The following is a 144,179-nucleotide window of genomic DNA, read 5'->3' as shown; positions in this document are numbered from 1 at the left end:
GCTTAAAAGGTTTGACATGGAACTACATTTTGTAGGCCTTATGGTCTCATGCAGTCTCCCCCATTCGTATGTTCTTATGTTTGACATACATGACCTTCCAGAGCTGAAGCCAAACTGACAGTCTGCCAGAATGTTCAATTCTTCAAGATATTTGGTCCATCAATCTTTCACAATCCTTTTACATTGTTTCACTATTGTGCTGGTTAGTATTACCAGCCTATAATTTTGTAGTGGTTTATCAATTCCAACTTTGTGAATTGGTGCCACATTAACCCTTTTCCAATGAAGCGGCACTGTGAACATACACTAAGCCGGTAAATCTTGTTCACCATTTGTACCCAACATTATTAAAAACTATCCAGTTTGAAGTCTGTTAGGGTCTAAAGTTTTTATCACATTCAATGATTACAAAAGGACAGCACTTCCCTCACCTCTACATGTATATCTTCAAAACCCAAATTTTTGCTCGCCCTGCTCTCCTCTTCTTTCCTCTTTACCTGTTCTCCTTTGTGAAGACAGATTGGAAACCTTCATTTATTATTTCTGCTAGAACTGAGGCCTCCACTTGACCACAAACTATTAATTATTTGGTGATTAATTACCTGTGTCTTAGTTTACCATTCATAGGCCTATAGAATTGTTATGGTTCCTCTTTTCATTTATCACCAATACCCCTTTCAAAATTACTTTCTTCATCCTTGCTGATTCATTTATAGTTATTTCTAGCTTGCTTTTAAGGTTCTTTTGTTTCATTGCTTCTCTTCCTCAACTTTCCCTAAGGCATGTCCCTGTTTTTTGTTGTTGTTATTGTTGTTGTTTTTTTTATCATTTTTAATCTCACACATTCTGTTGAACCAGACCTGCTTCTGCTTCTTCCTTCCACAAATCTTTGGTACATGTTTGTTCACCCCAAAGTTGCAAATGTCAAGAAAGATTTACCATTTCATCCCTATTCCTCTGGTATTTATGAATTCCTCCCAGTCTGCTTCTTCAAAGAATTTCTTCAAGCCTAGGTAATCTGGTTTCTCAAAATTGAGTCTCTCTTGCTTGCATGATTGATTCCTTGGCTCTGTTTCCTCATCCTCCTGCTGAAATTTAATTGTTACATGGTCACATTCTCTCCTTTAAGACTTGAATCTAACTCACTGCCACCCTCACCCCTTGTTCATCTCGTCACCTTACTTTTACCCACATTTAATTTAAAATTTCTCCTCTTATATACCTTTCCAATCTCCATAACTAGCTGCCATAGTTATATACTATGCCTCTGACCAAGTCACAGACAATGTCATCCACAAACAGCAGCTGGCTCACCTTCCGCTTCCTTCCAATCTCATAATCCTTTACAGTCCCCACCACATCATCCTCCCTCCTGAGTAAAGGCAGCAATGACTGCAACAGCTCTGTAGGGAAGAGGCCAAACGCAGAGTATGGGAGTCCAATATATTTTACATTTTGCCCTGCTGGGCGAAACGTAAAATATATTGGACTCCCATACTCTGCGTTTGGCCTCTTCCCTACATCCTCCCTCCTCCTGGATAAGAGGGAGGGTGGAGGGGAGTGGAATATACAGGAAATGGAATGGGTGGGAGTGGTTTCTATGCCTTTTTCTTTTTGGCTACCCCCCGTGTAGGGGGAAAAAGCCTTTGGTATATATATGTACCACCACATCATTGCTCGTTGGCCAAGTGGGCTAGGGCGTTGTTATTTGCAATGAAGGTTGAGGGAATGGCAGTTCGAACCCTGCCACTGGCAAAGTTAAACCAAGGGCATGGTTTATTAAATTCCACACTACAGAGTCCTCTGTACGGGGCATCATCCTAGCCTACCAATAGGGTGGAGGTTGTGACATTAAACCATATCACCACCACATCCATATTATAATAATTCATTTTTGCCCATGGGCCTTCCACCTCATTGCTTGGCAAACTAATTCTTCATAAGGATTTATTGTTTTTCCACTTTTTTTTCTTTTTTCTTCTTTTTTTTTTTTTCTTTTAATATATATATCAGCACCTCATAAATCATGTGGTTTTAGAATCATCTGTAATTTCCTTTCTATCCTGTATTTTTCACATTTCATTCCAATTACTCAGTCACATACTTGTGCTTGTTATTTCCCCAAATATTCCATCTAGTCTTCATGTCTTTCATGCTTTTTGATATTTTCTGACTTTTTCACCACCTTTCATTGTACAGTATTATCTCTTGGTCCTAAGTAAATCTTTCTCCCGGTTCCAGCCAGTGAGTGAAATATAGTACAGTATATCAGATTTGTATTTATTTGTTTTATTTTATTTTATTTTTTTGTCTTATCTTTTCTATGAAGAAAAAGAAAGCTACAGAATTTGGTATTGTTCATCAACTTATTTTGTCAAAACGTGTATTCAATTAAATTCATCTGATTTTATAACTAGTGCATATATAATATTTACCAAGCAGACTATAAATGATTATCAAGTTCTTATAGTATGTAACAGGCAGCAAATTGGCTCTGTAGATGAGTATGTAAATATTGTATATTGTTTGGCTTTTATGTGTTATTTTGCTTGTATGATATAGTATGATATATACTTAGTGCTCAATACTTGACATGCACTTTGCACCATCCATACAACCTTAGCAAGTTAGATCAAGCTACTGTGGTGAGGTACAAAGGTTGTATTGTTTCCCATGGGGTCCTCAAGGCTAAACACTTTCACCCTCATGTATGTTTCTTTCTATATTCAGTGCCACATCTTAGCACTATTATCATCATCATGCAGGTCAGGAACTGTATATGATACAGTATTAATTGATATTGATATTATTTGTGTAGATATTCTACACTGCTTTTTAGAATGTTTTCTGAAGTATTTATGTTACATAATATTTAGGAAATAATCTGAAGGTCATGCTCATCCTTTTAACACATTTTGCCTCCACTTAGAGAATAACGAAAGTGTGTATTGTCTTAAATGAATCCATGTTATATTCAAACAATTATAACTGATGAACCCAAAGTTACAGGGGACTGAAGAGACCTTTGGAGAAGAGAGTAAGCAATCGGGAGGGGTCAATAGTGCTAATGAAGATTTAAGATCTGTTGTGGCTGGAAATATCCAAGATGAAGAGGAGGTAGAGGAGGATATTAACACACAAGAGGATGAGGAGAATGATAAAAAAGTTTATTTTGTCACGCCAACTGAAGGAGCAGAATTTGACGTAAAAGAGACTGCTACAAAAACAACGGAGCCAGAATTAACATCCTTTGGAAACTTGGGTCTCAGTGTTGATAATGAAGAGGAACAACAGGTAGTTAGCAAGATATCACCTGAACTCGAGAGGACTAAAACACCTTTTAAGTCCTTCAAAGAAGGAAATTCATTTATTTTTCCAGAAACTGGAGAAATTGTTGAAAAGCAGAGACCTGATAATAATTCATTTGAAGATCTCCAGACAACCTCTCATAGAGAATTAATTGAAAGACCCTCGGTAACTAAATTAGAGGACAAGGTTGAAACTCCTCCAGATGACACCATAAAAGACAGCTTAACATATGGCACAGTAGCTAATGAAGAAAATGGAGCTGTAAGACATCCAGTAACTGTAGAAGAAGAAGGTCCAGCAACAGCTAACAAAGAAGAAAATAAAAACTCTTTTTGGAAGGAAGAAGAGAAAGATAAAGTTTCCATATCACTGACAGAAAAAAAGAGAACTCAAGGTCTATCAACAGTATCACTGCGGAGGAAAAAAAGTGGGCAACATCGAAGAAGTAGACATATCAAAAAAGTAGAAACCAGTGATACTGATCAAGCAAAAGATGGTGGAAAACTTTTCAGTACAGGAGAAATAAATAGTAATGAGCAGCAGAAAATCCAAGGAGTATTTGATTTAAATAAAACAAGTGGCCATAGAGGCCAGGAAAAGGTGAATGTTGAGAGATATAATACTGGCTTAATAGGACAGGGGAATCAAGAAAATACATCAGAAGAAGCACCTAATATTTATGAAGAGCAAGGCGCTGAGGCTAAAGAAGCAATGGAGGAAGATGGCCCAAAGACCAGATTTGGACAAGTGAGCGTGATTGATCCTAAAGGCATGTCCACAACATCTGGTAAGCATTTGGTTGTCATAAAATTGCACATTATTGTATTACTTTTAGATACTAGAATGACTATTTCTCTAACTTAAATGGACAAGATATATTTGGGTATAATTTCATATTTGAAAAAAAAGAATTATATTTGTCCAACAATTCTCCTTTTCCCTTCTTTCCTAATATTATTTTTCTGACCATGTTATGAACTCAACACCTACCACTGTACTCCCATTCCTTAGCCCAGCCCTTGTCCAATGTACCTTCCACCCCTTCTCCACCATATCTTGCTGCCTCGTTCCCTTCTGCTGATGGCCTGGGAATATCAACCGGAGAGCAACCTAACATGCGAAGTAGTGCCATGAGTTCAACAGGTAGCTCAAAAATGCATGTTTAGAAGTGTCTGTGTGCATTGTATCCAAATTTACTTATTTTGGCATAGTTCCATCTAGATATGATTGTGTGGTTTCACCAGATGATGGTAATGTTTTCTTCATATAGATGTGGTTTGTTATGCATGGAAGTTTGGCTTATCTTCCCACATCTGAAGGCATTGGACATGCCTTTGAATATATATTTCTTTCTCCAAGTTTTAATCAGTGTTCATCAATATCATTGTGTTGTTGAAGATGTACTGTACTATATATGCAGTACATAGTGATATGATACAAGTTCTTCCCTGTCCCCCTTTTTTTTTTTTTTTTTTTTTTCAGTACATTTATATCTCTCTTCTTTATTTATTTATTTTTATTATTATTATTCCTTGATGATACTGTGATGCATGGAAGGGAATGGGTGAGGGATAGTGGGAGAGGTTAAGGAGTGGTTACATGTGAATGATATTTTGATGCAGCCTAAAGGAATTTCTCTCCATCTTCAATATTACTGCATGAGGGGATGCATCGGCAGTTAAATGAAGCAGCCTTACTATGGATGTGCTGTGTCTTGCTCCATTGATTCTGACCCAGGGCAGTGTGTGAGATGCAGGGATGACCCATCATCCAGGAGCCAAGATGAAATGGAGGGAGGGAGGGGTGGTGGATGGGTGGAGATGAAATGGGTGGGAGTGGAGTTATTATGCCTTTTGACTTTGGCTGCCTCACGTGTAAGGGGGGAAAACCCTTGGTGTATGTGTTATTATTGTTATTTTTATATCTATTGTTTTTTTTGTTTTGTTTTTTTCTATATAAAAAATTGCATATTCATACATCAAAAAGGGATGTGGAGCCAAATGCCTCCATGATTGGATATTAATATGATAATCAAGCCCTCTGTGGGATGGTGATTACATGTTTTATGCAGTCAATATTTTAGGGATTTTTGTGATATCAGTACAGGCCAAGTCACTTTTTTTTTTTTTTTTTTTTTTTAATGAGATTAATATTCATTCTAAAAAAGAATACTTATCCCTTGTAACTCCTATTATCCTTCCATTATGCAACTCTACTTAAATCTTTCCTGTAACACTTCTCAACCTAACATCTGTAGTATGATTTCGTACCCAAGGACAGAGACCTCATTTATTGCTGACAAAATGCTTAAAAAAAAAAGTCAGTGACATATGGCTCTGTGTCATCAGTGGTAAAAGTTAGGAGAGATGAAGCTGCAGATTGAATAGTTAGATGATATTGTATTATCAGGATGAATAACTTATCAATTTAATTGAATGTTTAAAGACTAAAGATTTTTTTTTTTGTTAACAAAGCACAGTTGTCATTGGTGACCACAGTAAGGGAAATGAAAAAGGGTCTGGAGCCCTAGCTACAGAAAAATCACTAGTTGCGCCAAGACAGGAGACCTCTCTGGAGCCTGTGAGGGGGTTGGGGGAATGGAGAGAGAGGAGGGGGTCAGATGCGCTATGGTCGCAGGATTAGAGTGGGGTTGGGGAGGTTTCGGGGGGTATGTGGGCAGTCTCTGCTATGATCACACAGTCCATTGGTGGTGGGGGGGGGGTTGACCTGCGTCATTGGGGGTTGGGTGGCCAATAACTCTGGTGCCTTGACATGTTTGGTTGGGAGGGAACATTGTTCCACTGTATTCTTTGTGTGAGGGTTGGAGTTATTTTGCTTGTAAGGAGGGCTGCATTCTCTTATGTTGGCCCTCAAGAGGCCCACCCCAAATGGGCATGAGTAGGCATGATGCTTCAAGCTACCTGAACAGAGGCAGCCATGGTAATGTGACAAAAATTGAGGTGGTGAGTGTAGTGACTGTGCCAAAACAAGCTGGCACTGTTTTGGGCAAGAGGAGACATGCTGACCTTAGCCTCGCACAGGGCACCCATGTTGCCGTGACCAAACATGGTAAACAGTGAGTGTTACAGGGTGGAGGTTACACACACATGCTTGTGCGCACACACACACACACACTTCAGCGAATGGACGGCTTGGATGACGTTCTGAAGAAAACTGAAGTCTGTGGATCCCAACGCAAAGAGAAGTGCCTAGTGTTTTTACAGGGTGGGGGGGAAATTGCTCGTGGAGTAGTGGGAAAGTAGGGAAAGAGGAAACGGGAAGGGATTACAGAGGGAAATGGAAGGAAATGAGGAGGGAGTAGACTTGGCCCAGCCAGACAAGCGAAAGGTAAACAAGAGACTGAGCGATGATGAAATGTCTAATAAAAATGTAAAGATTAGAAGTATAGAGAGGAGCAATACAGTAGAAAGTGACGAGAATATGTTCCAGGGATTTAAAGAGGGTGGGGGGGACACAACCCCCCCCCCCCCGACTGATAAGACTAGAGGAGAGAGTTGATAAGGTGATCGAGGACTTGGAACGTAAGTTAGGTAATGTTGACTCCATTTTCCAGAGAATTGAAAGGTTGGAACAACTAGAGAAGGCAAACAGAAACTTAACTGAAGAAATAGAGGACCTAAAAAGACAGTTAGGAAATGTAAAGGAGGAGAATGAGAAATTGAAGAAGAATAGTAATGAAAACAGAGACACAATAGCTAAAGAAGCTAAAAATTGGAGAACAACCCAAGAAGGGAATAAGGTTTCATTCACTGACATAGTCAAACAGCAATTGAAAGAACATAATGAAGACTCAGTTATTAAAGTGATGAGACAGAAGGAGAATATAGTAAGAGAATTAGCTGACAAAAAGAAATGTATAATTATATTAGGAATAGAAGAGAAACATAACCCAGATATAAACGCAAGAATCAAGGAGGAAAATGAAAGAGTAAGCAGTTTATTAAAATTAGTCCAGGAAGATGAACCAGAAATTATAAAGGAAATTGAGGAAAAATTCAGACTCGAAAAATATAGTACAGATAAGACCAGACCAATTAAGATTAAATTTAGGTCACAAACAACGGCAGAGAAAATTCTATCCAAAACAGGGAAACTAGCAACAAATGATCAATATAAAAAGGTATGGATAAAAAGAGAAATGAATAAGGAGGAAAGAGAGGCAGAAAAGCAGAAAAGACTTGAAGCTAAGGCAAAAAACGAGGAAAGAACGGAGTCAGAGAAAGAGAGATTCTATTGGAGAGTAGTGAACATGAAAATAAAGCAGTTCGACATACTAAAGAAAAACATAAGGGAAACAGAGAACACAATGGAAGTGGCAGAAAACTAAGAGCGTCTTACACAAATATAGATGGATTGATAACAGGATTGAATGAACTGAATGATTATTTGAAAGAAAAAGAACCGGACATAATGGGAATTGTAGAAACAAAATTAAAAGGCCCACTACCACCCAACAGTGTAGGACATGATGCATACAATTATTGGATTAGAAACAGAGAGAAAAAACAAGGGGGTGGAGTTATGTTCCTGACTAAGAAGGATATAAACGTGAAAGGTGTCATATATGGAAAGAATACAGTAGAGATGATTATGATAGAAGTGGAAGACCGAGATAAGAAGAGCAGAAAATTTGTGATCAATTATGTGCCTCCGAAAACAGCCTCATGGGAGGAGAGTGAACATAAAAGTATGTTAGAGGACACAAAGATAGCATTAACTAAAATAATGGAAGACGGAGGAAGAATAGTTATGATGGGCGACTTTAATTGCAAAGAAATCTGCTGGGAAGAAATGACAGTAAAGAGTGGTGATGACTCATGGGGAAATGCTCTACTTGAGATGATTACTGACCATTCAATGACACAATGGATACAAGAGAACACTAGGTATAGAAATGAAGAAGAACCATCGAGGCTAGACTTAATAATTACATCTGAACCTAGAATAGTGGACAGGATTGAATATAAAACACCAATAGGTAAAAGTGACCACATATTGATTGAACTGGAACTTAATGAAGAAAAATATATGAAAAGAAATGAACAATATAGAAAAGGAAGAATGATGTATGAAAAAACAAACTTTGATAAAATAAGAGAATTCTTCCAACAAGAAAACTGGGAAGAAATATACAAAGAAGAAACATCAGTGGAAGAGAAATGGAATATTTTGACAAAAATTTACAAAAAAGGAGTGGAAAAGTATGTCCCAAGACAAAAACAAGAAAAAGAATATGTAAAATGCTGGTACAACAAAAGTTGTAGGGAGTTAAAAGACAAAAGAGACAAAGCCTGGACCAGATGGAAAAAAGACAGAAGACCTGAAAAATGGAAAATATATACTGGTTATAGAAATGAATATGTACAAAAGTGCAGAGAGAAAAAAAGAAAATATGAAAAAGATGTTATAGAAAAGTGTAAAGATCAACCAAAACTATTCTACAGATTTGTAAACAATAAACTGAAAAACAAACAAGACTTGGAGAAATTGAGACAAGGAGGAGTTGAATACACTGAGGAAATGGAAATGGCAGAAATTATGAACAAACATTTTAAATCAGTGTTTACAAGGGAAAATATACAACCTGAAGAGATTGAGTGGAAAGAAAAAGTCCCCCCTGTGGAAGAAATAGAAGTAACAAAGAATGAAATATTGACACACTTGGGTAATTTTGATGTCAGAAAATCGCATGGGCCAGATGAAATAGCAAACTGGATTCTGAAAGAATGCAGGAATGAACTGGCAGACAAAATACATAGCATAATAAGCAGTTCCTTAAAAGAAGGAAAAGTTCCAGAAGATTGGAAAAAAGCAAATATAGTACCTATATATAAAGGAGGAAATAAAGAAGAACCTACCAACTATAGACCAGTCTCTCTAACAAGTACAATAGCAAAAATTTGTGAAAGAATTATCAAAAGTAGATGGGTAAAATACTTGGAAAAAAACAACGTACTAAATCCAAGGCAATTTGGATTCAGACAAGGACGATCATGCGTCACCAATTTAATATGTTTCTATTCAAGGCTAATAGATATAATACAAGAAAGAGATGGATGGGCTGATTGTGCATTTCTAGACCTAAAAAAAGCTTTTGACAAAGTACCACATAAGAAGCTGCTTAAGAAATTAGAATATGAAGGAGGAATACAAGGTAAATTGCTAAATTGGATGGAAGACTTTTTGCAAGAAAGAAAAATGAGAGTAGTGATAAGAGATCAGCACTCAAAATGGAATGAAGTAATAAGCGGTGTCCCGCAGGGAACAGTTCTGGCCCCAATAATGTTTGCTATATATATTAATGATATGGATGAAGGAATTGAAAGCTATATGAGCTTCTTTGCAGATGATGCAAAATTACTGAAAAGAGTGAAAACTGAAGAAGATTGTGAATCACTACAGAGAGATCTAAATAAAGTACAAGAATGGAGTAGGAAGTGGGAGATGGAGTTCAATACAAAAAAGTGTAGTATAATGGAATTTGGAAAAAGCAAAAACAGAATAACAGGATCATATAATTTGGGAGAAGAAGGAATAAAAAAAGTAGAAAATGAGAAGGACCTGGGAGTCATTGTTATGAATAATATGTCACCTGAGAAACATATAAATAAGATTTTTGGAGAAACCTATAATTTAATAAGAACAATCAAAGTGGCATTTACATACCTGGATGAAGAAATGGTGAGGAAAATCCTAATCACCCTGATAAGACCAAGATTGGAATATGCAGCAACGATATGGTCACCAAGTACAAAAAAATGTATAAAAAAACTTGAAAGAATACAAAGAGCAATTACAAAATTGGCACCAACACTCTCAAAACTATCATATGAAGAGAGACTACAAAAACTTAAACTACAGACACTAGAGCAAAGAAGAGAGAGAGGAGATTTGATAGCTATTTACAGAATCATGAAAGGCATAGAAATTACTGATAGAGAGAATCTGATAAAATGGGATGACAGAAATACAAGAGGACACGGAAAGAAAATAAAAAAAGACAGCTATAGAAGAGATTTGAAAAAGAACAGCTTTCCTCACAGAGCAATAGACAGTTGGAACAAGTTAGATGAGAAAGTGGTGTGTGCAAAAACAATACATGAATTTAAAAATAGTTTAGATAAAATGAGATATGAAGACGGGACCCCACGAGCATAGCTCCCCTTCCCGTAAAATACAACTAGGTACAACTAGGTAAATACTTCAGCGAATGGACGGCTTGGATGACGTTCTGAAGAAAACTGAAGTCTGTGGATCCCAACGCAAAGAGAAGTGCCTAGTGTTTTTACAGGGTGGGGGGGAAATTGCTCGTGGAGTAGTGGGAAAGTAGGGAAAGAGGAAACGGGGAGGGATTACTGAGGGAAATGGAAGGAAATGAGGAGGGAGTAGACTTGGCCCAGCCAGACAAGCGAAAGGTAAACAAGAGACTGAGCGATGATGAAATGTCTAATAAAAATGTAAAGATTAGAAGTATAGAGAGGAGCAATACAGTAGAAAGTGACGAGAATATGTTCCAGGGATTTAAAGAGGGTGGGGGGGACACAACCCCCCCCCCCCGACTGATAAGACTAGAGGAGAGAGTTGATAAGGTGATCGAGGACTTGGAACGTAAGTTAGGTAATGTTGACTCCATTTTCCAGAGAATTGAAAGGTTGGAACAACTAGAGAAGGCAAACAGAAACTTAACTGAAGAAATAGAGGACCTAAAAAGACAGTTAGGAAATGTAAAGGAGGAGAATGAGAAATTGAAGAAGAATAGTAATGAAAACAGAGACACAATAGCTAAAGAAGCTAAAAATTGGAGAACAACCCAAGAAGGGAATAAGGTTTCATTCACTGACATAGTCAAACAGCAATTGAAAGAACATAATGAAGACTCAGTTATTAAAGTGATGAGACAGAAGGAGAATATAGTAAGAGAATTAGCTGACAAAAAGAAATGTATAATTATATTAGGAATGGAAGAGAAACATAACCCAGATAGAACCGCAAGAATCAAAGAGGAAAATGAAAGAGTAAGCAGTTTATTAAAATTAGTCCAGGAAGATGAACCAGAAATTATAAAGGAAATTGAGGAAAAATTCAGACTCGAAAAATATAGTACAGATAAGACCAGACCAATTAAGATTAAATTTAGGTCACAAACAACGGCAGAGAAAATTCTATCCAAAACAGGGAAACTAGCAACAAAGGATCAATATAAAAAGGTATGGATAAAAAGAGAAATGAATAAGGAGGAAAGAGAGGCAGAAAAGCAGAAAAGACTTGAAGCTAAGGCAAAAAACGAGGAAAGAACGGAGTCAGAGAAAGAGAGATTCTATTGGAGAGTAGTGAACATGAAAATAAAGCAGTTCGACATACAAGAGAAAAACAAAAGGGAAACAGAGAACACAATGGAAGTGGCAGAAAACTAAGAGCGTCTTACACAAATATAGATGGATTGATAACAGGATTGAATGAACTGAATGATTATTTGAAAGAAAAAGAACCGGACATAATGGGAATTGTAGAAACAAAATTAAAAGGCCCACTACCACCCAACAGTGTAGGACATGATGCATACAATTATTGGATTAGAAACAGAGAGAAAAAACAAGGGGGTGGAGTTATGTTCCTGACTAAGAAGGATATAAACGTGAAAGGTGTCATATATGGAAAGAATACAGTAGAGATGATTATGATAGAAGTGGAAGACCGAGATAAGAAGAGCAGAAAATTTGTGATCAATTATGTGCCTCCGAAAACAGCCTCATGGGAGGAGAGTGAACATAAAAGTATGTTAGAGGACACAAAGATAGCATTAACTAAAATAATGGAAGACGGAGGAAGAATAGTTATGATGGGCGACTTTAATTGCAAAGAAATCTGCTGGGAAGAAATGACAGTAAAGAGTGGTGATGACTCATGGGGAAATGCTCTACTTGAGATGATTACTGACCATTCAATGACACAATGGATACAAGAGAACACTAGGTATAGAAATGAAGAAGAACCATCGAGGCTAGACGTAATAATTACATCTGAACCTAGAATAGTGGACAAGATTGAATATAAAACACCAATAGGTAAAAGTGACCACATATTGATTGAACTGGAACTTAATGAAGAAAAATATATGAAAAGAAATGAACAATATAGAAAAGGAAGAATGATGTATGAAAAAACAAACTTTGATAAAATAAGAGAATTCTTCCAACAAGAAAACTGGGAAGAAATATACAAAGAAGAAACATCAGTGGAAGAGAAATGGAATATTTTGACAAAAATTTACAAAAAAGGAGTGGAAAAGTATGTCCCAAGACAAAAACAAGAAAAAGAATATGTAAAATGCTGGTACAACAAAAGTTGTAGGGAGTTAAAAGACAAAAGAGACAAAGCCTGGACCAGATGGAAAAAAGACAGAAGACCTGAAAAATGGAAAATATATACTGGTTATAGAAATGAATATGTACAAAAGTGCAGAGAAGAAAAAAGAAAATATGAAAAAGATGTTATAGAAAAGTGTAAAGATCAACCAAAACTATTCTACAGATTTGTAAACAATAAACTGAAAAACAAACAAGACTTGGAGAAATTAAGACAAGGAGGAGTTGAATACACTGAGGAAGTGGAAATGGCAGAAATTATGAAGAATCATTTTAAATCGGTGTTTACAAGGGAGAACATACAACCTGAAGAGATTGAGTGGAAAGAAAAAGTCCCCCCTAGGGAAGAAATAGAAGTAACAAAGAATGAAATATTGACACACTTGGGTAATTTTGATGTCAGAAAATCGCATGGGCCAGATGAAATAGCAAACTGGATTCTGAAAGAATGCAGGAATGAACTGGCAGACAAAATACATAGCATAATAAGCAGTTCCTTAAAAGAAGGAAAAGTTCCAGAAGATTGGAAAAAAGCAAATATAGTACCTATATATAAAGGAGGAAATAAAGAAGAACCTACCAACTATAGACCAGTCTCTCTAACAAGTACAATAGCAAAAATTTGTGAAAGAATTATCAAAAGTAGATGGGTAAAATACTTGGAAAAAAACAACGTACTAAATCCAAGGCAATTTGGATTCAGACAAGGACGATCATGCGTCACCAATTTAATATGTTTCTATTCAAGGCTAATAGATATAATACAAGAAAGAGATGGATGGGCTGATTGTGCATTTCTAGACCTAAAAAAAGCTTTTGACAAAGTACCACATAAGAAGCTGCTTAAGAAATTAGAATATGAAGGAGGAATACAAGGTAAATTACTAAATTGGATGGAAGACTTTTTGCAAGAAAGAAAAATGAGAGTAGTGATAAGAGATCAGCATTCAAAATGGAATGAAGTAATAAGCGGTGTCCCGCAGGGAACAGTTCTGGCCCCAATAATGTTTGCTATATATATTAATGATATGGATGAAGGAATTGAAAGCTATATGAGCTTCTTTGCAGATGATGCAAAACTACTGAAAAGAGTGAAAACTGAAGAAGATTGTGAATCACTACAGAGAGATCTAAATAAAGTACAAGAATGGAGTAGGAAGTGGGAGATGGAGTTCAATACAAAAAAGTGTAGTATAATGGAATTTGGAAAAAGCAAAAACAGAATAACAGGATCATATAATTTGGGAGAAGAAGGAATAAAAAAAGTAGAAAATGAGAAGGACCTGGGAGTCATTGTTATGAATAATATGTCACCTGAGAAACATGTAAATAAGATTTTTGGAGAAACTTATAATTTAATAAGAACAATCAAAGTGGCATTTACATACCTGGATGAAGAAATGGTGAGGAAAATCCTAATCACCCTGATAAGACCAAGATTGGAATATGCAGCAACGATATGGTCACCAAGTACAAAAAAATGTATAAAAAATCTTGAAAGAATACAAAGAGCAATTACAAAATTGGCACCAACACTCTCAAAACTATCATATGAAGAGAGACTACAAAAACTTAAACTACAGACACTAGAGCAAAGAAGAGAGAGAGGAGATTTGATAGCTATTTACAGAATCATGAAAGGCATAGAAATTACTGATAGAGAGAATCTGATAAAATGGGATGACAGAAATACAAGAGGAAACGGAAAGAAAATAAAAAAAGACAGCTATAGAAGATATTTGAAAAAGAACAGCTTTCCTCACAGAGTAATAGACAGTTGGAACAAGTTAGATGAGAAAGTGGTGTGTGCAAAAACAATACATGAATTTAAAAATAGTTTAGATAAAATGAGATATGAAGACGGGACCCCACGAGCATAGCTCCCCTTCCCGTAAAATACAACTAGGTAAATACAACTAGGTAAATACTCGAGGACCAGCATTTCCTGCAGCTCTACATCTTGAGAACCCGAGCCTCGCATCTCAGGTAAACATGGGTCGCCTGGTTTCAATATTCTGGCAGTCACTGACATCTGCCACACTTTGGCTGTTTGAACACGCAAGAGAATTGTATCAGCTTTGGCACTGTGTGAACTTACTATTTTTCTTGTCATAAGTCATAACCCATTTTTTCTGTGTTGTTATAATCCTCTGAAATCTTTGCACAACTTGTATATTTTCCCACTCTTAACTTCAGGGAAATTTTTTATTTTACCAAGTACTTGTGTCAGGACTAGGCATGGAATATTGTCCTCAATTCATGAATACAAAATGGCTATTTTTAATGTAGCACCACTCTTTATTCTTATATTGTTTTGTATAGGAGAGTATGGGACTGATCCATCAGACAGTGTAGCATCACTGATTACAATATCCTTCCACCTGTCTGTGTTCATTAGATATCTCCACCCATGAAAAAGTTTATCCTCCACATGCCAGACTGATAAATTCCAAACCAACTCTTCTAATTTCACGGCCACCTATTTATTTGTTATCACAGATGACATCATGCTATCTAATGTATCTCTGAAAACAGATTAGTGTGACTGAGCCTTAATCTTAAGTTTAGGGACAGAGGTTAAGGTTGAGGAAAATGAAATGTATATGGTCAGAAGAATAAGTTGTAATTGAATGTGCATTACAAGATTGTCAACAGACAGTGATGCAAATTGACAACATTGTGTATTTAATGAAGGTCATGAGAGTTATATATGTATTAAGTATATGATAAACAGTGGAGGCCCAAAACACATACCTGCATATAAACAACCGACACTGGGCACTGTCTCCTCACAACCTAACCTTGCCAACTGTATGCCCCAGGTGTGTTAGTTTGTGATTGTTCCAGATCCAAAAGTCATGGTGATGTCATTGCCATGACCAATATCTACATACACCACTGAATATAGGCTCACTAATACCAACACTCTCAGTCTCTTCTCTTTTAACACTTGTAGGGTAGATGACTGCCAAGCTTACATGGGGTTCATATGCAAAAATCTTTTAGTCTCCGCTGACTGCTAAACATAGTCACTTGGATGAAGCTCCTCTCTTCGTCAAGCAGTCAGCCAGCTGCTGTGAGGCATTCACCCAGGAAACCTCATCAATTTCTCTCCTCTTAACATCTCTTGCAACACTACAATATCGATCCATAATTGTCTGTCATCCACTTTCTTGCATGAATGGAGAGCTTCTATGAGACTTGTTGTCCACATAACCCCTGACTCTATACCTACTACCTACAAATAACTCAGTGTACTGGCAAGGTAGACAGCAGCTTTGGCACACTTAATGCCAGTGTCTTAGTAGGTAATGTAAACTTGACATTGTCTTGTTCATCTAGTTTATCAGAACAGAGGACATCTCCCTCCATCAGCATCCTTGAGAAATATCACTAATCCAACTTTGGATGTGCCACCTGCCAGGTTGGCAAAAAAGACAACTGAAAAACACTCTAGATAATGGATGTCAAGCTTTCCCACTTTTGGAATACCATATATACTCGTGTGTAAACTGATTTCTTTTATATTGTGACCCCTGATTTTTTTGTGTATACCTCATATATAATGCAACCCCAGGTTTGAACATTACTAGTAGGCCTACTGTAGTCAAATATTGCACTGCTAGGCATAATTCTGGACTTGTGCAGATAAATGGTCATCATTCGTTTTTGTACAAAGATACCACTAAGTGGTCAGATAAACTTCTTAAAACATCTGATATGAATTTAGATACTGTACTTTTGCCTTAAACTCTGTGGTAGGGGAGAACAAATACTGCCTCTGAGTGTTCCCACCTGAGTCGTGAAAGGCGGCTAAAACAGGACAGAAGATGACTAGGCATCCTACTCTCTGTAGCCCTAAAGGGTATATTACTAAAAAATGTCAAGGCATAAGAGAGTCTAGAAAGAGCTTTCCAACCAGAACCCTAAGGTTTGGGTCTTTAATGTGCATGGGTGTAGTACAGATGAGAGTTAAAGGGAAGAGATAGGCAGTATGTTTGTGAGAAGGAAGATGGATGTGTTGGCATTGAGTGAAACTAAGTTGAAAGGGAGGGCTGAGTTTGAGTTTGGGAGTGTAGTAGGAAGGGTGTCAGGAGTGAAGAGAGGACAAGGGAGAGAAGGGTGGCTATACTAGTAAGTGAAGAGATAGGTGTGTGGTGGAGTGGAAGGATTCTTCAAGGTTAATTAAGGTGATTAGGCCAAGCTGAAACAATACAAGAATTCAGATCTGAACATGACAATTGGAAATCAAGGATATAGATGAAGCTAGAGTTGCATATGAATTTGAGGCTAGTTATCTTAAATTGGAGATTAGGAGACAGGACCCAATGAACATTGCTCCATTCTAGTGTACTACAATTAGGTAAATGTCTGCGATGAGCATGATTTTAATCATAAATATGAAAATAATGTTTTTGGAGAGGTATGACATGAAATACATCAAGTAGGTATCAGGTGTATGCATAGTATTACCATAAGTAGTAGCATTCCTGTGTCAGGTAGAAATAGTACTGATGGTAATATACAATAATTATGAGATGGAAATTTATTTCAATAAGTTAGTGCATCAAATTGGATGGATATAAATAAAAGATGATGATATGGTTTAATGTCACAAACTCCCCCTTAGTGGAAGGCTAGGGCAGTGCCCCTCACAGAGGACTTTGTAGCGTGGAATTTAATGAACCATGTCCTTGGTTCAACTTCACCAGTGGCAGGATTCGAACTGCCATCCCCTCAACCTTCGCCACAAGTAACAATGCACTAACCCGCTCAGCCAGCGAGCTTCCTTAAATAAAAGAGAAAGTGTGAATATTAATAAGAGCTATACAGCTGTGTTAATGGACTTTTTATTTACTAGGTCATGTGGTTTGATTCATGGAATTGGTCATATTATTGTACTTAATTTTTTTTTTTATTTGCTCAGAGATCAATTGGACTTCTGCTACAGATATGATATTTTGGAATTTAGCTTGAATTTCAGGCTCTCAAAAGTAGTGTCCATGTAATAGTCAACCCCATAAATTTGACCTTAAAAATTGGTCTAAAATATTAGACTTTTACATGTGTATATATGGTATGTAAGATTCCATATTCTTAAATTTCTGTTATTAGTTACAATACAATGTTAAAAATAATTGGAGATAAATTATTATTAAAGATGCCACAAACTTTTTACATAATTGTATTAAACTTTTATTTCTTTTACTCATTTTTGTTTATGAATACAGTGAACCCTCATTATTACAAACCCTGTTACAGCAATTTTTTTTATTTATCTACCCCAATATGGCCTACCAACCATCCATCTGATAAATCAAACAAAGATCTATATATGCGCTGGAACATTCAGAAGGCAGTGGTAAGGGAGAAAGGGAGTGAGTAAGAGAGGGAGCAAACTAGTGGGAGGTGAGTGCAGCACATACACCTCACACACACATACACAATGCAAAATATACTGTAAAATGTACATCCAATGTATGATTTACCAAAATTTATATTATTTGAGGTCCACTTTTGAATACTGAACTTCCTCTTCATATACCCAACTTTGTCCGGTATGTGAAGGGGAAATCCAACTATTGTAAATAACACTGTCAACTTTATAGACCATGGTTTCCCCCCAATTCAGTTAATATAGTGATGGTTTACTATACAATAGATATTTAAAGTTTTCATAGAAAGAATGGCTTCAGAAAATTTTAAACTTCTTATGGAGAAGTGTTTAGTGATGATATTGCATTTCTGCTTAAGTGATGGCATTTGCCATTGGATTTCAACTGCTTCATGGATGGTGGGATGATTAGATTTTGAGTTTTTTATGTTTTTTACTGCTTCACATTTTTATTACATGTTTCTGTGGTCACCACAGAAAACCACCAATTAAAGAAACATCCAGCAGTGAAATTCAATAACTAACTCCTTCCATTGGACAAGAGCCCTAGAATACTGGACCTCACTTTTGTTTTGAACATGTCCTTCAGCCCACACATTAAGGATTACACTTAGGGAGAAAAATTGTCAAATTGGGCCAGGGTGAGTCTGCAGCATGTGCCTGTGGAGCAGCTGACCAGATGATGGACCATGTTTTAAAAGACCATTCAGCACACCAATATTAGACTTGGATCTCCTGACCACAAATTCTGCAGGTTTTGAGTGAATTAACATATACTGTGACAAGGTATAAATGAATGAATGACCACACCAAAGACAAAGCCCTTTATACTGCATAGTCTTATATTCAGTCTTTCCAGACAGTAATACAAAGTCTCTTCATCAGGTGACATACAGGATGGGCCTTTGGCTGTGGCCAGTTTTATGATAGCTATGAGTCAATTCCAAGAGAACCAGGGGATTGGATTGACTGACTAATTATACTTTACCTTTCTTCTAATTTTTCTTTCCTTTCTCCAAAATCAGGTAACTCTGGTATCTTAAAGGAAAGTGTAGAGAACAGTGGTAGCATGAAAGGAGTTGACCGGCCACCTTCACGAACAGGAAGCATGTTGGAACGACCAGAAACAGGCAGACAGGGAACAGCCTCCTTCAGGGAGCGGAGGGTCAGTAAATTTGCATTTCCCTCTGTAGCTTTGTAAAAGTGACATTGAATACTACTATTTTATTTATTTATTCTATTGTGAAGTGACGGCAGTTGTTAAGATGATGAGAGCAGGTAAGGCACCTGGGTTGGATAGATGTCATGCAGAATGTCTGAAAAAAGGAGGTACAGTGATGGTGAACTGGCTGGTGAGGTTGTTTAATGTTTGTTTAAGAGAGGGTAGAGTGCTGGAGGACTGAAGGAGTGCCTGTATAGTTCCACTTTACAAGGGAAAAGGGGACAAGTGTGAGTGTAGTAGTTTCAGAGGGATCAGCTTGTTAAGTTTAGTTGGGAAGGCTTATGGGAAGGTCTTGATTGAGAGGATTAGGAGAGGAACAGAGGGAGTAATTGGTGAGGAACAGTGTGGGTTTAGGGCAGGTAGGGGTTGCGTAGATCAGATTTCTATGGTAAGACAGATATGTGAGAAAGCTTTAGGAAAAGGTAAGGATGTTTTTTTTTTTGGCTTTTACAGATCTGGAAAAGGCTTATGACAGGGAAATAGGAAGGCACTTTGGGAGGTATTGCAAATATGGGATAGGAGGAAAGCTTTTAAGATCAGTCAAGAGTTTTTATGAGAGTGGTAGAGCATGTGTTAGGATTAGAAATGGAGAGAGTGAGTGGTTTGAGGTAAAGGCAAGGGTAATGGGTCAGGGGTTGGAGATGGTTAAAGAAAATGGAGAAAAGTGGGAGATAAGCCAGTTGTTATTTGGTGACAATACTGTGCTTGTAGCAGGTTCAGAGGAGGGATTGAGGAAGTTAGTGACAGAGTTTGGGAAGGTGTGCAAAAGAAGGAAGTTGAAGATAAATGTGGGTAAAAGTAAGGTGATGAGATGTACAAGGGGAGAAAGTGGCAGCAGACTGGAAGTGAGTATTAAGGGAGAGAGACTGGAGGAAATGGATAGTTTTAGACACTTGGGTGCGAATGTGGCAGGAAAGGGAGGAGTGGAGGTGGAGGTAGAATGTAGATTGAGAGAAGTGAGTAAATGCCTTGGTGGATTAAAAAGTTTAATGAGAAATAGACATTTGGGAATGGATGGTAAGAGGAGATTGTAGGAAGGAGTGATTGTGCCAACAGCATTGTATGGGGCAGAAACATGGAACATAAGAGAAGAGGAGTTTGAATGTGTTTGAAAAGAGGTGCCTGAGAAGTATGACAGGGGTTGCTAGGCTAGATAGTGTGAGAAATGAGGTGGTGAGGAGGAGAATGGGTGTGGAAAGGGAGTTGGGAAATAGGGTTGATGAAAGAGTATTAGGATGGTTTGGGCACATGGAAAGAATGAGTGAAGAAAGACTAGTAAAAGAGGTGTGGAAGGCAGAGGTGGAAGGAGTGAATGTGAGGGGGCATCCTAGGATGAGATGGATGGATGGGGTAAAAGGGGCATTGGGAAAGAGGGGAATGTCTGTTGAGGAAGGATGGGAGAGGACAGAAGATAGGGGAGAATGGTTGTGTATGGATGATGCTGTGATGCATAAGGAGGAATGGGTGGGGGATGGGGTGAGGGAGTATGTGTGAGAAATAAACTGACGCAGCCCGAAGGGATTTCTCCACATCTTCTCCTTTTCTGCATGAAGGGACAGAGAGGAGGGGTTGCTGATTTAATGAAGCGGCCATGCTGTGGATGTGCTGTGTCTTGCGACACTGCTTCTGACCCAGGGCAGTGGGCAAGATGCAGGGATGACCCGTCATCCAGAAGGTGCCAAGATAAGAGGGAGGGAAGAGGGTGGATGGGAGTGGAGTATTTTATGTTGGGGATGGAATGGGTGGGAGTGATTTTTATGTCTTTGTTTTTTGGCTACTTCCCTTGTAAGGGGAAAAAAAGCTATTGGGTGATCAAGTTAGCTGTCCTTCCTCACACTCTTTTTATCATTTTCTCACAGCCTGAGGGGGCTGGACGCCCCACTACATCTGGACGACCTGTTACGGCCCGCCCTGTCAGTGCTGCCCTTCGTGGTGCACCTGGAACAGCCTCTCGACTTATTTCCACCGCTGCCATGCAGCGGCCAGGAACCAGAACAGGAGTGGCAACTGGCATTGGCTTCAATACTCCAGTATGTTAACATTTTGTTGTTATTTAGGTTTTATTTTTTTATGAGCAATCTTCTGCATTCTATTGTTATAGGATAAACATCTAGGACAAACTAAATTAAAAGATGTTTGTTATCATTTGAAATGAATAAAAAGGAGTAAAGGGAAGAAGTGTGTTACATGTTCATCTTATTTGTCAATCAGAATTGTATTCATGATATTGCTCTTGTTTTGGAGTAGGAATAAAGAACATTATAGATACTATTATTTATATTATTTCAAATTCCCATTTCATTTATTCACTATATAATGACACTGCAGATTTGCAAGAAATTCTTACTTTATGTGGTGTATGTAAAAATGTATACATTTAAGTGTAATGGAAGCTTTAGTACTCCAAACACTGACCTACACATCTAATCACATATCTCTGTGCACACCTGATCTTTATGAATGGTTGGTAGTAGTAACCCTACACCATAGTAATCTCTTCCCATCATCTCCTTGCACCCCTTACAGACTCCCCACCTCATCTCCACCTAGTTACTTGCTTTCCTCATACTACAATTTACATCCACTCGTACTCCATTTCTCGTCGCATGAGACCCCAAATACTAAAAACTATCCATTTCCTCCAATCTTTCTCCTCTAAGACTTACAACTTACTGCCACCCAGAGATTGAGAAATCTAATTGAGGTCTTCAAATTGTCAAAAAAATTGAAAACATAGATATGGTTACTAAGTCTATTCTATTTGTTGACCACCCTATTAGTAAACTAATTCTTGCCTATTTCCTTCTTAAATCTAAATTTGTCCAGTTTAAATCCATTACTGTGAGTCCTGCCCTGTTGTCTTAATATGATGACCTTGTTTGTGTCACCCTTGTTAAAGCCTTTGATCCACTTAAACACCTCTATTAGATCACCACGCACTCTGTATGTTTCCAGAGAGTGTAAGTTAAGGTGCCTAAGCCTCTCTTCATAAGGTAAATTTCTGAGCCCATGTATCATTTTGGTCATTCTTCTCTACTGATTCTAGTGAATTGATGTCCATACATTAAGACAGAGACCAAAACTGTACCGCATAGTCAAGGATGGGTTTAACTAATGCTAGATAGTGTTTGATAATTACCTCTGCACTTCTGTTTGTAACCATTCTAGCAGTGAAACTTAATGTTCAGATGGCTTTATTCCTGGGGCTATTCCACTGTTTCCTGAGTTTAAGGTCAGGACTCACTAGAACTCCCAAGTCTCTTTTGCACTCAGTTGTCTCTAAAAATGTGTTATCTATCAGATCACAAAATTAGCACTCCAAAACTGACCACCAAACTCTCTACTCAACCATACCCTCTTGAACATCAGCCCTACAGAGAAATCCCTCCTTCAGCAAACAAGACCCACATTAGTATGACTATGTTCAGGCCACCACCCATCTCTAAAAGAATATAGTAAACTCTTGATATATCAAACTAGTTGGTGGGGAGTTTTGGTCATTATAGCCAAAAATATGTATTGTACATACCATATGTACTAAATTTTTTCATGCGCCCACCATCATAACTGAACCTTGCACAGCATATACCAACCTATTTTGTTATATCAGAAAATTGGTCAATAGGTCTCACAAACTCAATGTAGCCAAAATTCAGTATAGTGAGTGCTTACTTTACTAGCAAGGAAGCAAAATTACCCAAATGCAGTCATCACGCAGAAGACACCAAATATTTTACCCTATATTGCCTCCTCTAGCCATACCAAGACAACAACATAATATCTCTTCTTTGAGTGATTTGTGGGCATTTCCAATAGCTGTTGCCAATTACCTGAGAGCTCTGAAACTTCCACAATAGACACTTGGGGGAGTGGATTGATCGACCATCTGTTTTCAGTTCCTTCCTTCCTGTTCTTGTATACTATATTTTAGTATTAAAGATTTGGTGCCTACCTTCACTGAGAAGTTTCAGATGGCTGCCCATTGTGTACAGAATCTAATAGCTGATGCTGGAACTGAAGTGTTGGCTGACTTTTATTTCTTCACAGATCAATGTTGTGGAACGACCTATCACTCAGCAGGGACTTAGTGGTATGAAGACAGGAGCAAGGGGACCCCAGCGGCAAGTAAGTTTAGTGAACACATACATTTATGTATTACCTAATTGTAATTTACAAGAAAAAAGCTATATTCATGGATTTTCATTTCTTTGATGCTGTAGTATCATGCAAGTACTTATTTAAGCAAAAGCTACTTACTTATGCAAGCTTTACTGTAATGGACCAAACTCATTCCATCCCATCTGTCTTTTATAGTTTAAAACCTAACCATTTGTTACTTGAACACTCCAAATATGTGAGGTGCCCTTACTCCTCTGTAGGATTATGGCTGCAGGTTTGACAGATGGAAACAGACAGGGCCCCATGAGTATTTAGCTAATTATATTAACCTAGGTGTCAAAGAACTACACCTTCAAGAGGTGACATATAGGGAATGAAAAGAAGATGGACCTCCAATGACTCGATGCCTTCTGAGTATAACCAAGCTTCCACCCAACACTAAGAGTGGATCACAACCCCCTATCTCCACCAAAGGTGCAGCCCATAGGGGCTGGTATCTGTCTCCAGAACATATTCAACACTCACTCTTCACAATATACTTCAACTTTCTTCTGTCCTGTACATATTTCACTTTTTTCTGCTAAGGAAAGTACCACACTAGCACTTGTCCTTCCACATCTACAAGCCAGTAATATGGAAACAAATCCAGGCCATCATATTTACCTTAAATGCAGAAGATTCATCATATATGCACATACAACTCTCCACTGCAACAGATGCCACTCATGGGTTTCTGTAGAATGCACCACACTCACCATCAGTAAACAACACAACAGACTGGATCTTTTGCATCAACACAGCTAAATCCACAACAAAAAACACCCAAAACTTATCATAAATAACAATAGAATTACAAGCAAACACACAAGGCTGCTGCAGTTCTTACAAAAACACATTCACCACAGACTTCACTACCATTCTTCACAGGCTACACTACAAAGAAGACAAAACACAAAATAAAGGTGGACACTTAGTATACACAAGTCATACCATTCTCCAACAAAACAAAAGAAATTAAATAATTACTTGCAGACACTATAGTAGAAATAATTATCGTTGAAATGCAAATAGAGAAAACAACATATATCATTGATATCTGCTTACTACCTACCACATCAACACTTGACAGATACACACCCCCAACTTGAACCACTCATTGATTTAACAAATCATATACTGGGTGGAGACCTGAACAAGTGATGACTGATGATCAACAGCCGAAGATTGACACTCATAGATTTAATTTTCTAAAGGCCCCATCATGGGATTAATTGACAGTTGAGTGGAGAGGAAGGAAGCAGTGGCACTCAAGGTCACTGAAGAGGCATAACTGTGCTGGTTATAGATTTGAGAGAGAGTTAGTAAGGGTAAATAGTGATTTTTTTTTTCTTTCTTTTTTTATCTCCAACATCACTCATGATAGGAAACAAAAAATAATCAGAATTAATTTTAGTTTATTTACATAACAAAGTATTATATTTTTCCTCGTATTTATGCTACAAATGGCAAATTTCAAGGGTTTTCAACAAGCAGGGATGAGAAATTTCATTGAGGAAACTGATAGATGTGGTGCTAGGGACAAAATTGAAGAAAAAAGTTAGATTTCAAAGTGGATGCAGCTCTTCCATGGAGGTAAGTGGAATTTAAATGAGTTAAACACCATATGAGGACGGAGCCTTTATTTGTACGACGTTTTGCCTATTACAGCTTTTTCAAGTACTTGAAAAAGCTGTAATAAGCGAAACGTCGTACAAATAAAGGCTCCGTCCTCATATGGTGTTTAACTCATCAGTCATGTCGGCAACTGCCACTTTCATGAAAAAAAAAGGAATTTAAATGATTGAGAGGTTTACATTCTTCCTATGAGTCAAGACTACATGACCTAGAGCAAAAGTTTGAACAAGAAAAAATAATGAGCCTGGCTAAGAAGGCAGAGATTGCTAGACTGGAAAGGGAAAATGAAACTGATAAATAAGAGATAAAGTCCTCTCAATACTATTGAAAAAAGTGAGGGAATTTCAACACCAAGTGAGGATAAAAGGGATGCAGTAACCTATAAAGAGATCATTGACCAGAAAAAAGAGAATCTCTTGTTAGAGATGTAGTTGACAAGACTAGATGTGTCATACTCTTTGGCTAGCAAGACTACAGGTACATCATATGGAAATTACACCAGGGACAGGAGATGCAAAAGGTTAGGGAAATTACCTCTTGTAATTCTGGGGAAGCTTGCTGGCTAAGTGGGTAAGGGCATCGTTACTTGCAGCAAAGGTCAAGGGGATGGTGGTTCGAATCCTGCCACCGGTGAAGTTGAACCAACACAATCACACCTGTGCAGTAGTTTTTCCCATCTTGCTGATGTAGCATGTAGAAGAAGATCATATGATCCTTCTGTGTCAAGTTAGGGTTCATGGTTTGGACTCACTGTTCAGAAAATTTAGGTTTACCTCCACTAGTATAAGTTGTGTTTAGAGATGTGCTTTTGATTAGATGTGTCATCTCCTATTCTAACTATTATTCTTGTTTGTTTCATACTAATTTTCCCTCTACTCCCATAAATGTCATTCAGTTCACATTCCGCACCTGTGCCATCTTACTAATCACACTTTATTCAACTACTTTAGGTACAGGACAAGAGCTACTTCATGGGCCTGATCAGGACCAAGATAACTGATCTTGGAACAGAAACAGTGCGTCTGAGCAATGAGATATCTTCCATGAACCAAGAACAGTCAACTTTCCTCACATATGATAAACGTGTCAAAGAGATTGCACAGGAGCTCACAGGTATGTTAAATTACTTGAACTGATGCGTAGATGTATTGTGGGATAGACTAAAGCTGAGGAAGAAATAGAGACGCTATGGAAGTATCCTCAATAAACCAACATAGCACCTTCCATCATGTGAAGGACCCAATACAGATTCTTTAGTTGTTATACCCTTTGACCACCTTACAGAGCTTCAGGGAACACTTGCTGACTATAATCTGCTCCTCGACTTGATCAACACTGATGCTGAGAAAGCTGAAGTAGATGAAGATTGGAAGGAACTTAAGGATGCTAATGATCGGGAGGCTGCCAAGCTTGATGCCCTTTTCTCACACCGCCAGGACCTGGAGAAGTCTATAAGGCAACTCGAACATGAGATTGAGGAGGTATGGAGTAGAACGGGGTTGGTCAATGGTCAGATCAAGAGGAGGTTGAAAAGAATGGATAGAGTACAGGTGAATGGAAATTAACATTCGTGATGGTAGGTTCCATTCACCAACTACTCTTGAAAGGAAGTATGTGAATGGACTGTCAATTGAATAGGTATTACCAAGGGACAGAATAGGATAGAATGGTAGCTGGAATAACTTTTGATTTTGAATGATAGGAAATGGAATGGGAAATTACCTCTTAGGGAGTGGATGTGTACTGGATGGGAAATAGAATGGAAGGGTAATGAAGAATCAACTGATGGTGTTAGGGAAAGGGGCGGATTGTAGTAAAGAAGTGAATCTGTGTTGTATGGAATGTATGATGAATTGGTAATGGAGTTGTTGTTGTTCCCTAGACTGTCTGGCCAAGCAGTCCTCTCCCCCTGGGGAATGCCTTGGCTGTAATGGGGTTTTCCCACAAATTCTTTGTAGAGTGTATAGTGTTGTTGGTATGCATGATTGTGTACAGTCCATTCTTCCATAATGTGTAGTATAGTATGGGTTGAAAGTGTTACATCCTGGTTAGTTGTTTGCAGTGCTGTCATCCAGCAAACACAATTATATCATCTGAGTATGCTCTGATATCAGGCAGTTCCTTGACTAACCATTTTACAAGGTGCTGGAAAGATGCCCCATTATTTTTCATTCCAAACAGGGTCACTTTGTATTCAAAGTGCCCTTGTAGGGTAACAAAAGCAAATATCTCTGTGGCTCTACATGTAAAAGGAATTTAATGGTATCCCTTCTTCAAGTCTACCTTTGACAAAAATTTTGCTGCAGCAACTTCCTCAATAAGATCACCTACTCTGGGGAGAGGGTAAGGGTCCGCTTTCATGATCATGTTTACCTTCTTGTAATCAACACATAATCTCTACTCACCTCCAGGCTTAGGTACTAGTACAGCTGGTGAAGCCCAAGGACTAGTACTAGGCTCCATTAATCCTTGTTCCATAAGTTGGTTCACTTCGTTCACCATAATCCTCTTCTTTTGAGGCAACAGTCTGTAGGGGGTCTGTCTCACAGGCTTGGCTCCAAACCCCATGGTAAACTGACCTTTATGTCTATCTTCTAATCCTGGTATCACATTTGGTGTCACAAGGGTGCAAGATGCCCCTGTGTCTCACAGAGTCGTAACTGCATATTTCCTCTTACTTCCTTCTACTCCTATCCTAGCATTTTTCACACAAGGCAACCACTCTCAGCTTATTTCTGTATCTTCCACCTAGTTTAACCTATTCACCCACACAGCAATTGCTATCATATCTACCCCATACTACTTCCTTCTCCTTTGTCTTGCTTGGGTCTTTCCCTTGTCTCCAGTTTTGTGTGTCCCCCTTCCTTCCATTTCCCATGGGGCAGTTTTCCATCCCATGACTGTATTTACTGCAGGTATAACATCTACTTGGATCTATTTCACTTATATTTCCTTCTACACACATCATCTCCTGCTTGTTCTGCTTATTTCCCATTTCCTGCCTGTACCTCAGTCCACTTGGCTTAAGTGAGGATGTCAAAGGGTTGTGAAAATGGGTTGTAAGGAGATGATTTTATCTAATCTCCATCTTGCTGAAACCCATTATTGGCCCCATGGGTTGTAAATAACAATGGAGTTATAATATGGTAATGTAACCACTCAATTTATGGGTCACATTGTGATGAAGGTGAAGTATTTATATCATTGTAGTAGAAAGATTAAGAAAGTAATTTCTGAGGAATTAGTAACTATAATGGAAAGAGCACTTTGAAAATGTTGGTGGAATAAAGTTGGTGGAATAAAATGGATAGAGCAAAAGAGAAAAAACACTGGATAAAAGGAAAAGATTTGTTGAATGAAGGACTGGGAAGGATAGAGTTTTGTAAAAAACAAGCCAATATGAGTTACCTATTTCATTTCACTATTTTCTTTTTCAAATGTCCCACTTACTCCATCCCTGTAGGAGCGACACATGGGCGAGAGCTTAGTGGAGGCAATGCAGCCAGATCTTCGGGAGCATTACATTGAGTTGCGTCAAGTCAATACCAAACTAATGAGTCAGCTTGAGGAAATGCAGCATGACCTTGATGCCCTTAATACCAGCAAAGTTGCTTTTGAAGATGAACTCTCTGTCTCCAAGGTAAGGCTTACTTACAGGAAAGGTAAACTTGCTTTTGAAGATGAATTCTCTGTCTCCAGGAAAGGTAGACAAGTACTGTAATCATATTTAATCTGCTTATTAGGGCTTAATCTCTTCACTATAGTGACAGATTCCCAAGTGTGGATTAGTACCAGATCACCACTCAGATACCTCTGCAAGTGGGTGGTGAGGTAAGGGAAAGGGAAAGTGGATGATATTTGGTAAGCTCAAGTAGTTTTAACTTTGTAAATTGATAGAATATTGATTTTTTTTTTTTTTTTTTTTTTTTTTCCATAGTGACTGCAAACAGAAAATACTTAGTCACCATGTGACATAAATAGAAACAGAATATCAGTCAATCTGCAACTCCAGAACTCTCTTGCATAAGATCCACGTTTCCCAGGTACTCAGATTGGCCTATAAGTCATTTAGAGAAGAAATAAGTTGCTGTTGAGATATAAGCTGAGGTGGGGCAGTATAAGATGAGGTGTTCATTGTCTTTTGGGTGATTGTTATCTATGAGACTGTTTTTGTGGTCAGATCTATTCTGTGCTGGTACTGTCTTTAGTACTGGATGGATTAATTGATTAACATATGATTTCTTTGCAGGTAAAACAGGAAGCTGTAGGTTTATATGAAAAGCTTCAGGAACTAGAAAACAAGAGGGATGAAATAATCCTCGAGAATCAGAAGAGGGGAACACCCAAAGAGGAACGAGAAAGGCTTTTGATTCAGGTGTGTATAATGGACTGGTCTTCAAGTGTAATGTGTCATAAATCAAATAGGCATTTTGAGGACTGGTTAGTGTAGTGATCCCCTAAGACAGTTTGAAAAGGGTGGATGGAGAATAGCAGATACTGCTCGAAAGAAAGAAATTTGAATTTGTGGAGCAAAAGTGCTTGGAAAATACACAGATGTAATTAGAAGTTGCATTGTGTTTGCATTTATACCAAAAAAGATGAGACATAAAGGCACCAATTATGCGATCTCCTAATATAGCCAGTTTAGATTAGCCAGCCTCAGTGTTGTTGTTTATGATTATCTAACCATTTTTTCATAGCTGGTGCTTAAGAAAAATTGAGCTTGAAAGTTTTGTAAGATTAGATGTAAGGCTGGAGTTCTAGAAATTATAGTATATATTATTCCATGTCACAGGTGAAAGAGGATAATGCTGAGATTGCAGCCATGGAACGTCAGATTGGAGATTTGCAAGACCAGATAAAATCTGTACAAGAAGAAATGCATCAACTGGACCTGGTGAGAAATTGTAAAAGATGAAATACTGAAATTTGGATACTGTGTTTTTATCATGTGAGGCAAGTGCAAGGGCCAGGATTGGTTCCTGTGTCACCACCTAATAGGAGAAAATGGAGGGCAAGTACTGGGGTACTGACCTCCATATGTGAAAAATGAGATTATGGGTGGAGATAGTTGAGAGTTGTGTGGTAGAATGAATGGAATGACTTTCTGGCCTAGTCTGGAGACCAGGTGCTGGACCCTTATTTGTGTATCTTGTGTCATAGGATTTGGAGGAGAACCAAAGTGAGAGGAGTCAGAAATACCGTGAGTTAAGGAAGCGGGAGGAAACAATGGAGGAATTCATGGAAACGTTTGAACAGGCCCATGCCGAGGAGCAAAAGCGATTGGATGATCTTGGGAAGACAAATGTCGTCCTCCTTGAGAAGATGTCCACGAATCTTGCCCACTTTGGACATCTCCCAAAGTAAGCATTTTTCATGTCATATGTTGTATCTATTATTATTATTATTATTTATTTATTTATTTTATTTGTTACCTTTTTTTTTTTTTTTTTTTTTTTTTTTTTTTTTTTTGAAGGACGGGAGAGGACAGAAGATAGGGGTGAATGGAGAAGGGTTGTGTATAGATGATTCTGTGATGCATGAGGGAGAGTGGGTGGAGGATGGGGATTGGGGAAGTATGTATGAGAAAAAATTGTGACGCAGCCCAAAGGGATTTCTCCCCGTCTTCTCTTTTTCTGCATGAGGGGACGGAGAGGGGGGGTCGCCGAAATAATGAAGCAGCCTTGCTGTGGATGTTCTTTGTCTTGCGACACTGCTTCTGACCCAGGGCAGTGGACAGGATGCAGGGATGACCCATCATCCAGGAGGTGCCAAGATAAGAGGGAGGGAGGAGGGTGGAGGGGAGTGGAATATATGGGAAATGAGATGGGTGAGAGTGATTTCTATGCCTTTTTTCTTTTTGGCTACCCCCCATGTAAGGGAGAAAAAGCCTTTGGTATATGTATGTATGTATGTTATTTTTTTTATATATATATATATATATATATATATATATATATACATACATACATACATACATATACCAAGGCTTTTTCTCCCTTACAAGGGGGGTAGCCAAAAAGAAAAAGGCATAAAATCATTCCCACCCATTCCATCCCTGAATACACTCCACACCCCTCCACCCTCCCTCTTATCTTAGCACCTCCTGAATGACAGGTCATCCCTGCACCTTGTCCACTGCCCTGGGTCAGAAGCAGTGTCGCAAGACACAGCACATCCACAGCAAGGCCGCTTCATTAAATCGGCGACCCCCCTCTCTCTGTCCCTCCATTGCATAAAATGAGAGGACGGGGAGAAATCCCTTCGGGCTGCGTCAAATTTTGCTCACACATACTATCTCACCCCCCATCCACCCGCCCATTCCACCTCATGCTATCACAACATCATCCATATACAACCACTCTCCATTCACCCCTGTCTTCTGTCCTCTCCCGTCCTTCCTCAACAGACATTCCCCTCTTCCCCAAAGCCCCCTTCACCCCATCCATCCACCTCATCCTAGGACGTCCCTCATGTTCACTCCCTCCACATCTGCCTTCCACACCTCTTTTACTAGTCTTTCTTCACTCATTCTTTCCATGTGTCCAAACCATCCTAATATTCTTTCATCAACCCTATCTCCCAGCTCCCTTTCCACCCCCGTTCTCCTCCTCACCACCTCATTTCTCACTATCTAGCCTAGTAACCCCCATCATACTTCTCAGACACCTCATCTCAAACACATTCAAACTCCTCTCTTCTTCTCTTATGTTCCATGTTTCTGCCCCATACAGTGCTGTTGGCACAATCACTCCTTCATACAGTCTCCTCTTAGCATCCATTCCCAAATGTCTATTCCTCATTACACTCTTTAATCCACCAAGGCATTTACTCGCTTCTCTCAATCTACATTCTACCTCCACTTTCACTCCACCTTTCCCTGCCACATTTGCACCCAAATATCTAAAACTATCCACTTCCTCCAGTCGCTCTCCCTTAATGCTCACTTCCAGTCTACTGCCACTTTCACCCCTTGTACATCTCATCACCTTACTTTTACCCACATTTATCTTTAGCTTTCTTCTATCACATACTCTCCCAATCTCTGCCACCAACTTCCTCAATCCCTCCTCCGATCCTGCCACAAGCGCAGTGTCGTCCGCAAACAACAACTGGCTCACCTCCCACTTTTCTCCATTTTCTTTAACCATCTCCAATCCCTTGCCCACTACCCTTGCATTTACCTCTCACACCACCCCATCCATGTATAAGTTGAACAGCCAGGGTGACATAACGCATCCTTGACGAAGTCCCACCTTTACCTCGAACCACTCACTCTCTCCATTATATATATATACATACATACATATATATATATACATATATACATATATATATATATATATATATATATACAGTGGCCGCGAAAAGTTTGGGCGCAAAATTATAGGCGCCCCAACTTTCCCCTAAACTCAAAACATGCGAAAAATACAACTTTCCACCCAAACTTTTCGCTATTTTTCAATGCTAGCGTTTGTACCCGTATTTAGCCGAGACAATACACACTATTTGGCAACTCTGTTTAGGCGCACTCGATGTCACATGGAGTCAGTTTCTAAACATCTCTCACGGAGAGTAGTCTTTTTTTTGCGGTGGTCTCTGTTTTTGTGCCTTGATATCTCCGTAATGGGAAGTGGTAAAGAGCTGGAAAGAAACACAGTTGTTACAATCATAACCCTCTATAAGGAGGGTTATAAGTGTAAAGATATTGCTACTCGTGTGGGAATTGGAGTGTGTCAAGTGCAAAAGTGGACCAACAAATTTCGAGACGAAGGAAGTGACATCATTCGTACTCCAAAGCATCGCTCTGGTCAGCCAAGGAAGATATCAAATCGTACTTCTACGGTTCTAACTGCCTCCTACGGTTATTAGGAGGCAGTTAGAACCGTAGAAGTACGATTTGATATCTTCCTTGGCTGACCAGAGCGATGCTTTGGAGTACGAATGATGTCACTTCCTTCGTCTCGAAATTTGTTGGTCCACTTTTGCACTTGACGCACTCCAATTCCCACACGAGTAGCAATATCTTTACACTTATAAACCTCCTTATAGAGGGTTATGATTGTAACAACTGTGTCTCTTTCCAGCTCTTTACCACTTCCCATTACGGAGATATCAAGGCACAAAAACAGAGACCACCGCAAAAAAAAGACTACTCTCCGTGAGAGATGTTTAGAAACTGACTCCATGTGACATTGAGTGCGCCTAAACAGAGTTGCCAAATAGTGTGTATTGTCTCGGCTAAATACGGGTACAAACGCTAGCATTGAAAAATAGCGAAAAGTTTGGATGGAAAGTTGTATTTTTCGCATGTTTTGTGTTTAGGGGAAAGTTGGGGTGCCTATAATTTTGCGCCCAAACTTTTCGCGGCCACTGTATGTATGTATGTATGTATGTATATATATATATATATATATATATATATATATATATATATATATATATATATATATATATATATATAAATATATATATATATTATTTTTTTTTTTTTTTTTTTTTTTATGTTTCATCCTAACACACATGCACACACAAACATGGTTCTACATCTAAAGCATACTCTTCTTCAAGGTGGTACATTAGAATCAACTAAGGCATAGGGCATAGATGAGCAATATGAAAAAATTGGATATAACAGAAAGAACAAACACATCCTAAATTAGAAAAAAAAAAAAATCATCCAATTAGCTGATATCCACAAGGCAGGATGCTTAATCATAGAAGAGTATCATCCTCACCCTTCTCATTCCCACCACATAAATACATATCACTCCTAAATTAAAGAAAAGATTTCACCTCAGTGAAAAAGACTAGTTCAGCTTGTTTGCTATGGCATTGGCAGTAATGGACCCATCTTCCAGAAATGTATATATATTCTTTAAACATCCACACACAAATATATTGACACTCAGATCACTAAAGAAGCTCTAAGAGAGACCACCAAACTCAGTACTCCACCCCCCCACACCCCAGATATAAGCACCACAAAAAGAATCCTTCTTGGAAGTGAGAACCACACTGACATGCTTGCATTCAAGACACCATTCAGCATTAAAACAATATCAAGACAGAATAGGCCTGGCCACAGATTCAAACTACCCTAGATGTAACCACCACACAGAAGACACAGGGCACTTCATTCTACAATACCCTACATTAACAATCCCCCAAAAGCAGTATTTGTTCCTTGAGTTACTTATGGGCCTGCCTAGTAACTGTTGCTGGTTACCTGGAAGTTGTGGGTCTCCTGCAAGAGAGGCCTGGGGCAATAGACTGACTGACTGACTGGATGGGCCATTCATATACAGAAATATCTGATTGAAAGTTTGGTTTCAGACCCTGAAAATCTTGTATCTCAACTCATCCAAGCTCCCACAATTTAGTGACAAACATTCTGCAGGAATAAAATGGGTGGGTGGACTGTGTACACTTAGACTTCTATGGAAGCTAGGAAAAGGGGGTGTTTCAAATACACCACACTGAAATTGATGGAAAATGCAGATGGAGACAACAATCAGGAAATTACTCCAAGTGAAAAGAAGTGACAAGTAGCATGCCACAAGGATTGAAACTGATACCTGTCATGTTTCTGATCTATATGAATAACTTAATCAGGGCATAGACTTCAATATAAGTGTATTTGCAAACAATGGGGAAATATTAAGACATGTGAAATATAAAGTACAGTACATCACAGCAAGGTATAATTGGAGTTTTTAGGGGTTGCCACTTAATCTCTAGACCATACCCAAAACCTCTCTTTTATCAATTTTTGCTATATTTCTTCCACTTAAGCAGAGCTGACATCCAGCCACTGCTCTTCTCTTACCATCCTTTGACATAGGAAGAAGTCCACACTGATACAATACAGACAACAGTTTTATACTTCTTCCTAGAGAGATCTATGGGAGAGCTTGAAGACTGTTTCTAACTGCAGCACTGAAGTTGCAGGTTTCATTGTAGAAACTCAAGGCACTAGTTATTATTATCATTGGTATTATACTATTGTTCATTTGTTAAACTGTTTGTACAGAATCCTTTTATGTCATCCATATCATTATTTCCATAAGTAGGTACATGGGATTTTTCCCTCCATCTTATGAGCTTTATGGCCACAGGACAATGCTATATAGCCACCAATGAGAGCTACCTGGCCCAGGATGTCAAAAACATGGTAAATATGACTGCTTTGGCTAAAGCTAAGCACCTTTTTTTTTTTTATTCAGTAGCATTACATTTGAAAACTGTGACACACAGGAAATAAACATCTATCTGTATATCAAAGGCTTCTTCCCCTTTATAAGAGAGATAGCCAGCCAAGGTATGCACTCATACCCATCCCATTCCCATCTGTCAACCTATTTGTTTCCTTTTCATCATAGCTTCTCATGGATGAAAGATCATCCCTGTCTCCTGCCCACTGCCCAGGTCATAAGCAAGGCAGCAAGACACAGCACATCCACAACAGGGCCAGCTACTTTGGTAACACAGTGACCCAACCTCAGGGTACATCAATTTATAGTCCATTCACAAACACTTTCCACCCACACTTATTCTTTGTTTTCTCCCTTCCCTATTGAGCAGGCATTTCCCTTTTATTCAAGGACCCTCTTCACCTCACCCATCTATCTCATTCTTGGTCCTTCCCTCTAGTTCATTCTAACCACCTCTGCCTTCCATACTATTTTTGATAATCTTTCCTCATTCATTATATTCATGTGCCCAAGCTGTTCCAATATTCTTACATCAACCCTAGCTGCCAGCTCCCTCTCCACACCCACTCTCCTCCTCCACCTATTTATTTCTCAACTTATCCATCCTTATAACCCTCACCATACTTCTAAAACACATGTAACAATTGAATTTTGGCTGGAGGATGAGGAAATAGAGCCAAGGAATGAATCACACAGGCAAAGGAGACTAAAAGACAAACTACTAGAATAGATGAGAGGATTTTTGAAGGAAAGATACATGAGGACAGTAGTAAAGTATGTCAAGATGGAGAGTAGTAACAAGTGTAGTTCCACAGGGTTCAGTGTTTGCACCAGCAACATTTCTTGTCTATGTCAATGACATAATGGAAGGAACAATAAGCTATGCCAACATGTTTGCAGATGATGCAAAAATCATGAGAAGAATGAAGAATAAGGAGGATAGTAGACTATTGCAAAAAGATCTAGACACTATTTTTGCATGGAGCCAAAAATGGGAAATGAAGTTCAATATAATAAAATGTAAAGTACTGGAGATGGGCAGTAGTGGGCAAAGACTATCCTTAAACTATTCCTTAGGAAGTGAACCCATTACAAAAGCAAAAGAGGAAAAAGATTTGGGAGTGTTGATAAAAGACAACCTGTCACCTGACAGACATATAAGCAGGATTGTGGGAGAGACATATGGACTACTGCAGAAGATCAGAGTAGTGTTTCTCCATATGGATGAAGATATGATGAAAAAACTCATAGAAACCCTGATCCATCCGAGACTAACATATGTCAGTGGTATGGTCCCCGCATAGAGTAAGGGATATAAGCAAGATCAAGAGAATACAAAGGGCAACAACCAAACTGGTCCCCAGCCTGGCAGTTAAACCATAGGAGGAAAAACTAAAACCATTGGGTTTGCCAACCTTGAAAGATTAAAGAAAAAGAGGTGATATGATTACAGTATTTGGGTCACTAAAAGGGATAGATTTCATTGACAGATGAGATCTTTTGATGAAAGATAAGAGAGATTTAAGAGGTCATGGGAATAAATTAAGAAAGACCACACATCTAAAGGATGTGAAGAAATAGTTTTCCATATAGATGCATGAATAATTGGAATAGCTTCAGAAGTGATATAGCCCAAGCTCAAACAATACATGAGTTCAAATCTAAAGATGATAATTGGAAATCAGTGATATAGATTAAGGTGGAACTGTTCATGAATTTGACACTATGTATGATATAAATAATTAGAGAATAGATGGGATCCAATGAGCATTGCTCCTTTACTGTATACCACAATTAGGTAAATACAAATTTACTCAAGGAATAATATCCCACTCTTTTCCTCCTATTTTCCTCCACTCTCAGTTTTCCTGCTAGTAAAAAATAATTTTACACCACTCTCTCCCTTGAAAACATGAATATCAAGAAACCTTCCTCTCCTTTCTTTGGCTACCACTACATAGTCCATCAGTGCCCTATCAAGGACTCTTTCAGCCACTACCCTCCCTATCAAGGACTCTTTCAGCCACTACCCTTTCCCATGTATACTGATGCTTGGCTGTCTTCTTAAGCAGAGTTTGCTAACATCAACTCTTTTTCAAAACACATCTCCAACATTGTCTCTCCACAATAATTCTTACCTGACACCACAAACTTCCTCACTACTCCATCTGTTGGGTCATCCCCACCTCTAGCATTAAGATCTCCCAACACCTCTACATTCATATTCCCCCAAAAAAAACTCTAAACACTTACTTAAACCTATCCAAAAAGCCCTTCTTTTCTCTTCATTTTTTCCGTACCATGTTATGCATTCTCGAAAGCCCATATCTACTGTCTCAGTTTCCCCTTCGCCCAAAATCTTGAAGATACTTCCCTCCACTCCAGCATGTGCTCTCTTACTTCATCAGAGCTACTCCTTTCCTCCCTTGCTCCCTCCTCACTCCCAACATTATCCCCACTACACTCCCAAGCTCAAAATCACCATTTCCTTTCAACTTAGTTTCACATAAGATTAACACATCCATACAAACATACTGCCAATACCATCCCTTTTACTCTAATCTATACCACAACCACACTCACTTAATCATTCATATTTTAGGGTTCTGGTTTGAGTTCTTCTCTCAGACCCTCTTATGGCTTGACTTTTTGTAGGTTGAACCTACAGAAAGTAAGATCCCTAGTCCCACTACTTTGTCCCACTTTGTTGTATTTTATTACTTGCAGCAATGGGAACAAGAAGAAGTAGACTCATAGAGGTGATAAAAGACAGTCGTAGTACAAAAGTAGCCCCATTGCTCTTTGAGTAGATATTTTACTCTGACATCAACAAGTGATGTGTGGCTTCAGTCCATAGGGTTGACCTAAAATAGTCCTTAAAGCATTGGCCTCATGTTACCATGCAATCACTACTTAATTATAACATGCAGTCTGTACTCCGGTATGAAAAAATTAATATGACATATCTTTTCTTGGGACCAATTATGGGTACCTGCAAGTGGTGGTCTTGTGAGATGTATATCAGAATCATCTCCCTGCCATCTCTCTTCAAAAATTGTCAATATTTTCACCACGACATGGATGTGCAGGACTGAAGGGCTAATACTCTTCTTTCGACCAGGCCCAGGATCTCTGTCAACATTGACTGTATTTCTTTTACCCTTTTACATGAGAAGAGCTGACAGCTAGAGACTGCTTCCCTTCTCCAACCACTACAAGCAATACAGAAACAGTCCTACACTGATAGAATACAAGCAGCAATTCAGTGATACTTCCCAGAAAGATCTATAAGAGGGCTCGGTAACTGGCTGGTGTGGGGCTGTGGATTTGCAGTTGATGAAATTTGAGGGGTCAATTACTAGAGCAGCATTGTTATTGTTTTGATGTAGTAGAGGATAATATCAAAACTTTTTCTCTCACACACATTTGGCTATACATTCCTTTTCTCTTATTTTCTCAGCATGCGAGACTTCCATGTGATGCGTGATGACCTGGCATTCAAGGAGGGTGAGCTTGAAAAGTCCAAGTATACTGAGGAAGGGCTCAGACAAGAGCATCTCAATCTGCAGTCCAACCTTCAGAAGGTGAGTTGAAGAATGTCTGCCACATAATATTTTATTTTCCAGGTGTGAGATGAATCCTTCAAAACCATGGTGTAGGTTTATGAAGTGGGAAGTCCCTGATGATTTTATTCAACATAGACTGAGGTCATATTTGATTGAGACCTTGTTTAAACCATGGTGTGACCCTTACCTAAGGAAAGTTATCTGGTCTATGTGGAACAAACTGAATGAGGAAACATTGAGTGCAAAAACTATACAAGAATTTAAGGTCAAACTGGATGCTGAAAGATACAAAAGTGGGTCACTATGAGCATAAGTCTCTTCCCATAAAATACAACTAGGTAAATACAAAATATTTGTATAGAGTACCACAATACTAAAAGGTTAGTGTATCATATTTTCTAGAAAAGACATTCTTTTAGATATGCAGCAAGGCTAGTTAGGCAGGTCTTTCCCACTTGTCTTTCAGTTGTGACCACAGTCATATGCATACCAAAGGCCTTTTCCCTTTTATAAAAGGATGGTTTAGTCAGAACACACACCCACATTTTAGATAAAACCCATTTGATCACCCCTCTTATTTCAGCACCTCAGGTGTGAAGGGTTACTCTGTCCCATGCTGCACTGGTTGGGTGGGTGACCCTTACACCCGAAGGTGCTGAGATGGGAGGAATGTATGAATAGGTTTTATTTGTTAATGCTTTGACTTGGCCCTCTCCCTTGCAAGAGGAAAAGGTCCTTAACCTCTTTCATATGATGACTCCTGCATAAGCGTCCACATTTGTGAATTGGTACCATGTTTGCCCTTTTCCAATCAAGCAGTACAGTACCTTCACTCAATGAACAAATAATAGGATTGTGAAGACACTAGCTCCTCCTTGCTCCCATGCCCCATGTTGAAGACTTAGAGTGTGGGGGATGCTAATCAGTGAAGGCATCACATGGAATTATTTACATTTTTGTTGTGATGGCTAATCCCAGTTAGCTGTTTGTGGTGCTGGTTCCTGCCTATTTCACTGTTGAGTGACAGCAGACAAGAAAACAATACTCACATATTCAAATCTAGGCTGTACCCAGTAAGTAGTTGTCAATGAATAGATCATAAAACGTATAGAAAATATAGATCAAGGAAATCTGTTTAGGCAGTGAATGAGATAAGGTAGTATTAGACTGACTACAAGTGTATTTTCAGTAAATATTGTTTTGTATATAATGTGATAAGATTAGAAATGTTTTTTATCCCCACAGATTGAAGCCCTAGAGCTAAAGGTACAGAAGGAGTTGGTTGATCTGAAAGAGAATGTTGCAAAAATGGAGACAGAAATTATCGAGTACTCTGACCTGGATGCACTGAAGAGAAGGGCAGAGGAAAAGAGGAAGAACCTTGCAGAGGAGAGAGATGACCTGGATCAAAGGAAGACCTCTGTCAGCCAGGCATCCAAGGAAATCAAGACCACAGTAGACGCTCTGAAAGTGAGGATGTGGAAGGGAAGGGGTTCAAGGAAGAGAAGGATGGGATTGTAGTTAGGAGTCAGTTAGAAAACCATTCATATTTGCTGATGTATCAGTTAATTGACCGTTTACCCCAGATCTTTCTAGCAGGATAATTTTTTTTTTTTTTTTTTTTTTTTTTTTTTTTTTCTGGATGGTCATCTCAATGCAGTTGTGATAATGCAGTTCTTGCTTGTTGAGAGTTGAGAATTGATGGAGAAACAGGAAAGGGACAGAAGGCAGGGAGGTGCTTAGAGTAAATTGCTTAAATAAGAAAGAAAAGGAGTACAAGAAGAAGCTGAGGGAAAAGTGGAAGGGAATGAAGGATAGAGTAGAACTAGGAGTGGAGGAGGAATGGGGATGGTTCAAGGAGGAAGTCACAAGGTGTGCAAAGTTGATGTGTGGAACAAGGGAGATGGGAGGAAACAGAAGGAAGGGTAGTGAGTGGTGGGATGATGAAGCAAAGAAGGCTGTAGAAGAGAAGAAGCCAGCATTCACAGTTTGGTTGCAAAATAGGATGAGAAAATCATATGAGTGGTACAGTGAGACCTCTCATTAACGGACATTAATTAGCTGTGTTTGTGGTGTTTTTGCTGTGTTTTTTGTGTTTTTGGTGCTGTTGTATAGTGCGTGCAATCACTATGCCACCCAAAAACCACTCCAAATCAACGGATTATTCGCATCAACGGACACCGTTACCCCCCTTTTGCAGATGGAGAGATGATAATGGAAGAGACAATAAGAGGAAGATGGGCAGAGTATTTTAGGGAGTTGTTAAATGTAAAGGAGGATAGGGAGGGAAAGGTAGTTGCAGTGGGAAGCACTAAGAAAATGACAGTGATGAATGAGGAAAATGGAGGAGAAATAAGGAAAGATGAGGTGAAAGCAGCTATTAGAATAATTAGAGCAGGTAAGGCACCTGGGTTAGATGGGTGTCATGCAGAATGTCTAAAAAAAAAGGGAGATTCAGTAATGGTGGACTGGCTGGTGAGGTTTAATGTTTGTCTAAAAGAGGGTAGAGTGCCAGAAGACTGGAGGAATGCCTGTATAGTTCCACTTTACAAGGGAAAAGGGGACAAGTGTGAGTGTAGTAGTTTCAGAGGGATCAGTTTGTTGAGTGTAGTTGGGAAGGCTTATGGGAGGGTTTTGATTGAGAGGATTAGGAGAGAAACAGAGGGAGTAATTGGTGAGGAACCATGTGGGTTTAGGACAGGTAGGTGTTATATTGCCTTGGGTGTTCAATTTATACATGGATGGGGTGTTGCAAAAGATAAATGCAAGGATAATGGGCAGGATCAGAGGAGATGTGTGGAAGAAGAAAATTTAAAATATATGTGAGTAAAGGTAAGATGATGAGATGTACAAAGGGAGAAAGTGGCAGCAAATTGGAAATGAGTATTAAGGGAGAGAGACTGGAGGAAGTGGATAGCTTTAGATACTTTAGTGTGAATGTGGCAGGAAGGGGAGGAATGGAGGTAGAATGTAGATTGAGAGAAGCAAGTAAATGCCTTGGGGGATTAAGAAGTGTAATGAGAAATAGACATTTCAGAATGGGTGCTAAGAGGAGACTGTATGAAGGAGTGATTGTGCTGACAGGCCTATATGGGACAGAAACATGGAACATAGAGGAAGAGAGGAGTTTGAATGTGTCTCAGATGAAATGCCTGAGAAGTATAGTAGGGGTTACTAGGCTGGATGGAGTGAGGATGAGAGCAGGGTTGGAAAGGGAGTTGGAAGATAAGGTTGATAAAAGAGTATTGGGATGGTTTGGACACATGGAAAGAATGAGGAAAGAAAGATTAGTAAAAGAGGTGTGGAAGGCAGAGGTGGAAAGAGTGAACATGAGGGGTTAACCAAGGATGTGATGGATGGATGGGGTAAAAGGAGCTTTGGGAAAGAGGGGAATGTCTGTTTAGGAAGGAAGGGAAAAGACAGAAAATAGTGGTGAGTGGAGAATGATTGTGTATGGATGATGCTGTGATGCATAGAAGGAAGTGGGTGGGGGATGGGGGGTGAGGGAGTATGTGTGAAAGATATTTTCACGCAGCCCAAAGGGATTTCTCCCTCTCACCTCTTTTTCTGCATGAGGGGACAGAGGTGGGGGGGTCACTGATTAAATGAAGTGGCCTTGCTGTGGATGTGCTGTGTCTTGCTACATTGCTTCTGACCCAGGGCAATGGGCGAGATGCAGGGATGACCTGTCATCCAGGAGGAGCCAAGATAAAAGGGAGGGAGGGGGGTGAATGGGAGTGGAGTATGTGGGGATGGAATGGGTGGGAGTGGATTTTATGCCTTTGTTTTTTGGCTACTTCCCTTGTAAGGGGGAAAAAGCCGTTGGTATATGTAGTACATATACATATATATATGTGTGTGTGTGTGTGTACACACACAGATTATCATGAGGGGGTGTGCTTTGACTCTGTTGTAGTTTAACATTCTAGATTTGTTTAGACTTGGACTTACTAGATTCCATCTGTTCAATTTCATATCACAAATGAAGTTGTAAATATTTTATAAATCACACATTTCTTCTCTTCTTTTCACATACAGTTGCAGCTGAATGAGAATGAGACTTTCACACAACTGGTCAACCTGGAGAAAAAATGGGCTCATCTGGAGCAGAGTAACTTTACACTAAAAGAGTTTGTAGCACAGCGGAAGGCAGAATCAAACTTCCTACCTCTGAAGAATCAGGCCATGAAACAAGTTTATGAGTATAACAAACTATTGCAAGATGTTTTGCAAAGTGGAGGTGTAATGTAGTGTGAACACTAAGGAAGTATATGGTGTTTATGATGATAGTCCTTATTGTCCTGACTTTCACTGGCTGTGAACCGTCAGCCCCCACATTCACCGGTAACAGTTCTCATGCACTCCCATTGATTTCTCTGGGAAGAAATTCATTGGTTGTTGTATCTCCTAATGTGATATAGCACTGTTTTATGCAGTCAGTACTTTTGTGATTTTGGAGTTAGTTTCTCCTTACTTGCTTTGAATCCTATTTTGAGGTCTTGCACCCGTCCACGTTCTATCTCCTACCTTAGAAGATGGAGGCAAGAATTCAGAGTGGGATTAGAAAACAAGTTAAAGGGAAACCTGCTGTTGCCACACCACATCAAAGTGGTGCCCCTGGGTTACTTTCCTATTCATTTGGTGTCAAGAGTGAGGAAGCAATATATTTGGATACTGTCAATATTCTCTTCCACTAACAGTAAATTCCATCTAGTAAATCCTCCAGTGATGGTACACAATGTTGGATGCAGATGGCTATTTCTGGAAGCCCTTCATCACAACCTACATAGCAAACAATGTATGACCATTGGCTACTCTGTTGTAAGATTAGGGAGTAACACAGCTTGGCAGTAGCCTTCACAACTGAATAACCCTATTCAAGATATACTTTTGTCACCTCACATAGAGAAGGGGAGAGGGTGGAGGGAAGTTGAGTATGATAGGGATGGAATGGGTGGGAGTGGTTTTTATGCCTTGGTTTTTTGGCTTCCTCCCTTATAAGGGTGAAAAAAGCCTTTGGTATATGTATATGTACATAGGAAAATGGCTAGAAAAAATGCCATAAACACAGCCTACCTAGACTTTATCTGGTTGGGGAGCCTCTCCCAGCAAGGTCACCTATAGCATGACACAATGTGGAATAGCTTAGAAGGTGATATACCCCAAGCTCAAACAATACACGAGTTCAAATCTAAATATGATAATTGGAAATCATGGATATGGATTAAGTCAGAACTCTACATGAAAATAGGTCTAGGTCTGTCCTTTTGGAGTCATTGTATCTTATCTTTGTATTTTTGCACAAGTACAGGCTTAGAGTGCTTTATACTCTATTGTTGGGAGACATTCTTTGTCTGCAGAACTTGTTCCTACCCTGAATATTACAGAGTTTTGTATTTCTTCATATTGTCTGTGAATTCTCCTGGAAATAAGAGTATAGTGTAACTTTTCCCAAATGAGCTACATTATGTGAAATATTTTTTTCTTCTCTGCCAACCAGTATGACATAACAAAATTTCACCAGTAATATTCCTCATAGTGTGGCTGAAAGGCTAAAAAAGAAAAGGTAGATATTAAAATTCTATCAAAATCATCTTTTGATTTTGTGTTTTTAGTGATGCTGGTGGCGTAATCAAAGAGAGTCTCGTATCTGCCTAGATGCAGGTTTGAATTCTGCACTTCTTTCCAGTTCCCAACAGTGACTGTTACCTGCCCCAGCAGTCCAAGCACATAGGGCCAAGGTGATGGCTACAGTTACAGCTACACACCTTCTGGTGTAGAGTTATCACCAATACCTGATGATGATATGGTTTAATGTCACAAACTCCCCCTTATCAGAAGGCTAAGATGATGCCCCTCACAGAAGACTTTGTAGTGAGGAATTTAATGAACCATACCCTTGGTTCAACTTCACCAGTGGCAGGATTCAAACCACCATCCCCTCAACCTTTACTGCAAGTAACGACACCCTAACCTGCTCACCAATACCTACAGACCAGAATCATTCATCATTCTTTTATGATCAAAGACTGAACTCCACTCAAAAAATTCTTTTCACTTTAAACTTCTACATACATATACCAAAGCTTTCTTCCCCTTACAAGGGAGGTAGCCAAAAAGGAAAAGGCATAAAATCATTCCCACCCATTCCATCCCTGAATACACTCCACACCCCTCCACCCTCCCTCTTATCTTAGCACCTCCTGGATGACGGGTCATCCCTGCACCTTGTCCACTGCCCTGGGTCAGAAGCAGTGTCGCAAGACACAGCACATCCACAGCAAGGCCGCTTCATTAAATTGGGGACCCCCCCCTCTTCTACCCCGCCCATATACTATCCTCATCAAACCTCTCCTTCACTGTCTCTGTGACTCCACCTTTTCAGGAGAGTATTGCCCTCAAGGCTAAAAACACTGGCTATGGGTTACAAAATACAAATCCTGTCTGTCTTTTTGCAGTGTTATCTTTGTATTTTTGTGCTGGTACAGTTTTATAGTGCCATAGTAGGAAGTCATTCCTTGTCTACAGGACTTGTTCCTACCGAGAATATCACAAAACTATGTATAAGAGGGAGGGTGGAGGGGTGTGGAGTGTATTCAGGGATGGAATGGGTGGGAATGATTTTATGCCTTTTTCTTTTTGGCTACCCCCCTTGTAAGGGGGAAAAAGCCTTGGTATATGTATGGATGTATGTATTTATTCTTATTACCTGTGAATCACATTGAAATAAGAGTTGTGTAACTTCTTTCCTAATGAATTACATCATGTGAAATATTTTTTTTCTATATTCTGTAGAGTGTTATGGTTGAAAAGTTAGAAAAAAAATGGACATTAAAGTTTATGAACTTTATCTTTGGATTTTATTCTAGATTTACCTTTGTGCTTACTGTGTTGACACTTTAATATATTTGTTCTTACCTCTGCTGCTTACCACAAAAGTTGAATTTTAATATATACTTGTATTGTAAGAAAATATATATATTTAGGAACTCAATAGAAAAAGGAGCAGAGTTTATGACTGCAGGCATTTTGCTTGAGTTTAAGGGGACCCCCCAGAGCCAGATTTATGAAAAAATCGAGAAAAAAATTGCATTAATACGTAGTGAGGACCTCGCTCTAGACGCTGGTAAAGCGTTTTTAACGTACCGCAATTTTTAAAGGGTTTAAAGGGCCTAACCTCCCTCCCCCGGCAGCCACGTGCTGCGCACGACCATTGTTTACATACATTTTGACCATAAAAATACATTTTTTTTTTTTTTTGCGTTTGATGCACTTACAATGTTTTCTTTTACGTCTGGCATGCACGTGAGTATGTGGTGAGGAAGTTTAGCCCGCAGCCCCGTACGAGTCGGCGACTCGGCAGTCGGCAGACCCGGCACAACTGGCAGTGGCTTGATATAGGCTTACAAAATGAAAAACATATATACGCTAGCTTGACGCGTTCACTAATTTGCCGTGTGAAATTCGCATCTATTTTTCAGTGAAGAGAAATTTTAAGATATTAGCCATGCCTAAGCTATGCAAACAAAAGGCACACTTGCAGAAGATAAGACCGTCTACATTAGCAACTCAAGGGGAGAAAGAAAGAACCCCAGCATCAACTTTATCACCACAACCAGTACTCCCTCCAGCTGCCCTCTCCCACATCCTCAGCACCTGATCCTCTGTCCTCTACACCTATATCAGACACGTTGTCTCTACGCAAACAACTGTTTGCTAACAAGTTCCCTGCACCTCCCACAAATGATGACCACACTATCATCATCTCACTGCACAAGCTACAGGAATTTGCTTCGCATGTAATGTGCCGTGAGTGCGGAGGGAATGTGAAGGTCACTGCCTCGACAAGTTGTTTTGATTCGACACTGCAGGTCATCTGTGAAGAATGCAGTGAAGGAGCCACCGTGAATCACATAAACCTTTGTTGAAGGAGGGCAAGCAATTACAGAAAAAAAACTAGCTTTGTGTACGAGTCACTAAACAGCTTGGGAAACTCCGGACTAAATAGGATATCTGGAGTCTTGGGAGTTGCTCCGTTTAGCAAGGGCAAGTATTTCAGGTACACGAAGTTCCTTAATGAGAAACAGACGAAGTACCGTAATGAGAAAGAGCCGGTTCCAACACCAGGAAGGAAACCCAAGAAAAGAGAGAGAGCCGAGTCCCAGTAGTCAGACTACCTTGCTGGGTCATTTTAGACTAAGAACTCAAACTTTGCGACAAAGAGTAAGGTGGCGCCTTATGAGACCCTCACTTTGAGTGAATAATATCTTGCAGTGTAGGAGGGGACAAAGTGCCTGAGTTACTTGAAAAATGCAAAATCATCATAAAAATACAATGGAACCTGTTTTCAGGTGGGTGTAAAATCCTGATGAATTTGCTGATCTCATTTCTTTGTTTTTCAGTATTTTAAAATTGAATTTTAGTATATTGTTCTTTGAAACCTTACCTTTCCAATGATATCAAATGTTTTGAAAAAGTCCCATGTTAAGGTGGGTGTTTTTGATAAGATATTCGAAGCCGTTTTTGCGCATTTAAATTGCCATTTTGGATTTTGCTGATCTTTTTTCCTAAAGTTTTTTTAATATCATTTTCATAGCTTTTAAGATTTTGTTGTGAAAATTTAGCATATTATTCTTTATAACCTTATCTTTCCAAAGATATCAATTTTTTTTTAAATCCCACATCTCAGTAAGTTGTGTTCACCGAAATAACACTACCAACCATTGATCTCAGTGAGTTGTGTTCACTACCAACCTTTGATCTCAGTGAGTTGTGTTCACTACCAACCTTTGATCTCAGTGAGTTGTGTTCACTACCAACCTTTGATCTCAGTGAGTTGTGTTCACTACCAACCTTTGATCTCAGTGAGTTGTGTTCACTACCAACCTTTGATCTCGGTGAGTTGTGTTCACTACCAACCTTTGATCTCAGTGAGTTGTGTTCACTACCAACCTTTGATCTCAGTGAGTTGTGTTCACCACCAACCTTTGATCTCAGTGAGTTGTGTTCACCACCAACCTTTGATCTCAGTGAGTTGTGTTCACTACCAACCTTTGATCTCAGTGAGTTGTGTTCACTACCAACCTTTGATCTCAGTGAGTTGTGTTCACTACCAACCTTTGATCTCAGTGAGTTGTGTTCACTACCAACCTTTGATCTCAGTGAGTTGTGTTCACTACCAACCTTTGATCTCAATGAGTTGTGTTCCCTACCAACCTATAATCTCAGTGAGTTGTGTTCACCGAAATAACACTACCAACCTTTGATCTCAGTGAGCTGTGTTCACCGAAATAAACACCACCAACCTTTGATCTCCCATGAGTTGTATTCACGAAAATAAACACAACCAACCTTTGATCCCAATGAGTTGTACTTACCAAAAGAAACACCACCAACCTTTGATCTCCCATGAGTTGTATTCACACAAAAATAAACACAACCAACCTTTGATCTCGATAAGTTGTCTTCAAATACTTGCATCATTTTTTTTTCTTCAAAAATGCTTTAGTTATTTTTAAATGATGTTTTTCTACATGTATATTTCATTGAGTAAACCAGACAACAACTTTAGGCAGAAAGTTCAAGTATCCAAAGAGCCATAGGAATAACGCAACAGTGAACATTTTCATTTTCAACATTGTGAAATATGAATTATGAATAATTGTACTATGTTGAAAATGAAACTGTTCATTGTTGCTTTCAGACAACAACTGAACTACAAAAATTTGATCTTCGATCTGAAAATATCCCAGTAAACATTGCCTCAGTTTAAAATACTTCATTCATCAATAGGCGGGTCGATATGTACTCCGACCCCAAAAAAATTATACAAAAAGGTTTCTCAGTGGTTTTTGCCTCTAATGGTTGTAATGAACATGAGAAAAAAAAGTCTACCAAAATCTGACCCCCGGAAGTGGGTCAAACTGGGTCATTTCCAAGATGGCTGCCGCTGACCAAAACATCACTGAAACTTCTGTAACTTTGTTAATATTTGGGATAGAGCAGCAACTTAAACATCCATTTTGAGGTTTTAAGGGTCAAGGAATTCATTGGTAGCAATAAAATTGTCATTTAGACACCTGCTTAGGACTTAGCTGCTATATATAAAGGTCACCATGTGTCAGCATAATTTATTTTCCGTACATTAATATTCATATTTGAATAATTTCATAATTCTAGTAACTAGCAATATATTGACAAGAAGTAATAAATAACAGTAATTGTGAATATAAGCCTCATCAGTTTCTTAGAAGTCAGTTACACATTCCGTCTCATAGTCATCACATTCATCATCTTCGAGTTCCTCAGTGTCCTGGTTCTCACATGAGTCAAGCTGACAGGGTCCACAAGCTGCTGAACAAAAAAGTCCATATCTTCTGCAGCTGCATCTGGCAGTACTGCAAGCAGTTGTGCAGTTGCAATGAACCATTTTCAGAAGAGTATCTGGAGCGGCATTCATATCTGACATTACTGGAACATACTGATTATTGTGAAGGTCCCAACCCCAGTCCACAGGATTAATGTCACTTTGCATCTCCATCCATGTCATGATTTGGTAGTATACCCTGTAAGAGTGGTATTTAGTAGAAGACTGTGTTGGGGGAAGACGCTCAGGAGTAACAAATGTTTTTGCAGTGACAACCCTCTTTGTAAACATATATCGCAAAGCTGCAAGGGAACTTGCATTCTCCCCACCAAACATAGTGATCATCACTTGTGTCCCCAAGTTTTCAATTTCAGCATGTGTCTTGTCTTTCAAACAGAACTCTTCAACACAGGACTTGAGAACTACATCACCTTTCACAAGCTTTTGGAAAGCAGATATCTTTCCAGTGCCATAAACACGTGATGTTGAATCACATCCTGTGAATGCATGCAGGAATAACAACTGTGTGCATAGATCACTGCCAAGAAGATGCTTTATGTGGTTAATGTCATACACTTTGGTTGTACTTCTTGTCTTATTGCCTGATCTAAAATAAAGTGGCTTGCTGTCTGGTGGTGTGTGGTGCAAAAGAAGAACCAACAAGTCTGTGTCTTCTCCAATCAAAGTGGTTGAATGTGTGCTTGCAGCATTAACTGCTGCCATTGTGATGTCAACATCAGCATCTCCGTCTGCCTGGATTACAACACAACCCATCTGTCTCAGTTCTTCACTTATTAAACTGATCAGGTGATGTTTGTTAGTTCCCCTGGGTAGAAATTCTTCCTTCTTTCCTTCAAATTCAGTTTCCTCTGTGACATTAACAAGTGGGTAATTTCTGATCTCTCTCCGTCTGTGATGAGTGTTATCTTTAATAGAAGGACCAGCCCCATAACCATCAAACACAACAGTTGCTTCCTTATAATGCCTAACAGTAAAGTCCGCATATGCCTTGGCAATTTCACCATATGTATCTCCCTTTTCCCATTTCAGCTTGTGCAGCAACGATCCATCATCAAGTACATATCTCTCTGACATTTTTCCACTTGGGTGTTGCTTGTTACAGTGTTCTGTGAGTGCATGAGCCAGTTGAGGTTTGTCAGCTTTTCTCAAGATTTTTTTTGCTCTCAAAAAGGGATGGCGGGTAAGGGCTCAGTTCATATGCCATAACATCCTCCAGGAAAAGGTCTCCTGTTTTTGACACTACCAGAAATCGCTGGAATAACATGCTTGGTTCAATGGTTCTGTCAGCGGCAACTTTGACAGTAGAGGAACTTCCTAGTGTTACAGCTTTATCACTCCTCTTGAAAGCGATTGAAAATATGGGTTGTTCAGTCATTCTTTTGATGATATGGCTTCCAACAGAATCAAATTCATGGACATTGACATTTTCATCAGCAACAATTCCATTGATGATATTTCTTAGGGTAGGCTCTGAAGAGAAAGGAGAGCAAGCTGACAATTTTTCACTGACCTTTGAAAGGTCTGCTGCATCTCTTTCAATTCTAGTACTTGTTGCCTCTTTGTGTTGCTCATTTGTTGTATAAATGAGATCAGTGAACCCTTGCATAGCACTGTTAACCTGACATTACAGGGGCTGCCATTGTCCACAAAGCACGCTGCTCCTCTGTCATCTTACTGCCATGTGTCAGACCACCTGCCCCCTTTAGTTACCTCATCAGTGTTTGCTCAATGACTAGATCACAACTGAGGCCAGCCCAAAACTTATTCGTTCGGCGGATGACATGGAAACCATCTTGAAACTTCTTGTATACATTAGGATGTTTCTTTTCTAGTGCACTCATTTCCTGGATATAAACATAGGCAGACTTGAGGTAATTGTAATGGCCCGCTGCAGCAAACACTGGCATAGCATTACACACAGCATACAGGTGATTTTCCCAAGATCCAGTACGATCTGCTTTAATTATTGATCGAGCAATACTAAGCATGTGTTGGTATTCTAACCATAATTGACTTGTTTTCGAGTGAGCCCTAAGTTCACTTCTCTTCTTAGTGAGCTCTTCACTAATATCAGAAACTGCAGTTGATGACAGAATACTTTCAAGTGTGGTGTCACCATTTAGCATGGATAAGTACATTTTCTCAGTCTCTTCTACTAGTGATACAAGATCAGGTTTCTCATCTATGACCGCCATCATAACTAATCTGGTCAAACATTTGGCTGGGAAAAACGATTAACTGAATGGCCTAATTAAACTTTTTGTAACCAATGCATTTCTTAACCCTTAAAACCTTAAAATAGACGTATAAGTTGCTGTTCTATCCCAAATATTAACGAAATTACAGCAGTTTCAGTGATTTTTTGACCCACTTCCGGGGGTCAGATTTTGGTAGACTTTTTTTCTCATACTCATTACAACCATTAGAGGCAAATACCACTGAGAAACCTTTTTGTATAATTTTTTTGGGGTCATGGTACTTTTTTTCATATATTGACCCGCCTACAATTTATTACCATTTTACGGGTTAATGATAGTATTTTATCAATTATTTATCAAGTACTAGTAGTTGTATCATTATTTTATCAATGCACTTCGAAAGTTTAATGCAAGAAATGTAAACAATCAAAAGTAGATTTAACCCCTAATCCAACACCTCAGCAGAAATTGATGCAGGCGTGCAATTTTTTTTTTTTTTTTTTTTTTTTTAATACAAATAATTTTTTTCAGTTTTCTTTATGGACAAGCAGGAAATATTACCAGCAAACTATATATCTACATGATGCACGTGCGGACAAGAAACATATTTTTTTTGCCTAACGTTTTGGTCAGTATCCAAGACTTCCATGGGAACTTCCCCAACTGAGGATGTGCTGTCTTCTCCAGTGGATAATGTGCTGTCTTCTCCTGTGGATCATGTGCTGTCTTCTTTAGTGGATCATGTGCCAATTTCAGATTCTTTGGAGTCAACTGTGCCGATTTCTAATTCTTTGGGGTCATCCCCAACTGAGGATGTGCTGTCTTCTCCTGTGGATTATGTGCTGTCTTCTCCTGTGGATCATGTGCTGTCTTCTTCTGTGGATCAGTCGTCTGCTGTGGATTATGTGCTTGTGGATTGTGACATATGTGACCAAGATTTTGTGGTTGAAGATTCTGTGCTTTCTGTCAATAAGGATAAGTTGGTTGGTGGCAGTAATTCGAAACCTCCAGTGTTTTTCTATTCGGATGAGATGGTGAGTACCTCATAACTTATTGAAATTTTCACTAATTTGGAGTAGTTCCCAATAGACAAGTTATCGCTTACTCCTCCTGTGAAGGCATGTGGTGATGAGCTTTTTGTTTTTGTTGGTAAGAAGGGAGATTGGAAGGCTGATCAATATCAATGGAGAATGAAGGGTCAGAGGAATTTTTTCTTGCCTGGCGTTAACTTACTGGTCCAGAAGCAGTATGATTGGGTGCGTGGTGAGGAGGATTTTGTCCTTTCTTTTACACGTACTGTGTACACATGTTCTTCGGTTCCTAATGTTGTTGTGATTCAATATCTAGGTGATAATTCGGTTTATAAAGGTAAAGCTCATGGCAACAGCAAGCGTCCTAATGCTCCTGAATTTAGGCGAACGTGTCCGTCTGTCCTTGATGAAATGAAGGAAAAGGTGATCTCGAAGTCTTCAGGTAAGGTTTACCAGGAATTAGTCACAAATGCTACTGATTCTGCTTATCAAGGTGTGCTCAATCCAAGAAATGTCACCCAGGTCAAGAATATAAAGAAGGCAGTCAATGCTGAACGGCGCCTCAGCAAAGACGATTTGTACAATACAGTCCAGCTTGCCTACCATCTCAAAGATTTTGTTCATCAGGTAATGGTTTATCCAGATCTTGTGTGTATTGCTGGTGTGAAATATGTTGGATGAATTGGACAAGGTTTTGCAGGTTAAATCAGATGAGCCAGTCCTCTGTTCATATGATACTACTTTCCAATGAGGTGATTTTTATGTATCTCCTTTACTTTTCAGGCACATTGTTTTTTAGGGTTCCCCAGTCATCCCAGTAGGTTTTCTTATCCATGAGCAGTTCTTCTCCATGATGAATAAGCATGTGCCTCACCTGCGAAAGGATTCCTTGCATGTCCCTATTGTTGTTGATCGCAAGACAGGTATCACTAATGCCATTGAAATTGCATGTCCTTCTTTTGATATCTTTCACTGTTGGAATCATATTAGGAGAGATTTGATGTTCTGGTTATGGTCCCATGGTGCTACTAGCGATGACGTAAAGGTTTATTCTGATAACCTGCCTTCGTTACTGTCTTGTGAATCGGAGTCTAAATTTGATGAGTTGGTCCAGGAGATGTTACCCAAATGGAGTGAGGCAATGTTTGAGCATTTCAATTCTTCTTTGAAGTATGAACTGAAGATGTATTCATTTGGGTGGGTGCTGGACAAAGCCTAGGAAGTTTAGCTAACCCACTTCAAAAGACAAATCACACACCCAGGTCAAAGAAGAAATTGAGGTTTGCTGACCAGGTGGTACAACAGAGTGATGCATTGCAATGTGATGAGGTGCTTCCTCATACGCCTTCTGGAAGTTGTGATTTTAAATGTGATGATCCAGATACACTCCCAACACCACAATCACAAAAATTAAGTACTAGTAATGCTGGTCATGCAAATCACAGGCCTCTTGAAACCCCAAGGTCGAAGAAGAGATTGAAATATTCTGAAGGTCATGAAGGATCAGAAAGTCCATGTAGCATGATCAATGATTCCGTGCGTAGCATTATCCACCAGCCCCTGGTACAAACTAGCCCACCTGTACCAGATGAGGCAATGGAGATCGGTGTTAAAGATGAGACTAGCAAACACAGGCCTAGGCTCAGTCTCAGAAGATCCAGGAATGACTCCACCATAAGAAATGAGGCAATTTGGATCAAAGACCTGGATCTGAATATTGCTGACAAGAATTTATTACTGGCTTCTATGTGCTTAACATCTGATCACATGAATGCGTAAATATTCTAGTTAGTCAGCAATTTCCTGAAGTATTCGGGTTGCAGAGTACTTATCATGCTCCTGTTTTCTCAGAAAGTAAGCAACACTGGACATGCTCCATGCCATTTAAATCAGTCCCAGACGGCCTCAGCTCTGCACAGATACATCACAATGGCCATGACCATTGGGTTCTGACTGTTTGCCTTTCTGCCACTGATGACATATTCTTCATAGGTAGCTTGCTACATAAAAATTCCATCAATCCTTCCTAAGAGATTCAGATGGCCCAGATTTATGGCAAGGAAAGGTAAGGTAAGGAAACCAAAAGTCCAACAGCAGACCAACAGTACCGATTGTGGTGTGTTTGCCATTGCCTTTTTGGTAGAATTCTGTGTAAATGGTTTCGATCAACTGCACAGAATATTATTTGATGTCAATGTCATGAGGCATCATTTGGCTGCTTGTTTGGAAAGTAAGTCATTCACACCATTTCCTAAGTTGTCATCCAGAGTAAGCAAGCGTAATGAAGGTGTTGGTAGGCCATGTGTACAACAAATACCACAAATGGTTCCTTCTGAAATCAACTTGCTCTGCCCTTGTGGAAAGCCAAATGTGTATGATGACATGGTAGGCTGTGATGGTAGGCATTGCCCTGTTGGCTGGTATCACAGAAGCTGTGTCGGCCTGGTGAGCGACCCTAGTGAAGTATGGACTTGCAAAAGCTGTACACAATAGGGCACCACCACTTCCCCTCCCCACCATTCTACTAAAGTCTCATCTCATGATCTACTGGCCAGTGACTTTGTTACTCTTTCAACATTTTGTCAGTAGTCATCTTCGTGTGTGTCTTTTTTTATTTCATTTGTTTTATCTGTTTATTGTGTTTTGGGTAGATTTGTACATTTCTTTTGTATGTTTTCTTCAATTAAACATTCCATTTGTATAATCTCGCAGATAGGCAATTGCCAGATCCACATTTCTGAGTCCTTTCTAATTGGTTTATGGTATTTTTGCCAGGTCATTTTTTGCATGGTTGCATGATTTCAGATATTAATTGTAATTGGATTTTTTTTACATGTACATGTGTATTTTCGTTTTCGTTTACTTGCTTCATTTTCTACTATATGCTCATCATGTATTTTAACAAATGAAAATAAATGCATAAAAACGGGTTCATTTGTCTTATTATTGTAATCAGAAATATACCGTTGGAAAAGTTATGTTTGATAAAATAATAATTTATAAAAACAATGAAAAGAATTGGGAGTAAAAGATAAAAAATGGAGGCATAAAAACATCTTAATTTAATAATATACTAAACTTTCACAAAAATAAAATCTAAAAAAAAAACTAAGATGATATTTAGAAAATCTTTGGGGAAAAAGATCAGCAATATTAAAAATCTGGACGTTTAAAATGCACAAAAAAAAACGACTTTTTATATGATAAATAATAACCAATTAATTATTTTAATTTTTAAAACGTTTGATACCATTGGAAAGATACGGTTATAAAGAATAATAATGTTGAAATTTCACAAAAAAATCTCAAGAACTAAGGAGACTTTAGGAAATAATATCGGCAAAATTCAAAATGGACGTTTAAAATGCACAAAAAGGGCTAAGTATATCTGATAAAAAATAACCAATTAAATGTCATATCTTTCATAAACATATGACAGCATTGGAAAGAAAAGGTTGTAAAGAATAATATACTAAACTTTCACTAAAAAAAATCAAAATCTAAAGAGATGGTATTAGAAATACTTTGGGAAATAATATCAGCAAAATTTAAAATGCACAAAAAAAGGCTAAGTATATCTGATAAAAGATAACCAACTAAATGTAGAATTTTTTAAAAACATACTACTGGAAAATTAAGGTTATAAAGAATAATATACTAAATTTTCACAAAAAATCAAAATCTAAAGAGATGGTATTAGAAAGACTATGGGAAATAATATCAGCAAAATTCAAAATGGACATTTAAAATGCACAAAAAAGGCTAAGTATATATGATAAAAAATAACCAATTATATGTAGAACTTTTTAAAAACATTTTATACTACTGGAAAATTAAAGTTATAAAAAATAATATACTGAAATCTCACCAAAAAAAAATCTCTAAAACTAAAGAGATGCTATTAGATTTGGGAAAAAAGATCAGCGAAATTCAAAATGGTCGTTTAAAGTGCGCTTAAAACGGCTTCGTATATATGATAAAAAATAACCAACTGAATATGTTTTTTTCTCTTTTTTTTTTTTTTTTTTTTTTTTTTACTTTTGATACCTTTGAAAAGATAAGGTTATAGAGAATAATATGCTAAAATTTCACAACAAAATATCAAAAACTAAAGAGATGATATTAGAAATACTCTGGGAAAAAAGATCAGCAAAATCCAAAATGGCCGTTTAAAATGCGCAAAAACGGCTTCGTACATTTAATAAAAAACACCCACCTCAACATGGAACTTTTTCAAAACATTTGATATCATTGGAAAGGTAAGGTCTTAAGGAATATAATACTTAAATCTAATTTTAAAAGATCAGCAAAATCCAAAATGGCCGTTTAAAATGCGCAAAAACGGCTTCGTACATTTAATAAAAAACACCCACCTCAACATGGAACTTTTTAAAAAAAAAATTGATACCATTGGAAAGGTAAGGATTTAAGGAATATAATACTTAAATTTCATTTTAAAAGATCAGCAAAATCCAAAATGGCCGTTTAAAATGCGCAAAAACGGCTTCGTATATTTCATCAAAAACACCCACCTCAACATGGGACTTTTTAAAAAAAAAATTGATACCATTGGAAAGGTAAGGATTTAAGGAATATAATACTTAAATTTCATTTTAAAAGATCAGCAAAATCCAAAATTGCCGTTTAAAATGCGCAAAAACGGCTTCGTATATTTCATCAAAAACACCCACCTCAACATGGGAATTTTTCAAAACATTTGATACCCTTGGATAGGTAAGGTTTTAAGGAATATAATACTTAAATTTCATTGTAAAATACTGAAAAATAAAGAAATGAGAAAAGAATGAAAATAGTGTTTGAGATCAGCAAATTCATCAGCAGAATCATCACCATTTTACACCCACCTCGTATTTTCAATGGTTCTTATGAGGTTCAATGATGTAAAAAAAAAAAAACACTCGTTTCTGAAAAATGTAAGTTTTTGATACACAAAGTCTATCTCCTCCCTCAATTTTCAACCGATCTTTGCATGAGGTCTCTATTGATAGCTAGATAAATGACAAAAATGAAATAGAGTTTTTTTTTGCATATGTTAAATAGAAAAAATTTAATAACGTGTCAAAGTCAAAATTTTGCGTTTTTTTTCGATAATTTTTTATATTTTCCTCGGCGTTAAACATAGATATTAAAAATATATTTTTTTTTTGTTTTTCTATATATGTAGAAGATTCTTTTACTATAAAGTGAAAGGCATCGAATAATAATTGTATGAGGAGATGTCGTGCTCCTTGTTTACGAATAAATATGAATAGATATATGTAAGTGGTAGCTGTGGCCAAGAAAACCGGAATAACAAGGAACATGATCAAACGCATATACAATAAATTATCACTTCACATTTGGTGGTGAATGAGACTAATGTTTCTCAATTATGTGCTTTTTTTTATGGCTTGAGAAGGGCCCAGCATGCGATGCGTCATGCCCAGTGCGCGTTGCGATGACGAAACTAGTATCGACTAGTATCACTGTACTAGTATCAACCTCTAGTAGCAACTAGTGGTGATGGTGTTGGTGGTGTCGTCAAACCAATCACCACAGAGACAGGTTTTGAAAGAACCCCCCCCCCCATAAAGAAAAAAAAATACTGGTCAGATCTGAATAAAACTCAAGCTGTGAAGGTTTCCCCAGACATATATATATATATATATATATATATATATATATATATATATATATATATATATATATATATATATATATATATATATATATATATATCAGCAAGATCCTTCAGAAAATATATACATTTAGAAACTCAATAAAAAAAGGAGCAGAGCTTGTGACAGGAGGCATTTTGCTTGAGTTTAAGACATTGTTTGCCTGTACTGTATATAGGAGAGAGAATTTTTTGGAGGAAGGTAAGTTGAGAGTGGAGGATAGATGGAGAAAGAGGAAAAGGACAGAAGGTAGGGAGGTGCTTAAAGTAAACTGCTTAAATGAAAAAGAAAAGGAGACAAGAAGCTGTTCAATGTGTACATGGATGGAGTGGTGCGAGAGGTAGATGTGAAGGTAATGGGCAGGGGACTGGAGATGGTTAAAGAAAATGGAGAAAAGTGAGAGGTGAGTCAGTTGCTGTTTGCTGATGACATTGCATTTGTGGCTTGGTGAGACGGGTGATTAAGGGAGTTAGCAATGGAGTTTGGGAAGGTATGCAATAGGAGAAAGTTGAAGGTAAATGTGGCTAAAAGTAGTGATGAGATGTATAAGGAGAGAGGATGGTAGCACATTGGAAGCAAGTCTTAAAGGAGAAAGGCTGGAGGAAGTGGATAGCTTTAGGTATTTGGGGTACCATGTGGCAGGAAAGGGGGAGTGGATATGGAGATAAATTGTAGATTGAGAGAATTCTTGGGGGATTAAAAAGTGTCATGAGAAATAGGCATCTGGGAATGGATGCAACGGTTATATGAAGGGGTATTGTGCCAACAGCACTGTATAGGGCAGAGACCTGGAATTTAAGAGGGGCAGAGAGGAAAAGTTTAAATGTGAGATGAAATGCCTGAGAATTATGGTACGAGTTACAAGGCTGGATTGAGTGAGAAACGAGGTGACGAGGGGAGCAGGAATGGAAAAGGAGATAGCAGATAGGGCTGATGAACGAGTATTAGAATGGTCTGGACATATGGAAAGAACGAGTGAAGAAAGATAAGTAAAATAAATGTGTTAGGCAGAGCTAGAGGTGGATGGAGTGAACTTAAGGGGACAACCAAGGATGAGATGGATAGACGGGGTGAAAGGGGTATTGAACAAGGCGGGAATGTCTGTTGGGCAAGGAAGGGAGAAGGCAGGAGATAGGGGTGAGTGGAGAATGGCAGTAAATAGATGCTATTGTGATGCAAGTAAGGGAGTTGGTGGGGGATGGGGGGGGTGGAGTTGTTTTGCGTGAATATTTTGATGCAGCCCCCAAGGGATTTCTCCATCTTCTCTTTTTCCACATGAGGCGAAGGAGAGGGTAGGTCGCCAACTTAGTGGAATGGCCTTACTGTAGATGTACTGTGACTTGTTACATTACTTCTGAACCAGGGTCAGTGGGTGGGGTGCAGGGATGGACTACATCCTAACAAAGGCTCATTCCCCCTAACAAGGGAAGTAGCCTCATAAAATCCTCTCCCACCCATTCCATCCCCACATGCTCCACTCCCATTACCTCCCTCTTATCTTGGCTCCTGGATTGCTTGCAATCTGGTTATACGAGATGTGACTACAGCTTTGAGATGATTGCGTTTTTTTTATGGAAACCGTATGCATTCTGCAATTTTTGTGCTTTCCTCGAACGTTGCGTTTGGGAATGACGTTCTATCGACATTTTAAACTGTCTAAGAACACAGAAATTCATTCAAATAACAAAATAAATTATTAAAAAAAATAATCAACATATTTTCTTGCATCATGATTTATACCTTGATTCATACTTTCATGGGACCGATAAATCCACGATTTACAGTGATATGACTAGCACGGACGGTCGATGTAACTCGCCTAGCAGGACTCCGAGAACGGCATTAGGATGTCACTTGACTTCTATCAGTAGACAGTAAAACTCGATTATTTGTCTAATATTGTGTACACAGGCAAAAAAAGGTGAGTAACTACATTAGTCAGAGACAAAAGCATGTAACATGAAAACTCCAAACATGCACTCAAGTCTTCCATCACTCGAAACCATACGGTGAGGAATAGTCTCGTGCAAGACTTAAACCTAACCAAACTAACCCAACCAAACAGTTGAACCCAACCTAACCTAACAACCTTAAATAACTAAGACGAATTGGTTTGATTGGTGGAAGGATACTTCCACTGAGGTTCCAGTTTTCAGGAATGGAGACGAGTTTGTTTGTAGACTTGTGTGTTGGCTGCTGCTGGCAAGGAGTCTTGGCTGGTAAGATGCACTGATGGAGATGCCATGCAGGTATGATTGTCGACCCTTGTAGCCAATGTCGATTCTCATTGCCTCTATTATAACTGTCTTTGTTGCCCACTTACATCTGTTGCCACTGTTAGTCCTGTCAACATTGCAGTCACTGTAATTGCCCTTGTGCTTGTGGTCCTCATGGATATGCCTTATGGCAACTCTGTTTTTTTAGTTATAATCTTCTGTCCAGGAGAATGAAAATGTAGAAATTTTCTTTTCTTTTCTTCTGTTAATTCATATACACTGCTTCTCATGCCTGGAATTCCCTGACAGTACATATGCAAGATCCTACTTAAGCTTTGTAATGATGTGATTTTTTTTAATAGTCCAATGATCGTCATATTTGAGATCTTCCCCCAAATTCCAAGGGGCATGCTCTTACAATCTCAAACTAGTTGAACTATCTCCACCTTTTCACCAATCAAATTCATTGTTACAAGTCTATTACTGCAATTTTGTTTACTCGGAATGATCTTGAGTCTGCATAATTTTCACTTAGGTTGCAAAGGAATGTCATGTCAACAGTACACTCAAGCTCCTGACTATTGTTTATAAACAAGGTGGAAAGCAGACTCGGGCAGCTTACTCAGCTATATTGTTCCATAAACATCCAACCCATAAAATGCAATACCCATCTCCTACCCTCTTTTCTACCAGCATCTTATATTGATGCTCAAAGACAAAGATGCGCAGCATAGAATTAGGATGTGAACCTGTGTAGAATGAGGAAATGACTGGTTGATGTGCGCTATGTGATTCACTATGGTCTTTGGATCACGTGCTGAACTCATGATTGACAGCTATTTCCCTCCGAGAAGAGAGCTCAGAGCTCGTATATGACTGATCTATGGGTAACGCAGTGACCTTACTGCTTACACACACCCCAGCTCGCTGCCCACGAGAGTTGGAATAACGACTCTCAGCACAGTGATACTGAAATTATTTCAGCCCCGGGAGGAATTCAAACTCGGACTGCTCTAGCCGCAGTTGTAAACACTACCATTGTGCACTCATTTAGATGTATTTTTGGTGAAATCTGTCATAGGAGAAATGCAGCAAAGATGGAGTTCCTCATAGTGGGCACCTGGACGATGTAGCAAAGAGTGTTGTCTCATAAGTATGATGCTTGATGCAGCTCAGCATAGAGTTAAAATGGCTATGTTCCACTGGATTGTAGGTCTGATGTAACTTCTTAACACCTGGAATCCACTTGGGTGCCTCTTTGGAATGTAGTGTTGAAGTTCGAATCTGTAACTGCCGCCGCCAGAATGAGACTTGTGTTGTTCTACATTGGTTGGAAGTGTTGGAGATAAAATCTTTGTTGGTTCTTCTCTTTATTGCATTGCCTCTGACTGCTGCTTTCCATCCAAGGAGGTGATGAAGAAAATGGTAGCGGTTCCCAACAAAATTGTACAACTTATAATTCTAAAAACATTCTATTTACATATAAGAAGAAGAAAAGGTAAAAGGTGCAGATGGAGAGATGAAAATAGAGAAGGCAGTAAGGGGAAGATGGGCAGAATATTTTAGGGAGTTGCTAAATGTGAAGGAGGATAGGGAGGGAAAGATAGCTGCAGTGGGAAATGCTAAAAAAATGACCGTGATGAGTGAGGAAAATGGAGGAGAAATAAGGAAGGATGAAGTGAAGGCAGCAGTTAAGATGATGAAAGCAGGTAAGGCACCTGGTCTGGATGGATGCCATGCAGAATGTCTAAAAAAAGGAGGTACAGTGATGGTGGACTGGTTGGTGAGGTTATTTAATGTTTACTGGAGAGAGGGTAGAGTGCCGGAGGACTGGAGGAGTGCATGTATAGTTCCACTTTACAAGGGAAAAGGGGGACAAGTGTGAGTGTAGTAGTTTCAGAGGGATTAGCTTAAGTGTAGTTGGGAAGGCTTTTGGGAGGATCTTGATTGAGAGGATTAGGAGAGGAACAGTGTGGACTTAGGACAGGTAGAGGTTGTGTAGATCAGATTTTTGTGGTAAGACAGATATGTCAGAAGGCTATAGAAAAGGGGAAGGGTGTTTTTGGGGCTTTTATGGATCTGGAAAAGACTTACGACAGGGTAGACAGGAAGGCACTGTGGGAGGTTCTGCGGATATACGGGATAGGAGGAAAGCTTCTGGGAGCTGTCAAGAATTTTTATGACAGTAGTAGAGCTTGTGTCAGGATTAGAAATGGAGAGAGTGAGTGGTAACTTTGTGGGACTTCGTCAAGGATGCGTTATGTCACCCTGGCTGTTCAACTTATACATGGATAGGGTAGTGCGAGAGGTAAATGCAAGGGTAGTGGGTCAGGGATTGGAGATGGTTAAAGAAAATGGAGAAAAGTGGGAGGTGAGCCAGCTGTTGTTTGCGGACGACACTGCACTTGTGGCAGGATCGGAGGAGGGATTGAGGAAGTTGGTGACAGAGTTTGGGAGAGTGTGTGATAGAAGAAAGCTGAAGATAAATGTGGGTAAAAGTAAGGTGATGAGATGTACAAGGGGTGAAAGTGGCAGTAATCTGGAAGTGAGCATTAAGGGAGAGCAACTGGAGGAAGTGGATAGTTTTAGATACTTGGGTGCAAATGTGGCAGGAAAAGGTGGAGGTAGAATGTAGATTGAGAGAAGCGAGTAAATGCCTTGGTGGATTAAAAAGTGTAATGAGGAATAGACATTTGGGAATGGATGCTAAGAGGAGACTGTATGAAGGAGTGATTGTGCCAACAGCACTGTATGGAGCAGAAACATGGAACATAAGAGAGAAGGAGTTTGAATGTGTTTGAGATGAGGTGTCTGAGAAGTATGATGGGGGTTACTAGGCTAGATAGAGTGAGAAATGAGGTGAGGAGGAGAACAGGGGTGGAAAGGGAGCTGGGAGATAGGGTTGATGAAAGAGTATTAGGATGGTTTGGACACATGGAAAGAATGAGTGAAGAAAGACTAGTAAAAGAGGTATGGAAGGCAGATGTGGAGGGAGTGAACATGAGGGGACGTCCTAGGATGAGATGGATGGAGGGGGTGAAGGGGGCTTTGGGGAAGAGGGGAATGTCTGTTGAGGAAGGACGGGAGAGGACAGAAGACAGGGGTGAATGGAGAATGGTTGTATATGGAAGATGTTGTGATGCATGAGGTGGAATGGACTGGGGGATGGGGGGTGAGGTAGTGTGTGTGAGCAAAATTTTGACGCAGCCCGAAGGGATTTTTCCCCGTCCTCTCCTTTATATGGGGGGACGGAGAGGGGGGGTCGCCGATTTAATGAAGCGGCCTTGCTGTGGATGTGCTGTGTCTTGCGACACTGCTTCTGACCCAGGGCAGTGGACAGGGTGCAGGGATGACCCGTCATCTAGGAGGTGCTAAGATGGGAGGGAGGGTGGAGGGGTGTGGAGTTTTTTCAGGGATGGAATGGGTGGGAATGATTTTATGCCTTTTCCTTTTTGGCTACCTCCCTAGTAAGGGGGAAAAAGCCTTGGTATATGTATGTATGTATATATATATATATATATTATGGAACTGAGTGTGGACACTATTTATTTTAACTATATAATTCAATATATACAATAAGTGATGAATTAATAACTAATATAATTTATATGGTTTAATCTGTTGGTTGAGAATACAAATGTTCTCAGCAGTTCAACCTCAGGTCAAGCAACTTGACCACAGGTTGGATCACACAATAGTTGCCCCGTTGAAGTTTGCTGCTACCACCCAGAGCTGACATAGCTAATGCATGCACATGCACACACTAGTATAGAATGAATAATTCTCATGGGCAAGTACAAAAGCATACTGGCATTTCTTGCAACATAACCCAACCAAACCCATCCTAACCAAACCAACCTGACCAAACATAACATAATCAACCTAAATCAAGCAAAGTAAGCAAATCTAACCTAGCTTAACCTAATCTAATTTATCTTATGAAATGTATGCAACTTATTCTGGTCATACAAGGGATTGTTGGTAATTTACTTTGCATGGGAGGGATGGGGAATAATAATTTGAAGAAAACTGAACAAAATTTGTTCTGCATTTTCACCATATAAGCACAGACCAGAATGTATAAACTTATGGAACATGACGTGTGCTATCATTCCGTTCTGTGTTCTGCAGAAAACTGAACAGATCTTGTCCTGTTTTTCATTATGTAAGCACAGAACAGAACCTATAAAACCACAGAACATTTCATGTGCCCTCCCACAGCAAGACCTAGCATGAACTGCCTTCAAGTCACCATCCAGCTGTTAAACAATTGCGGCACAGAATAGGTCTAGTAAATTGCTCCAGATGCAATCACCATACAGAAGCACAATGAAGATCTCACCCTACATTGCCCCATTTAAGCCTTACCTAAACAATAACATATCTGTTCCATAGGTGACATGTGGGCCAGTCTAGTACCCATGGGTCTCCTGCAAGAGACACCTGTGGCAGTTGATTGACATTATTGGGGGTGGTAGCCAAAAAGAAAAAGGCATAGAAACTACTCCCACCCATTCCATTCCCAACATATCCCACTCCCCTCCACCCTCCTCCCTCCCTCTTATCTTGGCACCTCCTGGATGACGGGTCATCCCTGCATCCTGTCCACTGCCCTGGGTCAGAAGCATTGTCGCAAGACACAGCAAGGCCGCTTCATAAATTCGGCGATCCCCCCTCCCCATCCCCTCATGCAGGAAAGGAGAAAACGCGGAGAAATCCCTTTGGGCTGCATAGATTTTTTTCTCGTACATACTTCCTCACCCCTGTCACGTACCACAAAGTGTGACATGATTTCTTTCGTCATGTGATGGTTACACGTGGTCGGCCATGCATGAAATTTCGCCCCCCCTCCTCTTTCAACCCGCGACCCAGCTAAGGTCAGAACAGGTAAGGTCTTGGTTAATCGCTTGCCCTTGGGTCAAGACGGACGTAGTCGGTCTACATGGCATCCCCATATTGTCAAAGGGGATGCGTATATTTAGTTTTCTTTCTGTGTAACTTGTGTTCTCCTTAACGGGCCCCGTTAAGGAGAACACTGATGCCCAGCCCGATGATGTAGTTGATATTGCCTCCCTGTTCACCCACAATGATAGTGTTCTTGTTAGTTCTTCTGCAGACAAGTCTATTTCAGGAAGACAGGCGTTAATAGCAGCCCAGAGGGAGGACGAGGAGTTGGCACCCCTTTTGGAGGAAGCTGGCGACGGAGAGGAGGAGGCGAGACCGACCTCCACCTTCTACTTACAAGAAGGAGTCCTGTGCCGACGATAGTTGCCGCCCACCTACCCTAAGGAGGACGCAACGTGGGCATCAGTGGAGCAGGTCGTGGTCCCCACAGCCTACCGGAAGGCTCTCTTGGAAGTGGCCCACGACGGACGTTTCGCGGGCCACCTAGGCATCTGGAAAACTTTGGAGAGGCTCAGCCGGGCCTTCTTTTGGCCAGGCATTAGGAAGGACGTCGCGCAACACTGCAAGCTGTGCCATGTCTGCCAAATGGCGGGGGCACCCAACAAAAGAATCCCGCCTGCCCCCTTAGTGAAGATACCACACCTGCCGGAGCCCTTCGCAGAACTTCAAGTGGACGTCGTGGGACCCCTCGACAAAACACGGAAGGGCAATCAATATTTATTGACCATGGTCGACATGGCCACCAGGTATGTGGAGGCCCTATGCGGAGTGTAACGGCGATGACTATAGTCCGCCACATGATGAACTTTTTCTCTCAGTTTGGGGTACCGTGCAATGTGCAGACGGACGGGGCCTCTTATTTCACGGGGAAAGTGTTCAAAGATTTTTCAGTCTCCAATGGCTTCCAACACAAAGTTGCGAGCCCCTATCACCCTCAGACTCAAGGGGTAGTGGAAAGAAGCCACCAAACTCTTAAAAGTATTTTGCGCAAATATGCGCTTGTTTCAAAATTCATGGGATGACAATTTACACTTTGTAAAATTTGTGCTTAGGGACATGCCATCTGAGAGTACAGGTTTTAGCCCATTTGAATTAATTTTTGCCCACCAGGTTAGGGGGCCCTTGTGTCATTAAACAGAGGTTGTTGGAGTCAGAGCATAAGGAATTCAGCTTGTTAGAGTATATTGGGGAAATTAGGCAAAATTTGATAAAGTGCTGGAAAATCGCTGCAGAGCACTTGGACGAGTCTCGGTCCCGTGCTAAGCACTGGTTTGACAAGAAAGCCAGGTACCGGGAGTTCCAACCAGGCGACTTGGTGCTAGTCCTTCTGCCATTCAAAGGGAACGCCTTTCAGGCCAAGTTCCAAGGCCCTTACCGAGTAATCAAGAGGGTGGGGGAAGTAAACTATGTGGTTGCCACGCCGGAGCATCGCCGCAAGCAGTGGTTATGCCACATTAATATGCTCAAGGACTACGCGCATACCTCTGGGGAACCTTTGGGTGCCCCCGTCTGCCTCACGAACCCAGTGAATCCAGCCGAGGTCGAGGTCGGCCCCCTACCGGTCTCCTGCGCGGAAGCGTGGGGCGAGAACACAGCTGCTCGAGACAGGGTTGGGTCACCTAAACGACTAGCAGAAGGGAGAGCTGCTCGCCATGATGGATAAGTACCCTAATGTGTTTAAAGACCGACCGGGTTTGGCCACCTCAGTAGTCCATGACATTGATGTTTGCAACGCTTCCCCGGTTAAGCAAAGCCCATATAGGGTGCACCCCCATAAGGCTCCCTTGATTCAGAAGGAAATTGACGCCATGTTGCAGATGGGCCTCATTCGACTGGGTGCGAGTGAGTGGTGTTCACCCGTTTTGCTTGTGCCTAAACCGGACGGTGGCCAGAGGCTCTGTATCGATTTTAGGCGAATCAATAAAATTACTAAGAAGGATTCTTTTCCGTTGCCTCGGATAGAGGATTGCATAGAGCGTATAGGTTCATCGAACTACCTGTCTAAAGTAGACTTGCTAAAAGGATTTTGGCAGATTCCCCTGTCAAGCAAAGCGCAGGAAATTTGCTGTTTTTCAACCTTAGGTCAAACGTATCTTCCTTTAGTGTTACCGTTCGGTCTATGCAACTCTCCCTCCACTTTCCAAAGGTTAATGCACTGTGTGTTAGCCGGCATTGACAATGTCGTTGTTTATTTGGACGACATTTTAGTTTTCACAGACACATGGCAGGCCCATATTAACCAGCTGGATTCCTTGTTTAATGCCCTTCACAACAACAACCTCGTAGTTAACTTGTCAAAGTGCATTTTCGCTCAAGCTCAAGTCCCTTACTTAGGGCACATTGTGGGTGGGGGCGTTCTGTCACCCCCGTCAGCCAAAGTGGAGGCAATTTCTATGATGGCAGTTCCTAACACCAAGAGACAGGTTCGGAGGTTCCTAGGGGCGGTAGGTTACTATCGCCGCTACATAAAGAATTTTGCTGATTTAACTCTTCCACTCACCGATTTGCTTAAGAAAAACACTCCTTTCAAATGGTCAGAGCCTTGCGAAAAATCCTTTCAAGGGTTGAAGCAAGTGTTGTGCTCGTATCCTGTTCTTGTTGCTCCAGATTTTGGAAAAAGTATTAAACTCGCTTGCGATGCAAGTGATAGAGCAATTGGAGGAATCCTGCCGCAGGAGAACGAACAGGAAATAGATCACCCGGTAGCCTTACTTCAGCAAAAAGCTCACGCCCGCTCAAAAGAATTATGCCGCGGTAGAGAAGGAGTTACTCAGCATTGTTCTTTCATTAAACCATTTTTCCTTTTATTTGCCTCCTTCAGAGGAAGTAAAAATCTACACCAGCCACTCACATACCTTGAGTCGTTCAAAACCAACAACCAGAGGCTTACTCGGAGTTTGTACCTCCCAAAATTTCAACCTCAAGGTCATCCACGTAAGGGGTGTGGATAATGTCCTGGCGGACATGTTGTCGTGACCAGTAAACGTATAAAAATTGTGCAAGTACGCAATTTTTCTCTTGGTGGGGAGGTGTCACGTACCACAAAGTGTGACGTGATTTCTTTCGTCATGTGATGGTTACACGTGGTCGGCCATGCATGAACTTTCGCCCCCCCCCTTCCTCTTTCAACCGCGACCCAGCTAAGGTCAGAACAGGTAAGGTCTTGGTTAATCGCTTGCCCTTGGGTCAAGACGGACGTAGTCGGTCTACATGGCGTCCCCATATTGTCAAAGGGGATGCGTATATTTAGTTTTCTTTCTGTGTAACTTTTGGTTTTATTTGTGTACTTACCATATTGTGTCCAGCGGTTTTTAATATTTCTGTTGTGTTTGTGTGTCCAGATGTGCGCTGCGTGCACGATCCTGGACACCTTTAATATGGTAATATTGACCATCGTATGGCAACAAGCAATAGCCCGGCCGGGGCTTGGGTCAGGTATTTTGTTGATGTTGTCATACTAATGATTTCATGTATGTACTTATTTTATTTTTGTTAGTATTAAGGTCTATTTTATTGAGATGTATATTTGTATAAGTTTTCTGTATGGGTTCCCTGAGAAAAGTGTAGTTAGGATTAGATTTCTGGGCCGTGTGCACTTAGAATAGGGAAACTCTTCCTGTCCTGTCCCTTTCGGCATTCAGACCCATCTTGGGTCATCTCTGTCCTATAAAACCCGGAACCTTCTCGTCTCAAGAGCTTTTGTTCTATCTCATCGCCTCCGAGTGCAGATCGGCGGGTCTCAGATGGAGACAGTCTCCCCCCCCCCCTTTTACCTAAGGATGTAAGACAGCCTAGGTCACACACGTAAGTAGTGGAAATTTTCCTTGTTGGGTGCGGGCTTTTCCGAGTTCCAGTGAAATCAGTTTTTATTTGAGGTGAACCTGTCTATGTAGACTTTTGTTCATCTCTTTTTCTTTCCCCACCCTTTTTCATCTACTTACGTGATTTTATTTCGGGGCTTTTTATTTTTAGTTAGGTCACCCTTTTCTTGGGAGATTGAATTAGGAGTGTCACCCAGGGCTTGTCCGTTTTCTGGCTCTCTTTATCTGTTGTTTTTCCTATTTCTAATCTATACGTGTTATTTTCATGTGTACTAGTGTTCGTAGGGTTGAAATTGACATAAGAAATTTATTTTACGTGAATTTGTTTTGAACTTTGTTTCTATCTAGTTTTATTTCACCATTGGGATCAAATCTTGTTCATAATCTATTGTTCATTGTAGTAAACTTTTTGTTTGTAAGAAATTTGTGTTCATTGTTTATTTTTGTAAATAAAACTTAAAATTCACCTCTCTTTGAAAGAACCTGGATATGACCGGGATAGGGGTTTGGGGATTACTAGAAAACAATTCCCATTTAATTATCAAATATCTAAATATTCTCCTATCCCCTTTTGTCGATATATGACACCCCCCATCCCCCAACCACTTCCCCTAATGCATCACAGCATCATCTATACACAACCCTTCTCCATTCACCCCTATCGTCTGTCCTCTCCCATCCTTCCTCAACAGACATTCATCTCTTTTGTAATGCCCCTTTCACCCCATCCATCCAGCTCATCCTAGGACGCCCCCTCATATTCACTCCTTCCAACTCTGCCTTCCACCCCTCTTTTACTAATCTTTCTTCACTCATTCTTTCCATGTGTCAAAACCATCCTAATACTCTTTAATCAACCCTATCTCCCAGCTCCCTTTTCACCCCAGTTCTCCTCCTCGCCTCCTCATTTCTCACGCTATCTAGCCTAGTAGCCCCTATCATACTTCTCAGACATTTCATCTCAAACACATTCAAACTCCTTCTCTCTTCCTCTCTTATGTTCCATGTTTCTGCCCCATACAGTGCTGTTGGCACAATCACTCCTTCATATAACCTCCTCTTAGCATTCATTCCCAGATGTCTATTTCTCATTACACTTTTTAATCCACCAAGGCATGTACTCACTTCTCTCAATCTACATTCTACCTCCACCCCTACTCCTCCCTTTCCTGCCACATTTGCACCCAAGTATTTAAAACTATCCACTTCCTCCAGTCTCACCTTTAATGCTCACTCTCTTCCCTTGTACATCTCATCACCTTACTTTTGCCCACATTTATCTTCAGCTTCCTTCTTTCACACACCTTCTCAAACTCTGTCACTAACTTCCTCAATCCCTCCTCTGATCTTGCTACAAGCGCAGTGTCGTCAGCAAACAACTGGCTTATTTCCCACTTTTCTCCATTTTCTTTAACCATCTAACTCCTGACCCACTACCCTTGCATTCACCTCTCGCACCACCCCATCCATGTATAGACTGAACAGCCAGGGTGACATAACATCCCTGACGAAGCCCCACATTTAGAGGGCAGGATAGATAAGATGGGGGAGAGGGAGGGAGGGGGTGTTTGGGGATTTAGTGGAAGGAAAGAATGAAACAGAAGGAAATTAGAGATTTGTTAGATGTGGGGCAGACCCACTTGCTCGGTTACATTTAAAGTCCTGTGGACTGTTTTTTCACCCCACCCCACCACCCACCTTTACCTCAAACCATTGAATTGAATAAATGATAAAAATCTTTATAAATACGCATGGAAAATGACTCTTGTTCAAATTTTAGTTAACCACTAGGAACATGTCGTGTTTTTTGTATTTCAGTCAAGGATGACTTGAATAACTCTGGTTAAAAAAAAGAAAAATAAAGACAACAAATCTGCTTCTTGAGAGCTATTTTTCAAGACCATTTATTTTATTTCAGTCAGGGCTGACTTCAGTTCCCGAAAAGAAGAAAAACGAAAAGAAGAATTTGCGGTTCTTCCTATTCCAGGCTACTTGTTTAACTGCTGGACAATTTTGAGCCTCTTGATGCCTGTAAAGGCTTCCCTCAGCTGATTAAAATCATCTGGCAGCAGCAGAAAAACATGTACAGCCACACATGAACACTATAGAAAGAAATTTTCCATATGGCGTTTGGTCAATTTATTATTACCTATTTATTTGTTATTCAACTATACCTATGCATTTATTTATTATAATTATTATTACTTATATTACCATAATTTTTATTTATATTTATTTATTTATCATTATTATAATATTTTTCAGCATCCGACCTAGTTATGGACCAAAAGGTCTCCTGTTGGTATGCTCCTCATCCTTTGTAATATTGAATTTTATTCAATGCACTATTCACACACACTTTTAAATTATTTTTTCGTTTTGGGGTCATTTTGGTCAGTGTCAAATTCACCCACCATTCCACCCATAGGTCAAGGGCCCCCAGGTCTCATGTGGATTACACTAGGACACCACTCAGGCCAAAGGAACAGGTGCCAGAGGGAGAAATGTGAGAAACTGAAAAAAAAAGCTAAACTTCGGACAGGTGCCACCAGCATGCCCTTGGGTCCAGGTGTCCCAAGTCTATTTCTTAGTGCACTATGCTTGACTCTCCTCTGGTGTAAGTTTGAGGTGAATTGGTTCACCTGACAATTTTTTGCAATATATATATATATATATATATATTTTTTTTTATGGGGTCATTTTGGTCACTGTCAGATTCATGCACCATCTCACCTACAGGTTGAGGGCCAACAGGCTTTGTATAGATTCCACTGGGACACTGATATATATATATATATATACACACACACACACATACAGGGGGTCACCACAATTCGACAGGGATGGGGCGGTCTATCATCGGTCGAACCTGGGTTTTGTCGAATCATGATGCAGTTTTTCCCATAGGAATACATTGTAATTAGGGGGGATAGGGACCGACCTCCAGCCCAGACCCCCCCAAAATATCACTATGACCTCTAAAAAACACTAACTTGGGACTAAATCAGTAATATTACAGGCTTCATTTATGTCTAATTTTGTTTATTAAACACATTAAGCTGATGTACAGTACATTTTTGGTGGTGGATATTGTGGTCTGCAAGTCCTTCCACAGTGACAAGGCACGCTCCTGCACAAGCCCCATGCTGTCCTCTATCCACTTGATCAATGTGTCCTCCATCGTGTCAAGACGGGAGTCCCTTGAGCCACGGAGAACAAGGGAAGTCGTGGAAGATGTTGATGCAGCGGCCTGGCGGTACTTGTCCGTTCTTCCAAATCATTGAGACTGTTGATCTTGGGACACCCATTTCCACTGCAACTGCAGAATGAGCCATACCTGCCTCACACTTTCTTATAAGCTCAAGCTTATCTTTGAAAGGCAGGAAAATGTGTTTCTTTGGGGTGGGGCCGGAGGTGGATTTGGGCGGCATGGTGGAGGTGGAACAGCGGAGCATGGCTTGCCTCGACGATGGCTGGGGTGAGAGTGAGACATAGTGGTGTATCGGGAGTGGCGACAAATTAGACCGGGTGCGTGGCGCGCGAGATTTGAATGTCGAATTGTCGAACCTTGAGGGTTGGGTATAAATTAGCTACTGTCGAATTTGGGATAATTCGAATTGCGGTGACCCCCTGTATATATAATATATATATATATACTTTTTTTTTTTTACCTGTTTTGGGGTCAATTTGGTCACTGTCAGATTCATGCACCATCTCACCTTCAGGTTGAGGGCCAACAGGCTTTGTATAGATTCCACTGGGACACTGAAGATAGCCAAAAGTACAGGAGCCAGAGGAGGAAATGTGAGAAATCTGAAAAAAGGCTCAAGTTTGAATGGGTACCTCCAGCACGCCCTTGGGTCAATGTGTCTTGCATCTACCTCACAGTGCACTGTGCCTGACTCTCCATGTGGGATAAGTTTATGGTAAATCAGTCACTTGACGATATTTAGCAAAATCCGTGGGTCACCTTTGAGATAAAAAATTGTAGTTCTGGGGTCATTTTGGTCACCATCTCCAATTCACCCACAGGTTGAGCACCAAACCTCATGTGGATTCCACTGGGACACCATTCAAGCCAAAGGTACAGGCGTCAATGGTGGAAATGTGTGAAATCGGAAAAATGGCTCAATGTGAGAAATTGGAAAAAAGGCTCAACTCTGGATGGGTGCCACCAGCATACCCTTGGGTTTAGGATGCCCACTTCTACCTCGTAGTGCACTGTGCCCAACTCTCTTCCTCGGGGGGTAAGTTTGGAGTGAATTGGTCACATGATGATTTTGGGCAAAATCCGTTGGTCTTGAGATTTTTGTCATTTTGGTCACTTGCAGTTTCATCCACCACACACCCATCAGTGGAGAGCTAACAGGCTTTGTGTGGATTCCAGTGGGACACCACTCAAGCCAAAGGTCCAGGCACCAGAGGTGTTCTGTTCACCACTCCCTCTGGAGCAAGATTGGGTCAAATTGACAGACCTTGTGACCCCAGTCAAAAATGTCTGGTTAAACCCATGAGATTTTTAGGTAATTTTGGCCACTGGCTTCAATTGGGCTATTATCTCACCCATAGGTTAAGGGCTACAAGACCTGTGTATATCACTTGGAGGCCACTTAGGTCAAAGGTGTTCCACATTCTTTCATGTGTTACGAGATGAGGCATTATGAATCTTGTCTTGAGTTGGAAGGATTTAATGAATGTTAATTCATATCAATTATTTAATCTTAAAAAATTGCTGTTATAATGGTCATGATATATATCTTTACACTACTCAACATAACAATGAAAAATTCACAAAATTTGTATATCAGTACCAGATAAAATTACTAATAATTGCATTGATTATACCCAACATATCATTGGAAGGCTGAGCATTCAGCCACAGACAGCAGGTTTCAACCACTGAATACATTATTCAAACTTCATAGAAGAATCTAGTAAATAGCATCCATCAGCTAGAAATATCCCACCAATGAATAATTCAGTGAATGAAATTATATTAGCTAAAAGGTGTACATTCATATAGCAATCTTACTAATTTTCTCTTGAAAACATCACTAGTGAAGTTGGGTGGAAAGGTGGGTTCATACACGCAAGAGAGGCAACATGCAGAGCAGTGCAAATTGTATCAAAAGTAGCTTTGATTCCGTGCAAAGGCAGTGATTGGATGGACCTGGTCAATCTGTACTGGTGCAAAAATTAGGTTCACATTGATAGGGAATCCTGGAGTGATGTTCATACACATTCAAACTTTGTTTATTGTAACCTTCACAAGTTGTTCTAAAAATATGTACAGGAGAAATTTGCACACAACTTCCCTTTAAACACATGAATAAAGAAAGCATAACTGGATTTGCACTGTACATTGGCTGCTTGAATGGCGATACCAGCTATTTACAAATTACCCTGAGCTTAAGTCTTTTTACAGATTAGGTGCAATATAGTTTAGGAACTTCATTGCAACTTCATAGCCTAAGAAGCAGGCAGCATTGGCAGGGAAGGCACGGATCATGACTGGAGCAGCTCCCTTGAAGAGGGCTCTTGGACCTTCAGTTCGTATAATTTCCATAAACACGCTACGAATACCATGGGGATACATGCCCTCTGGAGCTGAAAAAAAAAAAAGAGGGAAGAAAAATGTAAGTATATATTTCTATATCCATTCCATTGAACATCAAACAAGACATCCACTTCTCTGTTCAAAAAAATTTGCTGCCAGGCACCATTAGCTGGTAGCTGGAAAGGGTGATGGCAGCAGACAGGGCTGATAAAAGTATTGGGATAGTTTAGACACCTGTAAACAGTGAGTGAAGAAAGAGGTGTGGAGGCCAGAGGTGGATGGAGTGAACTTGAGGGGTCAACCATGGATGAGATGTATCAATGGGATGAAAGGGACATTGAGGTAGAGGGGAATGTCTGTTGAACAAGGAAGGGAGAAGCAGGAGATAAGGGTGAGTGGAAAATAGTGTCTATACACAGCCATTCTCCACTCTCCCCTCTTGCCTTTTCCCTTCCTTGCTCAGTGCCCTTTTTACCCCATATCATCTCATCCTCAGTTGACCCCTCAAGTTCACCCCATCCACCACCTGCCTTCCACACCACTTTTACTAATCTCTTTTCACTCTTTCCAAGTGTCAAAGTGGTTTTTTGTCCTTTGCCCAAGTGTTGGATTTAAAGACCTAGGTGTGCTTCAGACATTTCATCCCAAACACATTTAAATTTTTCCTTTCTACCTCTCTTGTATTCTAAGTCTCTACCCCATACAGTGCCATTGACACAACCATTTCTTCATATCTCTTTGAATCCATTCCCAGGTGCCTATTTCTCATGACAGGTGCACAATGCCATGCCAAAGCAGTGGTCAACTATCAAATGCCTCATAATGAAGGTCATCCCCTCTGGCAACATCTTCCGTCATAACACACCCTGTGTCATTCAGGTAAGAATGGCAGATTGAAGCTCATGAGTGTGACTGCTGTGCATGGGCACAATGTCACATCCCACTGCACTCGTACACTGCCTGCCCTAGATGTCGCCTAGCCAGCAGGTCCGACTACAAGACACCACATCCAAGTTATGGGACAAGGTGGCCACAGTGATAGGTCACACCATTACCCCATTTACATGCCCAGCCATCTCCTATGGCATGACAGATGCCACTTATGACCAGCAGTATTCGTTGCACATGAGCCCCAGTCACCTCAAAGCCAAGGCTGGAAACGAGTTGAGCATGTCAGCTTCAAGGGGGAATGAGGTATGTATTGGGTGGATGGGATTGGTTTCTATGCCTTTATCTTTTTGGATGGGATTGGTTTCTATGCCTTTATCTTTTTGGTTACCCCCAGTGTAAGGGGGGAAAAGCCTTTGGTGTATGCATGTATGTACAACTAGCAACAATAGTGCCCCCAAATGTATCGGACCCCTTGAATAGTATAGCTCAAGAGTGTGTGACAGTTTCATTTCATATGTATTGTACTAGATTGTGTTAAGAACAATAGTAAAATAATACACAGGATAACATTTCTTTATTACCCTGAACAATACACATTAAATCTACAATCTGCCTAACTACAAAAATCTAAACCCACATTGTTCTTCACAATTAAAACCCTTTGATAAGCCATCCCAACTATACTTTACAAACTGATCCCTCTTAAACTACTATTTGCATTTGTCCCCTTTTCCCTTGTAAAGCAGAACTATACATGCACTCCTCCAATCTTCCGGCACTCTACCCTACCTTAGATGCACATTAAATAACCTCACCAGCTAAACTTCCCTTCTTCAGACTCCAAATGAATCCCAGGTGCCTTACCTGCTCTTATTTCTCTTTCATCACACCCACTCCTTCCCTATCCTCCTCCACCTCTCTAAAATACTCTGCCCATCTTCTTTTCTATTAACATCTATCACCTTTCACCTACTTGACTCATCTCCTCTTAATTTCTTCCCATGTTTTATTTTAAATTTTTGTCATGCATCTCTCCTTTTTACTTTATCTTTTGTTTTGATGATCTTTTTTTCTATTACCATAATTTTCTCTTGTCCCACTTTGCAACAACTTCCTGAATGCGCATTTCTTCTCTTCTACTACCTTCTTTACTTCACCATCCCACCCTCCTTGTTCCACATACTATTTTTGAACATCTTGTCACTCTCCTTGAAACACCTCAATTCCTCCTCTAACTCTACTCTATCCTTCACTACCTCGAACACTTCTCTCAGCTGCTTTTTCTTCTCATTTCAACAGTTTAATCAAAGTACCCCTCTACGTCCTGTCCTTTTCCTCTTTCAACACCTATCCTCTGTGGTGAAAATGGACAAATCAAAAAGGCCTTATTATACTTATAACATGTTCTAAGGAAAGAGTATAATCCAAACGTCTTAAATGCCAACAGTACAATGCTCCAGAGATCTGATAGAAAGACTACTTTGTTTAGTGTTTGGGTGGTGGGACAACACTGGCAGCACTTTGACCCCCCCTAACATTTCATCCCCATCAAAACATTCAGAGATTGACTACAAATTGATCATCTTGCCGAATGTCTCCACCTCCACTATAAATTTGTTTCGTTCTTGTATATTCAATCTCTGGATGCTCACTGACTGAGGAGGCTATTGGTGTTACTTGGGATGGGAGATAGTTCAATTTCTGTTTGGCAGCAAGCGAGTTTGTAGTAAAGGCATGCTACATTAAATTCAACACTTCAGAAAACCCTCCAAAGGATCCACCAATGCCCAGTCAGAGGGGGGAGGTAGTGATGTTAATTTTCATAATCTCTGAAGAAGTCCTGATACAGATAAGTCATTTGAAAATTAAAGGATTCTCAGTGTTCTGTCACTGATATTCCAACTCACCAGTTTGTAATCTGCTCTTAAGAACATCAGGTCCAATGGCCACAAGCCAATTGAGCATTCCTGCTACGCCACCAGCCACAACAGTACGTATAGGACTCAGCTGTCCTTCCTTCCCTGCAGGGGCCATTGTAGTCTTCAGCCATTCGTATGTCATGAAGTACATTCCAGAAGCAGGAACATCTGCAATAAAGATTTACATAATTTTACATTGTCTGATATGAAGGACAATGGTGGCCTCCACAAGATGGGATGGGATGGGCACTGGGAAGACTATACCTATATCCTCATCAACATATCTGTCTGCAGACCCTACAAAAATGTCTACTTTCTCGTCACTTTTTCATATTCAGAATTCTGACAGTTGGTGACTGACCCATTAACCTACTTGCTAGTGACATGGAACCCCTCCCCCTACAAAGAGACAGAGACAGGGGGACACATAGAAATGAGTGTGTGTGTAAGATCACAGCATTACCCATAGATTGGGCACATATGAGCTCTGAGCCCTCACCATGAGGGTAACAGCTGTCAATCATGAGTCCAACATGTGATCCAACACCATGGTGTATCACACCCACACACACACATATACAGACAGGGTAACACACAAACACACACATTCTTACAGAGAAATGCTAGCACAAACATGGATGACAGCCACACATGCCCACAGCCACACACATACATACTGATTCGTGCAAACAGACACAGACAAGGGCCTTGATCTCTTCTTCTATTGCAAATAAAGAAGACCATGAACCAGTCCCATGCTTACCCCTGAGAAGAGTGGCACATGTGCCCTTATAGATAAGGCGAATTCCTCCCTGCTTATACAGCTGTTTGACAACGTCCAGAGGCCCTGCATACTTCTGGGGACCCATGCCACCTTGCTGAATCTGAAAAGAAAAGAAGGAATAATTAACAGTGGGACATGTGTAAGGGTCAGATATGGTGGTGAGGAGCCTATGCCAGGAGGCATGTAGCTGCAGCCAAAGATATCACCTTTGCCCTATGTGCTGGGACTGCTGAATATTGGAGAAGTGTGGAATTTGAACCCACAATTAAACACATACAAGGTCAGCATACCTCCAATTACTCCATCAGCACACAGTATTATGGTTTAAAGTGAATGAAGGACATAATGGTTCTGTAATATTACCAAGGTTGTATTGATGGAAATTTACATAAGGCCTTCCCCCCCTTTACATGAGGGGTCAAAACATAAACATCTGTTAAACTCTCCAATGAACCTGGTAAGTATAGTAAATGATAAAGTGCTGGGTAGAGGTAATTATTAGGGTATTAGTTTTTTTTTTTTTTTTTTATACACCTCCAGTTTCACTGAGAAAAGGCACGGCTTCAGTGGCTGGCAATGGTACTGATCTCTCTCAGAAAAAAATTTGGACTGTCATCTGCGATGCATTAGTGTAGTGTAGGACTACTTCTATGTCACTAACTTTAAAGTAGTAGTAGGGAGGAAGCAGTTGTTCAGGTTTCCTTGGGTGAAAAGGCGAAGAAAATGTGGCTGTAGTGGACAGAGATCCTGAACAAAATCTAGAAACGGCATCAGCTCTGCATGTACCTCCATCTGAGGTTGATGGGTTTTTGAAAATGGGCAACAAGACCCTCCATGCCATCCATTGTGGAGATGACATGAACAAACACCACCAGTAGACGAGGAAACCAAATCTAGCAATCGCCTCGCACAACAACCTTCTCAACATAAGCAACAACCCCAGACATATGCTCACCCTCTCTTCAACCACATAGGAAAATATCAAATATCTCCATTTACACCACATCCCCATGAAGATTACCATAGAACTTGAAGGATATATAACCTACATTTAAAAAAAAAAAAAGATTACACATATGTGGTGAGACGATGCAAATAACTGAAAACTATAGATTTCTCCCCTCCTACTACTTTTAGCTAGAAAACAAACATATAAGCCAAAGTTTCTTAATTAAAAGAGATCTGTGGCAGGGCCTGAGGAAAAATGCTTTACATGTGTGCATGTGTATTTACCTAATTGTAGTATACAGGAAAAGAACAATCTTTGTTGGGTCCTGTCTATTCTCTAATTTTCTAACATACCTAGACTCGATTTCATGTACAGTTCCTACTCAATATCTTTGATTTCCAATTATCATATGTAAATTTGAACTTGTATATGGCCATGGCTACTTCCACATATTTATACATCTACATGGAAAACTTTCTTCACATCCTTTCGACATATGGTCTTTCTTAATTTACTTCCATGACCTCATAAAGCCCTCCCATCTTTAATCAGGAGATCTGTTCTATCAGTGCAATCTATCCCCTTTAGTGACCTGAACACTGTAATCATGTCACTTCTTTCTCTTCTATCGTTCAAAGTTGGCAGACTATGTATCTTTAGTTTTTCCTCATGGTTGTTGTTGTTGTCGTTCCCTAGACTGTCTGTCCGAGCAGTCCCGTCTCCCCAAGGAAGGCCACAGCCGAAACTGGGTTTTCCCACAAATCCTTTATAGAGTGTATGTTGTGTTGTTTGCATGCATGATTGTGTATAATGCAGTCTTCCATTATGTGTTGTATGGTATGGGGTGAAGTGTTACATCCTGGGCAGCTGTTCACAACACGGTCGTCCAGCCTCTTCTGGTAGCTTAGAAGTGCTGGGTGGTGACCGCATCACAGTCCTCATGGTTTATCTGCCAGGCTAGAGACCAGTTTGGTTGCTGCTCTTTGTAGTCTCTCAATTTTGCTTATATCCTTCACTCAGTGTGGGGACCATACTACTGATGCATATTCCAATCTTGGGTGTATCAGGGTTTTGGCGAGTTTTTTCATCATCTCTTCATCTATATAATGGAATGGCACTTTAATCTTCTGCAGTTGTTGTTGTTGTTGTCGTTCCCTAGACTGTCTGTCCGAGCAGTCCCGTCTCCCCAAGGAAGGCCACAGCCGAAACTGGGTTTTCCCACAAATCCTTTATAGAGTGTATGTTGTGTTGTTTGCATGCATGATTGTGTATAATGCAGTCTTCCATTATGTGTTGTATGGTATGGGGTGAAGTGTTACATCCTGGGCAGCTGTTCACAACACGGTCGTCCAGCCTCTTCTGGTAGCTTAGAAGTGCTGGGTGGTGACCGCATCGCAGTCCTCATGGTTTATCTGCCAGGCTAGAGACCAGTTTGGTTGCTGCTCTTTGTAGTCTCTCAATTTTGCTTATATCCTTCACTCAGTGTGGGGACCATACTACTGATGCATATTCCAATCTTGGGTGTATCAGGGTTTTGGCGAGTTTTTTCATCATCTCTTCATCTATATAATGGAATGGCACTTTAATCTTCTGCAGTTGTTGTTGTTGTTGTCGTTCCCTAGACTGTCTGTCCGAGCAGTCCCGTCTCCCCAAGGAAGGCCACAGCCGAAACTGGGTTTTCCCACAAATCCTTTATAGAGTGTATGTTGTGTTGTTTGCGTGCATGATTGTGTATAATGCAGTCTTCCATTATGTGTTGTATGGTATGGGGTGAAGTGTTACATCCTGGGCAGCTGTTCACAACACGGTCGTCCAGCCTCTTCTGGTAGCTTAGAAGTGCTGGGTGGTGACCGCATCGCAGTCTGGCCAAGTGGACTCTGTCCTTACGTGGGAGAGAGGATTCAGAAGGGTGGATATCAGGGGGTCTGGCATGCAGCAGTGTGTTGTCTTTCAGTGTGTTAATGGAGCGGTGAGTGATATGATTATGAATATGTTTCCGGAGGCTGGTATTTGGTGGTTGTGGAGGAAGAGAAGAGAGTATCTGTGTGTAATAAAGGTCTTTGGGTGTAGTTTTAATGTTTCTTGGTGTGTGTGGGTGTTCTGCTATGTAGTGTAGCGGGTGTGATGTGTTTGTGGTGGCTGCAGCAAGTGTTTGTGTGCCTCTCATGTCGAGGTGGTCCTTGACTTTGAGGACTTTTGTTTCATGGTGTAAATGGTCTGTAGGTGATGTATTTGTGCAGCCTGTAATTGTTTTTAGGGCTTTGTTTTGTATGATTTGAAGGGTGTTGTGGTGTGTCTCACTGAGATTAGGAGCCCATGCAGGACTCGCATAATTCATCACTGAGCGTATGCATTGTTTGTATATTGTTATATTAGTTTCTTTGTTTTGTCCAAATGTTGTTCCAGTGATTGACTTAAGTGCGTTAAGTCTAGGTGTGCATTTGTTTTTTATGTTTGTGAGGTGTTGTTTGAAAGACATGGATGTATCGTATGTTACACCAAGAATTTTCGGTGTGTTTGTGTGTGGTATTAGAGTGTTGTTGATGTAGAGATGAGGTATGTATTTGTGTTCTTTTGTCCAGTTGGTGAGAAGTGTTGCTGTAGATTTGGTTGGAGCTATTTTGAGTCTGTTTGTGATGAACCATGTGTTGAGTGTGTCAAGGTAAGGCTGGATTATTTCTGCAGCTTTGTCTGTGTTACGATGTGTGCATGTGATTGTTATGTCGTCTGCGTAGGAAGAGATTTGTATTTCTGAGGTGTCTGGCGTGGGTAAGTCATGCATGTATAGATTAAATAATGTGGGGGATAGAACTGAGCCCTGTGGTACTCCGTTCTTAATGTTTCTGATGTGCGATGATTGGCCATTATATGACACATGAGCATTCCTGCCTGCCAGATAATTGGCCAGCCATCTTTTGGTGTTATTGTGCATGTCTGTGTTATATATTTTATTTGTTAGGTTGTGGCGGGGGATAGCATCAAAAGCTTTACTAATGTCCAATGTTATAAGAAGTGTTCTGTGGTGGGGCCTATCTGAATTGATGCCATCTAAAATTCTTTGTGAGGTTTGTCAGAAGAGTGTTTGTGGAGTGTAGTGGCCTAAAACCGTGTTGTGAGTCAGCAAGGGGAATATATGGTGTGACAAGTTTAAGTATTAGGCGTTCAATGACTTTAGAGGGGGTGCAGAGAAGTGTGATTGGGCGGTGCGATGTTGGGATTGTTGGGTCTTTGTTCGGTTTTGGAATGGTGATTATTTTACCATGCTTCCAGATGTCGGGTATAGTGTTGTGTGAATAGCTGTAGTTTGCAATGTTTGTGAGTGCGTGTATACCTTGTGGTCCATTCTTCTGCAGTAGTCCATATGTGTCTCCCACAATCCTGCTGATGTGTCAGGTGACAGGTTGTCCTTTATCAATACTACCAAGTCTTCCTCCTCTTTTGCTTTTGTAATGTGTTTACTTCCCAAAGAATAGTTTAAGGATAGCCTTTTGCCACTATTGCCCATTTCCAGTACTTTTTGTACTGAACTTCATTTCCCATTCTTGGCTCCATGCAAAAATAGTATCTAGATCTTTTTGCAATATTCTACCATGTGTGTGTGTGTGTGTGTATGATTCACCATGGTCTTTGATCATGTGCTGGACTCATGATCGACAGCTATTTATTACCCTCCCAAAAGAGAGCTCAGAGCTCGTGTGTGTGTGTACACACACACACACGTGCACCAGCCCTTCATGTTGGCACTCACTCTAGGTGGAATTAAGAATGCTGATGGATCTTGGATACAGGTGGAAGGAAGAAAACTGATTACCAAATGACTACTTCATGCAGGTACACATTGTTAGTTCCTGTATGAAACAAGACAATACAAACCTGTAGTAAGCATTTGATGCGTTCTCCAGGTGCCATGATGGCTGTAGTGAAGACACCTGAAAGCATCCCTGCATTGAACAACTGAACAGCAGTCAATTTTTGCTCGGGATGCGTTTGCTGGAGCTTTTTGCCAATTCCGAAACCAAGAAAGCAAACGGCAAACATAGGGGTCACACCAACCAAGGGGGCTGCCATACCTATTGAAATAAATTATAAAAATAAATCACATCATTATGACTGAGCCTCACTACTCATTGTAATAATGTACCATAGCAATCAATGTACTGTTTACATTAACCTAATTGTAGTATACAGGAAAGGGGCATTGCTTGTGGAGTCCCTTCTCTTACTCTCTAATCTATCATACCTAGCTTCAAATTCATGTATGATGCATGTGCATGTGTTGTGTATTTACCTAATTGTAGTATACAGAAAAGGAGCAATGGCCCTTGGGTCCTATCTCCTACTCTCAAATTCATGTACACTTCCTTGATTTCCAGTTATCATATTTAGATTTTGATTGATATACTGTTCCAGCTTAGCCTATATCACCTATGCTATTCCAAGTATTTATGCATCTATATTCAAACTGTATTTCTTCACATCCTTTAGATATATGGTGTTTCTTAATTTGTTCCCATGACCTCTGAAAGTTCCCTCATCCTTAAACAATGCAATCTATCCCCTTTCGTGACCCGAATACTGTAATAATATTACCTCTTTCTCTTCGATCTTTCAAGGTTGGCAGGCCCAGTACTTTACATCTTTCCTTGTCTGGTTCATCTGCCAGGCTAGGGGCATGTTTGGTTGCTGCCCTATATATTCCCTTGATATTGCTCAATGTCTTAATATCACTGTGTGGGGAGCATATTACCAAAGTCTTGGATGGATCAGGGTTTTGACAAGTTTTTTCATCATCTCTTCATCCATATAGTGAAAAGCCACTTTAATCTTCTGGAACAGTCTGTACATCTCTCCCACAATCCTGCTGACATGTCTGTCAGGTGACAGGTTGTCTTTCATCAACACTTCCAAATCTTTCTCATCTTTTGCTTTTGTAATGGATTCTCTTACTAAGGTATAGTGATGGTCTTTTGCAGCTATTACCCATTTCCAGTACTTGACATTTTTTATTGCCGAAATTCATTTCCCATTCTTGGCTCCATGCAATAATCCACAGTCCTCTTTGTTTTTCACTGTTCTCATGATTTTTGTGTGCGTGTGTGTGTATGTGTGTGCGTTACCTAATTGTAGTATACAGAAAAGGAGCAATGCTCATTGGGTCTTGTCTCCTATTCTCTTTTTCTACCATACCTAGACTCAAATTCATGTACGGTTCCAACTTAATATCCTTGATTTCCAATTATCATATTTAAATTTTAACTCGTGTACTGTTTGGGCTTGGGCTATACCACTTCCTAAACTATTCCAAGTATTTATGATCTACATGGAAAACTATTTCTTTACACGTGTGTGTTTGCATGTATTACACACACATGCACAAACATACAAATCAAAATATTGTTTGCTTACAGTAAAACAATGTTAGGAAATGTAATCTAGTTAAAAAATATTACTACTGCAGATATGTATAAATCCGAGGCACTGATCTCCCCATAAAAATATTAAAATTTCATTACAAATGAAAATGCAACAACTCACGTCCCAAGAGCCACGAGATGAGAAAATACTTAGATTGAGAGAAGCGAGTAAATGCCTTGGTGGATTAAAGAGTGTAATGAGGAATAGACATTTGGGAATGGATGCTAAGAGGAGACTGTATGAAGGAGTGATTGTGTCAACAGCACTGTATGGGGCAGAAACATGGAACATAAGAGAAGAAGAGAGAAGGAGTTTGAATGTGTTTGAGATGAGGTGTCTGAGAAGTATGATGGGGGTTACTAGGCTAGATAGAGTGAGAAATGAGGAGGAGAACTGGGGTGGAAAGGGAGCTGGGAGATAAGGTTGATGAAAGATTATTAGGATAGTTTGGACACATGGAAAGAATGAGTGAAGAAAGACTAGTAAAAGAGGTATGGAAGGCAGATGTGGAGGGAGTGAACATGAGGGGACGTCCTAGGATGAGGTGGATGGATGGGGTGAAGGGGGCTTTGGGGAAGGACGGGTGAATGGAGAATGGTTGTATATGGATGATATTGTGATTGCATGAGGTGGAATGGGTGGGGGGGATGGGGGGTGAGGTAGTATGTGTGAGCAAAATTTGACGCAGCCCGAAGGGATTTCTCCCCGTCTTCTCCTTTTATGCAATGGGGGGGACGAAGAGGGGGGGTCGCCGATTTAATGAAGCAGCCTTGCTGTGGATGTGCTGTGTCTTGCGACACTGCTTCTGACCCAGGGCAGTGATAACTCGTCATCCAGGAGGTGCTAAGATAAGAGGGAGGGTGGAGGGGTGTGGAGTGTATTCAGGGATGGAATGGGTGGAAATGATTTCATGCCTTTTCCTTTTTGGCTACCTCCCTTGTAAGGGGGAAAAAGCCTTGGTATATGTATGTAACAACCAAACTATCATAAAAAAGTAAAGCTTAGACAATGAAAAATGCATGAAAAGAAAAGCAGAAGGCACAAGTTAATCTTTCTAACCTTTGTAGAGGCCACGAACTCCTTCTTTGCGGACAGTCTTGGATGCACAGTCCCATGTTCCTTTGTAAAGGAGTGATTGTCCTGGTTCGGGTTTGGGCTGAGTCTGCAGACGAACCTGTCAAAACCACCAAATGGTAATTATGCAGTGTATTACAATGCAAATTATTCTTGCAGCACATCTATATAATTGGCACAGTGTTATAATAAATAAAATGAAGCAGCTGGCTCTGCTGTGGATAGACTGTGTTTTGCTGCATCATTTCTGTCCTGGGGAGCGGGCAGGGGACATGGTTAACTTTTCATCTACATAGAACTAAGATAAAAAGGAAATGAATGATGGGTGGCATGGGTGCATGCCTTGGCTACCTACCTCCCTTGTACAGAAGCCTATTGATATATATTTATATATATATATAGAATATAAAGTTCAAAATAGGGTGGAAGAAATAAAATAAATTTGCAAATGTAAAACTTGTGATTTCCATAAATTACATTATTCTTGGAACAGTCAAGTCCCTACAAGAAATACAAACTTTATGAATATTGCTGTGAACGTCCAGAATAACTTCTGTACTCAAAGCTAGCTTCAAGATTGTGGAATGAGTGTTGTACAAGGGCCATTATATATATATATATATATACACATCTTTTTCCCTTTTATAACGGAAGTAGTCAAAGGCATAAATCCACTCGCACTCATTTCATCCCCACATACTCCACTCCTATTTACCATCCCTCTTTTCTTGGCTCCTCTTGGATGACTGGTCATCCCTGCATCTCGCCCAATGCCCTGGGTCAGAAGTAAAGTAGCAAGACACAACACACCCACAGCATTGCCGCTTCATTTATTCGGCGACCCGTCCCCTCTTGGAGAGAGAGAGAAAAAAAAAAAAAAAACAAAAAAAAACGGAGGGAATGAGAAGACGGGAAGAAATCCCTTCGGGCTGCGTCAATATATATCATTCACACTTCATTATTTCATCCTAATGGCTCTTACATATGGGAGGAGCATGCCAACAGAAGACCTTTTGGTCCATAACTAGATCAGATGCAAATGATAAAATTATAATATGAAATAAACAAATCCATATAGTTAAATAATAAACAGGTAAATAGTAAATAATAAATGAAAATTAAGCATATAATAAAGACAATAAACTAATATTACATGGCAGGCATTACACTATCTTATCTAAACGAATCCTTTCGAACTGAACTATATTGCTTTGCTTCTGCAGGTAGTTTATTCTATTCATTAACTACACGGTTGGCGAAGTCGTTTCTACCCACTTCCAAATTCTGTAAGTACTTCCATGCACCGTTCTAATGTCTAATAAATCTGCTTGGACTGAGGATCTGCGAAGTCTTCTATTCGCTTTACCTACTTTTTTCACGAGTAACCACAACAATTATTGTTTTTTATTATTTAAATTCATAATTTTACTTATAAATTAAAAACTCGAGAGAACTGAATAATATCATGTTCCACTATCCTGGACAATATTTAAAAAATAAACAAAATAAATAGAAAAATAAAAGGACGCTAGATTCCAACGGTTTATCCGAAATGTTTTTGCTTCCGTTTGATCGAGACAGTTTCGTTTTCGACGACGACTTGGCGCCTTTTCAAATAATGAGCGACAAAGGTTACGACACTTCGCAACTGTTCCCTCAGGCAATACGAGTCTTTGCTGAAGCACAGAGGACAAACCTACACGCAAAGAAGATGAGGATTGGTGGACAGGAGCAGAGCCCTTGCATGCCTAGTACCGCCCCGGGGCAAAGTACTCAGTGACGTTCTGCCCTCCCATCTCTACCATCCCTTACAGCCTGTTTTAGCTATAGGCTTGCGAAATAATTAAACAGATTTTAACAATTGTACTAATGTCCCTAACATATTCTGTTAATTCTAACGCAAAATTCGTATATTACGGTAAAATATTCAAGTCTCCTTTGAACTTTATTATAATTATTTTGTCAGCCTTGTGGGCGACATGTCTAAACTACAATTGCCCCCCCCCTAAATGTGCCGCCCCAGGGCATATGCACCCCCCCCCCATGTGAGGGCCCAGGCCATGAGTATGTGACAGGCGAAATAATTGTGGGGGGGGGGAGAGGATAGAGGAGGCACAAGGAAAATAATACCTTTGAACAATTACTGCCCATACTAGGATTTTACTGAAGAAGAACGAGTCCTGGGCCCTGGAGCAAGGCAATTTTAAGTGAGTGTAAATTGCATTTCTCCTCAAAATGTCAAGTAATAGCGTCTATTGGTTCACGCCGCACATTCGTAAGCGAAAAAAAGAGAGCAATAAATCTTGAGTCCAAGACCAAACGCCATTTTGGGATTTGAAGGAGAGTGGTGAAGGAAACGAGTCTGACATCCGCCGGGAGCAAATCACGTGCCGAGCTGATTTCCATCAACTTGGAGACAGATGGATAGAGTCAGAAAGGGGGGAGTAGAGAAAGGTAAGAGTGTTTGAGTGTAGTAGCTAAGGATGAGTGGAGATTAAGAATGTGATAGTAGGGAAGACTGCGGAAGAAGGTGCTGGAAGTGGAAGATTGAATAAGGGACGAGAGGGAGGGAGGGCGGAGGGTAAAGGGAGGTAGAGGAAGAAAAGGGTCCTTGACAAAGGAAAAACTTGCAGTCTCAACGTGTCCTTGGATCTAGATCCTGCCCAAAAGTATCTATGTGGGGACAAGGGGCTGAAATATGATTCAGTATCTTAGTCCGCGAGTGAGGAGTGCGAGGAGGTAACTGATATGCCCCCACCCCCCTCCCCTTTCCCCGCTCACTCATGGAAATGGTCTCAATCCTCATACATATATATATATATATATATATATATATATATATATATACATATCAGAATAGAAAGGAAAAAGGAACTTTCCTGTTATTGACCCACCACTATATATATATATATATATATATATATATATATATATTTTTTTTTTTTTTTTCTGTTGTCTTTGATTTTGCTTATCTTAGGTTAGGTTAGGATAGGTTAAGTTAGATTATTGCCCCACTTAACCTAACCAAACCTATCCTATCCTAACCTAAGATAAACAAAATCAAAGACAGAAGAAAAAATAGTGGTGGGGCAATAACAGGAAAGTTCCAGAAAAATACCATACATCGGTACGGAAATAAGATTCTTAGAGCGTTTGATGTTATGAGGCAAATTGGCTAAGCATGTCGCCAACATTTCTTCTTTCTATTCTAGCCGCTTCATTATATATATAAATATATATATATATGTATGTGTGTGTGTGTGCACGTGATTAACCACCAGGAAAAATAAACTAACGAAGCTGAACACTTTCGTATAATTACATTTAAGTGCTAATACACATACATACACACACATTATATATATATATATATATATATACACATATATAAAGAACCAAACCTTATGGTTCTGGTTGGAAATTTCCTCCCAGACACTCTTTTGTTTAAACGAGAGGAAAAAGGAGCAGAAGTGTGGGAAATTGTGAAGGATAGAGTACAAGTAGGAGTGAAAGAGGAATTGGGGTGTTTAAAGGAGGAAGTGACAATGTGTGTAAAGATTGTATGTAGAACAAGGAGGATGCAAGGGAATAGAAGGTAGGGCAGCGAGTGGTGGGATTATGAAGTGAAAATAGTACAAGAGAAGAAACATTCAGGGTGTACACGAGACGGGTTTCTCGACCTATGCAACGAGGTAATAAAAGAACAAATTTGGTGGTGGTGGTGAGTTCAGCCCCCTCAGCCTCCTTGGATCTGTATACAGCATATGCATATATATATATATACATACATACATACATACATAATGGGCGCATACAGAGGAACAATGGTACGGGGTGATGTTCCCAGGGACTCGCTCCCATTTGAGTGTGTGTTTCACCATTCACCATGGTCTTAGATCACGTGTTGGACTCGTAATCGACAGCTATTTCCCTCCCGGAAGAGACCTCATATGACCGATCTATGGGTTGTGCTCTGACCTTACACGCACGCACACACACCCAACTGCCCACGAGTTGGATTAGCAACCTGCAGCGCAGCGATACAGAAATTATTTCAGCTCTGGGCGGGATTCGAACCCGGACCGCCGCAGTTGCAGCAAGGAACTCTATATCAACCGCGCCATCGAATCGTGTGTGTGTGTGTGTGTGTGTGTTAGGAATCCAGTTATTATTATAGGGAAGTGCAAAATATCCCAGAGTTTCCTCCTAACCGGTTTCGAGAAGTTGCCATTTCCACTTGAGTTTTTTTTTTTATCTTGCATATGGATGACTGACCGACCACCATCTGGCAGGGATGCAATTTCTAGTGCCTCTTTCTGTGCGTGCGTGTGTGTGTGTTTTCATAATTTCATTATACAGGATAGCTACGATCGTCGGGTTCCGTCTGATCCATTAGCAAGGAGGAGACGGTTGAGGTCGTGGGGGAGATGAGGATGAGGAAAAGTAGGAGAAAGATGAGAAGGAACATGAGGAGGAAGGGACATGAAAAAAGTGGGGGGGGGGGCAGGTCCTGGATTAGAGGACCAAGACAGTTTCTAACGAAGTTTGTAGCACAGGTCTTCATACGAAATCTCCACAACAGTTGATCAGTCAACTGGTCGTGGGAGTGGGTGAGGGGAAAGGGGGGGGGGAGGGGGGAAGACCACGCGCCGAGGCGAGCAACTATTTACTTCCTTATCTACAAAAACAAGTCCTTCGATTCACGTGTACCTAACTGCAAAAAAGTCCTTCGATTCACGTGCACCATCTTTTTATTATTATCAATAATCACTATTCACGATATATCACTGGTGATTTATGTTCCAGTTATGAGAAGTACAGAACGTAAATTATACTCCCGATCAAGTGTTCTGATCGTCATCTGTTTTATTTACCTTTTTGCAACATACGAATAGCTACGCCCATATATGTATGTACTACCATACGACTTATTGACCCACTGTCAGAGATGGAGATAAGATGGAGAGAAAATCTGTATATTTCGACCACTATCTGTGGTCCTCTTCAGCAGAACGATACAGTGGTCGAAATATACAGACTCTGTCCATCTTACCTCATTCTCCCACAGCGGGTCAATAAGTTTTATTTTACAAATATGCTACTACATCAAACCTTCCTAATGTACTACCATATTGTAATACACAGGAATGGAGCAACGGTCGTTGGATGCCGTCTCCTACTCTCCATTTTTTATTATTCATTGGCTCAAACTCGTGTACAGTTCAACTTAATATAAAACCTTGATTTCCAATTATCATATTTAGATTTGAATTCACGTATGGTTTGACCCAGGGCTACATCACCTTCTAAACTATTCCACGTATTCATGCATCTATTTGGAAAACTATTTCCCCCCCACTGAAACTTCTTTCTTCTCAGGGCAATGCAACACCCAACACCTCCCTGAACGAAGGGGATATCACACTGGTCTTCCATGGGCTTCACCAGCGCCGACTATTGTGAGTTCATTTGTGTAAAAACGACTTCGGTGACAATATTCTGTTTTTTTTTTTTCAAATCTCCAAAAATCAAATTGCCTTTCCGTCATATATAGCAAAGTAGAATGGTAAAGAGATTGTAAACTTCTACGAATGGTAGAAATTCTGCTGAAATGTTCTTAAGAGAAGTCTTGATTTCTGTAAGTGAAGTCATGGTCTAGTTATTCAAACGGAGGTTGGAGGTAGGATGTCGGAGGGAAAATAGCCTGGTGTGATAACCCCTACAGCGATTCTCTTCGAAGCAGACCCAATCAAATCAACAACACTTGTCACTTGTCTACTGGGAATGGGAAGCTTCCTTTTACTGAATAAAATCACAGAACACGTGGCCAAGTAGTGAGACAGGTTCAACCTTTTCACGAACAGTTGTACAGAAGCATTGTTCTTAAATTCTTCGGGCAGTCCGTGAAAAATAATACTGTAATAATGTTAATAATAAATTACTAACTGGCAACTCGCCTTCTGCGTGAAGGTGGTTATTACCAGAGCCGGGCGCATTCCTCGATTTTGGGTAGTGCTTTAGCGTTCCGCGGTTAGCGAGTTCCTAGAATAGCGTTCCTCATTTATTTTCGCTCAGTGCGTTCCTGCTTATCGCTTCCAAACTATTAAAGCGTCCCTCAAAATAGTAGTGCATTCCTAAAAAATAAATAAATAAATAGATAAATAAATTATAATACTGTGTGCATCAAAAAACTTTTTTTTTAAGAACGCACTACTTTTTTTTAGGAACGCTTAAATAATGTGGGAGTGCTAACGCAGGAACGCACCGAGCGAAAACATTTGAAGAACGCTACTCCAGGAACGCACTAACCGCGGCCGAAGGAAAGCTAACGCACCACCCACAATCGAGGAACGCGCCCAGCTCTGATTATTACATGGATTTAATTTGTGACAGTTGCTCTTGTACACCACAATATTATTCTGTGCCAAACGTCTTTTTATGCTGGCGCACAAGAAGTGACGCCATGCTGTTTCATGCAGAGGCATGAATTTCGTTTATGGACGTAGTACAGTTGTCCACCCGACACCTACCGATTTGATCAAAGGTCAGTTGCTCAATGGAAACGTGTAATGGCGGACAATTGTACTTAACCATTATACAAAAACAATAAAATAAAATAAATCCAAGCAAATGTATTTTCACTTTTCCTCAGAGCACACTGCCCAATGACTTTGAAAAATAGTCGTTCATTTTTCCACACAAAACAACCTCAATTATCAACATGAATCATCATTCTGTTTTCTGACTTTACTCGGTCTTTGGATTAAAATATTTTACCTAAGCAAGAGTTTCATCATTTGGTTTGCATAATTAATATACATTACATATGAAGTTCTAATGCACAGCTAATTATTAGAATAAAGACTCATTTACAGACACTAGAACAAAGAAGAGAATGAGGTGACCTACTGACCATCTACAGAATCATGAGAGGCATGGAAGTCCTTGATAGAGAGGACTTACTAAATTGGGATAAAAAATACAAGAGGACAAGAAAAACTCAAAAAGGACAGTTATAGAAGAGACCTAAAAAAATCCACAATGAGCGGTGGTTGCCTGGAACAAACTGGACGAAACAGTGTGTGCAAAAACTATACACGAATTTAAGAGCAAACTAGACACTGAGATACAAAGACTGGACACCACGAGCATAGCTCCCCTTCCCATAAGATACAAGGTAAACTAGGTAAATACATAAATGAATCTCCTTCCTTATTCTTTTATCTCTTCCGTCTCACATTCATCTATTTACAAACGTTTCGTTTCTATCAGATAAGAAAAAAGAAAAATGATAACGAAAGAAAGAAAAAATTGCTCTTGTTCCAGTCACCTGTTATTTATTAGTCATATATATAATACTGATAACCCACTTCCGCAGAAGAATAAGCGAATATATATATATATATATATATATATATATATATATATATATATCACAACAAAGTTATGTCATAGCACATTAGTAAAATAATACTGTCAGCCCACTTCCGAAGAAGAATAAGCGAATATATATATATATATACATCACAACAAAGTTATGTCGTAGCACATTAGTAAAATGATACTGACAACCCACTTTCGGAGAAGATTAAGTATAAAGATATGTGTATTTCAATCACTAACTGTGATCCTCTTCAGCAGATGTGAATTACAGAGTAAAGAACAATGTGTATTTATACTTCTGTATAAATACACATTGTTCTCTACTCTGTAATTCACATCTGCTGAAGAGGATCACAGTGATCGAAATATACAGATCTTTACACTTTCGCTTATTCTTCTCCGAAAGTGGGTTATCAGTATTATTTTACTAATGTGCTACGACATAACTTTGTTGTGATATTGTTGTGATATATATATATATATATATATATATATATATATATATATATATATATAATATATATTCTACCCATTTCCAGCAGTCACCACCTGAACTTTACATAAATTTGGGATTGGTTTCTGGCTAACTGTGCGCTACGATCAAGGACACGAATTTACAGCCTTACTTGCACTTCAGCCCAAATCGCCCCGTGGTGGTGAGGAGCCTACGCTAGGAGGCGCTGAATAGCTGCTGCGGCCGAAGCCGTCACCTTTGACATATCAGACGCTTTGGGGACTGTTGGGGTAATGTAATAAACAGTTACTACCAGGAACGGGATTCGAACCCATAACTAAGCGAATGCGAGACCAGCATGATTCCGATGACGTTATCAGCGCTCGACGAAATCCTACGGGGTAGACATAATAATGTTCAAACAATTTAAATTGCGCCGAGCTTTTAAGCTATACTGATGTGCATTTATTTCCTTTGTCGGTCTGATTCTGATGATGGTTGCTAGTGGTCAAGGACATTAATCATTTTGTTAATAGGTCTGTTTTTTCATGGTAAGCTGTGGGGGAAATTATAGTGTTTTGTTGTTCAGGATTTGGCGTAGTCGAGTGACGTTTGAGGGGAGACAGTTGCTACGTCGTGGTTGTTGCGTGTTGAGTAAAACTGGGCAGTCTAATAGTATGTGTATTTATGAGAACTTTAGTTTGGCAAGTGAAATCAATCGAGGGAGCGTGAAGCTGGGATAAAATTATGTCAGTCCCAGGATGAAAATTGGACCAAAATGGGCCCCGATGCCTAGAATTTATTTTGGTCCTAGTCCAACCATAAGATGAAACTAAGGTCTAGTACTGGTCAGGCTAAAATATCTAAAGCATGCGGCTGTAGTGGCGACGAAAGGAGCCAATCGTCAACATCTGCATTTTTTTCACTATCCCATCAGAGCAGTTTTAAGTTTAGCTACTAATAAACTATATTTTTTCCTAAATACTACTGCGTCTTCTCTTTTTCTACATGAGGGGACGGAGTTGGGGGGGGGGACTCGCCGATTAAATGAAGCGGCCTTGCTGTGGATGCGCTGTGTCTTGCTACATAACTTCTGACCCAGGGCAGTGCAGCGAGATACAGGGATGACCCGTCATCCCAACCAGGAGGAGCCAATATATGCGGGAGGGAGGAGGGGGGTGATTGGGTGATTGGGAGTGGAGTATGTGGGGATGAAATGGGTAGGAGTGGGTTTTATGCCTTCGTTTTTTTTTTTTTTTTTTTGGCTACCTCCCTTGTAAGGGGAAAAATCCGTTGTTATTTATGTATTAATGCGTCCTTCAAATCAGTAGTTGTCGTTTCCTCTCACCATACTAACGCACTCTTCAGATTTTTTCCTGATCAGGACTAGACAACTTGAAACAGAAGGATGAGTATGTGAATACGAAAAGTGCCTATGTTCTTGGTTGACACCCGTCTGCCTCACACTTGACAAAAAATAAATACAATAAAATAAAATAAAAAGGAAACAATATAATATAAAATATGCTAGAATTAAAATCTACACCTGAGCTACATCAATAGTGCACCTTGCTGAAGCACTTCCTAATGCAAATATGGGCCGGCCTTGGAACCAAGTTTCATCCATGTCGGTCAAGACTGCAGTTCAAAAAGAAAAGTACAATATCTACACAGTGAATCATAGCACTAATATACATACATACAATGTATATATATATATATATATATATATATGTACATATATATATATACATGTATATGTATATATGTATGCTTGTGTGTCTTAAATCCAGTTTTTGGTGGCGAGGTGGGCAAAACATGCTCAGAGCACGTATGTTTGAATCCAGTAATGAATAAACAAACAAAAATAATACTGCAACGATAAGTTCTACATGGAACTGGTACATTTTTGTATATTTTCTTTTGAATACTTATTGCCCAAATTATGACAGTTCGTGGACGGAGAAGAAATAAGAAGGAAGATTAGAGACGTGATATCGCATCTTTCTGATGACGGTACGATTTCGTTCGACAACGATCCTTAGCAACAACGGTAAAGGACATCTCGACCGCCATTAACATCATTACGTTTGCTTCCTAGTCCACACGTCCTTCTGCACAGATGTTCCCGATATTTCCAGCAACAATTTATGCAATGATGATATTGCATACGAGAGCTCCATTTATTGCTGGTTATGATATCCATTTCTCCGACTTCGGTATCTGTTGTTTCCGAGTAAGTCTTGAGGTGCACCAGAGAAACGAATGACACACACACACACACACAAGAGGACATGGAAAGAAAATAAAAAATATATATTCATAGAAGAAATCTGAAGAAGTTTTCCTCACAAAGTGGTGGACACTTGGAACAAACTAGATGAAACAATAGTGTGTGCAGAAACCATACACGAATTTAAGAGCAAACTAGATACTGCGAGATACAAAGGCGGGACACTACGAGCGTAGCTCCCCTTCCCGTAAAATACGACTAGGTAAACGCGCGCGCGCGCGCACACACCAAAGATTCGGCGACCTTAATACGATTCATACCTGGCAAGATAAGGTTAAGACCGATATTGCAACACCCTGTGTTATAATTCTGGCTGTCGCCAGGCGATTTTATTAAAATGCAACAATACTTGTTACAATGAATGGGGTTAATGTTCTCCGTTGAATGAGGCCAGCGGTGATGAGCACGAAGAATGCCAGAAGCACAGCAGCACCTCCGTGGACGAAATGGTCCCGGAGGAGGCTGTGAGACGGGTATACCGGTCGGAGATAGGCCTCTTGCTCCACCAGTCTCTCTCTCCGTTCCCTTTACTCACTGACACACGAATATCGCTGCTGCTAATTTGGGTTACCCCAAGAATATCCTGATCGTTTTTGCAATCTGCATGTATGCATGCCTACCTGATCTGTACGTAAACATTGGCATGGACTGATTCTTACACAAATGCAACACTGACCACTACCCTCTCCTTACCTTAATTGTGTCGAGTGGGTGCCCCACGATGACAGTGCACGCCCCCCCAACCCCACCAGACAAGAAATCCTTCCACGATGAATCTTTCGGCATGTTAACGTCACTAGTGCTCCCACCCGACTGTAAGCGCGTCGGGAATCAGTATCTTGGCGGGGCCACCTGAGTCTTGGAGGTGGGAGAGTACGGGGAGAAGGAAGGGGCTACGAGCAAGCGCAGGTCACGTGTTAGTCTAGTGACGGTGAACTCCAGGTACAACGTAGTACTTGTCCCAATCTCCCCCTGTCGATACCCAGGACAAGTTTCTGCAAATCCACCTATATTGAGGGATATTATCCAGCCATACTTGGTGATAACCCTACCCCCGTGGGGGAGAACAACCAGTCGAGTCGCGTAGGGATTGCACAAATGCGTCCATAGATTACTAATAATTGGCAACCTACTCCAAAACCTGACCACTGACTCGGGGCCACATAGATGGAGGGGCACAGTGGTGGTGGTAGTGGAAGGAGAAAACAAGTACACTACACACGGCTTGTGCTCTGACACAGGTGAAGTGGTGAGGTTAAGGAGGAGATGCCCGATAGAAAAGTTCCCCAGCCACTGCAGGATTAGCGTCAACGAATGAAATTCCATGTCATACGACGAACATCGTGCGCTCACCAACACAGATTCGAATTGAATTCATCCAAATCAATCCTTTGAGAGTGCATGTGGGTGAAGGCAGGATAGTGACAGCTGGGCACTTGCAGCAGCAGCATCAGTCAGGGACAGCCCCATCTGCTCGCCTTTCCCCCCGAAATGTAACAATCAATGCTATCAAGGAGAATATACACTGCGCGTGCTCCGGCAGATGCTGAACACCCAGTGCAACTGTTGCGACCGCTACAGAGCACCTTGTCCGTGCTCCATCTGGTACAACAGTGATCCCGTTGCTAACTGATGAAGTTTTTCATAATGTTCAATGAAACAACAAACCACAAGTAGTGTTCTACAAACCCAATGTAGTGTTCTACCTAGCTTGTGAAGTTTCCCGTGCTCTTTCCTTGCAGGAACACGTGTTCTCTACCGGTGAAAAAGTATTTTTGCCTTAAAAGCCTCACTGAATTTACACTTGTTATCGCTATTTTGTCAGTGCATTTTTTTTTTTTTTTTTTTATCTTAACAGTGCTTGGTTAATTTCTGGTAGAATTTGATGTGGATTTTGGCGGTCTGTTTAGGAGTGTTTCTTTTGTGGTCAATGTGTATCGGCATATTACGTGTGCTGGGAATCCAAGCAAGAAAGTGAGCTGGTTTACTTCGCCTTTATTTTGGTTGGAAGTATGTTACGCTCTTGACAATACATCTGATTACATGGGAAAAAGATGAAAAGATCAAAAGTAAGGAAGAAAACATGAAAGGACAAAACCGGGCTTAGAACTCGTGTCTGGTAACGTGTGCAATAGGACAAAACACCGTGAGCAAACAAGATTACTGTAATCTGATAGTAACTATTGTATAATTGATAAGCAAGATGACGAGCAGCATATCTCAGTTTTCAAGAAAGTACCCCCAAATTGGCCCTTATCTTAACAACTCCACACATGTCACACTACCAATGTGCATATCCCATGGTTCAATTCTGAAGTACAAATCAATGAACTCCATCAACATGGAATTTAAATACATTTACAATCACTTCTCCTAGCCAGTAAATCAGTCATGTCTAAGTTTTCAATATATGCTTTAAGTGAATGGAAAGGCAACTAGTTTCAGACAAAACACAAGTCATGTGTACGTCCCATGTCATCAGCAATATTTTGCCCCCAGGATTTGCAAAGATTGAGTAGTGACTGACAATCAGGATTAATTGGTTTCTATTTCTTTTGCAGCATGGCTTTAGAAGAAAGGTTCCAGCACGTGATGGAAGGAAAGATTCAGCACACAACTGAAGAAAAGTTCCAGTGCTTGTCTGACACAAGAGGAACAAAAAATAAAAGTAGGTGAATGCTAACTGGAGTTATCATGGGGGCATTTGATGAGAAGGGTTGTCTGAACAACCCCCCCCCCCCGAGAAAGGAAGAGAGAAAAAATCCAACATTAAGACTAGCTCAATGGAGTGGTCTGATAGAATCAGTAGTTGCTTAGAAGTTGAGATTAAATTATAGTGAATGAAAAGGGATTAGTAAACTAATCTGTAAGAAGTTTTACATTCTAAGGCAATCAGAGATTCCTTGTTAGCATGACTTGGAGGTATACTTAAACCATGAGAGTAAGAATAGCTAATGAAAAAAATTAAAGTTAAATAAGAAAACTAGAAGAAAAACCTAAATTAATACTCAGAATTAGAGCTAAAAAAAAAAAAAATAATAAAATAAATAAATAAGCAGATATCACAGATACAATGGGAGGTATGGACTTGTTTCAACTGGCAAGAAACACTGAATTAACAAAACATTTTAAAGTTATACCCAGTATTTTACAGAAAAGGAACCTGAGAAATTTTGGTCAGTTTGACAACAATGACTTAAACTTTCATTTCTTAAAAATTATTGAATCTTACTAATGCAACCAGTTCATCAGTAAAGCACAATTCAGCTGCTGACCCTATACAGAGCACTTGTTTGCCCTAGCGTGGGGTATGCTTCTTGTGTTTGGGGTGACTAACCTAAATCTGTACTCCTGAGCAAAGTAGAGCCCAATGCCTTCCACCTTACCAAGTGCTTCTGTTTTTTAACCAACAAACTTCAGCCTCCCCCTATTTGCTGCAGTATTTTGTTACCATTATTATTATGGCCACTGCTCTTCAGAACTCAGTAACTGCAAGCCTCCTCTTATGAGGAGCCATGTAACACCAGACCTTCAGAAACATCTTGCCTTTTGTTTTTGTAATTCTCCATAGCAAGAGTCAACCATTGGAAGGAAATATAGAGCATTCTGGTTGAATTAAGAGACCTAGGTGTACATTTTTCTTTTGGCTATTCTATTTTCTTCTTTACCACTCTTCAAAATATGTTACTTTGTAGTTGCAAAGGGAAGTGTTGTAGTATGCTTCTGTGCACAATTATAATATTGCAAAGAATGAAATGTAAAATCTTGTGGTTGTTGGAATTCATGGGTGGTCCTTTGAGATTGGGATCTGGGTCTGGTTTGTATAACTGGAAGTTAATTACAGTGTTTTTGCTAGTGTTTTGCCTTATTAGAGATGAAGAGAAGGTCTAGCTACTTTTCAGGATGGGTGGAGGGTATATTACTAAAAAGAAAGATGATAAATATTCTAGTCTTGCATGACATCACAATGGAGGCCAATGAATAGTGTTTATATAGGCAGTATGAAACACATTTTGAAATACAAGAAATTTTTTCTTCCGTTTGATATGTAGTAATATTCAATGAAATATTTGTCTGCAAATACTATCTACTCAAATTCATTCACATCTATTACACTGAGCCATTTATTTGGTAAAATATTTGATCAATATTTTTGCTTTCTCTGCAAGTACTAGTCATCACCGATACCATCTTACTTTTTAACTAAATTAAGTTTATCTTCCTTTAAAGTTTGATATAATGTAACTACTTGATTTTCTGCTCCATTCTAGTATACAACATATTTGTATGCACAAAATGTTTTTTCCTTTCACAACTAAATAATAATCTTGTAAAATATGGGTGCACCTTATGCAGATGTACATCCTATCTGCAAGCAAATATGGCAGTTGAAGTTAACAAATCTATTTCATTTCACAGCAAGTACCAGCCCATCTTAGTAGTTTTGAAGATAAGCAACAGGAAGATGAATTCCATCAACAGCCATCTTACAGGACCACCACTGACAGGTAACCATAGTTCATCCCAAATTATGAGTTTCACTGATGCAACAAAGTGTAGTCTGTCAAGTACAAAATTATCACAGTTCACTTCAAATTTCAGCACATTTGGCAAATATTATATTTAGAAAAATGGTTGTTATTCAAATGTTTGTATACTGAAGCATTCACATATGAAGATGCTACTGTGATTGACAGCTATTACCTTCCCAGGTGACAGCCGAGATCTCGGAGTTTATATCTGGCCTAATATACGGGTAATGCTGTGACTTTATACACAACACGTGCACACACACAAATTCCTTGCCCAGCATAGCTGGAGTGCCAGTTTGTAGTGCAGCAATGCTGAAATTTTCAGCCCTATGCGAGACTCAAACTATGATTGCCGAATTAGCAGTTGAGCACAGTACCACCACACCATCAAGCCATGTGCTATGACTTATTTGGTACCATGAAAATGAAGACACAGCCCATCTACCAATCAATCTATTGCCTCAAGTCTCTTGGCAGAGTGTGTTCTGTTTCTAGTAAACCTGTGCTGTTTTTTGTTGCCAGTCTTAAAATAATATTCCTTTACAGGACCACCTCAAAAGACTTCCTTGACCTCAGAACTTGGCCATCATTTCTTATAGGAAAGTAATCTATGAACCTGTTACCAAAAATTGCAAGGTATTGTAAATTGGCAAGAACTCAAAAAGACTATCAATGAATTACTCAGTGGGAAGCAAAACAATTACAAAAACTAGACAGATATATTTAAGTACAGGATACAACAATTTTACAAGCAATTCAAGCCAATAACCAGTACAAATGAATTTATTGACAACTGTAAGGAATACACTGTAGACTGAGTCACAGGTAAGAATATATCATAAGGATAACTCAAAAAGCCCAATATGGGGTCTTTAAGTTATCCATATATACTTGGACTGTTGAAGCAGGTAACAGTCATTGCTGGGCATTGAAGAAAAGTGTGTGATTCAAACCCACGGCTAAGTGAATGTGATACCAGCTCATTTCTAATTATGCCACCAGCACATCAACAAGAGTGTGGACAAGACATACAGACTACTGAGAAACATAGAACTGATTTTTCCCAACATAGGAAGGTAATGAAAACACCCTATTCTGACCTATATTAGAATATGCAGTGGTTGTGTAGTCCCCATACGAAGTAAAGAATATAAATGAGCAAGATCAAGAGAATACAAAGAGCTCACAAATTATACAAGGATAGATTAGAAGTATCAAACATGCTTACCAAGATGATTTGTAATAACATCCCATTTAAGGACAGACGACACCCAAATCAGGATCGACCAAAATGACTCAACAAAGAAACTGAAAATAGTATTGCTACAAAGAGACAGGCTTATAAGAAACACAAGTGTTCTGATGCAATTAGCAACTATCAGTCACATGATAATACAGAGGGATTTAGAAAAGATAAAAAAAAAAGCAACAACACGAAATGCTGACAAATCCAAAGAAAATCCCAAAGAATTCTAGTTACATTAGAGATAAAGTTATTAGGAATCAAACTGGCCCACTATTATCTGCTGATGGTCAACCTGAATGTTCAAATGAAGGAATGTGTGATATTTTAAACAACTATTTTAGCTCAGTATTCGTAAATGAAACACCTCACACTGAAGATCCTAGCTGAAGCCTGTGATAAGTCTATGGGAAACTTAACACTGTAAATATAACAAAAGAAAAAATCTAAAGATGTATAGAAAAACTCAAAAGTTTATAAAACACCAGGGCATGATGATTGGCATCCAAGAATCTTAACCACTTCAGTACGAGTCATACTTGTGTACGGCATTGGCTGCCATATTTATAATTCATCACACTGGTTGTGTTTTGAAATATAAAGTCACTGCTGTATTAATCATTCTCTTTTATTCTAAGTAATAATAAACACAGAAAATGTGATCAACCCAGTTCAGAGAATCCGGGGATAACTCGTGTACAACTAAAAATATATAATCAAGACGCTGACACCAGCATCCTTGTGTACCCACTCACACCTCATGATGCCTATGTAGGTGTCATCATACTAAAGTGGTTAAAGGAAATGAAACTTAAGCTCAATCATAGGAAAAAAAATCATGGAAACTATCATTAGAGATGCTATTAAACACCATTTAAAAAGTAACTGTTTAATAAATGATAGCCAGCATGGATTCAGACAGAAACATTCCTACATGACAAACCTACTTGAATTCTATGACATAGTCATCTCAAATTGTGACGATCAAAACTATATAGATTTAATATATCTGGACTTTGCCAAGGCTTTTGATACCATCTCACACAAAAGACTACTTGCTAAATTAGTTTCACAAAGAATAAGTGACAGCCTATGCTGGACTACTAACTGGTTAAATGATTGTAAACAGTCATTTTAAATGGCAAAACTTCTAGACGGAAAAATGTTACGAGTGGAGTTCATCTGGGTTCCATTCTTGGGCCACTTCTATTCACAGTATTTATAAATGATATAGACCATGGACTGAAATCTATTGGTTCCAAATTTATCGATGATACAAAAAGTGGCTACTGAAATTTAACACAAGTAAATGCAAGGTTATGCACATAGGTAAAAATAACAAGTATGATTACAAGTTACTTGGAAACTTGTTTAAAAAAGTGGATAGTGAGAAGGATCTGTGTAATTATATATCAGTAATGACCTCAAATCTAAGGAGTGTATTTCCACCTCAGAGAAGGCAAATAATATTCTAGGACTGATCGCATGATATTTTGATTTTTAAAGTCTATCTGTCATTGACAAGCTACATAAATTGTTAGTTCGTCCACATTTGAAATATGCTGTACCTGTATGGTCACTGAATCTTGTTAAAGACTGACTTATTGGTAAAAGTACAACAGTGAGCCACAAAATTTATTCCAAATATCAGAAACAAATCATACAGAACTTGATGAAGACATATGAATCTATTTTCCCTAAAAAAATGTAGACTCAGGGGTGATTTGATACAGGTCTTTAAGATTCTAAAGGTAATTGACATCAAAAGTAATGAAATGTTCACACTTTATGGGGAGAAATTGTATCATACTCAGTATGAAAATAAGTGAATTATAAGAAAATGCTAAAGTTCCACTAGATAAGGATACAATCCATGTACGAGGACAGAAGTAAACTCCAAAATTATAGATTCAAGGTTAATGAAGATATTTTGAAATTCCAAGTTCTGTATATTAGCAAACCTTTTAATTCACAAGCCAGACTTCATGGTAAATTATTTATCAATAATTTTCAATATTTTTCTGTTCTTATCCCATGATGTCTACCACTATTTTCAATTTATTCTACTTTTTTTCACCCATGAGAACATCATTGCAAAAGGATATTAGAGCAGATTGAAATTAACAGTTATGAGAGATGTTCACATTTATGGGCTGAAATTTGCCCATTTTTCTTCGCAATATTCTTCTACTGCAGCCTAGTTTATAACTTCTTTCTACAGGACTTTAATTGGAAATGAAAACTCATGGTAATGTTGGACATACTTAGCTAGGCAAGGCTAGTTTAAGTTAAATATTGTAAGTTATACAGAGTTGACAAGGATCAGATAAGAAAAGGATTGAAACATAGGCAAAGCTTTCCAGTTTGGTTAGGTTACATAAGTTCTGGAGGTTAGGTGGTCAATGGAGGTTAAGAATGGAAGGTCATAAAAGGGAAAAGCTCATATCGCCACATTAGGATTTTTTAGGAGTTGAAGAATGCATTTCTCATGATATATAGGTTCAATAATATTGACCAAAAATCCAAAGTAACCTGAAAGTAGTAAAGACAGTTCTTGTGTCAAATATCTTTTATACACCAGCTTTGGTATTATACCACTGAGTAGTCCTTACACATTATAGTAGTACCACATTACGGTATCTCAATCATTGTATGATTGATTCATCAAAAATAAATGATGGCCGACCTTTAATTTGGATACAAGCCAAAACCAGTTAAACATTGGAACTACAAAATATATATTTACTTACCTATTCGACGTTCAACGACAATCTTACTGGATTTAAATGTAATGCAAACCTTCAAAGACATCACACACTACTTGGCTACTAAACTAAAAATGTATCAAAACTGCGATCGGGCAAAAATTATATATTCATGCTTACTTTTATCGTGTCTAAGGGATGGCCTGCTGCAACCAGACACATGCCACCAAATCCACCTGCAAAGAAGTCCTTAGCTGGGCTGACAGCTGGCATTTTGCTTAAAATCTCGTAGCTTCCGCAATTCAAAGGACGACCCCAATCAGCTGATTTTGTGCAACCGGGCAACTGTAAACAAGGCTGCCGCGAATGCTTCTAAACAATGGTTCGCACGGTAAGTCTCTCGCACTAAACCATTGACAACTACTTCAAAAATTCATCGACAGCCACTCTGAAAGCGTTATTTTTTATAGACACAAAGCAGTATCTTGTGAGAAAAATATTTTATAATCACCTATCAGGAAAACATGACCTAATAGTTGGTTAATCAATTAAACCCACCTATAATTCCATTCCAATAAGAAATTACACTCGATTTCTTCCGTGTAGCTCGATACAGTTAGTAGTCCTACAGACTTGTATAGTTCTGCTCCACACAAGCACCAGTGACACGCAAATTCCTCACCTCCTTCAGAAAATATTATATTTCTCCACTTTGTTCATAAGATAGGAAATCATTAGTAAGAACAATAAAATGCAATTATATATTTTTCAAAACTCGATAGGATAAGAAGCTAAGTGATTATGTGAAGTTGAAGTTAAGGAAAATAAATTATCGGTTTATACACTTCTTTACTTAAAATCGATGTTTAAAGGAATTATAAAAACAAGTGTATAATAATAAATGTGTTCACCTGCATAAACAACTTCTGAACACGATGGCGCATCCAAATTTCACACAGAAAACCTTAAAATTAATATTAAGACTTTTTTTTATATAAATATTTTACGTTGTGACGCTCGTGGCGCGAGGGAGGAAGGGGATGGTAGTTGTCGACTCCTCTCTTCCCTCCTTCCAGGAAGTCCAATAGCTTTTGTGGATTCCAGTTAACAGTGTATTGCAATATGTAAACCATGGCTTCGATATTATTATATGTCTGTTTCAGTGGTACGATTGCACGTGTTTTCAATGTTGGAATCAGTTTTGTATCGAGAAATTGAAAGAAGTCTGGCAGTTGTATATTTTCCTATGACATGACATTTTTTCCGCTGAACGTCTTTTTTATAATTCACTTTCCCCTGAAAAATTAATATTATTGGACTTATTCTAAGTCCCGTGACATTGCACTGAACTCGTTTAAAACCAAATCCTTGTTGTGCAAGTCTGGATGTATTCCTGACGATGTGGTTTGTCGAAAAATGTCTAACATCTTTTAGGGGGTTGCTTGTACTTTCTCTGTGATTTGTGTCTATGGAATCAGAAAATTCTCTAAGTATCCCACTAGTGGTGTAATATTTCCCTGTAGCCAGGATATATTTTTCGTGTGTTGTGATTAATACAAGGTAAGAATGTCATGAATATATATTTTTCATATTGACTAAAGACTGGGGGAGTACACAATTTCTTCTGGCGGTACAGAAGAAGGCCTTGAGTAAAAGTGGAATGCTTGTTGAGCAGGGAAGGTAGAAGGCAGGAGATAGGTGAGAGTAGAGAATGGTTGTGAATGGACGATGAATTGACGTGACAAAGGGATTTCTCTTCATCTCTATTTTCGCATGAGAGGATGGAGAGGGACGGTCGCCGTGTAATGAAGCGGCTGGCTCCGCTGTGGATTTATTTATTTATGTTTTATTTATTTATATTTGTACCCAGGTAGTGGATAGGGAATAGCAATGACCTTGTATCCACAATGAGCTAAGATAAAAGTGAAACAAGCGAGTGATGAATGGGATTGGAGTGAGGATGCATTTCTTGGCTGGCTATATTTTTTTAAATTTCTTTTATAGTTCATGATTTCGTGCATTGCATCGTGATGTGATTTGGGATTTGCGGACAAGATTCCTGCAAGGATCACTGACCTGACATCTGGCCGGTACTCTGGAAAAGAATGATGTAAAGTGTAGAGAAGACGTGTCCTGCATCTCTCCTGTTAATTCAGGAGTGAAGGAAGATTTCGTTCTCTCCAAAACACTTTCCAACACCTGCATGGACTGGCTCTTGAACAGAGCTGTCGAGCAGTGTCACTGCGAGACATCCATTGATAACATTAAACTCAACGACCTTGTCTTTGCTGAAGAACTTGTTGCGAAGTTGTTGGAGGAACTGGTTATAGCCCTCGATTCACTGCAGAGGAAGACGAAACTGCTAAGATTATGCCATAGACCAAGACCAAAGTTTTTTAAAACTCCATATACTCTCGACCTTAGTACAATAATAAGAAAATGTAGTGGGTTTACTTATATGTGAGTATTATGATTGGTGATTCTCGGTAGAATCATAGAGCTGTATCTGCTGATTACACACTTCTTCGTTAAATTCAGGGGACACTTGCACCCCCCCGTGGAATCCATTTCTCTGCCCGTTTCTGGTTTATGTAACCAGGATGTGGTCAGAGAGTGACGCCCTCAGAGCCTCGTTCACGTACTTCCGAAGCTTTGGATTTCATAGTTCCATTATGGAACCTGTAACCACATACACAACTTTCTACGTCTTAATGAAAAACTAATCACATTATTGTTATTATTATTATTATATATATATATATTATATATATATATATATATATATATATGCAAAGTAGACTACTTGGAAAAAGAAACTAACGAAGCAGAGCGCTTTCGTATATTACATCTTCAGTGCAAAACCTACTTTTTGCACTGGATGTAATATACGAAAGCGCTCTGCTTCGTTAGTTTCTTTTTCCAAGTGGTCTACTTTGCATAAGTGAACACACGTACCCGTGTTCTTATTAGCATATATATATATATATACTCTTTTCTCAATTGTCTAATGATGTGGCAAGGTTTTTTTCGACAGAGAGTGGTGACTATAGTAGTTTCTGAATTTAGCGTCCTTTGTCATTACTTTTAAGGTTATAGGCTCTAAAAATTATCATCTTTTTTTGTATTTCAACACGTTTTTCTCTGATTATGAATTCAAGATAATGTGTACTTTCGACGAATTTCATTCCGTTTACATTATCCAGTTTATATTTTAAGTTAAACTGAACATGAATTATTTTTGTCTCTGATCATGTCCAGACTACATTCTTTACAAAATTCAATATAAGTCTCTGTCTTCGTAGCAGGTACTAGAACGTGGTGGGTATAAAATAAAGCCACACCTTCAGAAAATACATAGATGGAGCAAATAATTAATATGCTTCGTTATTCCCACCGAGACACCCTTTAGTAGACTAAGTACAAAACAGGGATGAATAAAGATAGATCAGGTCACGTGACCTACCGGACGGTCAGTGCCCTGGCTTGAAGTCTGCTTGGGATTGTCATAAAAATGCTCTTTGGTTGACGAAGTCAGATAATCAGTGACACTGTGACAGATTACAACATTTCGTTTGGGAAATAAACATTGAAATTACATTTTCGGTTACGTTAATACGGTGTAGCGCTGTATCACGAGAAATAGGAATCTGGGAATGGATGCAGATTACATGAGGAAGCGATTGTGCCAACGGCACGGTGTGGGGCAGACTTGGAATTTAGGAGAAGCAGAGAGGAAAAGTTAAAATGTATTTGAGATGAAATGTCTGGGAATTATGGCAAGAGTTACAAGGTTGGATAGAGTGAGAAACGAGAAGAGCGGGAGTGGAAAAGAAAATGGCAGATAGGGCTGATGAAAGAATATTGGGATGGTTTGGACACATGGAAAGAATGAGTGAAGAAAGATTAGGAAATGAGGTGTGGGAGGCAGAGGTGGTGGGAGTGAACTTGAGGGGCCGACTGAGAATGGGATGAATAGAAGGGGTGAAAAGGGCGTTAAGAAAGAGGGGAATGTCTGTTGAGGAAGGAAGGAGATAGGGGTAAGTGGAGAATGGCTATGCATAGATGATACTGTGATGCAAGGAAGGGATGGGGGAGGAGGGGGGAGTAGAGAGTGGTTGTGTGTGAATGTTATTTTAACGCAGCCCGAGGGGATTTCTCTCTATCTTCTCTTTTTCTGCACGAGGGGACGGAGAGGGGGGTGCCGTTTAAGTGAAGCGGCCTTGCTGTGGATGTACTGTGTCTTGCTACACTGCTTCTGACCCAGGACAGTGGGGTAGGAGACAGGGATGACCCGTCATCCATGAGGAGCTAAGATGAGAGGGAGGAAAGGTGATGGACGGGAGTGGAATGAATGGGTGGGAGTAGGTACATGCCTTATGACTAGGCTACCTCCCTTATAACGGGGAAAAACCCAAAGGTGTATAGGTAGCAGTGCTCCAATCTATGGTATGGTTTTCTTCCTCGGTGTGGTTGAAGATGTCAGAATATTTGTGACAATTTAAGATAATTAGTTTTGGAAATAAAAATCGAATCTATATTTTTTCGTGTCCAACTTTAATTACAATTATGCATGGTAGCTACCACTGTTCCAGTCTATGGCATGGTCTTCTTTCTGAGCGTAATTGAACATGGCAGATTTATTTTGGACATATTAACTTTAGTGTAAGTCTGGTTTTATTATTACATCCCGCTTTGGCTAAAAATTAGATTATGAAAAATTATATATAAAATAATGCGTGACAGTTTCAGGCACGAAACATCAGTTTCAGAGAAGCCCGAAGATAAACATGATCCAGGATGATCTGACCGGAAGTAGTGCGATCCCTGCCTGCCTTCCTGGTCTCCTCTGGGTATCGCACGCCGCTCCTAACACTCCTGGCAGTGGCATCACCATCTCCTGAGCTCATGTATGAAATGTTCCGCAGCGTCGCAAAGTTGAGGCCCGGGTGGATGACAGCCCCGCAAACGCAAAATAAATAAATAAATGAATAAATAATTATAGGTCATAATAAAAAATTAATAAAGAAAATGAAATAAATAGAATTAACAAACAAGTATTTATATATGTATATAGTGTATATATATATATATATATATATATATATATATATATATAATGAAATAATTTAGAAAATAATAAAGAATAGAGAAATTAGATAAATGGAAATGAATGGATAAATTAATCAAATGGGTAAATAGAATAAGATGAAACAAACCCCCATCTCACCACCAATACTTCCAGCAGAACGACCACACCAAGAGGGTCCCTACACGATGCAGAAAGTTCCTATAGAACCACCCCCCTCCCTCATTTGCGTTACTAGAACTCAGAACCCAACCCCTCAACCTCTCCTCAATTATAAAACCTCCCACCCCCTCCAGTCCATCCATTAACTCATCCGACCATCTCCACCACTCAGCCAAGCCCAAGACCTACGTCACTAACACCCCAGGAGAAACCAGAATGACGTCATGGAGAACACCAATTTCACCACACCAGTAGACTCCCCATCCCAAAACATCCTTTCTCTAAACAAGTGGCATAAATTACCCTTAGCCACTCTATCGGAACACGTGCAGCCTCAAGAGTGAAACTACGAAAAAAAAAAAAATAATCCTACTAAAGCATCAATTTACATGCTCCGGATACTACCACGCCTAACAGTGGCATAACGTGAACGGCTCCTCTTGAGTTTCGGACAGTCGCCAGGGCGAGGCCCGAGCGAGTGACAACCCTACGAAAAATAAGTAAATAAATAAAAATAATTATAATAATAATAATAAAATAAATCCCGTAACCTCCTAGTGCCTCCACTATGTCCGACCGGTAATAATAAAGTGCTTGTCAAGTTCCGCATCACCCTTATCTACTTCCTTCTTCTTCCCCAAATAACACCCAGTGAAAAAGTCCAGTGGAAAAAAAAAAAAAAAAAAGACTGCAGCGGCCAATGAAACTTACACCAGCCCCCAATGATGTATGACCCAAATCAACAACCACATGCCAACCCAGATAACAATGCACTCCATCATTCAATATAATTTCCGAGGGCTCATCCCACATTAACAAAATATGTGCATTCTTCGCCAACAATACAAACAAACAGGCACACACAGAGCCCTAACCTAAAGTGCTTTACCACATACCTATCCTTCTCCCTCTCCCTACTCAACACAAACGACAAGATTAAGCAATTTTCGTCCTATCAGGAATCTCACGACAAGCGCATTCCTCTCCTGGGCACTACTGCCAAAATTTTCCTACATTGTCCAATAATCAGCTAATCTCTATATCTTTCCCCCATGATAGAATATTACTTTAGAAATACAATTAGACCTCTTTACCCAACTGCTTCCCCCAGGAGACCAATGAATGACAATCTCTTGGGGATCACATGAAGAATCGTTACCCCAGACTTCGACAGGGTGACAATTCTTCATGTGGGCCATCCTGGGTTTACGATTCTTCGGTTGTATAAGTTGATGACATTAACCCCTTCCGTACGGTGCCGCATACGTAGGCGGCATGAGGAGCAAGTGGATACGCGAGGCTGCCATATCGGCGTCTTGATTATATTTATTGTAGTTGCCCCTACGTAATGACATACTCTCTAAACCAGTGGTTCTCAGGCTTTTTTCTGTCATTTCCCCCTGCACCCAGGTCAACTATCCAGATTTCCCCCTTCATGTGTAGCAGGGAAAGACTAGTTAAAATACACTGTGACTATCTACTAATCTATTTTTCAAATGTACAAATATACTGATATACAGGCATTCTCTCTCTCTCTCTCTCTCTCTCTCTCTCTCTCTCTCTCTCTCAGACATGAGAAAATCCATCAGAGATTTTTTTAGTTAGTAGGTAGTGTAATTATTTCCCCCTGGTAGCTAAAATTTCCCCCCCAGGGGGAAATTTCCCCCAGTTTGGGAACCACTGCTCTAAACTGTCTTCATCACATTTTCTATGGTTATCAATATTCACGGGTGAAAGAGAGAACGATCAATATAAGCAGTGACTATATTTTATGATGCGAGTATTATTATGACACATCGTACGTTTGGCAGGTAATGCTGCCCGTGATATTTTGGTCCGTACTGAAGAGGTCACCTCAAACAACAAAGTTAGGAAAGGAGTTGGAGATTTAGTTATAATATTTTCATGCTTGAGTATTTATTTAGAACAAGACAAAGTTTATGTAAATTTTGTCCAGGTAGTAGATGAACAAAAGGATGGCCCTAAGGTGGGTAACCAAGCAAGATTGCATATTAGCTACATTGGTTTTAAGTAATATAGTGTTTGATGCAATAATTTAAAGTACAATTACTAATGAATGAGGACGATTGGAATGGTAGGTTCTAAGGAGAAGGCAGAAGGAAGGAAAGATACTTGCTCTAAGATTTAACTAGTGGAGAATTTGATAAATGGTTTGGTTACAAGTTTGGACTTGAAATATGAATTAGGAAGGTTGATTTATGAAAGTACAGCATTCAGCAAATGTTATGGATCTGTACTCTGTGCAAGTTGAATAACCTAAGATGGTAGATAATAATCTGCAGGAGGCAGTGAATAGTTGAATTTGCCCCCATATTAAATTGACTGAGCTTTCTAGTACGAGTACTGATGAGAATCACAATACAGAGGTATTGAAAGACATTCCCATTATTGATACAAGGATTTCACAGATTGGCAACCTTGTGGTTGATTTTCCAAATGAGAAGTATACTGGTAGTGACATGCTTATATGCTTATGCATGCCTAAACATGTGTAGTGAAGTAATAAGATCAAATTGATAACTGATTAAACTGTAACAAGATACTGGTTCTATTATCGGCTGAAAGAAACCTGCACAGCGAAGCTATAGCGATAATCCCATACCACACTCCTGGTCATATGGCCATTTCCCGAAGGTTGAGTGTGGTTTGAATTTTCCGCCAAAATCATCGGAAATTTAAAATTCCCGGCTCTGTGCAGGCATGCGCATTGTCGACCCCACCTCCCCCTCCCTATCCCCTCCCTTCTTACCCGGCTAGCTCGAGCCGGGCGTCGCGTCACTTAGATCGCGGAAACGGGACGGAGTGGTTAACTCGCTGCCCACATGGGAGCAGGCGGTCCCGTTTCCTGCTGGTTAATCGTCTGTTAGTTTTATCGCTTTCCGCTTGGCTGCTGGTTTGTCCCATTCCTCGACTTTGATTTTATACGAGCACAATCCGTCCCCGTCTTCGAGCCGTCCCTGGTAAACAACCCGGGTCCTCTCGGAGGACAGGGGACGTGTCTTATGGTACGGAGTGTGGCGCCCCCCAGGGTCATCAGGCCTCTCGGCAGCCCCATACCTCTGACCATCATCGGTCCTCTATTGCCTCACGGTGTGATTCAGGCCCTATGCGAAGACTTTGACCATATACGAACGCAATCCATCCCCGTCTTCAGGCCGTCCGTGGTAAGAACCCGGGCCTCTCGGAAGACAGGGGGACGTGTCTTATGGTACGGAGGGTGGCGCCCCCCAGGGTCAGCAGGCCTCTCGGGCCATACCTCCGACCATCATCGGTCCTCTATTGCCTCACGGTTTGTATCAGGCCCTAGGCGTAGACTTTGACCATATACGATCGCAATACGTCCGTCTCCAGGCCGTCCGTGGTAAGAACCCGGGCCTCTTTGAAGACAGGGGGACGTGTCTTATGGTACGGAGTGTGGCGCCCCCCAGGGTCATCGGGCCTCTCGGCAGCGCCATACCTCCGACCATCATCGGTCCTCTATTGCCTCACGGTTTGTATCAGGCCCTAGGCGTAGACTTTGACCATATACGATCGCAATACGTCCCCGTCTCCAGGCCGTCCGTGGTAAGAACCCGGGCCTCTTTGAAGACGAGGGGACGTGTCTTATGGTACGGAGTGTGGCGCCCCCCAGGGTCATCAGGCCTCTCGGCAGCGCCATACCTCCGACCATCATCGGTCCTCTATTGCCTCACGGTTTGTATCAGGCCCTAGGCGTAGACTTTGACCATATACGATCGCAATACGTCCCCGTCTCCAGGCCGTCCGTGGTAAGAACCCGGGCCTCTTTGAAGACGGGGGGACGTGTCTTATGGTACGGAGTGTGGCGCCCCCCAGGGTCATCAGGCCTCTCGGCAGCCCCAAACCTCCGGTCATCAATGGTCCTCTAACAGCCTCATAGCTTGCTTCGTCAGGCCCTAGGCGTAGACTTTGACCTTATACGATCGTAATCCGTTCCCCATACGTCTTCGGGTCGTCCGCGGTAAGAACCCGGGCCTCTCGGAAGAGAGGGGGACGTGTCCTATGGTACGGAGGGGGTGCCCCCGAGGGTCATCAGGCCTCTCGGCAGCCCCATACATCCGACCAATAATGGTCCTCTAACGCCTTAATGGCTCCCTTTGTGAGGCCCTAGGCGTAGACTTTGACCTTTTCCACTCGTAATCCGTTCCCCATACGTCTTCGAGTCGTACGTGGTAAGAATCCGGGCCTCTCGGAGGACAAGGGGACGTGTCCTATGATACGGAGGGTGACGCCCCGAGGGTCATCAGGCCTCGGCAGCCCCATACCTTCGACCAATAATAGTCCTTTAACGCCTTATAACTTTCTTTGTCAGGCCCTAGGCGTAGACTTTGACCTTTTCCACTCGTACTCCGTTCCCCATACGTCCTCAAGTCGTCCGTGGTAAGAACCCGGGCCTCTTGGAGGACAAGGGGACGTGTCTTATGATACGGAGGGTGGCTCCCCGAGGATCATCAGGCCTCGGCAGCCCCATACCTCCGAGCTTCAATGGTCTTCTAACGCCTCACGGCACCACCCTCCTTCCAGGTTTCTTAAGCAAAAAAAAAAAAAAAAAAAAAATCACCACCCAGCCCTTCTCATGAGCCACAGCCAACCTCTTATCAACTTCACTTGGCTTGAGTTTAAAGATGACTTCCACCCCCAAGTAAAACACAAAAGAACTTTAGACTTAGGGAGTCTAGTGTTAGTTAAAATGAGTATAAATTAGTTCAAAGAAACTACAATCATTTAGTGTAATGAGAAGAGGAAAATCAGTTTTAAATAGTACAGTTTAAGTTGGCGCAAAGTGCTAGGTATTACATAAATAAAATGCCTTGACCTTGAAAAAAAAAACACAGGTCGAAATGGACATGACTTCTCCTATTCAACTTAAGCTAATATATAGTCATGATGGTCAAGAATTTTACCATGTTGAAATTAATTTCAACGCTCACTGTAACTCAGATCGAAATGACCATGACTTTTCCTATTCAACTTAAGCTAATCTACAGTCATGATGGTCGAGAATTTTACCATGTTAAAATTAATTTCGACGCGCACTGTGACTCAGGTCGAAATGGACATGACTTTTCCTATTCAACTTGAGCTAATCTACAGTCATGATGGTCGAGAATTTTACCATGTTAAAATTAATTTCGACGCTCACCGTGACTCAGGTGGAAATGGACATGACTTTTCCTATTCAACTTGAGCTAATCTACAGTCATGATGGTCGAGAATTTTACCATGTTAAAATTGATTTCGACGCTCACTGTGACTTAGGTCGAAATGACCATGACTTTTCCTATTCAACTTAAGCTAATCTGTAGTCATGATGGTCAAGAATTTTACCATGTTAAATTAATTCAACGCCCACTGTGACTCAGGTCGACATGAACATGACTTTTTCTATTCAACTTAATTTAATCTACAGTCATGATGGTCGAGAATTTTACCATGTTAAAATTAATTTCGACGCTCACTGTGACTTAGGTCGAAATGAACATGACTTTTCCTATTCAACTTAAGCTAATCTGTAGTCATGATGGTCAAGAATTTTACCATGTTAAACTAATTCAACGCCCACTGTGACTCAGGTCAACATGAACATGACTTTTCCTATTCAACTTAATTTAATCTACAGTCATGATGGTCGAGAATTTTACCATGTTAAAATTAATTTCGACGCTCACTGTGACTTAGGTCGAAATGAACATGACTTTTCCTATTCAACTTAATTTAATCTACAGTCATGATGGTCCAGAATTTTACCATGTCAAAATTTATTTCAACGCTCACTCTGACTCAGTGATGTCACGGTATGATAAGATGACGTCATTATGTGATAAATTGACGTCACCATGTAGTCCTATGACGTCAATTTGTGTCCCTGTGACGTCACGAGACGATCCTATGGCGCCATGATCAATCCGGTGACGTCACAGTATAATCACATGATGTCACTAGGTATTAAACATATAGAAGTCCGCTTGTGGGTGATGAGACGTCACAAATTGCCATAGCACACTATTGGATGAAGACGCTCGCCACGGGCTTCGAGGACTTCCCGCGGGAAGACTTGGGGTGAGTTGGATACATACCGAGGGTCCAGGCCCGTCTTCGTGGGAACGTCTTCACCCAGGACGAAGCCTCTTGACTAACGCCCACGGACGAGGTCGCTCGGAAACGAACTTGGCCTCGCATACTCCCTTTCGGTTTCTCGCTTACCCCGAGGATCTTCACGAAACTAGTGAGAGTGGTAGGCGTACGTTGGACGGAAGCAAGCGTCTCCACATTCATGTTCCTAGACGGCTAGTTGATGCATTTGCCCACCGGGGAGGGTGCATCGGCCGACATCTCAGTGGCTCTGAGTGTGTTGGCGGACGTGGAGTTCGGGGTGGACTGGGACGGGTCTGCCCTTGCTCCCACACAGAGACTTTATTGGCTCGGGATTGAGTGGGACACAGTCAGCGTCCTTCGGGTGCTCCCCTGCGCCAAAAGAGCGTGCTTCTCTCACACGTCCTCCCTCCTTCGGTGGCGGGGGGGGGGGTTGCCTCAACTTCGCGACCCCGGCCCTTCCACTGAGCCGCTTGGGGCGCCGACGGCTGGTACGGGAGGTCGACAGGAGCATACTGCTTCTCCCGCGTGACCTGCCCGGGCCGATACCCTCAGCACTCCACAGGTTATTGCGTCCCTGGCTTCGGTCGGGGGCCCTACGCCGGTCGCTCTATCCAGGTTTCAAGAGATCGACGTAGTGTAGCAACTACGCCCACAAGTGTTCGAGTCGTTCTCCCTCCGCTACGGCACCCCAGAGGTGGACCTGTTTGCCTCCCCAAACACGACCCAGCTCCCCCTTTACCTCACCTGCATCCAAAGGACACGCACAGGAGGCCCAGACGCCTTCACGGAGGACTGGAACAGCTGGAGGTACGTATTCATTTTCCTTCTCCAGCGACACTAGTAAACCTGAAGGTGATTCAGACCCTCAGATCCTTTAAGGGTCAGGTACTCCTGATAGCTCCCTACTGGCCAACCCAGCCGTGGTTCGGGGAGCTAATGAGATGGGGCCCTTCTCCCCTTCTACTGGGGTCAGCCTGCCTAGCCAACAGCCTTACCGCGCCTCTCCAAGCGTCACTCCAACTTGATAATTGGAGTTTCTACGGGGAGCTCTCAGCCAACTCTTCTCTACAGGGGCAGCAGACAAGATGCTCAGAGCTCACCTTCCGTCCTCAGTGCGGCAGTGTGGGTCCTGCTGACGGAGATTCCGGAACTGCCTTCGGAGACGCGCGATGGTGACCATCTCCGCCAGCATGGTCCCGGACTTCCTGACTTGGCTGGCTACCTCCACCAACAGGGCACCGGCGACTATCTTGCCTCACTATACAGCCCTCACTGATCCGCTACGCTTTGGCATGAACATCCGAGTGCCACAGAGGGCGTGAACCCTCCTAATGAAGGGGATCAGCGCCTCGAGAGAGCCGAGACATTAACCGGTCCTGGCCTGGTCCTTGCATCGTGTTCTGCAGTACCTGGCGTTCGAAAGGGCCATTATGGAGGAAGAACACTTCCCTCGACGCGTCGCCTTTCTGCTCGCCTTGACTACGGACTACAGGGCTTCACAGCTGGCGGCAATCACCCGCCACCCGTCCGTCTCCAAACTGGAGGAGGACAGCTCGGCCCTAACCCTCTCTCCATCACCAACATTCCTGGCCAGGAACGGCCGAGCGGACGACATGATCGGCCCTCTCAGAATACAATCCTTCCGGGAGGGAGGACGCCCACATCCACTGCGCCCGGTCCGTGCGTTCGAAGACTACGTGGACCACACGGAAGAGATTTCTGAGGATCATCTCTTCTACAACTCGAAATTTAGGATTCCCCTAACCCCGAGGTCCCGGGTGCACCTGCCCTTCCGCTTTTTGGGAGAGAGCCGACCCGGGCCATGCCCCGCACGCCCACAGCATCAGGGACTTTGTGGCATCGCTGGAGTTTCTCCGCACCCACTCTGTGGAGCGGGTGCGGGACCTAGGGACTGGACATCGACGACTCCCTTGGGGACACGGTGTCTCTACCACTCGGTCGCCCCTGTCCCATGTGTCGCCATGGAAACGGCTCCACCCCTCTCATCTCATAAAAAAGGGGGGTGTAGGGGGTAAAGGGCGACCGAGGAGTGGGGAGGGTCTAGGAACCGCTGAACAGGATACGAATTTCGTATAATTTACGCATTGTGTGAACAGTGCAATGTTGTGCATATCACATTCTTCGGCGTGGGAACTTGACGTTTCTTTCTCCCCTCTACTGAGTGATAAAATGAATAAGTCTCCCATAGGAAAGACACACGTAATAACGGTTTGAATCAGGCTTCACCTCTCCTCCCACCTGTCCTCGTCTCATGCATAGCTTCGCTGTGCAGGTTTCTTTCAGCCGATAATATTTCTTTGTCGCGGCTCGTGCCGCTTAAATTCTTCTTATCGGCTTAAGAAACCTGCACAGATTTAGGGTCCCTCCCTCCTCCCACAGGCGAAGCCTTCATTTCTCATTGAAGTGACGCGACGCCCGGCTCGAGCTAGCCGGGTAAGAAGGGAGGGGATAGGGAGGGGGAGATGGGGTCGACAATGCGCATGCCTGCACAGAGCCGGGAATTTTAAATTTCCGATGATTTTGGCGGAAAATTCAAACCACATTCAACCTTCTGGAAATGGCCATCGGACCAGTTGTGTGGTTTGGGATTATCGCTATAGCTTCGCTGTGCAGGTTTCTTAAGCCGATAAGAAGAATTTAAGCGGCACGAGCCGCGACAAAGAAATATTCTAGTAGCACACTAATAATTTTTTTTCATTAGTATATATTTTTATTTATTCATTTTTTTTTAAAGATTTTTTTTTCTATGGACTTACTTATCAATATAAAAATACCAATTATAAATAATAATTATGCCATTTTATTCTAAAAATAGGTTAGGTTAAATATCTGCACTTGTGTGTTTCTGAAATTTTACAGCACATCCCTAGCAGAGCCACTTTTTTACATGGCAACCCCACCCCACCCAACCAGTCCCCACAAGCAGAAAAAAGATAAAAAAAGGAGAAATCCCTTTAGGTTGCATAAAAAAAATCATTCATACACAACCATCCTCCACTCACCCATATACCTGCCTCCATCCTCCCTTGCTGAACAGCCATTCCTATCTTGCTCAAAGACCCTTTCATCCCATCCATTGATCTCATCCTTGGATGGGGTGAAAGGGTCATGAATGAAAAGATGATGAAATTAAAGATGATGTGATTTTAGGTATTTGTGGTAGCAACAAAATAAATAATTTTCGACACACATAAATACATCAAGTGTATTTGAAGAGAGAAGTGTCAATAAATGCCAAATATTGTTAGGGTTTTCTAACAATTTTAAAATGTAAAGTAGAGTCTAATTTATAAGTACTGTTAACAACAGAACTCCTGTAGACATGACCACAACCAATACATTCATCAATCAATCAATCTGTTGCTCCAGGTCTCTTGCAGGAGACACACAGCTCCTAGGTATCTGGCTTGGGTCACCAGGAAGGCCTATAATTCACTTAGGGAAGAAATATTGTGTTGTTGTTTAGGAATTGTTATTGTGGGGTGAGGTGCTCTGTGTCTTTTGTGTGGTGGATGCACATAGGACAATGGAAATAAGCTTACATGCTTTTTTGTTATCCTCTGCATTTGTAATTGTTACTTCGAACTATGTGTTCTTTTCATTATCTGCATTTCATGTATATTGATTCATTGCCAAATAAACTTTATTAATTATTACTATCATCATCATCAATTATCATTATCATCAATTATCATTATCATCAATTATCATTATCATTATAATTAATTATCATTATCGTTATCGTTATCATCGTTATCTTGATCATATTTATCGTTATCTTTATCATCGTTATCATTATCATCGTTATCATTATCATCATCATCATTATCATCATTATCATCATCATCGTCATCATCATCATCGTCATCATCATCATCATCATCATCATCATCATCATCATCATCATCATCATTATTATTATCATTATTGTTATTATTATGTGTTAGTACTGTTTTAATTTTTATTAATATGTGTTAGTACTGTGGATGTGCTGTGTCCTGCGACACTGCTTCTGACCCAGGGCAGTGGACAGGGTGCAGGGATGACCCGTCATCTAGGAGGTGCTAAGATGGGAGGGAGGGTGGAGGGGTGTGGAGTGTTTTCAGGGATGAAATGGGTGGGAATGTTTTTGTGCCTTGTCCTTTTTGGCTACCCCCCTGGTAAGGGGGAAAAGAGCCTTGGTATATGTATGTATGTATGTACTGTTTTAATACTAGAAGGTGTCCTAAATGCCATATTATTTCTGCAGAGGTCTGCCATATGCCCTGTCATTTTTTCTATTCTAATTGAATTTACCTCATCAATTACACAACCTCTTGTTGACTGAAGATCTTCCATAAAGGTATGCTTTTTCTGACAAAGTATTTTTTGGTTGTATAATGTGTGTATGCTCCCCTTTTTCACTATATATGGTCACTTAATGATGGTGGAAAGATGAGTAGCTGAAGTAAGTGTAGTATATTAATTTTGTTATAAAATAGTGCTCTTATTATTTATGTGGCAATATCTTCTGAACAAAAGAAAAAAGTTTATATGAAAAATATCTTTAAGAAATAAAAATTAAAAAGTGAAAATACATGCGAGTTTTTCATCTTTTACTTAGATTATGTTAGGTTGGGTTTGAGTAGGGTAATCTATTTCTTACCCAAAAATGAGAGGAATCAGTATTTTGATTTCATTAATGCAATTCTGGTGATATTTCACTCATTCTTCCTGCCAACCCTGGGGGTTGGGGTGCAGGGCTACACTGTGAGGACATAATGCCGAACTATAGGCACACAGTGAATGCTTTTAAGTCTAATGTGTTTTCCTGGGGGTACCCCTGGTCCTATAGTATTTCATGTGATTCCAGTGATGCTGATATTCATTAAGATTGCAAACCATTTATCTGGACACTCCTCTCCCCGTAACCTGACCATGTTTGTTCTTTGGAGTCTACCCCAGCCTCTGTGAAGGTGAGGGGAATCATGAGGGAGAGTCTTATATTTATTAATTGTATGCAGGAAAGGAGCAATGCTCATGGGTCCGGTCTTCTATTCTCTAATTTTCAAACATGCCTAGACTGAAATTCATGTACAGTTCCAACTCAATCTATATCTTTGATTTCTGATTATATGGTTTAGATTTGAACTCTTGTATTGTTTGAGCTTGGGCTACATCACCTTCTAAGCTATTCCACATATCTATACATCTCTCTTCACATCTTTTATTAATCTACTTCCATGACCTCTTAAAGATCTCTTCTATCTTCTTTAATGACCTGAATACTGTAATTATGTCATCTCTTTCTCTTCGATCTTTCAAAGTTGGTAGGCCCAGTACTTTTAGTCATTCCTCATGGCTTATCTACCAGACTGAGGACCAGTTTGGTTGCTGGTTGTGTTGCCTTCTCCTTGTCTTTCACTACCATTTTGATGATATGTCTCATAAGTGTACTTTATGTGAATCTTCTTTTTCAATCTGAAGAACTGAATTGTCATACAAGAATTCACATGGATGGTAAGTTTTTATTATGTTCTTGAGTCTCCAGTTATTACTTGGCCCCCAACTTTGAAGAGAACTTGCACAAATGATCTTCATTGGTTTTCCCTAACAATATGAAGATGCATACAAGAGATCACATTGGTTATAAGTCTCATAAATGCATCTCATGCAACTTCATTTTCTCAAGATGGTGATCTGACCTAACCTAGCAACCCTCCAAAGTTGTGCCTTTTAACCCAGTATTGACTTTTGGGCCTCTGGCACCCATACCGTCGGCCTAAGTGGTGTCAAATTGAACTCCACGGCAACCCTGGCCGCACTCAACCTGTGGGTGAGATGGCGGGTAAATCGGAGCAGGTGACCAAAATAACCCAAAATCCAAAAAATCTCAAAGGACCCCATGAATTTTGCCGAAAATCCGAAGGTGACCGATTTGATCCAAACTTGCCCCACAGGGAGAGAGTCGGACACAGTGCACAGCAAGGTAGACATGAGCAGCCTGAGCCCAAGGACGTGGCGGTAGCAACCCTCCAAATTTGGGCCTTTTAACCCAGTATTGACTTTTGGGCCTCTGGCACCCATACCGTCGGCCTAAATGGTGTCAAATTGAACTCCACGGCAACCCTGGCCGCACTCAACCTGTGGGTGAGATGGCGGGTAAATCGGAGCAGGTGACCAAAATAACCCAAAATCCAAAAAATCCAAAATGAATTTTGCCGAAAATCCGAAGGTGACCGATTTGATCCAAACTTGCCCCACAGGGAGAGAGTCGGACACAGTGCACAGCAAGGTAGACATGAGCAGCCTGAGCCCAAAGACGTGGCGGTAGCAACCCTCCAAATTTGGGCCTTTTAACCCAGTATTGACTTTTGGGCCTCTGGCATCCATTCCGTCGGCCTAAGTGGTGTCAAATTGAACTCCACGGCAACCCTGGCCGCACTCAACCTATGGGTGAGATGGTGGGTAAATCGGAGCAGGTGACCAAAATAACCCAAAATCCAAAAAATCTCAAAGGAGCCCCATGAATTTTGCCGAAAATCCGAAGGTGACCGATTTGATCCAAACTCTCCCCCACAGGGAGAGAGTCGGACACAGTGCACAGCAAGGTAGACATGAGCAGCCTGAGCCCAAGGACGTGGCGGTAGGAACCCTCCAAAGTTGTGCCTTTTAACCCAGTATTGACTTTTGGGCCTCTGGCACCCATACCGTCGGCCAAAGTGGTGTCAAATTGAATTCCACGGCAACCCTGGCCGCACTCAACATGTGGGTGAGATGGCGGGAAAATCGGAGCAGGTGACCAATATAACCCAAAATCCAAAAAATCTCAAAGCCCCATGAATTTTGCCGGAAATCCGAAGGTGATCGATTTGATCCAAACTTTCCCCACAGGGAGAGAATTGGACACAGTGCACAGCAAGGTAGAGATGAGCAGCCTGAGCCCAAGGACGTGGCGGTAGAAACCCTCCAAATCTGGGCCTTTTAACCCAATATTGACTTTTGGGCCTCTAGCACCCATACCGTCGGCCTAAATGGTGTCAAATAGAACTCCACGGCAACCCTGGCCGCACTCAACCTGTGAGTGAGATGGCGGGTAAATCGGAGCTGGTGACTAAAATAACCCAAAATCAAAAGAATCTCAAAGGAGCCCCATGAATTTTGCCGCAAATTCGAAAGTGACCGATTTGATCCAAACTTGCCCCACAGCGAGAGAGTCGGACACAGTGCACAGCAAGGTAGACATGAGCAGCCTGAGCCCAAGGACGTGGCGGTAGCAACCCTCCAAATTTGTGCCTTTTAACCCATTATTGACTTTTGGGCCTCTGGCACCCATACCGTCGGCCTAAGTGGTGTCAAATTGAACTCCACGGCCACCCTGGCCGCACTCAACCTGTGGGTGAGATGTTGGGTAAATCGGAGCAAGTGACCAAAATAACCCAAAATCCAAAATATCTCAAAGGAGAAACCATATGAATTCTGCCCAAAATCCGAAGGTGACCGATTTGATCCAAACTTGCCTCACAGGTAGAGAGTCGGACAAAGTAAAGAGCAAGGTAGACATGACCAGCCATAGCCCAAGGGCGTGGCGGTGGCACCTCTCCAATCTTGCGCCTTTTCACCCAGTATTCACTTTTGGGCCTGTGGCACCCATACCGTATTCCTGAGTGGTGTCAAATTGGACTCCACGGCAGCCCTAGGCGCCCTCGACCATATGGCGGGTAAATCGGAGCAGGTGACCAAAATTACCCAAAATCCAAAAAATCTCAAAGGAGAAACCATATGAATTTTGCCCAAAATCCGAAGGTGACCGATTTGGTCCAAACTTGCCTCACAGGTAGAGAGTAGGACAAAGTACAAAGCAAGGTAAACATGAACAGCCTTAGCTCAAGGGCGTGGAGGTGGCACCCCTCCAAACTTAGGCCTTTTCATCCAGTATTCACTTTTGGGCCTGTGGCACCCATACCGTAACCCCGAGTGGTGTCAAATTGGACTTAACGGAAGCCCTGGACGCCTTCGACCTGTGGGTGATATGGCGGGTAAATCGGAGCAGGTGACCAATATGACCCAAAATCCAAAAAATGAATTTTGCCCAAAATCCGAAGGTGACCGATTTGGTCCAAACTTGCCTCACAGGTAGAGAGTCGGACAAAGTACAAAGCAAGGTAGATATGAATAGCCTTAGCCCAAGGGAGATGCGGTGGCACCCCTCCCAACTTGGGCCTTTTCACCCAGTATTCACTTTTGGGACTGGCACCCATACCGTATCCCTGAGTGGTGTCAAATTGGACTCCACGGCAGCCCTAGCCGCCCTCGACCTGTGGGTGATATGGCGGGTAAATCGGAGCAAGTGACCAAAATGACCCAAAATAAAAAAAAATCTCAAAGGACCCCATGAATTTAGCCGAAAATTCGTAGGTGACCGATTTGGTCCAAACATGCCCCACAGGGAGAGAGTCGGTCAAAGTGCACAGCAAGGTAAGCATGAGCTGCCTGAGTCCAAGGGCGTGGTTGTGGCACCCCTCCAAAATTTGGGCCTTTTCACCCAGTAATCACCTTTTGGCCTCTGGCACCCATACCGTTGGCCTGAGTGGTGTCAAAATGGACTCCACGGCAGCCCTAGCCGCCTTCGACCTGTGGGTGAGATGACGGATAAATCGGAGCAAGTGATCAAAATGACCCAAAATCCAAAAAATCTCAAAGGACCCCATGAATTTAGCCGAAAATTCGAAGGTGACCGATTTGGTCCAAACTTGCCCCACAGGGAGAGAGTCGGTCAAAGTGCACAGCAAGGTAAACATCAGCAGCCTGAGTCCAAGGGCGTGGCAGTGGCACCCCTCCAGATTTGGCCTTTTCACCCAGTAATCAAGTTTTGGCCTCTGGCACCCATATCGTTGGCCTGAGTGGTGTCAAAATGGACTCCACGGCAGCCCTAGCCGCCCTCGACCTGTGGGTGAGATGGCGGGTAAATCGGAGCAGGTGACCAAAATGACCTAAAATCCAAAAAATATCAAAGGATTTACCCCCATGAATTTAGCCGAAAATTCGAAGGTGACCGATTTGGTCCAAACTTGCCCCACAGGGAGAGAGTCGATCAAAGTGCACAGCAAAGTAAGCATGAGCAGCCTGAGTCCAAGGGCGTGGCAGTGGCACCCCTACAAATTTAGGCCTTTTCACCCAGTAATCACCTTTTGGCCTCTGGCACCCATACCGTTGGCCTGAGTGGTGTCAAATTGAACTCCACGGCAGCCCTAGCCGCCCTCGACCTGTGGGTGAGATGGTTGGCAAATCGGAGCAGGTGACCAAAATGACGTAAAATCCAAAAAATCTCATGTTCATTTAGTCGTGAGTCACAGTGACCGTCGAAAATAATTTTAACATGGTAAAAATTTCGACCACCATGACTGTAGATTAGCTTAAGTTGAATGGGAAAAGTCAGTTCATTTCGTCCTGAGTCACAGTCAGCGTCGAAAATAATTTTAATATGGTAAAGTTCTCGACCACTATGACTGTAGATTAGCTTCAGTTGAATAGGAAAAGTCATGTTCATTTCGTCCTGAGTCACAGTCACCATGACTGTAGATTAGCTCAAGTTGAATAGGAAAAGTCATGTTCATTTCGTCCTGAGTCACAGTCATCATGACTGTAGATTAGCTTAAGTTGAATAGGAAAAGTCATGTTCATTTCGTCCTGAGTCACAGTGAGCGTCGAAAATAATTCTAACATGGTAAAATTCTCGACCACCATGACTGTAGATTAGCTTAAGTTGAATAGGAAAAGTCATGTTCATTTCGTCCTGAGTCACAGTGACCGTCGAAAATAATTTTAACATGGTAAAATTCTCGACGACCATGACTGTAGATTAGCTTAAGTTGAATAGGAAAAGTCATGTTTATTTCGTCCTTAGTCAAAGTGAGCGTCGAAAATTATTTTAACATGGTAAAGTTCTCGACCACTATGACTGTAGATTAGCTTGAGTTGAATAGGAAAAGTCATTTTCATATCGTCCTCAGTGACAGTGAGCTGTTGAGAGAATTTTAACATGGTAAAATTCTAGACCACCATGACTGTAGATTAACTTAAGTTGAATAGAAAAAGTCATGTTCATTTCGTCCTGAGTCACAGTGAGCGTCAAAAACAATTTTAACATGGTAAAATTGTAGACCACCATGACTGTAGATTAGCTTAAGTTAAATAGGAAAAGTCATGTTCATTTCGTCCTGAGTCACAGTCACCATGACTGTAGATTACCTAAGTTGAATAGGAAAAGTCATGTTCATTTCGTCCTGAGTCACAGTCATCATGACTGTAGATTAGCTTAAGTTGAATAGGAAAAGTCATGTTCATTTCGTCCTGAGTCACAGTGAGCGTCGAAAATAATACTAACATGGTAAAATTCTCGACCACCATGACTGGAGATTAGCTTAAGTTGAAGAGGAAAAGTCATGTTCATTTCGTCCTGAGTCACAGTGACCGTCGAAAATAATTTTAACATGGTAAAATTCTCGACGACCATGACTGTAGATTAGCTTAAGTTGAATAGGAAAAGTCATGTTCATTTCGTCCTGAGTCACAGTGAGCGTCGAAATACATGGTAAAGTTCTCGACCACCATGACTGTAGATTAGCATAAAATGAATAGGAAAAGTCAGGTTCATTTAGTCCTGAGTCACAGTGAGCTGTTGAGACAATTTTACCATGGTAAAACTCTCGACCACCATGACTGTAGATTAGCTTAAGTTGAATAGGAAAAGTTATGTTCATTTCGTCCTGAGTCACAATCAGCGTCGAAAATAATTTTACCATGGTAAAATTCTCGACCACCATGACTGTAGATTAGCTTCAGTTGAATAGGAAAAGTCATGTTCATTTCGTCCTGAGTCACAGTCACCATGACTGTAGATTAGCTCAAGTTGAATAGGAAAAGTCATGTTCATTTCGTCCTGAGTCACAGTCACCATGACTGTAGATTAGCTTAAGTTGAAGAGGAAAAGTCATGTTCATTTCGTCCTGAGTCACAGTGAGCGTCGAAAATAATTCTAACATGGTAAAATTCTCGACCACCATGACTGTAGATTAGCTTAAGTTGAATAGGAAAAGTCATGTTCATTTCGTCCTGAGTCACAGTGACCGTCGAAAATAATTTTAACATGGTAAAATTCTCAACGACCATGACTGTAGATTAGCTTAAGTTGAATAGGAAAAGTCATGTTCATTTTGTCCTGAGTCATAGTGAGCGTCGAAAATAATTTTAACATGGTAAAGTTCTCGACCACCATGACTGTAGATTAGCTTCAGTTGAATAGGAAGAGTCATGTTCATTTCGTCCTCAGTGACAATGAGCTGTTGAGACAATTTTAACATGGTAAAATTCTCGACCACCATGACTGTAGATTAGCTTCAGTTGAATAGGAAAAGTCATGTTCATTTCGTCCTGAGTCACAGTCACCATGACTGTAGATTAGCTCAAGTTGAATAGGAAAAGTCATGTTCATTTCGTCCTGAGTCACAGTCACCATGACTGTAGATTAGCTTAAGTTGAAGAGGAAAAGTCATGTTCATTTCGTCCTGAGTCACAGTGAGCGTCGAAATTTTTTTTACCATGGTAAAATTCTCGACCACCATGACTGTAGATTAGCTTAAGTTGAATAGGAAAAGTCATGTTCATTTCGTCCTGAGTCACAGTGACCGTCGAAAATAATTTTAACATGGTAAAATTCTCGACGACCATGACTGTAGATTAGCTTAAGTTGAATAGGAAAAGTCATGTTCATTTTGTCCTGAGTCACAGTGAGCGTCGAAATTGATTTTAACATGGTAAAGTTCTCGACCACCATGACTGTAGATTAGCTTCAGTTGAATAGGAAGTCATGTTCATTTCGTCCTCAGTGACAGTGAGCTGTTGAGACAATTTTAACATGGTAAAATTCTCGACCACCATGACTGTAGATTAGCTTAAGTTGAATAGGAAAAGTCATGTTCATTTCGTCCTGAGTCACAGTCAGCGTCGAAAATAATTTTAATATGGTAAATTTCTCGACCACCATGACTGTAGATTAGCTTCAGTTGAATAGGAAAAGTCATGTTCATTTCTTCCTGAGTCACAGTCACCATGACTGTAGATTAGCTCAAGTTGAATAGGAAAAGTCATGTTCATTTCGTCCTGAGTCACAGTCATCATGACTGTAGATTAGCTTAAGTTGAATAGGAAAAGTCATGTTCATTTCGTCCTGAGTCACAGTGAGCGTCGAAAATAATTCTAACATGGTAAAATTCTCGACCACCATGACTGTAGATTAGCTTAAGTTGAATAGGAAAAGTCATGTTCATTTCGTCCTGAGTCACAGTGACCGTCGAAAATAATTTTAACATGGTAAAATTCTCGACGACCATGACTGTAGATTAGCTTAAGTTGAATAGGAAAAGTCATGTTCATTTTGTCCTGAGTCACAGTGAGCGTCGAAATTGATTTTAACATGGTAAAGTTCTCGACCACCATGACTGTAGATTAGCTTCAGTTGAATAGGAAGAGTCATGTTCATTTCGTCCTCAGTGACAGTGAGCTGTTGAGACAATTTTAACATGGTAAAATTCTCGACCACCATGACTGTAGATTAGCTTAAGTTGAATAGGAAAAGTTATGTTCATTTCGTCCTGAGTCACAGTCAGCGTCGAAAATAATTTTAATATGGTAAAGTTCTCGACCACCATGACTGTAGATTAGCTTCAGTTGAATAGGAAAAGTCATGTTCATTTCGTCCTGAGTCACAGTCACCATGACTGTAGATTAGCTCAAGTTGAATAGGAAAAGTCATGTTCATTTCGTCCTGAGTCACAGTCACCATGACTGTAGATTAGCTTAAGTTGAATAGGAAAAGTCATGTTCATTTCGTCCTGAGTCACAGTGAGCATCTAAAATAATTTCAACATGGTAAACTTTTCGTCCACCATGACTGTAGATTAGCTTAAGTTGAATAGGAAAAGTCATGTTCATTTCGTCCTGAGTCACAATGACCGTCGAAAATAGTTTTAACATGGTAAAATTCTCGACGACCATGACTGTAGATTAGCTTAAGTTGAATAGGAAAAGTCATGTTCATTTTGTCCTGAGTCACAATGAGCGTCGAAATTGATTTTAACATGGTAAAGTTCTCGACCACCATGACTGTAGATTAGCTTCAGTTGAATAGGAAGAGTCATGTTCATTTCGTCCTCAGTGACAGTGAGCTGTTGAGACAATTTTAACATGGTAAAATTCTCGACCACCATGACTGTAGATTAGCTTAAGTTGAATAGGAAAAGTTATGTTCATTTCGTCCTGAGTCACAGTCAGCGTCGAAAATAATTTTAATATGGTAAAGTTCTCGACCACCATGACTGTAGATTAGCTTCAGTTGAATAGGAAAAGTCATGTTCATTTCGTCCTGAGTCACAGTCACCATGACTGTAGATTAGCTCAAGTTGAATAGGAAAAGTCATGTTCATTTCGTCCTGAGTCACAGTCACCATGACTGTAGATTAGCTTAAGTTGAATAGGAAAAGTCATGTTCATTTCGTCCTGAGTCACAGTGAGCGTCGAAAATAATTCTAACATGGTAAAATTCTCGACCACCATGACTGTAGATTAGCTTAAGTTGAATAGGAAAAGTCATGTTCATTTCGTCCTGAGTCACAGTGACCGTCGAAAATAATTTTAACATGGTAAAATTCTCGACGACCATGACTGTAGATTAGCTTAAGTTGAATAGGAAAAGTCATGTTCATTTTGTCCTGAGTCACAGTGAGCGTCGAAAATAATTTTAACATGGTAAAGTTCTCGACCACCATGACTGTAGATTAGCTTCAGTTGAATAGGAAGAGTCATGTTCATTTCGTCCTCAGTGACAATGAGCTGTTGAGACAATTTTAACATGGTAAAATTCTCGACCACCATGACTGTAGATTAGCTTCAGTTGAATAGGAAAAGTCATGTTCATTTCGTCCTGAGTCACAGTCACCATGACTGTAGATTAGCTCAAGTTGAATAGGAAAAGTCATGTTCATTTCGTCCTGAGTCACAGTCATCATGACTGTAGATAAGCTCAAGTTGAATAGGAAAAGTCATGTTCATTTCGTCCTGAGTCACAGTCACCATGACTGTAGATTAGCTCAAGTTGAATAGGAAAAGTCATGTTCATTTCGTCCTGAGTCACAGTCACCATGACTGTAGATTAGCTTAAGTTGAATAGGAAAAGTCATGTTCATTTCGTCCTGAGTCACAGTGAGCGTCGAAAATAATTCTAACATGGTAAAATTCTCGACCACCATGACTGTAGATTAGCTTAAGTTGAATAGGAAAAGTCATGTTCATTTCGTCCTGAATCACAGTGAGCGTCGAAAATAATTTTAACATGGTAAAGTTCTCGACCACCATGACTGTAGATTAGCTTCAGTTGAATAGGAAGAGTCATGTTCATTTCGTCCTCAGTGACAGTGAGCTGTTGAGACAATTTTAACATGGTAAAATTCTCGACCACCATGACTGTAGATTAGCTTAAGTTGAATAGGAAAAGTTATGTTCATTTCGTCCTGAGTCACAGTCAGCGTCGAAAATAATTTTAATATGGTAAAGTTCTCGACCACCATGACTGTAGATTAGCTTCAGTTGAATAGGAAAAGTCATGTTCATTTCGTCCTGAGTCACAGTCACCATGACTGTAGATTAGCTCAAGTTGAATAGGAAAAGTCATGTTCATTTCGTCCTGAGTCACAGTCACCATGACTGTAGATTAGCTTAAGTTGAAGAGGAAAAGTCATGTTCATTTCGTCCTGAGTCACAGTGAGCGTCGAAAATAATTCTAACATGGTAAAATTCTCGACCACCATGACTGTAGATTAGCTTAAGTTGAATAGGAAAAGTCATGTTCATTTCGTCCTGAGTCACAGTGACCGTCGAAAATAATTTTAACATGGTAAAATTCTCGACGACCATGACTGTAGATTAGCTTAAGTTGAATAGGAAAAGTCATGTTCATTTTGTCCTGAGTCACAGTGAGCGTCGAAAATAATTTTAACATGGTAAAGTTCTCGACCACCATGACTGTAGATTAGCTTCAGTTGAATAGGAAGAGTCATGTTCATTTCGTCCTCAGTGACAATGAGCTGTTGAGACAATTTTAACATGGTAAAATTCTCGACCACCATGACTGTAGATTAGCTTAAGTTGAATAGGAAAAGTCATGTTCATTTTGTCCTGAGTCACAGTCAGCGTCGAAAATGATTTTAACCTGGTAAAGTTCTCGACCACCATGACTGTAGATTAGCTTCAGTTGAATAGGAAGAGTCATGTTCATTTCGTCCTCAGTGACAATGAGCTGTTGAGACAATTTTAACATGGTAAAATTCTCGACCACCATGACTGTAGATTAGCTTAAGTTGAATAGGAAAAGTCATGTTCATTTCGTCCTGAGTCACAGTGAGCGTCGAAAATAATTTTAACATGGTAAAATTCTCGTCCACCATGACTGTAGATTAGCTTATGTTGAATAGGAAAAGTCATGTTCATTTCGTCCTGAGTCACAGTCAGCGTCGAAAATAATTTTACCATGGTAAAATTCTCGACCACCATGACTGTAGATTAGCTTCAGTTGAACAGGAAAAGTAATGTTCATTTCGTCGTCAGTTATAGTGAGCTGTTGAGACAATTTTAACATGACAAAATTCTCGATCACCATGACTGTAGATTAGCGTAAGTTGAATAGGAAAAGTTATGTTCATTTCGTCCTGAGTCACAGTGAGCGTCGAAAATAATTTTAACATGGTAAAGTTCTTGACAACCATGACTGTAGATTAGCTTCAGTTGAATATTAAAAGTCATGTTCATTTCGTCCTGATTCACAGTGAGCTGTTGAGACAATTTTAACATGGTAAAATTCTCGACCACCATGACTGTAGATTAGCTTAAGTTGAATAGGAAAAGTCATTTTCATTTCGTCGTGAGTCACAGTGAGCGTCGAAAATAATTTTAACATGGTAAAATTGTCGACCACCATGACTGTAGATTAGCTTAAGTTGAATAGGAAAAGTCATGTTCATTTTGTCCTGAGTCACAGTGAGCGTCGAAATAAATTTTAACATGGTAAAATTCTCGACCACCATGACTGTAGATTAGCTTAAGTTGAATAGGAAAAGTCATGTTCATTTCGTGACATGATTGGAAATGTGCTGTTCTTGCATTCACTTAGTTGTGGGTTTAAGTCCTGCACTTCTCTCTGATTCCCAGAAGCGACTGTTACTTGCTTCAACTATCCAAGCACACAAGGCAAAGGGGATAGCTTTGGCTGCAACTATATGCCTACTGGTATAGGCTCCTGAGCACCTAGTGTCTGTTGGCATAGAGTACCATTATAAGGTTTAGTATTTGTGCAAATTTCCAGATGCTTACTTAAATGCCCAGATAGAATGAAGATTCACATATAGAAGGCACACAATGGAAATAAGCATTGAGGAAAACAATGGAAATAAGCTTACATGCTTTTGTGTTATCCTCGGCAATTGTACATACTTTTGTGTGTTATCCTCGGCAATTGTAATTGTTATTTCGAACTATGTGTTCTTTCCATTATCCGCACTTCATGTATATTGATTAAGTGCCAAAATAAAAGATTATTATTATATTATTATCACCTGAGTGGGTACTCACATGGCAATTCAAATCTCCAAATCGAAAAAATGAAGATACACAAGTGTATTTGTGAGGCTTTTCACTAGTGTGACTTTTTCATATGAAGATTCAGATCACCATCTTGAGAAAATGAAGTCACATAAGATACATTTATGAGACTTATAACCAATGTGATCTCTTGTATGCATCTTCATATTCTTAGGGAAAACCAATGAAGATCATTTGTGCAAGTTCTCTTCAAAGTTGGGGGCCAAGTACTATAACTGGAGACTTAAGAACATAATAAAAACTTACCACCCATGTGAATTCTTGTATGACAATTCAGTTCTTCAGATTGAAAAAATAAGATTCACATAAAGTACACTTATGAGACATATCATCAAAATGGTAGTGAAAGACAAAGAGAAGGCAACACAACCAGCAACCAAACTGGTCCTTAGTCTGGTAGATAAGCCATGAGGAATGATTTAAAGTACTGGGCCTACCAACTTTGAAAGATCAAAGAGAAAGAGATGACATGATTATAGTGTTCAGGTCATTAAAGGGGATAGATTGCATTGATATAAGAGATCTGATTAAAGATGAGAGGGCTTTAAGAGGTCATAGAAGTAAATTGATAAAGGATGTGAAGAGAGATGTATATATATGTGGAATAGCTTAGAAGGTGATATAGCCCAAGCTCAAACAGTACATGAATTCAAAGCTAAATATAATTGGAAATCAAAGATATAGATTAAATTGGAACTGTACATGAATTTGAGTCTAGGGATGTTAGAAAATTAGAAAATAGGAGATGGGACTCAATGAGCGTTGCTCCTTTCCTGTATACTACAATTAAATAAATACAAGACTCTCCCTTATGTTTCCCCCCCACACCTCCACAGAGGCTGGGGTAGACTCCAAAGAACAGACATGTTTGGGTTATGGGAAAAGGAGTGTCCAGATAAATGGTTTGCAATCTTAATGAATATCAACATCACTGGAATCACATGAAACAGTATAGGACCAGGGATACCCCCAGGAAAACACATCAGACTTAAAAGCATTCACTGTGTGCCTATAGTTCTGCATTATGTCCTCACAGTGTAGCCCTGCACCCCAACCCCCAGGGTTGGCAGGAAGAATGAGTGAAATATCACCAGAATTGCATGAATGAAATAAAAATACTGATTCCTTTCATTTTTGGGTAAGAAATAAATTACCTTACTCAAACCCGACCTAACATATACCCAGGCTTTTTCCCCCTTACAAAGGAGGTAGCCAAAAAGGAAAAGGCATAAAATCATTCTCACCCATTCCATCCCTGAATACACTCCACACCCCTCCACCCTCCCTCTCATCTTAGCACCTCCCGAATGACGGGTCATCCCTGCACCTTGTCCACTGCCCTGGGTCAGAAGCAGTGTCACAAGACACAGCCCATCCACAGCAAGGCCGCTTCATTAAATCGGCGACCCCCTTCTCTGTCACCCCATGCATAAAAGGAGAAGACGGGGAGAAATCCCTTTGGGCTGCATCAAATTTTGCTCACACATACTGCCTCACTGCTCACACATACTACCTCACCCCCCATCCCCCCACCCATTCCACCTCATGCATCACAACATCATCCATATACAACCATTCTCCATTCACCCCTATCTTCTGTCCTCTCCCGTCCTTCCTCAACAGACATTCCCCTCTTCCCCAAAGCCCCCTTCACCCCATCCATCCGCCTATCCTAGGACGTCCCCTAATGTTCACTCCCTCCACATCTGCCTTCCATACTTCTTTTACTAGTCTTTCTTCACTCATTCTTTCCATGTGTCCAAACCATCCTAATACTCTTTCATCAACCCTATCTCCCAACTCCCTTTCCACCCCTGTTCTCCTCCTCACCTCCTCATTTCTCATAATCTAGGTAAAAGATGAAAAATTTGCATGCATGTATTTTCACTTTTTAATTTTTGTTTTTTAAAGATATTCTTCAAATAGACTATTTCTTTTTGTTCAAAAGATATTGCCACATATAAATAATAAGAGTAATATTTTTTAACAAAATTAATACACCACACTTACTTCAGCTACTCATCTTTCCACCATCATTAAGTGAAAAAAGGGAGCATACACACATTATGCAACAAAAAATATTTTGTTACAAAAACCATACATTTTTGGAAGATCTTCAATCAACTAAAGTTTGTGTACTTGATGAGGTAAATTCAATTGGAATAGAAAAAATGACAGAGCATATGGTAGACCTCTGCAGAAATAATATGGCATTTAGGACAATTTCTAATATTAGAACAGTTCTAACACAGAATAGGCCTGGCCAGAAAATAAAACTGCCCTATGTGTAACCACCACACAAAAGACACAGAGCACTTCATCCCACATTGCCCCACACTAACAATCCCTAAAGAGCAACACAATATTTCTTCCCTGAGTGAATTATGGGCCTTCCTGGTGGCCCAATTCAGATACTTAAGAGCTTTGTGTCTCCTACAAGAGACCTGGGGCAACAGATTGATTGATTGATCAATGTATTGGTTGTGGTCATGTCTACAGTTCTGTTGTTGATGGTACTTATAAATTATACTCTACATTAATTTTTTTAAATTATTAGAAAACCCTAACAATATTTGGCATTTATCAAGTGACACTTCTCTCTTCAAATACACTTGATGCATTTATGTGAGTCAATTTTTTTTTATTTTGTTGCTATCACAAATATCTAAAATCACATCATCTTTAATCTTATCATCTTTTCATTCATGACCCTTTCACCCCATCCAAGGATGAGATCAATGGATGGAATGAAGGGGTCTTTGAGCAAGATAGGAATGGCTGTTCAGCAAGGAAGGATGGAGGCAGGTATATGGGTGAGTGGAGGATGGTTGTGTATGAATGATTTTTTTTATGCAACCTAAAGGGATTTCTCCCTGTTTTCTCTATTTTCTGCATGAGGGGACAGGGAGGGGGGTGGGGGGGAGGGTCACTATGTAAAAAAGTTGCCCTGCTGGGGATGTGCTGTAATATTCCAGAAACACATAAATGCAGCTATTTAACCTAACCTATTTTTAGAATAACATGGCATCATTAAAATATATAATTGGTAATATTGTATTGAAAAGAAATTCCATAGAAAAAAAATAATCTTTCAAAAAATAAATAAATAAGATACTAATGAATTTTTTTTATTAGTGTGCTACTAGAATAGCACCAGTATCTTATTACAATTTAATCAGTTATCAATTTGATCTTATTACTTCACTACACATGTTTAGGCATGCATAAGCATATAAGCATGTCACTACCGGTATACTTCTCATTTGGAAAATCAACCACAAGGTTGCCAAGCTGTGAAATCCTCGTATCAATAATGGGAATGTCTTTCAATACCTCTGTATTGTGATTCTCATCAGTACTCGTACTAGAAAGCTCAGTCAATTTAATATGGGGGCAAATTCAACTATTCATTGCCTCCTGCAGATCATCTACCATCTTAGATAGGTTATTTAACTTGCACAGACTACAGAGTACAGATCCATAACATTTGCTGAATGCTGTATTTTCATAAATCAACCTTCCCAATACATATTTCAAGTCCAAACTTGTAACCAAACAATTTATCAAATTCTCCACTAGTTAAATCTTAGAGCAAGTATCTTTCCTTCCTTCTGCCTTCTCCTCAGAACCTACCATTCCAATCTTCCCCATTCATTAGTAATTGTACTTTAAATTATTGCATCAAACACTATATTACTTAAAACCAATGTAGCTAAAATGCAATCTTGCTCAATCACCTACTACTTGGACAAATCACCTACTACTTGGACAAAATTTACATAAACTTTGTCTTGTTCTAAAAAAATACTCAAACATAAAAATATTATAAAGATATCTCTATAACTAAACCTCCAACTCCTGAATCTGAATCTGAATCTCTAGGAAAGACCACCTCGCTTGCGCGGGATCGGTTTTTGTGGGAGGGGAAGAATGTAGGAAAATGAAAAGATAGTAGCGTATAAAAGAGGCGAATTGCGAGCGATTAGGGGTTTATTGGTGGTCGTGGCTCGGAAGAAATGGATCGGGAGCTTGGAGGGCAGCGCTGACGCCGGGGTTAGGATTAGGATCACCAACGAAAGTTTAGAAAATTGTAGGAGGCGTAGTAGTAGAGAAAGGTGGAAAAACGGAAAAATCTTTAGTGGGAGGTAAACTGAAATGAGAAGATGTAGTAGAAGAGAAAGTTAGAAAGGAAGCGAATTTTAGTCGAAGAAAAAGTAAGTGTAGATGTTTGTGCGTGTGTTGTGGCACTGTTCGTGAGAGGTGTATGTGTGTATCTTACGGGAAGTGAGTTGAGTTCACTTCCCGCGTGTAGAGGGCGGTCCTGATAAGCCAACTCCTTTCCTAATTTTGTTGGTTGAGGTGACCTCTTCAGTACGGAGTCTACGGACCAAAATTTCACGGGCAGCATTACCTGCCAGACGTACGATGTGTCGTAATAATACTCGCATCATAAAGAATAGTCACCGCTTATATCGATCGTTCTCTCTTTCACCCGTGAATATTGATAACCATAGAAAATGTGATGAAGACAGTTTAGAGCAGTGGTTCCCAAACTGGGGGAAATTTCCACCTGGGGGGAAATTTGAAGCTACCAGGGGGGAAATAATTACACTACCTTCTAAATAAAAAAAAATCTCTGATGGATTTTCCCATATCTGAGAGAGAGAGAGAATGCCTGTTTATCAGTATATTTGTACATTTGAAAAATAAATTAGTAAATAGTCACAGTGTATTTCAACTACTCTTTCCCTATTACACATGAAGGGAGAAATCTGGATAGTTGACCCGGGTGCAGGGGGAAATGACAGAAAAAAGTTTCGGAACCACTGGTTTAGAGAGTATGTCATTACGTAGGGGCAACTACAATAAATATAATCAAGACGCCGATATGGCAGCCTCGCGTATCCACTTGCTCCTCATGCCGCCTACGTATGCGGCACCGTATGGAAGGGGTTAAGCATAACCCTCATTCAACCTAACCTAACCTAATCTTTACTCCACTGTTGATCTTCGGCGTACTGGGGTTACAGTTCTTCAGGTGGGATCTCATGGGATGACGATTCTTCATATGTGCGTTCTGAGGTGACAATTCTTTGATTGTACGAGTGAATGACAATAAGCATAACCCTCATTCAACCTTAATCTTTATTACACTGTTGGTATTAGGCGTACTGGGGTGACAGTTCTTCAGGTGGGGGATCTCATGGGGTGACAATTCTTCACGTGTCCCGCTTTTGTTAAGGCACCAGCACAACTCCACAGTGCAAATGAGTACCCTCCCTAACAATCTAATGGCGACGTGTTTTAGCACAGCTTTCATTTTTAATTACCCTACATATTATAAATCTACCTCTTAATTAGGGCCACCCTGTCCTGTACCGTGGGTAAAAATAATGTACCAGTTCAGTTCATACTTGTTTATTAACTTACAGACGCCCTTCCTTTTGTTAAACCTAAGAAAGGCAGGTTGGTTGAGCGCAAACCATGACAACTTTGTTTACAGAATGAGTGTGGAACACCAAACCCCTTATTGCCAACCAGGCCAAGGCGTCCTCGAAGGCTGTGGAGGACCCCCAGCTGTTATGGAATATACATATGTTATTATACATTCGTGCATCGAGGCCGCAAACACAAGGTTGCTGGTGGGGGGCGTGGCGTGGAGTGGGGTGATGGGTGTGGGTGACTGGCGTCATGTGGGCTGGGTGACGAGGACGTAGGGCTGTTTCGTACAAATACTGGAGAGGCGTCTCGTCGTGTTCCCGACGATAACGAGTTCAGAAGCACGGCATGGGACAGCGTCTAACACCTTCATCTGGGTGGTCTTCCTTACAAGATCTGTTTACGCTCGTGTATGTGTGTGTGTATATATATATATATATATATACATATATATATATATATATATATATATATATATATGTATATTATCAACCACAATGCACTTTAATTCTAAGCCATCAACATAGGAAGAACCGTGGAGGCAACATGCAGAAATTGAAACGTGGTACGCCCGAGGACTCGAACCTACGGCGATCATGTCACCAGTGCAGAAGTGACTTAGACCAATGCTTTCTTGACGGAGGAATGGTCTAAGTCTCTACTGCACTGGTCACGTGCTGGCTGTAGGTTCGAGTCCTCGGGCATACCACGTTTCAATTTCTGCATGTTGCCTCCACGGTTCTTCCGATGTTGATGGCTTAGAATTAAAGTGCATCGTGGTTGATGAAAATGTATCTCTAGTCACTGGGACCCATTCAGTGTTGTGTATATATATATATTTATTGCAACATTTTATAATGACAAGTCGGCAAATCAAAGCATTATATTCGCCCCTTTTTCATTCTACTCCCCACCAGCATGAAAACAAGAATACTAGGGTCGCGGTCCTGATTTATGTGGTGCAGGGTTGGGGTTGCAGTGGTGAAACAAGTGCGGGATTCGCCGGCTGGGCTGAACCTGGTCTAAGATCAGACCACTCGGTCCCCCGTGGCCAAGGAGGACCTGTCTTGATGCCCAAGTCCCACACCCGTACATAAATGAATGACTTTGAAAGTGACTGAATTATTTTACATATGCGTACGTACATCCATATATGTTTGTGTGTGTGAGTGTATGCGAGTGCGTGTGTGTGCATGTATGTATGTATGTATGGAGGTGTGTGTGTGCGCGCGCGCATGAATGTTCATGGCAATGAGTGGCTGGGAATGACAACGAGAGGCCGGGAAGTTGAAGCGGAATCATTAGTTGCTCATTTACATCAAGATCTCCCATCTGCGCGGTCTACGCACCATTCATAATAAATAAATACATAATTAAATAGACAAATAAATTAATAAGTAAACAAATAAATAAATGAATAGATGAATAAATGAAACAATCAACCAATAAGCAAATGAATAAATGATTTAATAAACAAACACAAACAAAAAACTAGTACATATACAAACAAAAACAAAGATACAAGTGAATGAACACAGACAAATGGATAAACACATAAATGAAAACATAAATAAGAAATATTGTTGTCTAAGGGAGCTGAATCCGAAGTCACAATGCAGTTTGTGACATTTCAAGAGAAGAAGAGGTACAAGTATTTATAAATGTCTCCGACGAAAGCTAAAATGTCTCGACACAATCCAGCCGTTTCACATAATCCATGCACTAATATACCACGTGGCCATCACCGATACTTCACCAGCGTTTCCTTCCTTGTAACAAGTAAAAAATATATAAATAAAATAAATGAGCCAGAACATAGGCGTCTGGACATATTACTTCAAAATGTGTCTCCTTTTGTGATTATAGTTCGGCAATGTAAAATCAAGGCAAACGTCGACTTGTATTTTCATGTGATTACATGATATGGCCCACTTCTAGCTTGGAGGATATTTGCAGACTTGTGGACTAAAAACTCGCGAATATTGTTCACACACAGTTCCCCATCATTTCATCTTTAATTAAACCGGCAAAACCTGCATGATCAGCTATCGAAAAACACCATTTCATATTCTATATGAACTTTCTAACTCTGATAAATCTTCCAGTTAGACCCAACATAGAACAGTATGTGTTGGTTTCAACCATCATCATATGAACTCTTAGAAAACGTATTATGATTACGTGATGTGTCTTGTCTTTATGCACACTTCCAAAAAACAACGTTTCTGAAAAGACGGAAGAAAACAATGTGCATTTTCGTATCTAGAATGCTTTGTTACTTGCAGTTTTCTATCAAGAATGGCCAGTTATTCTCTGTGTAATGATGTCTGGTAAACTTCTAAAGTATGACCGTTATTTTCCGTTAACTGAATTTCAAATCCGATTCGTCGTTATTTTTCGGTACACCGAAATTTCAAACTGGTTCAAAATGGAACAAATATATTTGTGCCACAAAAGAGTCCAAAGTGGGGCTTGCTTCACACAGCAAACACCGTCAGAAATGTAACTAATCTAGAATCCAGTGATGTTACAATTACAAACTCTAATGATTATCGTCTACACAAGGAAAGTAACATTCATACAAGACCTACAACAACTGATTTAATTTCCCACTAAGTTTTTTGTGCGTTATAGTGCTCAGGCGAGCAGAATGCTTCTCGTGACTCAAAATTTGCTAACTGAACATTCTAGGTGTTCCTAGGATCACTCAAGGCAGCTAACGCCAAGGACTCCCGCACTAGATCCTAAAGGAGTCTTGGCATTTCAATCTAGGATTTTACAAGGACCCCGGTGGTTCCTGTTATCTGTGCGTTTTCTAACTTCAAGTCCTCTAAGAATTCTCCGAAGACCAAATTCATAATCGAAGTCTCCTCCCCTGCGGTGTACTTCCAGAGGTATTTCCAGAAACAACCAGGGCTTCCTGAGTCGCCTCCTATTACCCGTGGATTCTTTGAGGTTGTCTTCGGCTCTACCCCGTGGTACCCCACGGTTAGGATCACCTCTAGCTCTTCCATAGGATCCCTCAGGATCACCCCCTACTCTCCAACTGTGCTCTTTCCTCGAGGTCACCAGTCACTCCTCTTTGGGGCCCTCTTGGGGCCAGGTCTGTCTTCTCGTGAGGATTTTCTAGATTCACCTTTAACCTTCCCAAAAAGTTCTTCGGAGGAAAATCTTTAGTTCCCCATTGGGTTTCCTCCTCCTCGGAGGTCGGGGAGGGGGAGGGTAATATATATAGTTTCCATGACAACAGCGACCTTGTCGAAGTGCGCGTGCACTCGCCAATCGAAACGCCATCCTTTCCGGACAGCTTGTCTGTATAGCCTCGTGGTTGCTGTATAAAGAACGAGCACAGAACGACAGAAGAGTGTGACCGGGATGTGACCAAGTCTGTTCGGACAAGAGACTCGCTGTTCGGAAGGGATGGAGACTTGATTGGTAAATGGCAAGAACATGCCACCGAATTCCTCCCCCTTCCTTCAGTCTACCACGAAGTTTTGTGGACAACTACACGTGTATTTCTCATTGAACGACGTTATGTACGGGTCCCCAGCGAACTAAGAAACCAAACAATGCCATTGTTATGGTGGCGGTACACTAGACTAGCATGCTAATTGCTTTTTTTTTAACTTCGTTTGAGTAAAAACGACTTCCGTAAGAACAACTCAACAATGTAGTTAACTTTTGTATAGGTTTAACTTATCTTAATTCGTAATCCAGCTTCTCATTGTATAACGCAAGAGTAATTTGACATTTTGAAAATTGAAAAAAAAAAAAAAACTGAAGTAGTTTCTACTCAAACGAAGTAGCAAAAGCAAGTAGCATGCTAGCGGGAAATGCCTAGTGTGCCGCCACCGCTGGTTGCCCACAATTGCGTCCATCGAACGAAATACGTTCGAAAAAAAATCCTATTTTCCTTTCTTTCTGGGGAGTTTTCTTCTTTTCTGACTGCTTTTGAGAAATGTTTTGTTTGCACGGCAACGCAAACACATTGAAACCAATTCTCTGCCTTCAGAACTACCAACTTCTCTGGATGGGAAGAAACTACGATTAAATCTCCTGAGCTAGTTACCCACTTTTGTCGTGGGGTACTTGACAGACAAGCTTGGAAAGAAAAGTGTAGATGATTTTAATTTCAGGAACGAAAGATGCTAAAGACATTTTGTCATTGTTTAATATATGGGGAGTGGGGTGGGGGGGACGGGGGGGGACACTTTGTGTTAATAGGAGCTTTCTCAGGTCGGGGTAGCCCTGATGCCACGATCGTGGCTTCCTTTCCTTATATCGTTGTCGTTCAGACACACCGATCCACTCTTGACGAAATAACATTTTATCTTTATAATCAAATGGACAATTTGCGTTTTTCTTATTGTTCAAGTAAATTTTCCCCGATCTTCAAGAAGGCTAGTAGTTCTGTCTAAAGGAGAGTCGCTATCCTCTTTAGAAAAAAATAAGAATAATTTGAAACAAGACGAACAGAGATGGCAAAAGTCACCATACTGTGATCGTATACCCACGACGAACATCTACAAACTATTCGTGGCGAAGGTTGTCCTCTTACCGACGAGTCACGTGAATTAAATCAATGTGATTGACGACCCATAGAGAAGTGACTACTTCGCATTTCGTACACCAAACAATGACGGTTTGTGTGATGACTGTGACGTTCTAAACACGACCCAAGGATCATATCATAGACGCTTTAAAGCATCTTGGTGCTTCAACGAGAGAATAGACAAATCACAATTTCAAAAAAAGGTGACGGATAGTGGCGAGATGAACGTGGGGAGTTGCAGAACCTCAAAAGGGTATCCACTCAAAAAAATAAAGAGAAGTTTAAGAATCCTTTCATTACATTTTATGTGATTATGCGTTTACTATGTATTGTGAGTTAGTGTCTTTTGATGCTGTAATTCCTTCTGCTTGTCACCGAGTATTCGTAGTACACTATATCTTCTTGTCATATAAACGTTTAGACCTGATGAATCATTGACCTTTGCCTATTAGTAATACTACCAGCACTGCTAATACACGATTATTAAAAAAAACATGAATTGACAATCTGACAGCTGTTGGCCTGTGTCTGCCATGTTAGGTTGATTAAACTGAAGAACAGAAACCGTAACAAAACTTGGCCTAATCATGATGTTATGTGTTTACTTGAAGTTACTAAAACTCAATAGAAAATAAATCAGAGGAACTGTGTTTTGATATATTGCTACAAACTGTAGCTATATTAGTACAATGATCAACCCTGAAGTGCACGTACCAATCTGTCTTGTCCCTTTGTCTTCTTATCAGTTTTCATCTCGAAAGTCAAACTATGTGAATTGAAGTAATTCTTCCTCTGATGAGTGCTTGAAATTGAATGAGTATTCAAATTCCAGAATAACACTGTAATTACTGAACCAAACATGTTCGTTTTCGTCCAAAATATTGAGGGAGAATCCAAACCGTTCCTCGAAGAGCTAGAATTACTGTCGACATTTCTGGGACATGTAACAGAATCAGTGGACATGGTGACAAATCACACTAGACCACGGTTGGGTATTATTTATGGACGGGGTGTGTAATGTGGTCGCTTACAAATTAATCTACTTGAAATCACAAAAGAAATACAGATTCAGTGGCTAGTTATGGCCTGTATATATGTATATTACATTTACTTGGCCTTCAAGTGAAATTACCAGTCTTGTTTGTTCATTTTTTTTTTTTTTTTTTAATAAATTAATCTTGAAGGGATGAAATCTGTCTGGAACCCATTTCCTGACGTCATTGAAAACTATTTTTTTTTTTTTTTAATTGACAGTGTAATTCTGATTAAAAAACTGTTTGAAATACAATGTTCTATGTCCTCGTTATTATTTTCTTTGAGATATCCTCAAATATGATATCATAAAGGATACAGAATGCAAAGTTGTTCGGTAGCATGGTAGTCACACACGGTGTACACCTAGAAATATGTTGTAATGTCTTAGTAAAGTTCTCTTTGTTTACTTATTTGCTTGTGTGCTAACCTTATTCATCACACCACTTGTCTCTTTGTTTTATACTACGATCCTATAGCTATTCTCTTCTCCTGCATTCAACCTTCTTTTGAATAAAATATGTCTCCTACAGAATAGAAGAAGACAGGCATGATGAACTCAAGTTCTGTCAAGTTCTAAAATACACATCCAAGAATGAAGCTGCTCAGCACATTATAGACTTTCCAAACCCTAAATGATACCCATCTTACTGTTCATTCAGAAAATTATCAAATACTGTATGCATTTCACTGAAGAAACAGACCATCAAGATGCTGAAGAACCTTAGCCAACAACATTAACA

General features: G+C 40.3%; 3 protein-coding genes across 6 annotated transcripts in view; 2 read left to right on the top strand and 1 right to left on the bottom strand.

Annotated features, from left to right (window-relative positions):
- Positions 1-45,709, top strand: part of LOC143034431 (intraflagellar transport protein 74 homolog) — a 52,627-nt gene extending 6,918 nt beyond the window's left edge. For 2 of the 3 annotated variants that reach the window (XM_076200475.1, XM_076200476.1), the window contains exons 2-13: positions 19,116-19,255; positions 21,172-21,342; positions 23,360-23,437; positions 26,056-26,218; positions 26,390-26,586; positions 28,569-28,745; positions 29,355-29,480; positions 29,901-30,002; positions 30,269-30,468; positions 38,780-38,903; positions 40,131-40,355; positions 42,924-45,709. In XM_076200475.1, coding sequence (XP_076056590.1) covers positions 19,160-19,255; positions 21,172-21,342; positions 23,360-23,437; positions 26,056-26,218; positions 26,390-26,586; positions 28,569-28,745; positions 29,355-29,480; positions 29,901-30,002; positions 30,269-30,468; positions 38,780-38,903; positions 40,131-40,355; positions 42,924-43,136 — 1,872 coding nt within the window. In that variant the 5' untranslated portion in view covers positions 19,116-19,159 and the 3' untranslated portion in view covers positions 43,137-45,709. Of the gene's footprint in view, positions 1-3,005; positions 4,097-4,320; positions 4,453-19,115; positions 19,256-21,171; positions 21,343-23,359; positions 23,438-26,055; positions 26,219-26,389; positions 26,587-28,568; positions 28,746-29,354; positions 29,481-29,900; positions 30,003-30,268; positions 30,469-38,779; positions 38,904-40,130; positions 40,356-42,923 lie in introns of those variants that run through there. The other variant, XM_076200474.1, reaches the window with a different exon arrangement.
- A 26,245-nt stretch (positions 45,710-71,954) lies between these two features.
- On the top strand, positions 71,955-74,465 carry LOC143034430 (uncharacterized). Its single transcript, XM_076200473.1, has 2 exons — positions 71,955-73,047; positions 73,154-74,465. Exons 1-2 carry the CDS (start codon positions 72,827-72,829, stop codon positions 73,314-73,316), a joined length of 384 nt encoding a protein of 127 aa, XP_076056588.1. The 5' UTR covers positions 71,955-72,826; the 3' UTR covers positions 73,317-74,465.
- On the bottom strand, positions 73,823-104,657 carry colt (carnitine/acylcarnitine carrier protein colt, mitochondrial). Of its 2 annotated transcripts, none has more exons than XM_076200472.1 (6): positions 104,501-104,657; positions 85,696-85,810; positions 83,095-83,291; positions 78,252-78,372; positions 77,477-77,656; positions 73,823-74,728 (listed from the first exon to the last, which is right to left on the bottom strand). In XM_076200472.1, the coding sequence occupies exons 1-6, from the start codon at positions 104,591-104,593 to the stop codon at positions 74,541-74,543; spliced, it is 894 nt and encodes a 297-aa protein (XP_076056587.1). In that variant the 5' UTR covers positions 104,594-104,657; the 3' UTR covers positions 73,823-74,540. The 2 variants fall into 2 exon arrangements, with proteins under 2 accessions (XP_076056587.1, XP_076056586.1); XM_076200471.1 differs by lacking the exon at positions 104,501-104,657 and adding an exon at positions 96,534-96,687.
- Between the last annotated feature and the right edge of the window lie 39,522 nt (positions 104,658-144,179).

This window comes from Oratosquilla oratoria, chromosome 17 (assembly GCF_046742065.1).
Source record: "Oratosquilla oratoria isolate Oo_2021 chromosome 17, ASM4674206v1, whole genome shotgun sequence".
In the NCBI taxonomy this organism is placed as follows: Eukaryota; Metazoa; Arthropoda; class Malacostraca; order Stomatopoda; family Squillidae; genus Oratosquilla; species Oratosquilla oratoria.
Note: the sequence above shows the minus strand (reverse complement) of the source record. Positions and strands in the feature narration are given on the sequence as shown.

Excerpts from the sequence above, each read along its gene's own strand:
- LOC143034430 (XM_076200473.1), top strand. The coding sequence starts at position 72,827 with ATGCACCATCTCACCTTCAGGTTGAGGGCCAACAGGCTTTGTATAGAT. Across the intron at positions 73,048-73,153 it reads CCATGTGGGATAAGTTTATG|GTTGAGCACCAAACCTCATG; the intron begins GTAAATCAGTCA and ends ATTCACCCACAG.
- colt (XM_076200472.1), bottom strand. The coding sequence starts at position 104,593 with ATGCCAGCTGTCAGCCCAGCTAAGGACTTCTTTGCAGGTGGATTTGGT. Across the intron at positions 85,811-104,500 it reads ATCCCTTAGACACGATAAAA|GTTCGTCTGCAGACTCAGCC; the intron begins GTAAGCATGAAT and ends TGGTTTTGACAG. Across the intron at positions 74,729-77,476 it reads TAAGAGCAGATTACAAACTG|CTCCAGAGGGCATGTATCCC; the intron begins GTGAGTTGGAAT and ends TTTTTTTTTCAG.